At 41.5% G+C, this 144,179-nt stretch overlaps 4 protein-coding genes and 1 long non-coding RNA gene across 8 annotated transcripts; 2 read left to right on the top strand and 3 right to left on the bottom strand.

The window, feature by feature from the left end:
• Positions 1-29,646: 29,646 nt before the first annotated feature.
• On the bottom strand, positions 29,647-37,625 carry LOC132237917 (uncharacterized). Its single transcript, XR_009453693.1, has 3 exons — positions 37,431-37,625; positions 34,450-34,559; positions 29,647-30,022 (listed from the first exon to the last, which is right to left on the bottom strand). It is a non-coding gene; the product is annotated as an uncharacterized LOC132237917 (long non-coding RNA).
• A 7,966-nt stretch (positions 37,626-45,591) lies between these two features.
• On the bottom strand, positions 45,592-60,454 carry FASTKD2 (FAST kinase domains 2). The gene is made up of 12 exons (XM_059702902.1): positions 60,383-60,454; positions 58,923-59,741; positions 56,684-56,787; positions 55,696-55,804; positions 55,293-55,416; positions 54,646-54,785; positions 53,101-53,273; positions 50,276-50,439; positions 49,195-49,407; positions 48,342-48,429; positions 46,634-46,748; positions 45,592-45,793 (listed from the first exon to the last, which is right to left on the bottom strand). The coding sequence occupies exons 2-12, from the start codon at positions 59,643-59,645 to the stop codon at positions 45,674-45,676; spliced, it is 2,073 nt and encodes a 690-aa protein (XP_059558885.1). The 5' UTR covers positions 59,646-59,741; positions 60,383-60,454; the 3' UTR covers positions 45,592-45,673.
• Positions 60,455-60,558: 104 nt separating this feature from the next.
• Positions 60,559-82,075, top strand: MDH1B (malate dehydrogenase 1B). Of its 4 annotated transcripts, none has more exons than XM_059702903.1 (13): positions 60,559-60,792; positions 64,811-64,923; positions 68,856-68,990; positions 69,192-69,334; positions 71,547-72,043; positions 72,689-72,830; positions 74,146-74,309; positions 75,710-75,849; positions 76,151-76,202; positions 77,746-77,808; positions 79,581-79,655; positions 80,907-80,972; positions 81,782-82,075. In XM_059702903.1, exons 1-13 carry the CDS (start codon positions 60,771-60,773, stop codon positions 81,808-81,810), a joined length of 1,641 nt encoding a protein of 546 aa, XP_059558886.1. In that variant the 5' UTR covers positions 60,559-60,770; the 3' UTR covers positions 81,811-82,075. The 4 variants fall into 4 exon arrangements, with proteins under 4 accessions (XP_059558886.1, XP_059558887.1, XP_059558888.1 ...); XM_059702904.1 differs by having other exon boundaries at positions 81,091-82,075; XM_059702905.1 differs by lacking the exon at positions 79,581-79,655.
• A 6,483-nt stretch (positions 82,076-88,558) lies between these two features.
• On the top strand, positions 88,559-136,070 carry DYTN (dystrotelin). Its single transcript, XM_059702459.1, has 12 exons — positions 88,559-88,577; positions 94,309-94,383; positions 97,752-97,950; positions 100,279-100,364; positions 101,075-101,175; positions 104,097-104,168; positions 104,435-104,598; positions 111,198-111,309; positions 112,746-112,894; positions 126,409-126,568; positions 128,172-128,673; positions 135,967-136,070. The coding sequence occupies exons 1-12, from the start codon at positions 88,559-88,561 to the stop codon at positions 136,068-136,070; spliced, it is 1,743 nt and encodes a 580-aa protein (XP_059558442.1).
• A 2,649-nt stretch (positions 136,071-138,719) lies between these two features.
• Positions 138,720-143,397, bottom strand: FAM237A (family with sequence similarity 237 member A). The gene is made up of 2 exons (XM_059702458.1): positions 142,986-143,397; positions 138,720-139,110 (listed from the first exon to the last, which is right to left on the bottom strand). Exons 1-2 carry the CDS (start codon positions 143,395-143,397, stop codon positions 138,974-138,976), a joined length of 549 nt encoding a protein of 182 aa, XP_059558441.1. The 3' UTR covers positions 138,720-138,973.
• Between the last annotated feature and the right edge of the window lie 782 nt (positions 143,398-144,179).

Raw genomic sequence — 144,179 nt, 5'->3', positions numbered from 1 at the left:
GCATGCCCTGCCTCCCAGAGAAAATGTGAGCATTCCTGTCACAGACCACCTAACTCATTTACCTGGTGCTTTCTTTTGGCCTCTCCCAGCAAAGATATCTTTTGCCCTAAGTTAAATCCTATCACATCCTTGAAATATGGAAACAGCTAAAGAATTTTCCTTTTATTTGGATAGTAATCTCTACTTTCCCATAAAACTAAAGAAGACCCACATGCTCAAAATAACAAATGGCATATGTTTCAGCATGCCTTATTTCCCCTGAATAAATTTTTTTTATTTCATTTTATGTTTTCTTAGGCTTTGAAAAAAAGAGTCCTTGGAGATTTCAAGTCTTTTGTTGCTTAACAGAGGAGACAGAGCACAATGAGATATCACAGGACCCAGCTTTGCTTCCACGGATCAACACATTTCACTAAGTACTAAGTGAGTCGGGGTAAGGAATTCAGGAGTGGGTTACGCAGTAGACACCATCACTGTTAGAGTTATTAAATAAAAAGAATCAAGCATAGGATTGAGAAGGCAGCGAAGCTCCCAGAGAGAAGGGGACGTGTGAGTTGGGCCTGGGAAGAGAAGGAGGATTGTGTCCCAGAAATGCTAGGGGACCACTTTCCACAGTTTCATTCGACTCTGGACCCCTTGACTGAAAACGTGGCCTACAAAGCCCACTTTGTCTTGGTGATGCGGTTTCAAGGACAAAGCCGCAATGTTAGTTTCCCTACAAAGAATGAAGAAAACATTCACTTATTCTCACCAAATTTGCTATCAATGGACTCAGCCACTCTTTGATTATGACCTGGGTTCAACGCACAATTTTCTTCCATTTAACCAATGATGATCAATTACAATCGGCTATGGACAAGTGCTGTGCCGGGTGGTAGGAACAGATGTGAGGGAACACTCACTCAGGCAGGAACTCTCTGGTAGCCGAATGAGGGATGACACAGATGCGGATAGAGAATTGCCCAACCAGGTAGAAAGCAGGATAACAGAGATGGGCAGGGAGAGCCATGGACACAGAAGGTGGCCAACTCTCTCCAGGGATGTTGTGAATGTTCTACGAGGAGGTAACACCTGAGCTCCTCCTCAGAGGACCAGAGATCATTGGGGAGCAGGAGGTAGATGCTGCAGAGACAGAACACAGTGAATGCCTGGAGGTGGAGCTGCATGGGAGGAGAGCTGACCGACCTTACAGCAAAGTGGTTAAGATCAGAGGGCCTCGGGATCAGTCAAGCTTGAGTTGGAATTCTTGCTCTGATATAAATGCATTGAGTGAATGCTGGCAAGTTATTTAACCTTTCTGAGCCTCAAGGTCATAAAACCTGATATTCACAGACCATTGACTCCACCTCAGGCACTGTTTTTAGCACTATACTTACATTATCTCATTTAATATCAACTCTATAAGTTACATTCCATGATTGTCCTTATTTCATAGATGAGGAAATGGAAGCAAGAAGAGGGACAGCCATGCTCAAAAGGTCACATGGGCAGTAGGAGGGACCGGATGCACTGCCTAAGTATCTGGGAAGGAGCATTCTGTCTCTGGAGCAGAAAGAGGCCAGGCCACAGATAGGACCAGGACCTTGTGATCTGATTCCAGAGCCTACACTACCCGCTGCACCCCACTGCCTCCCCACGCCTGTGCACTGGGGTTGTGGGTTGTAGTTAGAATTTAAATGGTGAGTATGCAAAGTCCTTAGCATGGTGCCTGGCACATAGCAAACACTCCATAAATGGAAACTGTTACTTTAAGATTGCCTATTAAGATTTCATTAGTATCCCTTAACACTTACTAGTAGATGTCCCCTTGTGTTATTAGTTCTGTACCTGTCCTATCTTCCTACCTTCCTATAGTATCCCTGATGGATTAGAGATCATTCTAGATCGAAGCAGTGTCTGTTGCTGTGGGTTTTTCCAAATTTAATCCAAAAGAATCAGCATTATGTCAGAATATGTGTTTATATACATTCTTGTTTTATGTCTTCATCATATGCACTGGCTTGAAAACACATATAAGTCACTGACTCTGCCATAAACCAGAGATGGCAAGAAAGAGAATAAGAAAGGAGGCAGGAGTGGAGGGAGGGATGAGGGATGGAGGGAAGGGAGAGAGAGAGGAAGAGAGAGAGAATTGTAATTCTATCTCCTTTTCAAGCATCCTTAAGACAAGCTGTGGCATTCCTCTATGTGATGACATTCCTCTATTTTGTCCCTAACCTCACCTTCCAACACTGGCTGAGTTTGTATTAACCACCATGTAGGGAAAACTTTTAACCCTTCTAAATGTCAGGCAAAATCAAGAATGTGGCAGTCATGAAACTCCCATTCTGCTGTAACAGAATTAGCATGGCCACCTCAGGAATCAGGATGTAAGTCCTCTGCAAAGTTGTCAAGGAGGTTCTATTTTTGGCCCCCAGTCTGTTCTGGCAGTGATGAGGAAAATCGGGCCAAAAGAGCACCAAAAAATTGTTGAGGGCATCTGTAATATCTATGAAAGGGACACAGAAGGCAATTGTATATGTCAGATGGAGGAGAAAATTTGAAACAAAAGGGAAATATGGAGAGATTATTTAACATTCATTTATGCATTCATTCAACAAATATTTACCAAGTGCCTCCTTAGTGCAAAGCACTGCACAGGGCTATCTTATGGAGGATATAAATATTAAACATGTTGGGCTCCTGCCCTTACAATCAAGTGAGGGAGATAAGGCATGTAGATATTTATTATTTAGTGGTGGTGTGTAAACATCTGAGGTGGGAATCTGCAGGCTAAAGGGCTATATTAGTCATTCTACCGAGAGTGAAGACAGAAATCAACCCAACCCGTAGCATCCACAGCCAGCACATGGCGTCATGTGCTATGGACCCAGACTCTCAGGAAATGCAGTCATCTAAGTCCTCTCTCCTCCAGAGGGAACAATGGTAACATGAATGACCCTGAAAATCTTGTATTCAGTGACAAGATTTCAACAGTCTACAATGGATAGATTCAGAATTTCAGGAATACGGTGTCTCACGGTGGCTTAGCTCAGAAACTTCAGAGGCACAGTCATGGGTTTGCAATCTATCTGTTGGTCTCTTGACAATGAACCTCTCTTTTTTCCTTTGTAAAATGTTAATTGAGAGGATTCTATGAAGTAATGTGCTCTGAAATAGAGTATTCAAAAAAACAGACATTGGTAATACAGAGGATATTCAACACACAGTCATCGGTAATACAGAGGATGCTCAACAAACAGGCATTGGGAATGCAGAGGATATTCAACACATAGACACTGAAGTTGTTGTGGTTAGAGTTCTGTATTTCTGGACTAGGCTTTGGTCCTGTAGCTTATTCTCTATTCTCCCTTGTGCCTTCTGTGATACTAGCGTAACCATTTCATTGTTCTCTTCCTCATTTTTCAAATTCTTCTGGTAAAATATATATGTCATAAAATTGACCATTTTAACTGTTTTTTAAGTGCACAGTTCAGTGGCATTAAGTGCATTCACATTGTTATACAACCATGACCACCATCCATCTACAGAACTTTTTCATCTTCCCAAACTCAAACTCTGTGCCCATTCAACATTAACTTGCCGTTCTCCCTCCCCCCCACCCCTGGCAGCCACCGTTCTACTTTGTCTCTATGAATGTGACTACTCTAGGTACCTTATGTAAGAGGGAGTATACAATATTAATCCTTTTGTGTCTGGCTTATGTTACCTAATATAATATCTTCAAGGTTTATCCATGTTGTAGCATATGTCAGAATTTCATTCCTTTTTAAGGCTGAATAATATTACATTGAGTGTATATATCACATTATGTTTATCTATTTATCTACTGATGGATATTTGGGTTATTTCCAGCTTCTGCCTATTTGGAATAATGTTATGAAAATCAGTCTGTAAATATCCATTCAAACCTTCCTCATTTAAAAAAACATTAATGCTGTATTTTTAAAATATTCTCTTATCCCTCTTTGTGACAATATAAATTGATAAAGTAATTTCTCTTTAAACTATTCTGTGATGAAGGTGGAGGTATAAGAAAGGTTATTTTATTTGGGGCCTGTAGACTGTTCTTCAATAAATATCTATAATCTTAAAGCCAGCATCCTTATAACAGCATAAGTTTTGTTAATACAATTGACTATATTTTAAAAATTACTAAATATAAAAATATTGGAAAATGTACTATTGTTGAACTTTTAAAAAGCATTATATTTTTCCTATAAATAAATTAGGCATATAGAAATAAAGATTAGCTTTCAGTAATCTATAAGCTAAAATCCAGTCCACTGCTTATTTTTTATGGCTTGCAAACAGGTTTTTAATGGTTGAAAAAATTATAAAAAGAATACTACTTCATGACATACGAAAATTATACAAAATCCATATTTCAGTGTCCATAAAGTTTTATTGGAACTCAGCCACATTTATTCATTCATATATTGTGTATGGCTGCTTTTGAACTGCAATGGCAGAGTTGAGAAGCTGTGTTAGCTCTCAAATCCTAAATATCTATGATCTAGACCTTTCTAGAAAAAAAATTGCCAACTGCTGATATAAATTTTTGATCTAATTTCACTTCCTCATTTACAATTGAGAAAAACCAAGGCCCAGGTAAGTGTCTTGTTAAACCAGAGACTTCAAAGTTTAAAGTGGCTAAAAGGAATCCAGTGGTTTCAACTCCACACCTTAAGATTCTAAACCACATCCCAGTGCATTCCTGCGTTTCAGCATACTGGCTTATCTGCAGATGTAGGCCACGGACCTGCAACCATCATTGCTTCACGTTAGTAATGCAAGAAAGTCTGTCTCTGTTCTTAATTTTCTCTGCAGAATACTATGAATAAAAAGATGTCTGTTTAGTTGTTAACTTCTTTGCAAGGGTCACATTGGTTCATAGCTTTGTATTTGACCTTTGTCTTTAATTTCATAAGCACTATTTTGTATGATGAAATACTTCCCATGGTCTCAGGATAAAGCCTAAATGATTTAACATATCATAGGCTCTTTTTGGCTTTGACTTACTTCCTCATCTGTGCCTCCTCCCTTCTCTGTTTGTCCTCCAAGCTCACAGGAATTCTGCAAACTCTCAGTACCCACTGCAGATGTATCTCACTGCCAAGTCTTTGTCCATGCTCCCTCCACCAGGAAAACATAAGTCTCCTCATTCGTCCAGCAAGGTTCACTTCATTTTCCAAGATTCACTCCAAAACCTCTCCCTGTGAGTGGCCTCCCCTATTACTAACACAGGCAGAAGTGATAACTCTTTCACTGTGGATTGTAGTCAAAAACATTTGAGGAATGTTGTATTAAAACATTTGAATTTATTATAAGAATAGGCAAGAAGTTATTTCTATAGCTTAGCAGACAATATGACATGAAAAAGTAAGGTTTATAAGACATTCTTCAACTTTTAATTCACAGAGACAGGAATCAATATTATTTGCTCATCAAAATTCACAGAAGCTTACACTATCTCTATGTGTTCTTATAGCAGTTTTTATATATAGATATTATAACTACAATTTCTGAGTCATATTGCTTTACAGTAATATGTACAAAGCGTTATGTTTTGAAAATGAAACATTTTCTAGTGTTTATCCTGAAAGAGCTACTTTGAAAACTAGAATAATAAACTTGGGGCCTCATTTTGATTGTTTCCCACCCAATAAATAAAGTCTTGACTAAATTGAATTTTATGTTTGAGTTCTCTTCACTGTTGTTGGACTGATAAGACCTCAGTGTTGACACTTATCAATTTAGTTCATAAAAAAGCTTCCCGAAAACAAAATGGCACACGTTAGACTATAGGGAGTTTGGTGTGAATTACAGATTTAGATCTTGATGTTTCATAATAAGTTGGATTACTATAGTGACTTAAAGGAAAACATAAGTAGCATGTTCAATAGGCCATTTGAACCATTTCTACCATCATTTCATTGCCACCTTATTGATTTTCTTTCTCTTCCTTAGTGTACATTGACCATGGGGACAATAGAATCTCCACTGCCATCTTTAGAATAGTCATCAATATTTCAGCACTCATGAAATTTTCTCTGAAGATATTATAGAGATAAAAATAACTGACTTCTTGTCAGAAAACCTGGGTCCAAGTCTTTATTCCTATCACTGGCTGTTATTTTGATCAATCAATTTCTCTTTGGGCTCATCCTTGCTGGTAAAATAAGGTTATCAATTCCTACTTCTCACTTTGTTTTTTAAGAATTAAATTACATGATTTTTTTCAAAGTTGGGCATATCAGTTAGAAATATGCTACTTATCCAGAGGATAATTCATCCCAAACACATCCTGCCAAATGCTCACCAGTTGCCAATAAAGCCTTACTGCACTGTGTCTGGTGAAGAGAGAGGGACCACCTCTACTCTTCAGGTGCTCGCATCCCACTCTCAAAGAGGCAGTAAAGAAATAAATACTTAAATACAAATTGTGCTGGGTGCCACAAAGGAATGGATAAGCTGCCCCAAGAGAGAGAAAAAAACACCTCTCAGTGGGTCACATGTCAGGTTTAGCACCCACAGGCTGAGGAGGCATCAGCCATGGAAATGGGGTGGAATCAAGTGAATAATTAAAAGGTAACCAAAGCCAAACTCCAATGAGACCAGAAAGACACTGCTCCCTGTGATGAAGAGGTGTTTGAGCCTCTCACCTATGCCACATATAGAGGAAGGGCTTGCAAAACATGTGGCCCTTTCTACGTGGGACCCAGGGCGGTGGGGAGCATGCTACCCATGCACAGCATTATTTGAAATCGTGTGTGAAGAAGGCTCTTCTCCATTTTCTGTACTATAAATATTGAGAGGAGAATCTATCTTCCTGCGATAACCCCAAATCATACCTCTGTTTCAGATTCTATATAGCACAGGACTTTGTATATTCATTCATTCATTCAGAAACATTTATTATAGGCCACACAATCTGATGCCTGACATTGGAGAAAGATGAAGTCAGAGCCCCTGCCTTGTGGGAGCTCAGAGCGAAGCCCAGAGGAGATAAGTAAACAGCAGAGCCCGTGGAACATATCACAACATGGAGGAAGGAACACAAGGGCTGATGCAGGCACAGAGGAGGGAACTCGCTCAAACTAGAGGGGACCGTGGTTGGAGGGAGGCTTCCCAGAGCAGCCATGTTTTGTAGTAATAGTACAAGGCATGAGCTAGCGCATCCATCGGGGATGCTGTAGGGTGGTTCCATGCAGGTGGAGCAGAGCCTTTGTGTTTTGGGAGAAAACAGAGAAGAAAAACAGAGCTGTAGAGATGGGCCTCATGTGCACTACTATGGGTTTGGGATTATGTTTTTAAGATTATAAATTACTAATAAGTGGTTCTAAAGAGAGAAGTGGTACATCTCTTTTGCAATCCTGAGAAAATGTTATTGCCTTTTACACTTAAGTTTTAGAATCTCTATCTACATATAAATCTATAAATCATAAGTGTGCAGCTCAATGAATTGGAAGTTATATTTTAGGGGAGGGTTTTGTTATTCTGTAGTAATTAACAGTCATTTTGACTTCTATCTCATATTTCAGAACTTGTGGGTAATGTCTTTCTCTGAAGGTAAATCTAAATCAACTAAAGTTTCAAGCTAAAATGCAGACATGATCTATTCTGGCCTAAATTATGATGGGGTTGTACATTTGAGAATGTACAGGAAATTTCAGTAAGCAAGACACTCCTAAGTGCAGTGTGGTTGTCAGGCTTCACCCCGGCAAAGGGCTTGGGTAATGGGGGAGTGGGGCGGGGCAGATATTACCCTGTGTGACAGGGGTGGCAGGGAAGGTATTTTCAGGGCACGTAGAAATTAGACCGCAAGGCAAAGACCCCAGGAAGAGCCGTGCAGTCGGACCTGCTCAAGTTGCCTGCCATCGAGGGCCCAGCCCTCCTCTATTACCAGGTCCTTTTTGTTTCCATCCATCCCACTTCCTGGAGGCAAAAGCTAATTGACTTGTCACCAATTGGAGATCAGCATCTTTTTGCCTTGGCTTCTGCCTCTTCGGCGACAACCAAGCAACACCCTCTGCTCTGGGCAGTTTTTCTCTGCCTTTTATGCTTACCAGTCAGTTCTGCTCGTTTCTAACTGCCTCATAACTCTGCTCTCATGACGTTTCTCTGTGTGTAAGCTCCTAGTCCTGCAACCATCTGCTGCTGCTGCTGCCACAAAAAGCAGTCCATTTGGAGTGATCATTTTCTCACTATCGTTGACCTTGCTGGGCAGTGCCCTGTGGTGAGCCACGTCACAAACTGCTGGTCAGTCTGTATTCTGGCTACCCTGGTCCAGTCAGGTAGGGCAGACTATGAAATTCAACCACAGGAGAAATTAATTGGGCTGTTTCTTAAGCAGGTCCTGTGAGCTGGAGATTTTTCCTCCAAATCTGGGATTGAGGCAGACACTATTGTTCTGCTTGCTACAATGGCAACTGCCCACCTTAAAGTAGTTGGCAGTTTTAGAGGCCAAAATATGCAGCGGGAAGACAATGTAGAGCTGGTGATTGCTTCAGAGGAAGGGGTGGGAAGAATTCCATTTCTCCGTATTTGGCCCCTTACAAGGCTCTCTGAATGTTGGTTTAAAATAATGTGAATTGGACCAGATTTCTCTCTGGCTTAAAGGCTTTTCAAGCTTTCCCATTGACGCAGAATAAAATCTACCCTCCTCCCCACAGCCAATCAGGTGCTGCCTGATCCAATCCCTGCCTCCTCTTCAGACTCACCCAGGAATTTTTTTTCTGCTCACTCACCAAGCCTCCGCCATACCAGCCTTACTTCTGTTACTCAAACACTATTCCATTTCCTCAGTTCAGAGTATCTGTATCTACTGTTCCCTCTACCTGGAACTCTCTTCCTTCAGCTCCCATGGGGTTCCAGGGGTGGGCAAACTTTTTGACTCAAGGGCCACAATGGGTTCTTAAACTGGACCGGAGGGCCGGAACAAAAGCATGGATGGAGTGTTTGTGTGAACTAATATAAATTCAAAGTAAACATAATTACATAAAAGGGTACGGTCTTTTTTTTTTTTTTTTTTTAGTTTTATTCATTTCAAACGGGCCGGATCCGGCCCGCGGGCCATAGTTTGCCCACGGCTGGGTTAGGCTCCTCATTCTTTAAGTCTCAACTTAAATGTCACCTCCCCAAAAAGATCTCCCCTAACCCACTGAACCAGAAACTCTGGAGATGGTCCTAACTGGTTTGGCTCAGTGGATAGAGCATTGGCCTGCAGACTGAAAGGTCCTGGGTTTGATTCCAGTCAAGGGCATGTGCCTGGGTTGCGGGCTCTGTCCCCACTGGGGGGCGTGCAGGAGGCAGCCAATCAATGATTCTCTCTCATCATTGATGTTTCTAACTCTGTCTCCCTCTTCCTTCCTCTCTGAAATCAATAAAAATAAATAAATAAAAATAAATAAATAAACTCTGGTGATGAACTTTGAGAACTAAAAAAAACATATGGAAAGAATTATAGAACATGCCAGAGAGATTCGGGGTTCCAAAGAACTTTCATACCACTACACATTTATTCAGATAAATAAAGATCCTATTGCAGGGGTCCTCAAACTACGGCCCGCGGGCCACATGCAAATACAAATATTGTATTTGTTCCCGTTTTGTTTTTTTACTTCAAAATAAGATATGTGCACTGTGCATAGGAATTTGTTCATAGTTTTTTTTAAACTATAGTCCGGCCCTCCAACAGTCTGAGGGACAGTGAACTGGCCCCCTGTTTAAAAAGTTTGAGAACCCCTGTCCTATTGTATACTAACACATTGTTTATGTGATAAGTGCTATACAGAAAATCAGATGCGATGAACCCCAAGGTTCATAAACATTTTTTCTTTCTCTATTCAAGAGAGCAGTGACAGTGGCAGAGTGTAACTGAGATAGGATGGCCAGAAACTGCGTTGAGTTGAGATGTGAAACAGGAAGTGCCTGAGGATCTGGGGGAAGGGTGGTCCAAGAAAAGGCCTTGGAGCAGAGAAGACCTTGGTGTGTCTGAGGAACGGAAAGGAGACCAGTGTGTCTACAGCACAGGTCCAGGGGCGAGGGAGAAAGGTGAGTGTGGAGAATGAGGTATGAGCCAGACCATACATGGCCATAGTGAACAGTTCGGATGGCATTCATTCCCCTTGCAATGCAGTACCCAGAGTCCTTGAAGCAGTCAGGTGACATGAAGGGATTCTCAGTTTTGGTGCCCTGGCCAGTGTGGCTCGGTTGGTTGGAGCAGCATCCCATACCCTGAAAGGTTGTAGGTTCAATTCCAGGTCAGGGCACATACCTAGGTTGCAGGTTTGATCCCCGGTCAGGTGCCTAGCCGAGGCAAGCAATCGACATTTCTCTCTCTTTCTCTCTCTCTCAGTTTTGGAAGACCACTGTGGATGCTGTGTGGAGAATGGACCGTGAGGTTACAGGTGCAATTGACAATATTAAGAACACACGTATGAGGTGTGTGGTGTAGTCAGCACTGCTTTAAACCTTTTGTAAGCAGTTACTCACCAAATCCTGTAACACCCGTGAGGTAGATACTGTTACTCTACTTTTTGAATGAGACAGCTGAGACAGAGAGGTCAATCACTTTGTTTGAAATTGGACAGCTGGTAAGTGGCAGGGCCAGAACTCAAACCCAGACAGCGTGGCTTCAGAATCTGGCGCATAACCACCATGCAAAAGTAGGCATAGTCCTCCTGCTTTTTCTCCTGACAAAGGGCGGCGTTGAGCTTAAAATAGTATGTATGCTCTAGTGGAGTCTTAGAATATTAAGAAGGGTACTGTGTGAATTTAACAGTGCCATTACATTTTATAAATATAGCTCATTAAACAAAGCATAATGAATTGGCTCTTAATCTTCTGTATATTGTAGTTAAAAGCAGCACTAATATTTGCAGCAAGAAAAACAATTAGCACATTCATTAAGTAGAGTCCTGCTTACACTTTACTCATTAACTTTAATCATCTATGAAATGCTTGAACTAAACTAACCTGTCAGCCCCAGAGTCATTAGTGCCTATCTGCAAATGATGATGCTTTAATTTTTAGGGTACTTTTAATTTCACAGACTAACACGGAACCCAGCTTAGTGATGATTTTCCCTTGATGGTTCTTATGATCAAGATATTGAATATTATTTAAGTTAAGAAATCATTATCCTTCACAATGGCATCATACACTGGGTCCTAATTAGTAGTTGCTTTTATTTTCCTTCACTTTTCCAAATATTATATCTCTTACTTGGCCTCTAAATAACAATATACTTTCCTAACCAGAGACTATCATTGTTTCTAAGGTGGTATGATTCTTAAATCTAAGTCAACACAAGGGTACCACATGACACTGGATGACCAGGAAAACTTAGAAAAGTCATTCTCAATCTTTTGAGGAGAATCTGAGCATACTATGGGTACAAGAAAAATGTGCACATACACAATTGCAAGATGTACACAAAACTCTTGAAGTATATCCTTGGCTCACTAGGATAAGAATTTGTGCTTCACTTTAACTTGACTGTTTAGAAGCAACTAAAGTTTATCCCTAGTTGATGATATAAGCCCTTCTTGGAAGAAGAATGCTGACTAATAAGTGTAGAAGGGAGAATAGAAGTCGAAAACTCACTACTGGAAACATTTGAATATGGAGTTGATATTATTTGATATATTAGTTGATAATATGGTTTTAGGATATTATTATTTCCTTTCTTAGGAGATATAGTAGCATTTATCATGCAGGAGAATGTGCTTATTTTGGGGTGGGGTTGCTAAAGTATTTAAGGAAAAAGGGTCATGATAACTAGGATTTACACTGAAAGGGTTTTACAAGATAGACCTATGATACATACATACATACATACATACATACATACATACATACATACATTTTGGACTGAATTGTATCCTCCCTCAAATCTATATGCTGAAACTTTAATCACCAATGTCACTATATTGAGAGATGACTTTTAAAGAAGTTAAGATTAAATGATGTTGTAAGAATGGGGCCTTAATCAAATTGGACTGATGTCTTCATAGGAAGAGACAGGAGAAGTGTGCGAGCATGAATTAAAGACCACGTGAAGACACGGCGAGATGGCAGCAGTCTGCAAGCAAGGAGAGAGGCCTCAGGAGACACCAAACCTGACCACTTTGACCTTGGATCTCCAGGGTCCAGAAATGTGAGAACATAAATTTCTGTTGTTTAAGTTATCCACACCATGGCATTTTGATATGGCAGTTCTAGCAGACTAAGATGAGAGTCAGGTAGATAGGTAGGTAGGTAGATAGAGTAGATAGATTAAATATGGGAAATATCAATAATGGTAAAAACCAGGTGGTAGCCGAAACCGGTTTGGCTCAGTGGATAGAGCGTCGGCCTGTGGACTGAAAGGTCCCAGGTTCGATTCCGGTCAAGGGCATGTACCTGGGTTGCAGGCACATCCCAGTAGGAGATGTGCAGGAGGCAGCTGATCGATGTTTCTCTCTCATTGATGTTTCTGACTCTCTATCTCTCTCCCTTCCTCTCTGTAAAAAATCAATAAAATATATTTTAAAAAAACAGGTGGTAGATATATGGTTTCTATTTTACTAAATTTTATGACTGTTTAAAATTTTTATTAAGCCCGGCTGGCATTGAGCACTGACCTATGAACCAGGTGGTCATGTTTCAATTCCCAGTCAGGGCACATACCCGGGTTGTGGGTCCAATCCTCAGTGGGGAGCATGCAGGAGGCAGCCAATCAATGATTCTCTCTCATCATTGATGTTTCTATCTCTTTCTCCCTCTCCCTTCCTCTCTGAAATCAATAAAAAAAAATTATTAAAAAAAAGAATTTTATAATAAAAACTAGTGGCTCTGCACACGAATTTGTGCATGAGTAGCTCGCTGCCACTTGCCTCAGCTGGCCGTCCCACCCACCACCGTCATAGCTCCCCGCTGCTTGTAGCTCACTGCTCTGCCCTCCTGTAGCTCTCTGTCCACTGCCCTGCCCTCCTGTAGCTCTCTGTCCACTGCCCTGCCCTCCTGTAGCTCTCTGCCCACTGCCCCTCCCTCCTGTAGCTCTCTGCTGCTTGTACCTCGTGCCCCACCCTCCTGCTGTTCAGTCGTTATGTGATGGCGTCCAGGACCAATTTGCATATTACCCTATTATAAGTATAAATTTGGAGGGAAACATTCTTGCTTTAAAGCATTCGGTGTATTGGAAAAGAAAGCACTGATATCATTTTAAAGTCTAGGGGAGTACAGTTGGGTTTACATAGATATTCCAAAATAAAAGCTGATGTTAGACTCATTGGATAAAAGGAATTTTAATGCACTGCTAGAACATATAAGAAAAACTGGACAAATGGAGAAATATACTACATTTCTGTATGGGAAAAATATTGTAAAGATATCAATTCTCTTCAAATCTATATATAGATTTAATGTAATTCCAATAAAAATATCAATCAGATTTTTTATGTGTATTGAAAAGCTGATTCCAAAATATGTATTGAAGACCAAGGTTTCCAAGAATAGAAAAAATAAATAAACAAACAAACTTCTACATAAAAAAAGAAGGAAAAAAAGGTGGGATGACTTGCCCTTGCAGGTACTAAGCTCTGGTTATGAAAATCACATGATAGCATGGTATTGGTGTGGGATAAATAAATTAACAAGCAAACAAAAAACAGAGTCCAGAAACTGACCCACACGTACATCGTACATGCAAAATTGACATATAATAAAAGTATCACAGTAGTGAGGAAAAGATGGGTTTTTGAGTATCTGGTGCTTGAACAAATAGCTAAGTATATTGAAAATATGGAACTAGTTTTCTCACAATATAACCCCCAAATCTATTTAACTCAGGTTAAAGTTTCAAGTAAATTTTTATTTATAGACTTAAAAAAAATTTACTTCAAACATGACCAAATAAACAAACAGTAAAGAAAAATATTGTTATTTTTTACTACACCAAAGTGAAAAACTTCTGGCACTAAAGGATGTTATTTAACATGTGAAAACAATCCACTCAGTGGTAGAAGATATTTACAATTTACGGTAAACAGAGGATTAGTATGCAGAATACTCAGAACTCCGAAAAGTGAAAAAGGCAGACAAGCTAATGAGCAAAGGCACAAAAAAGCATTCCACTGAAGAGGAAACACAGTCATAAACATATGAAATGTTGCCCCCTTCTTAGAAATCGAGGAAATGCAGACTGGAACCACAAAAATAAGCCATTTCTACGTATCAGATTACCGGACAATGTCAAGTCATATGGCAAGAACGTGGAACATCAGCAACACTTGCACACAGCTGACGGGAATGTCATTGGAGCATCCAAATTTCCAATGAAGTGAAAAATGCATACTAGTATACCCTGCAGTCCAGCAGTTTAATTTCAACCCAGGCAGCTGGTGATTGAACAGCCCGGATGGCTCTAACTTGTGGTTCTGCCACCTCAGCACACATTCTTCAGGAAAGCGGAAAGATTGATCAGGGATTTTCCACAGTCTCGTCCCAGAATTGACACACATGGCTTCTACGCACGGGTCATTGCCCTTTACTAGCTATGAGGCCCTGCTGAGCTGGAGAAGAGCAGGGAGGTAAAGTCCTGTGTACCCAGGAAGGACGGGATAACCAGACATTGGTGAGCGTTTGTAATGTCTACTTTATCCAGAACCTGACATGTGAACGACGTGACCTTACAGATGGGCAAATACATCAATAAAATGCAAAACTGGCAATGGACGATTGGTTTTCATGTAGAAAAAAATATATTTAATTAGATTCCTATCTCACACTATGCCCGCACATTCCAAATCTATTGAAGATTTACATATGAAAACAAATGTTTTTAGTATAACTCAGAAGTCACTACCTTTACTAAATCTAATAAGAACGGGTTTCTTTAGCAAAACAAAAAGCACCTATTATAAAGACAAGGGTTGATAAATTTGACTTGGAACAATAGAGAACACAAGCGATGTTTAAAAATAAACCATGGACTGGAAGCAGATACTTGCATTACATAAAAATAGATTGTATTAAATCACTCCCTCAAATGAATAAGAAAAATAAAATAAAGCACGCAAAAAAGTGAATTATATGAATGAGCAATTCTGCTTCTGCATACAAAGATGTTTATCTGAATATTGTTGGTATTAGAGGAAAATTAAAAACAACCAGGATGTTCCAGGTTAGAGAAATGGATGAATAAACTGTGGTATAGCAGCTCATTGAATGAAATTCCAAACCAGTTAAAAGATGAAGGTCTACTCTAGATCCACTTGTATCAATATGGATAGGAGTTAGAAAATATGATGTTGGATAAAAAAGCAAGTTGTAGACCAGGGGTCCTCAAACTACAGCCCGCGGGCCACATGCGGCTCCCCGAAAACATGTACCCTGCCCGCTGGGTGTTTTTGCCGCAGCTGCCTGTTGCTTAGCAGCTGACTCGTCCCGGGTCCGCAGTGCGCATGTGTGGAATGTGCACCACACTCTCCGACTCCTCTCCTCTCTGTCTCTTGACTCCTCCTCTCAGTCTTGGGTGTGATCGGACCAGTCACAAGCTTGCCTGTGCAGAGCCTGCTGCTGCCTGAGGACTGAGGTAAGAACAAGTTAGGATTTATTCTTTTTTGAAGTTAGGAGGTCTACTTTTTTTTTTTTTTGCAGTTAGTAAGGCCTTTTTTTTTAAGTTAGGCGAGTCTTTTTTTTGAAGTTTTGTTTTTTTACTTCAAAATAAGATATGTGCAGTGTGCATAGGAATTTGTTCATAGTTTTTTTTTTTAAACTATAGTCCGGCCCTCCAATGGTCTGAGGGACAGTGAACTGGCCCCCTGTTTAAAAAGTTTGAGGACCCCTGTTGTAGACTATGTATAGTAATGATGTCATTTATTCTGTTTATTCTGAATAGATATATCTATTCTATATATTGTGAATATCAAATCATGGAAAAGAAGGACACACATTAACTTCAAGATAGAGGTTTCCCTTGAGGACTTCCCCACCCCCCCATATCCCTGCCCCATAAAAGATTTGAAGAAAACATGGCAAAATATTAAATTTAATACATGTTAAAGTGTTTATTAAACCTTGGAAGTTGGTAACTGTTATTTTGCTCTCTGTGCTTTTCTGTATGTTAGATACATTTCTCAATAATAAGGGGAACAAAAGCAGAAAGCACTCAGAAGACACGATTTGTCAAAATGTATTCTATTTAATCAAAACAGAGTCCCTAATTAGCTAGGATGAATGTGCAGACACTATATCCACACATATTCCCAGACACTATCTTCATCTATCAGAGACTCAACTAAATTGGGAGTAAGAAGCTTGAGTTCATCTCTCTTAGACAAAGTATTCATTTTCCCACTGGCTTCCTTTTATGGACATAGCAAACATGACAGTGTGTGTGAGAACAGATCCTAGAAAACCTTCAGAAATGCATTGATGTTTGCAGGTCACAAGAATACACAGAAGCAATAATTTAAGTAAAAGCACTCAACAACCTGGGCAGAGTAAGCAATCTCACAAAGAGCCCTGTTTTATGGTTACTAATATGCATGTGTCACACTACTGCTGATAGGATGCTTTGACTTCCTGAGGGGGAACATGAGTGTAAAATATTATAATATACTTTTCTTTCTATTTTTAGATATCAGTGGCATTTTAATAGCTGCCATAATTTTGGCTACACTGTAAAGTCACCCATGTATCATTTATGAGGCTCCCAGACATCTGTTTCTTGCTTTAGATAATTAGTTTAGACCATCTTATGGTGAATGACATATAGTTGACCATCTGCCTCCATAACATAGCTCTCTTTCAGGACATGGCTCTTGTTCTGTGTCATACCATCCACATTCACAGCAGAGGTGTCACCCAAAGTTCCACCTCTACTCTCTGATCATTTGTATCTTAACTCTTTCCAATAAGATTTACAGACCAGACCCACAACTAACACAAGGGAGATTTCATTTTAGAGAGATTTAGTAGATGCAATCAAATCCCTTTAAAGATAGACTGGTCAAATGGTTACAAATGGATGTTTTTATATGTGATGTGGTTTTCCTAAACCAATAAATCTTATTACACGTTATTCGTCACCATAACAATGACAACGAAGAGCACGGCTCTAAAACAAGTCTGAAATGTCACCGCCAAAGTCTCGCATTTCTTCAGGGGAAGAACAATAGTTTTCGGCATAGAGATACCAGCTTTGAAATCATCTTGAATTTCCTATTATGTTCAAAGTTGCCTTGCGTGTGCTGGTATCCAGCCTTTCTGCCTCCTCATCCTTTAAGCCTAGTTATAGTGCATTTTCATGATATTCGAAGGGGTTCCTTTATTGAAAAAGACCAAATAAGAAAGGTGGAAGTGAGAAGTGAGGGAGGAAGAGAGAGTCGTATTATTTTCCAGAAGATTTGAACTAGAAAAATGCAGTGTGTGTGTGAGATCAGGGCTAGAGAATACAGTGAGTGAGTGTGTGTTTGTGTGTGTGTGTATTTGTTCATCTGAGACTTGGTTTTCCATTGTAGCATTGGAAATCACTCTATGGTGGCATTATTCTTACTTTCAATTGCCATGTTGCTTACCAAGAATTATGGGTGAATAATTCATCCCAATGTTCACGTGTCTGTGTTTTCTGATTCTTTACAGTAGCACATACTGATTCTATAAGCAGAAGAAAGAGGCACTTGAATTAATAAATGTTTTAGGGTTTGCCAAAGTATTATGATTCCATCAAATAATTTTATTTCTTTCTCATTGGGTTCTACCACTCACAGATGTGAAATATGATAGTAACTGGGGATCGCTTTGCAGCAAATTTGATGTAACTATGTCATTCTAGCTACCAGTTTATTACTCTCTCCCTGTTGTTACTGGGAGATTACAGCACTCAACCGGCCAATGTTAACAAGCAGCAAAGCAAATGTAAACACCATTTGCTCTACTGATATTTTCATAGGTTTCCTTTGCTGTAAGGCCTCTTGACACCATAACAAGATATATATGCAAATAACACGAAGTAGTTAAATAACAATATAATGTAAGTGGACCGATAATTAGATCTCCACAAATTTAATATGCTATGAGACACAGCTAAAATAAAGAATGGAACAGTAAAATGTGATTTTATCTACTAGATTAGACCAGGCTGAATACATAAATCTACAGGTTTTAAAGGTCGATAATCATAAATGCACACTCATTCTTATAAGTATGTCACATTTTTTTTCTTCAAGGTATTATTCAAATTTTACCTCTCCCCTGAGGTTTTTCCTGTTATTTCTAGAATATTCTCTCCTTGCTGAAGTTTTCCATCATTTGTGTCATTTAGTATAACACTCAGCACTGCCTCACACTGTATTGTCCCTTCACTGAGGCACACAATTATGAGCATTTTAACAATTTGGAAATTGATGTAATTTATATGCATATTTAATGTGGTGCTGTTTTCCATTCTTATTTCCCTTCTACACCCCATCCCCACCCCAGTCAGCTCTTGTGGGAAGAGCTCAGGAGATTTATCTCAGTGCAGTGGCAGATGCAATGGTGTGAGCGCACTCCGCCTATACAAGCTTCCTCGGCACACCAGGAAGTGGCAACGCCCGCCTGAGTAAGCCCCTTAGAGCCCCTACATAGTACCCTATGTTTCCTACCATTGGTTGCCCTAAGGATGGTGTAAACTTCTGATTGGTCTGGAATGTTATATATGTTGCTGCACTTAAACAATAAAGTCAGATCTGCGTCTTGAACCGGTCTCCGGAGTCGGGCATGCTTCGTTAGGACTCCATCGGCCTCACCCCCGCAGGACCCCCTGCCTCAAGCTCTCAGTAAATCAATTGATTAAGCCTGGGAACAGCCTTGCCATCCACCTACCTGGAGGACAGGCAACATATCTGCTCACTCTTACATTCTCTAAAAATATAGGTGATAGTCCTTACAGGACAGAAACCTGGGGAGCTGGAAATAATAACCTCAGACTCTCTTAGACTGAGAGAAAAGAAGAATTTTTAAAAGGTGTCCACCATCAGGAGGGATTTTGGGACGGATATAATTGGAATGCCATCCAGCGGTTTGTCCTCATCTCTCCAAATTTACACTAGTGTTCTAAGTCTCAATCTCAGCTGATTCTATGATATTGTATTTGTCTATATAGCAGCAAGCAAATCAGGCTTTACCTATTTTATGTACGTGACTTAGAGTTCAAAGCCCTAACTTGCTTTTCTTCCCCTAATGGACTGTGCTGAGCCATCCAGAGGCATCTGCCCTCTCAGAATTGAGGTGTGCATTTCCCAGGCTGCTGGGAGTGTGGGTAGCTGGCAGCCATAATTGAGTCCTGCCCCCGAGACAGCGCTTCCGTTAAAGATCACTGCCTAACCTAAGCGCATGGGATGTTTTACAGGTATGATGTGTGAGGTGTTTGAGAAATATGGAGGATATGGTATCAAGGGTAATTCATCACCAATTAAAGACTAAGTGTGAAAGCCTAAGTCTGTTTTGAGGCATATCCAGTGACCCTCGTCTCCTGCCACTGGATCAGATAATGTTTAGATAACGTTTAGAACCAAGCCCAAGACTTATAAGAACAACAGAAGCATAATTCCCAATAATTCAAATCCCTGTCAGGTCTGATATGCCAAGGCCAAGGCCCCAATTAGGAAGAAATTGGACCTTGAGACACAAGATGGGGTTATCTGGGTTGATATGCTCAACAATCTTGAGTCTGCAGGTTTCCCTGAACCCTCTGTGGGAAGATCCTCTCCCACTGAAGGCCCATCTCTCCCCCTTGATAGAAGGGACTCTGCCTTTTGTAAAACAACAAGAACTCTACTCGGGATCTGCCTTGACCTCCCCTTCTCATCACTCAAGTAACTAGATTTAAGTCACAACAAAATTTGGCCTGGGAAGTGCTGAGCATGCTAAGGGAGGAAAGGAATCATAGGGCAGAGGAGCTGTCACTCTAGGTGACATGTACTGACAGGGGCCAGGTGAGTGTAGTATGTATGGAACTGAATTTTAAGGATTAAGGGGATGGGTGGAGCATAAAGACAGATAAAGAAGAATTCATCAGTGTTAGAGCAATATAGAACTTAACACTTGGCTAGGACTCAGTTAAACAGTGATTATATGTTTCTATAAAGGTTTTTATGAACTTAGAAAAAGCAATGGCCCACTTTACGTAATGTAGAATAACTGTGCTATATGGTTGAAGAAAAGTTCAAAAGCATTTGACACCTTTCAAAAGAGGACATTCAGAAAGCCAAGAGACATATGAAAACATGCTCAAAGTCACTAATCATCCGAGAGATGCAAATCAAAACAACAATGAGGTACCATCTCACACCTGTCAGACTGGCTATCATCAACAAATCAACAAACGACAAGTGCTGGAGAGGATGTGGAGAAAAAGGAACACTTGTGCACTGCTGGTGGGAATGCAGACTGGTGCAGCCACTATGGAAGACAGTATGGAGTTTCCTCAAAAAACTGAAAATGGAACTCCCATTTGACCCTGTGATCCCACTTCTAGGAATATATCCCAAGAAACCAGAAACACCAATCAGAAAGGATATATGCACCCCTATGTTCATAGCAGCACAATTCACCATAGCTAAGATCTGGAAACAGCCTAAGTGCCCATCAGTAGATGAATGGATTAGAAAACTGTGGTACATCTACACGATGGAATACTATGCTGCTCTAAAAAGGAAGGAACTCTTACCATTTGCAACGGCATGGATGGAACTGGAGAGCATTTTGCTAAGTCAAATAAGCCAGTCAATGAAGGAAAAATACCACATGATCTCACTCATTCATGGACAATAGAGACCATTATAAACTTTTGAACAATAATAGATACAGAGGCAGAGCTGCCTCAAACAGATTGTCAAACTGCAGCGGGAAGGCCGGGGAGGGTTGGGGTGCAGGAGGTAGGGGGGTAAGAGATCAACCAAAGGACTTGTATGCATGCATATAAGCATAACCAATGGACATAAGACACCGGGGGATAGGGGAGGCTAGGGGACTGTCTAGGGCGGGGGGAAAAATGGACACATATGTAATACCCTTTGTAGTACTTTAAGCAATAAAAAAAGAAAAAAGAAAAAAAAAAGTTCAAAAGCATCAGAAAAATAGGCAATAATGGGTATACCAGACAGAGTTGGAAAATCCACCAGGCGACTGGTCTACAAGAAGGCCCAGAAAGCATACTATTTAACCAAAGAATAAGAAACACACTGGTACAGAAGGCAGCAGGCTTGATGGGAAGCTCAGGGGTGGCCAACTTCTGTAGATCACACCTGACAGAAAGAGATGTCATTATAGTAGCGAGCTCCCTGGAAGCAAAGGGGATCACCGGATCCCGGATCCCAGAATGTGAAGGGGGTGGAGGGAGTGGCACTTAGTTACCTGAAGCAAAGTGGGTGCAATGATCACAATGAGCAGCAAGGACAGCCAAGAGGGGCAGCCAAGGGGAGCCGACCCTTAGATACTATGACTATTGCAACTCCTCCCATGTCCCCCTTTACTCAAGAAGCTCAGAACAGGGTTTGCAGCCAACCTCTGGCTTTCCATAGAACTTTATCATTTTTTGGTTCCAAATGTTAACCTCATCCCTGGCTGTCTCTCATTTTTGCAATCCAATTTCCCTTCCACCCTTATTTCCTCATCTATTTCTCGATATATTTTGTATTTCACATATTACTGTAGGCACTTCACACCCATTTTTTGGTCATTGTGGGGAACAAGTGGAGAATCAATTAAATGAAGAAGGAGAGAGCGGGTGGAAAACCAAAGGGAAAGAGGAGAGGCATCTAGTGAGTGCTAGAAGTACAGAGTGGTGGGTATGCGGGGCTGAATTCCTCAGAATATAGATTACCACGACTGCTTTTATCAGACGATTATTTTAGAATGAGACATTACCACTGAACATTTTTTCCCCCTAAAAATTGGACAGTTGCATTTGCACTATGTATACCAAAATGAAAGGGTAAGAAGAGTGGGAGGATGAATTTGGCTAAGGTTGGTCTGGGCCCCGTGACCCCTGCCTGAAGATTCAAGTTTCAGTGATTGCCCTAAGGTGGGACCAGGTCCCCCTGCTGACATTGCTCCTTCAGACCCAGAGCATTCACAGCACCTGCACACAGGCAGCCAGTCAGGTAAAGAGGGGTGGGGGTGGGGCTGAGGGATATGTTTAGGAATCTTACTTTGCCCACAGAATGATATCCTATATAATAAATATATAATAAAAGCCCAGCGACCAAACAGCGGAATGACCAGAATGACTGATCAACTAGTCACTATGATGCGCACTGACCACCAGGGCACAGATGCTCGACGCAGGAGCTGCCCCCTGGTGGTCAGTGCACTCCCACAGGGGGAGTGCCACTCGGCCAGAAGCTGGGTTCACGGCTGGGGAGCACAGTGGCTAAGGAGCAGCGAGCCAAGAGGTAAGAAGCAGCGAGTAGGCGGGTGGTATGGAGCGAGGGGTCCCAGACTGTGAGAGGGATGTCCAACTGCCAGCTTAGGCCTGATCCCTGTGGGAAGTTGGCCTAAGCCAGCAGGCAGACATCCCCTGAGGGGTCCCGGACTGTGAGAGGGTGCAGGCCGGGCTTAGGGACTACTCTCCAGTGCACGAATTTTGTGCACCGGCTTCTAGTTTATTATCATTGTAGATCCCTAAATTCCCATCTGATTCTGTTCTCTTTCTACCCAGTAGCCCCTCTGTGTTTTATATTAAGATTCTGTGTCATGGAAGGGAAAGTGAAAAGCTTTCTCTGGAACAAATCTGAAATGGAAACCTAATAATGATTTTTTTCCAGGCTGGATAAATGTCCTAAGTGAAAGTGCCAAAGAGTCTGACATTATGTCCCTGATTATAAGCTTTTACTCTCCTTCTATACTTAATAATTACTTGGAAGAATAGAGCTTCAGTTTTTATGTGTCAGAATTTTAGAAATACAGCTTGCATACGTTGAACTTTATTTTTTTTTCTCTCTGGAAAGTAAATGATCATGATTAATAGCAATTCTACTTGTGAGACTTCTGGGCCACTTGGCCCCCTAAGGAAAAATGAGAAAATAAAATCAAGCTAAAATGCATTTGTCTTCATTTCAAGAGTCTGTGTTATTTGCCTCTATTTATTTAATGGTGTGTTCTATCAGTCATTCACTGGGGTTGCCTCATATTCTTGTGCCTCCTAGAGGGCTTACAATGGCCCTGTTACATTCCAGAGCTTGCCCCTGGACTAATCTTGTCATCCATCCTGGCTTGTCTGGAGAAAGAAGTATAACCTCACCTTTGTATGGCACTTATTGTTTATCACGAACTTTTACAATAATATTCATGGAGTCTAATGATAAAACCATTAAAGGGGCAGAACTAGAGTCGGCATCTTCATTACACAAACACATCACCTTGCCTTACTCCCAGACAGTTATGCCTCCTGGTCTCTGATATTTATGGATTTATATTTAGGATACGCAAAAGAATTAACCAGCTCCTTGGTCAGCCTAGTAGAGATGTGAAAATATCACCATCACATTCTTTTGGACAGATGATCACTTCTAGGGCTTAGCTTCCTCATCTTAAAAATGAGGGGTTGGAATTATAGGATTGCTTAGCATCCTTCAAATCCTTCTTAACGCCCATGGAGTGAATTGCAGTAATCCAAATTACCATAATCACCTCTGTGGAATACTATAACAGAAATTACAGTTCCTTTGGTTGCTAGATAGAGCATACTTCCCTAGGGAAGGGCGCAGTGAAAAGTTTCCCTTGGGGGCCCCTGAAGAATCCATGAAGGAGCTCTAGTTGGATGGTTGCCATGACAGGCGGCACAGAACTTGATCAGAACATCACCAGTCCAGATGTTAGCGAACAGACTTTTCTATTTTATTCATTGCCATATCCTCAATGCTAATACAATGCCTCACCAATATAATAGATTGGGGAAATTTTTGTTAAGTGAATGAATGTTAGCCAGGCAAAGGAGGGAAGGAGAAAGGGAGTTCCTGACATAAAAAGCAACATGGTAAATTAAAGAAAATAAAAATAAATAAATAAATAAATAAATAAATAAATAAATAAATAAATAAATATCAGTGTGCATGTGACCTAGAGAGCCAGAGAGGGAATGCTAAAGATAAAGTAAGAGTTGTGAGATCATGAACGATTATAAGCTTGTCTCTCATGTTTTCCAAGTAACCATTTCAAAGTTTTCTACTCTCCCCAAATTCTTGACCTCCCTGCCCCAACTCATTATCAGCCTTATTGAGATGACTGAGTTATCCGGCAGGAGTCTGGATTTTTTGTGTCCATGCCCATCTTTTCATCCTCTCATCCTGATAGGTTGAAAGAGGTTTTCCAACTCCTGTTTAGGGCTATTGCTCTACTCGCCTTCTCCTTCATCCATTCACTCAACATTTCAAATAGCCCCCATTTTGTGCGCAAGAGACACAAAGTTGAAGAAGATATAGTCCTTCCCTCAAGAAGTTCAGAGTCTCTTGTTGAGAAAGAAAGGTAGCCATGCTATGAAATGGATAATATTGTTAGTGCTGCGGTAGAAGTGTGGAGAGAGTCCTGAATGCCTCCAAATGGTTCTTTTGGGATCTCAGATAGGAAATCTGGGTGTCTCCTAAATGTCCCAAAACTAGGCCCTCTCAACTCACCAGCCCCAACCCGTCAAGTAACATCATGGGTAGCCCTACACAAAAATACCATTTAACATTATAGAAGAAAACAAAACCCCAAATTCTCTGAGGGGTATTTGACTTAATGGAAACAAAACTTTCTATTTTGAAATACAAATGCACTCAATATATTTTCTTTAAGTGTTAAAGAAACAAAGCACCCTCATTCAATTTCAAGTGTTGCTATTTATTTCTTGGTAGCTAATCTTAATTGCCATGTTCCAGCAATAATGCTGTGGAACAATACAGGAAAATCCTCAACATATATTCAGGCTTCCCTTGGTAAATATGATAGATAATATAATTACCAGCATGTTGACTTTGCTATATTGAGATTGAAGTGTATTCGTGTATAATAACTGAAGTGTATGAAATATTCAAATTGTATAAGTTAAAACATGACATTAGAGATAGGTAGTTTCCAATGGCTTTTCTGTCAGCAATGAACAGGCACCATCTGGACATCATTTATAACAGCGATTTTCAACCAGCGTGCAGCAAGAATGTTTAAAACATGCAGCACCTGACTATTTAGTCAGGGGCACTGGCCTCTTTTCCCTTAGATTGTCAAATAAAAAATGACAACAGCCAACACAACAATAGCCATCCAATGTGAATGGATCAAAATTATACCTATTTTTTGTCAGATCAGCAAAAAATATCTTTTGGGGTGCCACAGAATTTTAGTAATCACGTTATGTGCGTCATGAGATTAAAAAGGTTGGAAATCGCTGATCTATAAGATACAGGGACCCCTCACCACACACCCCATAAAATGAAACTCACTCTAGAGAAAGAGAGCAGTCACTAAAACAGATCAAAAGGACTGTGTGGCAGATTATCACTGGCCCTCCCATATCACCATTTTCCTCCTCTTCCTTTTAGTAGTAGAAAACTCTGAGTTTTAGCTGGGCACTCAGCTATCCAACTAGAGGCTTAATGTTCCAGATTCCCTTGAAAGTAGGTGGAGTTATGTGATGATGTTCTGGCCAATGAGATGAGAAACTTCTGGGAAGTTTCTGAAAGGGAGGCTGCTTGCCCTCATGCCCTCTTTCCCTGTTCCCAGTGCTGGAAAGAGGATACTATGCTTATGACCTGGCTTTGACCAGGCAGCTCAGGGCAGCAGTCCACGGGGAGGCAAAGCTACAAGGCAGAAGCACCCAGTGGCTACTGAAACATCTAGGGAGCACCAAGACCCAAGCTGAGTCTCCAGAAAGCACCTGAGACGAGACAAGGACAGCGATTGTGTGTGACATACTCATCCATGGCATGCTGGTCTCGTGAGGTTGTTACATTCAATGCCAGAGAAGCAATGGATTGTTTTTCAACCAGGTGTTTGAGGGAGAAAAGGAAACAGATAGTCAAGGTAAAGATGTATTTTGCCTCCTGCTGCCCCATTCCAGCAACCCACCAGTACGGACTGAAATCTAGCAGCGAATATAAGCAAAAATCACACAGAGCAATTAGGGGGGAAAGCCCTTCGTGTACACCGAATGGTCAGCAGTATGCTAGTATTTGTTCTGGGAGCTATTAGCACTGTACCTCCCACACACGGCCACAGTTTGTTATTTTCCCCAATGGCATCCACGACAGTCTTTGCTATTATCCACTGAATGTTGCACTAAATACATATTGAGATACCATTTTTTTTTCTGAAACAAAAAGCTCCTGTTGCTAAACTGGTACACCCAAGCATTTTCATTTTTTATAAGAGTTGGGGTTTGTTGTTGGTTATAAATCCAATAAACAAACATCCCTTTATTGCCTCATTGGCAATTACACAGTATCTCTAGTCTCTTACCGACTGACTTTTATGGAAACTATTTCAACAGAGTAGACATTTATCATCGCAAGAGAAACTCCCGCTTAGACATTAACTACCTTAGCTTTATTAGAAACTCATTTTCTGCAAATGTCCAGCCATGATTTGCTCCTTTTTATCAGGAAATAAATAATATCAGGTAATAGCTTCCTGTAGCAGGGGTTACATCTTTATTATACCCAGGGAAATAGATATCAACTAGTCAGAGAAGAGCCAGATGGCTTACTCTTCTTATCAATAAAATTTAATTTTCCCTAAGCCAATTCTGACCCAGCTTATTTCTAAATAGGAAGCAGACATTTAGGATTCGTATAAGAAGCAGCAAATATGCCATCCATGAGATTCTCAAATTTGCACTCATGCAGATCCCAAGCCGGAAACCCAGGCATCTTTCTTGGCATTGAGTCAATCATTCATTAAGTCCTATTGGCTCTAACCCATATTATTACTTGAATTTGTCTACTCTTCCTATTTCCAGTACCACACCATAGTTTAGTCCTTTCATCTCGTACCTGGTTTACAGAAACAACCAAATCATGCCCGCCCCATCTTTCTTCCTCCTTGCCATCACAATGGTTGTTCAAAATGGAAGCTCATTCCATTTAGGATAGAACAAAACGCTTAAATTCTGCTTGGTCTGCTCCCCTGCCTGGTTTCCTGCCTCACTTGCTATGGTCCTCCACAGTCCATTCCCTCACCTCTGACACTGGGCTCCATTTACATGCTAACTACTTACGGCTCGCTCAAATAGAACAAGTCCACTTCTACCTGTTTCTTGGCTGACACTGTTCATTTGCCAGAGGCCTTTCCCACTGCCCTCCTAACTCTGCTCAATCTTAGTAGCTAACTGCTGCTGTCTTTTCGTTTTAATCACCCACATTCTCTTCCTAAGGAAGATTTTCCCAATCCTTCAAGACTGAACTAGATGCCCTTCCTATATGCGTCCCCCGTATCTAAGTGAATTTTGATGAACTTTGCTGACAATCAGTAACATTGTCCATACTAACTGGTTAGTCTTATGGAATCCTGCACAGATGATTAGCTGGGGGAAGGGGGGAGGTGGTATCAGGCATCATTATTACTCTGATTTCTGATTCTGCCCATTGAACTTGACAATGCCACCAATATTGCTAGGCGCATCTGTTAGGGACTGCAATAAGCTGCTCCTATCAGAGAACAGAAATAATAGAGGCTTAAATGAAAATAGAGGGCTATCGCTTTCTCACTGAAAGGAAAGTCAAGACAGACAGTCTGGGGCTGGCACTACAGCAAAATTCTGTTTAGCTCCTCCACTGTCTTCAGTGTGTGACTTCCATTCTCAAAGCTGCAAAATATTGCTGGGTCTCTAGACATCCAGCCTTCATTCCAAATGAGAAAAGGGGTAAAGTAAAGGGTTAGAGGCGGCTAATATCACCTTGGCCACCCCTCGGCACAAACAGCATGCAAAATGAAGCCTTCTGGTCGAGAACACTGGTGCCACAGAGAACATCTTCAACAGAAAGAAAGGGGAAGTGAATAGTGGGTTTAAATAAACTAGCCATTTATTTCACATTCAGTGTAGTTTATAACCCACTCTTTAAGAAAAATAATTGTCCTGCTTTATAAATTCAAATTTTATGTAATCTAAATATCAAGTAATTGTTTAGTCAAAAGAGTCACAGCAGGAACCTTTAACACAGCACACTTCAAAGAGGAAGGAGGTATAAAAAAATCTCAAATCACACATAACCTTTCAGGAACACATCTCTGGTGCAGAGAGAAGGACACCTCCTGCAGAGAACTGGCGTAGTTCCTCACATATTATCCATGATGAACTATTGATGAGTAACATTAAATAGATTACCTTATGTGCACCTCACTTTATGGAGCAGGATTATTAGTCTCGCTTTGTAGATGAAAACACTGAGGCATCTAGTAGCTAAGTGACTTCTGCAACCATCGCATGGCTGGTGGCTGCACCAGCATTGGCACCCAGTCTGTCTGCTGCTCTCTCTACTCTGTGATACAACTTCTCTAGCTTTCCCTCCACTCAGACTAATGAGTCTGTCACTCCAAGAACAGAATTTCCACCACATTGTGTTTGCTGCATTAAGACTGAATAATTGAAATGTATGAAGTATTCAAATTGTATCCATTGACAGCCAGTAGCTGAGTCCATGCTAATTTATCCTTAATGGAAAATATTGGGCATTTTATGTGTTTAAGTGTTTTAGCACATGATGAGTAATTAATTAGGTTACTTGGGATCTCTGAGCCAAAAGGGGGTCTGCATAGATTATCTAGAATCGCTTTGCTCATTTTGGAGATGAGAAAACCAAGCTGGCTAAGTGAATTGGTGAGAGTCACACAACCTGTGTGTTATACCACCCAAGAGAGATCCCAGGCCTCTAACCTCATTACTTCTGGGTTCTATTCTAGTCTTCTGCAGCATCCTTCAGCTTTCTCTTTCTCAAGTCTTACAGCCAGGGGTCTGTGTTCTCTGCCACAGCTTGAGACCCTTTATTGTGCAGATCTATTTGTATTGGGTAGATATAAGTCAGAGGTTTATATCTGATTGCAAATTCCAGCTTAAATTCCATGATATCCTTAAGGCACTTTATGATTTTCCTAATGAAAATTACTCCTTTTGATTTATATTAATTCTGCATGCTGGTGTCCCATTCTACATTATAAACCCTTTATGGACTTATTTTTATAGCCTCCAAGAACCTAGTTTACTATTTTGTCTATAGTAGGTGTCTGACATGTACTTATTAATGAATAAATAACCTAATAGTATCTAAGTGTTTCTTTAATTCTAGTGTTTTCATCAAAATGTGTGTCTCTCTAGACTTGAAAATAAACAAAATTATGCTCCTCTTTCTGCATTATTACTTTCCACATTAGGCTGGCTTTTTGTCTATTTATCAGGGTAGAGTGTCCTCCAGTAAAACACAAAGTCTACACAAATAAGCTTTTTACATTTGCTTCCTTCCCTTCCCAAAGCCCAGTGCCATGTCTAATATGGAGCCAATACTCAAGGACCCAATAAATGTCAGGTGAATGAATATCCTCCTCAAGATTGTAGACACCCATTAGATTTTTGCAGTTTTAATCCAACTCTTTCAGAAGCATGAACTCACCAGAAGCAAATGACTCAGTTATTGCATTTTTTTTATTTTACAAGTTCAAACATGTTCTTTTAAAACACACATTGTTTTTGTGATATTACCTAGTATTTTGCTTATTTCTATGAGTTGAACAAGAAAATTATTTAAACAGTTTGGCCAGTCTGGATGTGGCCTCCTCTTCATGTCCTTAGTTATGAGGTTCTCTCCCACTAGTCTTCAGTTGGTTATTCAGGATGATCTTTCTATATTTTAGTTGTAATTTCAGTTTGGTCCAGGGAGAATGTCAGTGTAGCTTCCACTTAATCTGCCTCCATGTTGGAATCCCAGTTATTGCATTCTTCCAAGAAATTGCCATAGAACATGTGAGAACATCATGTGGGCAGATATATATATACCATGTCTTAGGAAAAATGAAAGTGTGGCTGTTAAGGAGAAAAGAAAATATGAGGATGAGAGTCCTCAAAACTATATTGGGAAATAAATGTTTCCCCAGCAATTTTGACTCCCAACTAATTATGACATTTCAATGGAATATAACAATAAGCAATGTTTGTTCATGTCTCTGAAGTGGTTGATTAAGAAACTCCACTGATTTTGGCTGGGCTGGGCTGGGCTGGGCTGGGCTGGGTGGTTCTTCTGGTCTCGGTTGGACAATCTCACACGTACAAGTAGATGAATTGATGGATGGGGGTCAGCTGGCTTTCAGCTGCTATAGGATGTACTTAGCTGAAATTACTGGGCTGATTCAGTTCTGTCCCAAATGTCTAATCACCCAACAGGCTAGCACAGAGATTCTTATGGTCACGAAGAAGTTAAGAATGAGAATAAGCCTGATGCTTTCAAGCCTTTGGTTATGTCATGCTTCCCAACAACTCATTGGCCACAGCAAGTTTTATGATGAGCCCCTCCCCACCTTGCTTTCTTATAGGGCTGATAGGCACTAGCATTACTTTAGAGTGTGAAAATGCCATCTCCTGCGAGAATATTACCAAGAACTCCCATTGTCATCTCAGAATCCTTGAAGCCTTGACTCCTAAGAGGTGATTCCTAGGCTTTAGAAATTATTGCATTTTGAGAAAACAGTTTTGGGAAAAAAACAATGCTAATGAAATAAAGCTTTTCATAATTGAGAACACATTAAAGCAAAGCCCTTGGGAAATGAAACTCAGTCCCAGTGGCAGCTCTCCAGGTATGGGTTCCAACTATAAGGACCCACCCAAATCTACCAAAGCGTGATCGTCAGAAAACAGAAAGTCAGCAAAGAACTTCAGGCAGGCCAACATTTGATTCAGATGCTCTGGATTTCGACAGTTCTCTCTGTTCTAGCGCTCCTCATTTGGTCCCTCTTTTAGATGGGGTAAGTATTATTATTACTAATACTACAAATAATAAGAATGATAGAAAAATATGTAGTAGTTACCACTTATTTGTACTTTCTGTGTATGGTAGGTGGGATAATGACCCTCCCCCCATCCCTATTTCCAAAGGTGTCCTAATCCTCAGAAACCATAAATGTGCTACGTTAACACGACAAGGTAGAATTAAGGCTGCAGATGGAATTAAGGTTTCTAATCAACTGACTTTAAAATAGGGAGATAATCCTGATTTTCTGAGGGGGCATAACATAATCACAAAGATCCTTAAAGGCAGTAGAAGGAGATAGGAAAGTCATCATCAGAGTGAGGAGATGTGGAAAATGACTCAAGCGGCCATTGCAGGCTTTGAAGATGGAGGGATGGGGACAGGAGCCACGGAATGCAGGCAGCCTCTGGGAGCTGGAAGAGGCAGAGAGGAGGGCAGTCCTGCCGACATCTTGGTTTTATCCCAAGACCCATTTTGGACTTCTGACTTCCAGTGCCCTAAGATAGTAAACATGTGCTGTTTTAAGCCACTAAGCTTGTGGTGATTTGTCACAGCAACAATAGGCAATTAATACACTGCCAAACTTTGGGTAACATGTTTTATGTCCAATAATCTCTCATCCTGACAAACCCTGCAGGGAAGATATACACCCCACTCATACAAGTGAAGAAACTGAGGCTCCAGAGATCCAGTGACTTGCCAAGCCCTCAGCTAGTAAAATGAGGGGCTGAAATTCAATCTAGGTCTGTTCACTCCAAAGCCCCTATCTCTTCTCTATTTAAGATAGACCACGTGAAATCAAACCCTAGACAACCTCAAATCCTTGTCCAGATAGGCACTGTTCTGACTCAGCTGTTAGACTAGCTCCATAGAAGCTGAACAGCACACACACACACACACACACACACACACACACACACACACTCACACACTCACACAGGCTCACACAGAGTCAATTACCATTTAAAAATAGCTCTCTATTCAAATGGCCAAATTAAAGTATTATTTTGGTCTAATTGGTCCTCATCTATTCACTACATAGGACTCTTCTAACAAAAAGGAGAGAGAGGGCAAGGGGTGACGTGTGAATATAGCCTGAAAGCTTGGCTGAAAGCACTTTGAATCAATAAGCAAGTCAGTGCTTTGGTCTGGGAAATTTACTACAGTCAGGTCTGAAATGCTTTTTGTTTTCACTTTTATAATTAATTACTGTGGATAATGCTTTTTGTTGATATTTTTATAATTAATCACTAAGCATTGCTAGTAGCCAGCAACTTCTCATACATTTCTTAAACACAGAGAGATAAGAAATCTGAACCATAACTAGAGTGCACGTTCATGGATTACTAAAATACTCACATAAGAATTACACATTAATTCAACTACAACAAAAAAATTACACTTGAAGAGCTTATTATATACTATTCCTTCCCCTTTTAAGAAACGTTTTAGCAGAAGCCTAGCACGGTTACCATGGCAACTATAATGCAAAATTGTCAGTAACTTTATGAATTGCAAATTCCTTTAAGGGTGTTGGGGATTTTTTTTTCTACTTCCATTTTTAACCATCTCATATGCATTATTCCAGCAATATGTTAAACAAGGTTTTTGAGAACTCATGCATCATTCTGAAACAAGTTATGTTTTAAACCCTCAAATTCCATTATTCTAACAAGATCAGGCTAAACGGGGAACCCCGATTTCCTGAATTTTAAATCGTTCATTGTTTTTAACTGAGTTCTTAACACATTTACCACCTGCACCTTCACTGAAGAGGAGCCAGTTAGTGAGTAAATGAGATCACTATTTTCTTCATCATTGTCTGAATCTCTCTGAGAATGGAGAAAGGGGATAGCCCAGTTTAAAAACAATTCCAAATTAAACCCCTCAATCCCACAATCTGCATCTTTCTCCAAGTAACTTCAGTTGCATTTGATCAAGCCTTAAGTAAGGCTCCATTTTCAGTGTTTTCCTTTCTCAATCCCATCTTCTCTCAGAGCCTCTTCTTTCCTGAGCTCATTAGAGCATGATAATGAGCCAGAGAAGGCCCTTGAGTAACCAGTTTCTCCAACATGGATTGCATGCCTGGGAGGACAGAAACTTTCAAAGGTGGCCCAAATCATCATGGGACAATGTGTGTGCCTTTTCATGTATAAATGCTTGGAATGAGAGATGGCGTTATCCTCATAATCAGAACTGATTCAGGTGTTAGCATGGCCCTTTTCTAGCTACATGACTTTGGATGATTCACTTATGCTCTATAAGCTTCAACTTTCTCATCTATAAAGCATTTTGCCCATCCATTCCACAAGACTATTGCACGGATCATGAGACAATGAATTGGAAAGTTACTATGTCCTATTAAAATATGACCATCAATTCTTCTAAATATTTATTTCCAATTATCAATACTAAGGATCTCCAAAATATGAATATTCAGAACTTGGTATCAAAAAGATGGGTGATAATTCATGGTTTGGGTGTCTCAGGGTTTAGAAAATAAATTGAAATGAAGATAGGAACAAAAGGATTAGAATTAAATTCTATTTTATAATAGAAGACCTAAATTACTTCCTCTGTTCAGTTTCCATTTGGGAGACCTATTTATTTGCAAAACCGTACACAGAAAATGATTATATTCAAAGCACATCTCCAAAGCGAGTGTCCATCCATATGCTTAACGAGCTCAGGGAACAACAGCATTTTGTGAAGACAAGGGAGTCTCCTGGTTTTTTTCCTTTCTGTGCTGTTTCATAGCAAATTCCTGTGGTCAGAGGAACGTTAGGTATTTTTCTATCCTTGAACAGTAGCCTTCAACAAGGATCTAAGTGTATCATGAACCCTGATAGACATAAAATTATCATATGCAGGATGGTCAGAGAAGTGTGGTGGCAAAGCTTCAAAAGACTAAATCCCTGCTTGGTTTCTAAGAACTTTCTATTTTTTTCATTAGTTCCTTTATTTATTCACTCAATAAATATTTCATGAAAGCCAACTGTACTCTGCTCAGGAAAAAAAAGGGAAGAATCAGAAATTTTTTCACTCATGAAGAGCTCTCTGATTTACTGGGGGAGGGGGGACTTTATACCCCTCCTCTCTATTCCTAACTGCATCTAAGGGCTATGAGAACACAGAAATGGCAAAGAGCGACATCCCAGGGGATGTGTTGTTTGAGCTGCATTGATTAGGAGATTCCCAGATGAAGAAGAGGTGGTGGGAATTCAGAGTAGAAAGCTTGTGGATGGCTCAGAAAGATGAGATTGGGATGTTGACGATGGGTTCTGAATGGCTTACAGCCCAGCCTGCTAAGGATGGGGACTAATGACCAAGGAATCTCAAAAAATGGGTTCGGTGTTCAACTCACCTACATGCAGTAAGTGCATAAGCAATGGGGAGGCCTGACTATTTTAAATAAGGGGTTTCAAGCAGATCCTTTTAGGAGTAGCAGAGTCGACCAAAACAAGTACAAGTGGTCAAAGTCACTGACTCATCCAACAAGAGAGCCTCGTTTCAACAGAGCAGACCTGAAATCCTGTGGCCTCGAGGGCAGGAGGTGCATGGAAGAGGAAGTCAGGACCCATTCCACTCCACAGCTTCCTGAAGAGTGAGGAAACATTTGGAAAACTGTCAGCATTATCTCAGAAGGTGAGCACACATTATGCAGTATTTCTACCTTCCCCAGCTTGGCGATGGTACAAAAATGCGGTCGGTTCCCTTCCCTCCGCATAACTCACACCAGATGCTGATGCCCCAGCCTCTTCCACAGCGACAGTTCCCAAAGCCGTTCCTTTCCAGAGGTCGGGCATATGGAGCTCATTAAGTCTCGTGCACCAACAGTTTGTGTAAAACTTTATGTTTTCAATGCAATTTAATGTTCAATTTGATTCACAAAGCACTGCGTATTTTTAGTCCTGGGATGACAGACTGCTCCTCTATGAGCTTAAAACATAGTTTGGGGCAATAAGGAGGACCTTTGACCAGAAGCTGGCACTGACAATCCAGGCTCGTGCTAACCTTATAAAGAAGGAAAAGCCTTGTGTGTTGGAGAAGGCCTATCTGACCACCTTGTTGTCCAGATGAGGAAACCAAGATTCAGAGAAGTTAAGTGAGAGGCTTGAACCTGGGTCTCCTGATGCTCAGTCCGATGACCTTTGCTCTCTTTCCCTTTCCTCCCTAAAGTTCAAAATACAAAATAGGAAAAATAGGGCCTTTCTCATCCATGATGAAATTCATTCAAAAGTGGGGAAAATTTTACCCATGTATAATGTATTAGCACCTTTATCTCCTCACATGAAAATGAGAGAAAAATGGATGACATGTGCTTGAATATCACTTGCCTTCTGTTTGATTAGGATAAAGTTATGTGTCCATATATGGCTCTGGAATCAGATATGAAAGATTCAATAACTTGCTCCAAGTCCCATGGCTGGGAAGTCTGTCTGGGTTCTTTCATCTATAAAATGGTCATAATAATATGCACCTCTGAGTTGGAGTGTTTTATTTAGTTAACCATTGAGAAAAATGCTTAAAAGACAGTGGTTATTATCATACTCTATATATATAAAAGCCCAAGCGACCGTTACAACCAAATGGCCAGAACGGCCGGTCGACCAGTAGCTATGACATGCACTAACCACCAGGGGGCAGATGCTCAAAGCAGGGGCTGCCCCCTCATGGTCAGTGCACTCCTACAGCCAAACTCCTGCAGCCGACTGGCAGCATCGGCGGCCAGCGGCTGTTCCTTCCGCCCCTGGCCTAGTGACCATCGCCTCCTCTCCTGATCCCGCCGGGGCCTTTGGGGCCCCAGGCTGGGATGGGGAACTGGGGGTGGGTGGTGGACATGCCCCCTTTCCTAGGGGGACCAAGGGCCGGCTCCCTCCTTAGGCCAGTGGCCAACCTCCCCCCGTCTTCCTTCCCCCCCGGCTGGAAGGCTCCAATCAGCCCAGCACTGATCACCCTGATCACCGGCCAGGCCTAAGGACTCTACCCATGCACGAATTTGTGCACCAGACCTCTAGTATTTTATATATTTGGGTTTGGGCTTAAAATAATTTCCTTGGGAGACTCATCATATATTTGTTCCCCTAATGATGTCATTGTTCAAAATATTTGGTGCTTTTTTTTTTCTTTTGGCACTGCCTTCAGACCTAGTTTTTACATTTTAGGAGAAAATTATTCCTTTATGCCTATATTTTGGCCAAAAAGGGTGTACTCAGTGTTATCAACGTCACCAAGGTTAGATATGCAGCACTTTTAACTGTGAGTGAAAACCAGAGACAAAAGATAAAGTTGTGCCAGGACTGAGTATATTTAAAAGAATTCGCTGGCTCAAGTGGAGGGGACACATCTTCTACTCATTGGGTCAGGCCCAGAAACCTTGGGAAAGTCATAGGTCACAGAACCGAACACTGTTCCCGAGTTGAGAAGACAGAAAACAGAGGTGTTAATGACGCAAGGTCAGCCCTGGGGAAGCTAGAATTTTCTGGAACTTTTGCGAGAGAAAGACTGCCTCTCAGGAACAATTACATGTGGATTTTCATAAGCAGGAAGCTCACAGTAGTTCTGGTAATGATTAATTCTCATTCTGTGGGAGGGATAGAAGGAGAAGGCTTGTGAGAGCCCTACACATTCGTGACCTCGAATGCAAAACAGCTTGTGGAAAACATAAGAAAAGCACCTGGACCCCTCCCAGCCCATCCTTGCACGGGGCTCATTTATCCCCTCTTCCCTCCTTTTGCCCTTAAGCCACACACATGCACACACACACACAGAACTTGTCAATCTAGGATTAGCACCTTGCCTGCACTATACACCTCAAACATTTTCATTCCTCTTGTTGTTATGAATATAACCCTACCATTACCATGCTGGTTAATCACGAAGAAAACAATAAACAAAGAAAAACCTCCTTTCCCTGGTGAGCATAAATAATTGCAGATGAATACATCGTGTGTGGGCCCCTCACCAAGTGACTCTATATGCTAGTATAAGCAGTATTAGAGGGTGTTTTATTGCAAGAGATGACTTTTCTAATCGTAACGCCTGTCCCGTTCAGATTCCACCCTCATCCTGAAGGTCCCACAAAGTCACCACAGGGAGTTTGCAGCACTTGCCTGCAGTTTATGGGAAGAAGTGCCCTTTCTCCTTGGTAATAACCCTAAAGTGAAAACGAGAAACCAAGCAGAAGAGGGCGGGGTGTTTCTTTAAGCAGAGGTGTAAAGAGAAAAAACACACAGAGGATATGATTCTAGAGCGAGCCTCGCTGCTGGGGGTAAAGGAGGGTCCCTCGGAAAATACATTGTGCATGTGGAAACCTTTTCACAGCAGTGAGGCCACCCCTCCACCCCCCGCGGAGCTCTCTCAGGCATAGACGGGAGCGTTTCGGGCCCCACTTGGCTAGTATTAGAGTAGCCTCATTTCCCAGTCTTAAAATGTCCATCTGCTGATCTCAAAGCATTCATCCCTCACCCAGTTTAAGGTCCTCTTCTCCAGGCTCCATCACGAACAGCAGTCTCTTTTTTCGCTGTTTGTCCACCTTGTTCTTCTTGTCACTTCTCCAGCCCCACTCCCTGTGCTGCCTCTGGCCCCGCAAGGTCAGGATGGAGCGGAGGGACAAGGGGAACAGGGGTGAGGTCTATTCACTGGCGACCTTGTATTCTGTGAAGACACCTTTTAGGTATTAGATGTGCAAAGGCTGATTCCTCCTCGCGTGAAGGACATTAGAGCGTTCTTTAGAGACACCCAACCACCCACCACCACCCCTTTCTACTGGCCGCACCTCTGACACCACAGTGTCTCTTCCCTGACCCCCCTCCCCCCGCAACACACACACACACACACACACACACACACACACAATGCACTCCCAAGCTGCCTGAGAAGACCGCACACAGCCTCTTTTAGGGGGTTGGTAGGAGGACATCCTCTCGGGGTGGGGGGTGCCATTCCGGATGGCTCAACCTGCCAACTTCTTCGACATCCATTCAATCCATGGGAGACACTGTGCCTCCATGCCTCCCTCTCCCTAGCACGACCTGGAAGCCTGAAGCCCTTTCACTGTGCCCTCTGCTCCTGCTCTGCCAGCAGAAGCAGCTCCAGGCAGCCTCCTGCCTTTGGGCTCTCCCAGGCAAGAGTCAGGATCCTGTCTCCAGGCCCCCAATGATCAAAGGGCTCAGGTCAAGCTCTCAAAAGACTTCTGAGTTGAGGTTTCTGAGTGTCACGCAATGAATCATGGTTCTACCTCACTGAGTGAACACTGAGTCCAAGTCAGCAGACACCTTCTCCCCAGGGACTGGACACCCTCTGCCCAGGGAGGTGGCCCACCCCCCTTGACTTCCTCTCCATACAATGGGCGCCCTGCAGGGCACGTGGCTCTAGCTCAGATCACAGGTCATCTTTCTCTTGAGACTCTATCAGCCTTTTGCTTAACTAAAAATTTCAAGCATAACATCCTTCTCTGTCATCATTTTAGGCAACGTATGGAGATAAATTTATGATTTTATATCTATAGTACATTTGGCATGGAATTTTAAGGTTAATTTGAATATATAATTCTCACATATACAAGTTTGTACTCATAAACAGTATTTCCACAGTACTCAAGTCAAAGATGGTCCCTGTACATATAGTAAAATTCATCTCTGATGAATTAAAGTTAACCCTGAAAACCTTGTCAACCACACATAATATATGGTACCCAATACATTCATAAATTCTTAGGAAATGGATGAGCAGGTGGATGGATGGATAGATGGAGGGATGAAATCTTTTTAAAGTACCAACTCTAGGAAGGGGGCATGGAATTAGAGATGGGTTCTGTTCCTTGTTCAATAGACTAGCTGTGACCTTGGGAAATGTAATTTAACCTCTTCGTGTCTCCATTTCCTCATCTGCAAATAGATCTAATCGCCACAAAGCCCTGCTCAGAGCATCAGATGAGGTCATCTTGGAGCGCTACCACTACCTGTAGCAGGAAGGTGTCAGTGGGAGGGAGGCAGAGGCTCTGCTGGTCTCCGCTGCCTTGAATCATTTCCACGTTTCTGTGACTCACTTTTACTACCTGCAAAATGGACATTGAAAGACTTGTCTCCCTCTTTCCTTAGAAGGCCGTGTATACAGGGCCTATTGGAGGGCCTTTGATTTCAAGGCCTAGCAAACCCAACCAGCTGTACAACCCTGGTCCACACCAAAACCTCTGTGCTACAGTTCTCTCAACCATATGAAAGGAGGATGGTGGTCACTTCATGGGGTGTGTGTGAGAACCAGATGTCTTAAAGTGGGACGCTGTCTAGTGCACAGATAACAGTACTCAGACTAGATACAATTATTAAAGCCAAGTGTCCTGTGAGTTTCCAGGGAAAAATACCAGGGGGTTTCCTCTCCCTTTATGGCCTACATTCAGTCATTTCTGCATAAGCTTAGTTGCTATGGTTACCTCCCAAAGACACCACATTTGAAAACGTGTTGGGAGATGGGGACTGATGGCAGAAGGCTTTAGCAGAGGACACAAAGCAACTTCAGCAACGGAGACATTTTCGTACATGTGAACTCTTTCCCTTGGAAACCAAAGTCATGTTTTGCCAAAATGGAAATGAACTCAGGACACAGAGTTTCAGAAGTTCCGCTTTTGGCCAGCCTCCTTCCCCCATCACCAGGATCTCAAAGACAGGTAGATCTGGCCCCGAGTCAACTCCTGCGCATCTCAGCTTCCTGCCGCAGGAGGATCTGGCAGTCTGAAGGATGCTGGTTGCCAGACAGAATTCATCAGATTCACTTCCCAGATGCTATCGCTTCTGATGCCGAAAGAAAAATAGGTTGCCCAGAAACGGAGGTTGGAAAGGACGAGTCTAGCTGAGAAATGCACAGTGACACACAGAGCAATAAAGGGCTATTCTTGTTCAATTCATTAGCATATATATTTGAATATTCCAGGGGTTCTTACATCCCTCACATCCCATACTCAGTCCCTGGAGGGGCTAACTCGGACATCTCAGGCTACACTGTATCCCACAGCAGTGTTCTAAATGGTATTCGATCTGTCAAAATCAGTCATGGCTCCAACAGCGAATGAGTAAGAGTTGGCCTGCACCCACTTCCTGGTCCCAACCACAGCAAACCCAATACCCGATGGGGCCTCACGGGCAAGAGTATTGTGTATACTCGTCGTACTCAAAGGCTCTTTCTTCCTGGTCACTTTTTCCCCAGGCATCCCGGGGAGCTCTCCTGCTCTCATTTGAAATTCAAACCAGGGGAAGTCACTTCTAAAAATACTGGTTCCCGCTTGCATTTTCACGATGAAGTAGCGCCACCTAGGGGACATTTGCATTAACTTTTCGCTATTTCCACTACCAAATTCCTTTTCAAATATTGGAATAGTGCCCCCCCCCCCTTCCCAAAACAACAACAACGACACACAACTACCTCCCTACACCTACATGAGAAAGGTATAGGAGCTTCTCTGCACACACTTTTCAAAATTCAGCTCCAGACTTACTGCAGCTGAAAATCCTGGTCGATTAGCTTATTATTACACAGTGGCCACTGCCAAGGGTCGTGGTTCACATTTACAGTCAATCACCACGGAAATTTGCCTTATTATTAGAAGAACTACCAACTATTAAACATCTACTACATAACAAGGCGCATATATTTATTTCCAATATATATAATAGTCCTTCAGATTGGGTATTAGCGTCCCATTTTACAGATGAAGAAACCAAGGCTCTGAAATTTACCCACGTTGAGATTTACCCATGATTTTGATGAGGGCTGTCAATAGATACCAATATTTTCAAGACTCTGGATGCATATAAACAGCATTCCATAGTGACAGAGAGCAGATGGGTGGTTTCGTGGGAACAAAGGGAAAGGCAAAGAGGGAGGAAACTCTTAGGGATGGTAGATTTGTTTATTACCTTGATTGTGGTGGTTTTCGTGTGTGTGTGTGTGTGTGTGTGTGTGTGTGTGTATGTGTGTGTGTGTGTGTGTGTATAAAACCTGTTAAAACTTATCAATTTGTATACTTTAAACCTATGTAGTTGTCAGTTATACTTCAATAAAGCTATTTTTAAAGGGGGAGGGGCAAAAGTGCATTTCAGAAGGGTCATATTAATTTATATTACCAGCAGCATATGTAAGTGCCCACCTCATTACACCTGTGTCAGAACTGTAATTCTTAAAGGAAAAAAACAAAAACCTGCTAATTTGAAAGGCAAAAATATCTCATGTTTGAACGTGCACATCTTTGATTACTAGTAGACTGGAATTTTTTTTGAAATTTTTTCATGTTGCTCAGCTCTTTGCTCATTTGTCTTTTGTAATGTGTATTTCTTATCAAATTATAGGAGCTTCTTATTTAGATACTAGAGGCCCAATGCATGAAAATTCATGCAAGAGTAGGCCTTCCTTACCTCCGGACCCAGGTTGCTTCCCTCATGCGGCAGCCTGCAGGCACCCGGGACCCTGGCCGGCTTCCCACTGGCCCCAGCTTTGTCCGGAATGACCTCTGGTCTAATTATCATATTACCCTTTTATTATTATAGATGTGTCATAGATATATCACCTATTTCTCCTTTGACTTGAGACTTATCTTCGTGTGTACTTGATATAATTATAATGTAAATTGACATTTTAGAGAAGTTCAAGAATCAAAAAAAAAGAAAAGAAAAACCTAATCTTAATATTGCTCTAAATGTGTGTAAACAAACAAAAAAGCTTAATAAAGTAAAAAAGATAGAATTAGAACACCTCAACATTTTTCTAATTTACAGAGAGCACGTAGCTTAGGGTCACCTCTGAAAGCCATAAAGGCTTAAATATATGGAGCTGTGGTAGGCAGTTAGAGATCAGCAAGGCCAGAACGATGGGCAGGTACAGAGAGGTCACCAGGGCACAAAGCCCTAGGTGCCTCGCAATGAGCAAAACTAGGATACCACGACTCCAGGGTGACCTTGCCTCCCTAGCATATCGCTGGCCCTGTGGTTTGGAGCCCCTGACCCTTTCTACCTAGACAGAACATCTAGGCCTCGGTTGTATTTCAGCTCCAGGCCCACAGAGGCAGCAAAACCAGACAGGCAACTACTAGTACGTGGCCGACCTCAGGACCCGCTGCAGTGACGGGTCCTCTTTCCCTGGCACCCACCCCAGTGGAGATCACAATCCTGAAGGACCAACCTGGGAAGCTGATGAATACTCTATTGAGATCCTCCCCTAACATCTTAGTCCTTGTAAGTTTTTAGGCTCTGGCTGGTGTTCTCAGTGGTTAGAGCGGTGCCCCAAGCTCCGAAGGGTCTCGGGTTCGATAGCTGGTCAAGGGCAGGTGCCAGGGTTGCAGGTTCGCTCCCTGTCCTCAGGTTGGGGCGCATGTGGGAGGCAACCAGTCAAGTGTCTCTCTCACACCAGTGCTCCTTTCTCTCTCTTTCCCCCTCCTTTCCTCCCTCCCACTCCTGAAAAGCAATAGAAAATGTCCTCTGGTGAGGATTAACAACAAAAAGATAGAATTAGACCAAAGAATCAAACTCTTCTGGCCACCTAATTTCTTTCCCAGTTTGGCTGACTGAGCGTAAGACTACATCAGAAGCAGCCACATACATCATTAATAGCTTTCATCTTCACCCTTTTGGTTGGTTAACAGTAAAACAGGAGGTTTCATCCTTATTAACATGGACGTAGTAGTATGATATAAAATATTTTGTGATTTCATCAAGAGCAGTCAGAATTTGGGTTTATAAACTCCCACTTTTTGTTACTTATTGCGCCATTCAGTGAGAAACAAGCCCATAAAATCAAACTGGGTTGTGTGGTTTGGGATTTTTTTGTTGTTGTTGTTAATTGAATAAATACCAGAAAAGAAGAATGTTTACATATTCTCCTGAAGTGAGGAGTAAATCCCCATTTATATGAATAATCCTGAAAAGACATGTATTATTTACACTTTTTTCTTGACTCTGAACCTTGAGTCTCACAGGATTTTCTTAGACCACAAAGCAATGAAGAATGCTAATACTAGCAATACCAGTAAAAGAATGCCTTTAAATTGGCCACGCCAGTTGTTACAAATTCAGGAAAACCACTTCCCCAAAAGGTAGTTGCAAGTATTCATAAATTGGTCTAATCTTTTGAATATGAATCATATTAGCCGTTAGAAAAAAGATACATACTTACTGTTTAATGAATAAATCTTTGTTTCTTTTTTAATAGCGTATTTTCAACTCTTGTTCTGAAGTTTATAAGGGTTAAATCATTTGGCCACATATACAAAACCAGATGATATCCAGTCTGGAACCAAAATCCAGATTCCTGGAGACACAAGCTGAAGAGCAGCAGAGGATGAAATGACGTGGAAATCAGTTATATGTGGCTGAGACTCCAGAAAAATCAAATTCTTTGAGTTAGCTTCCTCATCCATAAAATGAGGGAGGTGGGTTCAATGATGCTAAACTTCCTTTCAGCACTAACCTCTTCTAAACGCCAGCTGGATATATGATAAAACCTCTGACAGTGGCAGTCACCCTGCTGGAGTATTTTTACTGGGGTTCCTGGACGATTTTTCTCAAAAGCCGGTGTCAGCTCAGGTTCCAGCTCTAGCCCTGCCCTATCTGTGTAGCGTTGGCAAATAATTTATCCTTGTATTAGAGATGAGAAGTGAAGGGACCTAAGAGAATCCTAAGAGCAGCTGCACTTCAAAGAGAATTCATTATTACTAAGATCATGAGAAGAGAATACACGTGACTACTTAGCAATGCTGCATAGAGTAAGGTGTCCAGTAATTGCATAGCTGCACATTTGGGGTATCGTTGGCCAATCCAGGCTGATAGTAACAGGATACACCATATATTGGGTGGCTTATGAACAGCACAAATTTACTTCTACAGTCCTGGAGACTAGGAAGTCCACGAGCAAGGTTCTGCAGATCTGGTGTCTGGTGAGGGCCCTTCCTAATCCACAGAGGGTCATTTTCCACTGTGTCCCACATGGCAGAGCAAAGAGGGAACTCTCGGAGGTCTCTTTTAACCCAATTCATGAGGGCTCTACCCTCATGACCTAATCTTCTCCCAAAGCTGTATCTCCAAACGCCATCACATGGGGAGTCAGGTTTCAACATGTAAACTCTGGGGGAATATAACCATTTAGCCTTTCGTGTGGGGGTAAAATAAAACCAACTTACATGGCACTCAGGTTTCACAGGTGAAACTCACTGTGTCCTCAGTGAGACAAATACTAGGTAAATAGGTTTCAGCAAACGTGAACAAATATTTCAAAAGAATGAACAAGCATAATTGAAAAGTAGTCTCACAACACAGTTCACACACACACACACACACACACACACAGACACACACACACATCCTATCTAATAAAGAGGGAATATGCTAATTGACCCTCACATCATCACAGATGGCGGCACCCATAGCCAATAAGGAGGGAATATGCTAATTGACTGCCCTGCGCTCAAAGATGGTGGCGCCCACAGCCAATGAGGGAATATGCTAATTGAATGCCACACCCTCAAAGAGGGTGGCGCCCACAGCCACAAGATGATGGTGCCCAGTCCCCTCAGCCCCCCAGGCTGCCCGAGGCTCAGGTAACCAAGGCCAGCTGAGGCTTGCACTGTCAGCAGTGGCAGCAGCAGAGGTGTGATGGGGCGTCGCCTTCCTGATTGCCGGGTTGCCTCCCACCTGAGGCTCCCAGACTGTGAGAGGAGGCAGGCCGGGATGAGGGACCTCCCTCCCCCTTCCAGTGCATGAATTTCATGCACTGGGCCTCTAGTATATATATAATTTAAAAGACTTTACAAAGTAGTAGGAAGGGGAAAGAGGGAGAAAGAGAAAAGAATGGCCTCAATAATGGCAAGAGTTAAGGGCTTATCACCCACAGCCTATCCATTTTAATAAACTTGGACTCCTTGACCTCTCTGTTATCTCATCTGTTTTTCTTAGTATGGCCCACAAACCACCTCCACCTAGGACAGCCGTGGGCAAACTATGGCCCGCGGGCCAGATACGGCCCGTTTGGCTGTTCTATACAGCCCGCGGAGCCAAAAGAGCGGAGGATTCTCTTGCTCTCCCCTCCGCTCCTTCACCAGCAGCAGTGTTAACATAGCAACGTCGGGAAACACGGCTGCAGCTCCTTCTTCTGAGTCCAGTTTAAGAACCCATTGTGGCCCTCGAGTCAAAAAGTTTGCCCACCCCTGACCTAGAATGTGACAAATGCAGTTGCCCAGTCCTCACCCATTTGTAACCTGTTGCCTCATTCTTACCGTCTACCGAGAGAACCTGGTGGCCAATGCTTGACATGTGGTCAAGGTCTGAGCCCTCAGACAGCTGTAATAAGAGTGTTAGTAAGCAGATCCAAACACAAGGACTGCCCACACCAACTTACCTGCAACCCATCACAACCAAGAGAACAGTTTTCAGTTTATCAAAGCCACTGAGAAACAGTAAAACATACAGCTCATGAAATTGTCAAATGTCTGGGCACTAGAGGGAATAGTTATAGTTGGAAAAATTACCCTTCTGGAATTTTCTCAGCATTTCCTAAAAATACCAGTAACATTTCTTCTATTCTTAAAATTAATTATTACAGTGAACTGAAGGAACTTTTGTTATTGTAAGCAGTCAAGTAAATGCCATTGATAGTTGAATTGTAGTCTTTATTAAAGTTATTTTCCAAATTTATGTCTGTCTCCTAAAACAAAAAGGTGGTTTTTTACTTTAACATGTGCTCTGAAAATTAACATCAGCGGTAGGAGGATTTTCAGTTGAATAGATTTGAGACTTCAAAAATGTGACCGCCTCCTTCATCTCTAGTTTCTCCATTTCCCAATTGTTGACCTTACAAAGAAAGAGGAAAATAATCGGTTTGCAAGAAAATGATGCCGCGTAAAATAAAAGCTACTTTCTTCATCCAAACATATTAAAGTAACATCAAGCCAACTGCTTTTTAAAAACAAATGTTATCTTATACTTACATTTTAAAGGCTTAGTAAGACTGTGCTAGGGTTGAAGAAAGTGCTAAGCTGAAAATTATAAAAACTTTAAAGGTCTTCTAAAGGGTGCAAAAATTCCCTTCTAGGGACACTCTTCCCTAGAATATATAAAATAGCCAATATGAAAAAAAAAGTCTTAAATAGTAGCCCACTAAGAGAAGGGGCCATCTTAACCTCAGTATCCATGTATAATCCATTTTTAGATACTTAACTATCATAATGAATATTAGAATGTTTGCATTTCATATTGTGTGCAGGACCAATGAGTGGCATTTAGATCCCAACGTTAACATAAATATATATTTATTCGTCAAGTTCTTGCTCCATACATCTGGAGAGGCTGTTCAAGAAAAGCTGTGGTGCTCAGAACCAAAATGAAGCACAAGAGGGAAGAAGAACCATCCCTTATAGCCATCCAGCTTTTACGGTGATAAACATCCTACAACAGCCTCACACTGGCCCATGAAAACAAAACTTTAACAAAAAGGAGTAAAGTTCACCAAATGTAGCACTTATAGAACCCCTAGTAAATGATAGTAATCACCCAAGGAGAAGCCAAACCAATCATTAAAACACTTATTTCTGTGCTGCTGACAATTCCTCCAGAATCCTAGTAACCAACTTCAACGACAACACTCCTGGACATCAGTAACTAAAGAACACATCACCTGCGTTTTTTTCTTACCAAGATCACATGAAAACCCATTACTTTCAAATGACGCATTTTCATAGCAAGGAATCCTCTAGGGTGGGTTAAATCCAAACAGTAAGTAGATCTAGGAACACACAGTACAGCCACTCTGAAAATGAAAATACACACTATGAGAATACTCACTAATGAGATGACCAGTCACAATCCTGCTGTATTTGGAGATTTCAAAGCTGAGCTCTCCACGGACCCTCACCATTCCCTACTGTCTTAGTCCGCCACTTCCTTGTTAATTGGCCTCTGTACATAATCCACTATATGAAGGCTACATTAACATCCAAAAGCTTGTAAAATGTTTTAAAGTTACTCCTCAATCATCTTTAAGGGTGGCTACATTCCTGAGAAGGGAAAATTTCAAATATGAAAGCGCCCATTTTAAGGCTAATCTCTGACCTACAGATAATTATTGACGCTACTGAAGTACTGATGTAGATAATACCAAATGGTAAAGCTCTTCTAGTACAGAGTGCCTCCCAGAATTTAAAAACCAGAATGGGGAGGCCAAATACAAAGAAGAAAAAACTAAAAGAAAGGCAAGACTGTTAAAAAGGTACAATCCGCATGTGTTACAAAAATGTGGAACGTGGAATTTGAATTTTTCATTGCCTTTGGGGAAAAGACATTTGTATTCCTACTGTCTTCTGGCTGTTATCTGACATAACAAATCAGAGAGAAAAATTCTATTTTAAAGGAATGCTCAAATTCCTCTCATACCTTAGGCTGAGAGCTACTATGTTACAATGTTATGCAGAACAATAGAATACTTAAAAAAGAAAAATAACATTCTAACAAGATCAGAGAGAAAGTCTTTGGTTGAGAGGAGATGGGCAACATGCATAGAGAAGACAGCAGCTGAGAAAGATGCCCAAGGAATAGCTACACGGGTGCAGAAAGGAGTGAAAGGCTGTATGTGAATGGAGAGGGATGGGCGAGGAGAGTTTGAATCCTTACAAATGCTTTTCTGGGCCTCTCCCTACCATACTTAGGAGCATGTCCCACAAAGCAACATGGGATATAAGTTCCATGGGGTCGGAATCCATGTCTGACTCATGTTTGTGTGCCCCCCAGAGCCCAGCAGACCTTTCCACAAAGGCTGACTGAGCAAGGGCGTGTGCAACACCATCTCATCATCTACTGAAAAGGTAGGACAGCCTCTCAGGGTGTAGCATCACGTTTCTCCCAGAGACACCTATTGGTAGTGTGTGGGTCAAGGAAACAACTTAGGATTAACTCCAATATGATCTGACCCACGTACAATAGCTTAATTAAGAAGCTAGTTTCTCTACCTTTATAGAGGTCTTCATGGTAGAACAAAATATTTAGTGGGTATTTGATTTTTTAGAGGCCTTGACTCTTTTTAATCACTATTGCATTATCTTGTCAAAAGTTCACACTGCACTGATAGTTTCAATCACATTAACACTGTTTTCTTGAACTGTTTAGCTTTAAAACTTAATTTTTAAAAACTGCCTATTTCATTAAATGGCCCAACTCCAGTGCACAGCTGAAGGCTGCAGTGCCCAAACTTACGACCTGAGGAGATTCGCAGTTGAGAAGTCTCCTGGTGCATTACAAGCTCCATACAAATATAAGGTCTCAGGATTGCTACTAATATTTAACAGGGAGTCTTTGAGAATTAAGATATAAAATCATAAAGCTGGGCATATGAACAGATGTAAGCAACCTTTGAATATCTGTAGCAGAAGTTACTACATTCGCATCAGAAAGTGGAAGCACTTCGCTCCTGTTAGAATCCATTCTGATTTCAAAATCTGAAAGAAAAGAATTGATAATTTTTCAAACATTGCTCAAAGTGATTTTTGTTTCAAAATGTACCTTACTACTACCAACAATGATAAAGGCAGCAGCTAAAATATAGGGTGTTCCAAAAAAATGTGATGATACTTTAACAGCTGATAGCTCAATTTTGAAAATGAAATGTATTTTAATAAAACTGCCTTTATTATTATTCAAAGTGTGTGTATACATTTTGGGGGACACCCTATCTATTGAGCTTACCATGTGCCAGACACTGGTCTGGGCTTTACAAGGGCAATCTCATTCACTCATCACTGGAATCCTAACAAGTGAGCAGATTATTGTTGGCATTTTACACATTGGGAAAGGGAGACTGGTAAGTGCCTGAAGTCACAGCACCAGTGAGAAGCAAAGTGAGAAACCCAACCCAGGCATCCAGCTCCAGAGCCAGCGCTGCACTACAGTAAAATGCCATGGTCAACTCCTAGTCAGGAAGGAAACAGCCCAGCTGGTGTGGCTCAGTGGTTGTGCTTTGACCCATGAACCAAGAGGTCCCTGGTTTGATTCCCAGTCATAGCACATACCCGGGTTACGGGCTCGATCCCCAGTAGGGGGTATGCAGGAGGCAGTCGATCAATGTTCTCTCATTGATGTTTCTATTTCTCTATCCCTCACCCTTCCTCTCTCTCTAAAAAATCAATAAAAACATATTTTTAAAAAGAGAGACAGATGGAAGATAAACATAATGAAGCAGATGTAAATCATATCAAGTCCCATACCGATATGATGATTATGTGGCAACTGTACGTTTTCCAAGAAGTACCCTTCTCCCAGGAGGCTGCTCAGCACCTCGGCCACCTTTGCATTTGGATACAATGGTGCAGGTGGCAGCGATGGCAGTACTAAGTCTACGGCCTGGTGACAAGGAACATCATCAAGTTTCAGACAGGCAGCCAAAATCTGAAGCTTGTAAACATTCCTCTCGTTCTTATCTAAAAGAAGAGAGAAAACATGTATGTAAGAAAAAATATTAATGCCACAATTAAGAACCCATATTAATGCACCCACATTTCTTGGATCTGTTTCCTATCAGGAGGAATCTATGCTCCCTAGTCCCACAGTGTCTAGATCAATACCCTGTATTTCATAATGTTTTAAGGTTTAAAATCTCTTCAAGGTGATTTAGTCTAAACTCTTCATTAAGGAGATGAGCAAATGCTAAGACATTTCATGATTAACTAAGGCAAAGCTGACACGAGGATCCAGTCTCCTGGGTTCCAGGCTGTTCCCCGCACATTAAGTTGCTTGAAAAATCTAAACACGGTGTTCCTTCTTCTCAATTCAACGCTGCAATTTTATAACATTGCTTTTAGAAGAATGTAAACTTCTATATCCTCAGACACATCATACTTTGTACACCTGACCTGATACTGCTTTTCTGTGTTCCATATAAAAGACCAAAAGTCAACAATTAATTTGGTTCCTAGAGTAAATAAATTCACTGCTTTGGTAACTATTTGGTTTCTTGATTACCGGCCATGAAAGACAAGGTGTTCAGAGCTGCAAGAGTTGACTTAATTTGGCTTCAGAGGTGACACAAAAGGGTGAGGACGTACACACACCTCTGCTCAAGGCATAAAGAACGTGAACCTTTGTATAGCTGCACAAAGTGCCAGTAGAGGCACGATGATGTGTTTCTCATTCTTGCCTTCTTCACGACCTCTGACTTCACCACTGCCGGTCCTTTCCTCAGCAGCCTCTGCTCTGCACATTCTAACCTGACCCTGCGGCGACCCCACTCAGTCACAGGCAGCTGTAGAACTGCCGCAGTTCAGTCCCCACTGGGCACGGACACCCCACCTGACATCAGCAGCTCATCGATGATGTCCTTCTGGAGAAGCTGGTTAATGGGAGCCAAGGGAAAATGGTTCATCAGGCAGAACGAACACACAGCGTTCAGCAGGTTCTCAGAAGAAATGTGGTGGAGATAACCAGTCAGAGCAGCGCCCATAGCGTCCAGGAACCTGCAGGGCAACAAAATAAAGTCAGCTTTCAAAGATAAAGAGAAGACAAGGTCATGGTAGAGCTAGGGAGACGCCACAGGACCAATGGCTTTAAGGAGTCCAAAGAAAGAAGACAAGAAAATCAGGCTTGTGCCCTAACTGGTTTGGTTCAGTGGACAGAGCGTCCGCCTGCGGACTGAAGGGTTCCAGGTTTGATTCCGGTCAAGGGCATGTACCTTGATTGCAGGCACATCCCCGGTAGAGGGTGCGGAGGCAGCTGATGGATGTTTCTCTCTCATCAATGTTTCTAACTCTCTATCCCTCTCCGTTCCTCCCTGTAAAAAAAAATCAATAAAATATATTTTTTAAAAAGAAAGAAAATCAGGCTTGAAATAAGTATTCACATATCTTTCAGCTCAGGTGGATATCTTAGAATAAATATACACTGAGTGGCCCGATTATTATGACTGGCCAGATTATTATGACCACCCCATCAGTACGTCATTGACACTTCCAAAAATACTGAATATTGAAAACTTCCTAAGCAAATACTCTCAAGGTTTTATTATTATTATTATTATTTGCATAACTAATTCACTTCATTGTACTGATGGGGTGGTCATAATAATCTGGCCAGTCATAATAATCTGGCCACTCAACGTATATGCTCAATAAATGTTAGCTACCACTATGTCTTGCATAGGGCAAATAAATGGTTTACAGGCTTTAACTCATTTAATTCCTATTAAGATGCTATAGGGTTGATATTATTATTATTCTCACAATAAAGATAAGCATACAGGCTCAGAGTGGTTGAGTAACTTCTCCAAGAACACACAGCCAAGAAGTAGCAGAGATAGCATTGGAACACAGGCTGTCAGGCTCCACAGCCTTTTAACCATTATGCTACATTTTTATCATGAGTATGTCCATAAGGCCTGGAACACCTCTGCTGTTTTATAAACAATGAATATTCTCTAGCTATCAATAATTCTGAGTTAAAAAAAAACAAACAAACAAAAAACCCAAGCCTAATCCTATCATCCAGTAAAACAAAACAGTTAAACACAAAGAGAGGAAAGGTCAAAATTAGGGAAGGCCACTTGTCCCGGGTGACACTGCTAATAAATGGCACAAACCCTTTGAAGCAGGTCTGTCTGACTCTTAGGGCAAAAGCTATGTGTCACTATGCAAGACAAACATGAAGTGCCTGCAAAGGACTGTGGCAGTGCACAGGACGGAAAGCAGATGGATAGCTCTGGGACAAGGAGACTGTCAATACGTAGAAAAGACAGGAAAACGGAAGACCCTGTGAAACTGAGCAAAGAAATGGAGACCTGAAGGTGCACGTTATTGGGGCTATAGTAAGTCACCAGTGAGGCTAAAGCACAGAGAAGTGATTCTTTCAGCAGGAGCAAGGATGCCCTCATGAGGATATAAAGGGAAATGTGTGAGATCAACTGGGAGGTCTGTGGAAAGGAGCAGATGGGCGAGGGAGAGAGGCAGAGGCAGGCTAAGTAGGACTTGGGAGTTACAACGGGATGGGAACAATGGAACAGGTACCAGAGAGCCAGTGAGGCAGCACTTATTAACTGGTAACTGACTGAACTGCAGTCTGGAGCAAGAAAGGCTTTAAGTCATCACAGGGCTGCAGATGACTACATCTGGAGCCTGAGTGGTAATCACCTCTCCAGTCCTCTCATCCACTTCTTATGCTTCAGCAACACCAAACTACTTGTTGCTCTCTGCATGTGCTCTGCTGTGTCTTTCCTCCCTGACTTGAATACGGAGTCATTCTACTCAGAATGTGCTTTTCTGTTTATCTTCCCTCCTACCTATCCATCTTTTAGGATCTGCACAGGTACCATCTCCTCCAGGCAGCACTACGTGGCACCCACCTCGACCCTCCACCTTGCCAGGCCAGCTTCCTGGCACATCCCTCCTCTATGTCCAGGTGTCCTGTATAAAACTCTATCACTCCAATTTCAGGCTACATTTAACCGCTGGTTTATGTGTCTACCTTACCAATTACACAGCATCGTCTGGTAAAAAGGACTATGTCTTATTTATCTTTGTCCTTAACCCAAGTGCTTGGCACTCACTCTCTGACTAAATGCACAAATAAACTTAGATGAGGACAGGAGGAGAATGAGTCAAGCATAATGGTACTCAATTAAGTACATGCAGCTTTTTATATGTTTGTCATACCTCAATAAAGTGGTTTTATAAAATCACTTTGCATGGTGGTTGGTAAATAGTAAATAACTGACAAAAAAAAAATGAATGAGCCGACTTGGCAGAATAATTGACCATGAGACACCTGTGGGACCTACAGTGACCATATGCAATCCAGAGGAGTCTGGATTCAGGAACACACAAATGATCAGAGATGCAAATCTGGCGACGGTACAGACCAACCAAGAGGAGAAGAAACCAAGGGACTGAAATCACAGTTTGAATGTTAAATGCTTCCTCCCTCAGGTTTCAGACCCAGGAAGATACTCTGGATGTAACACACCTTCTTTCCCAGAGGCCAGCACATAAGTAAAATGATTCCTGTGCAACATGTGTTACAATGTGTTAAGCCAAAGTTTCGACCACTTTCCTATCTAATTCATCTCTTCTCGTCAACTGTGAGCATGTATGTGGCAATTAAAACAGTAAAAAAGGACAAGTACATACTCTCGGGCTGGGCCGCCGTGGAGGTGATTCAGAGAGGCGTACACGTGAAGAATAGACACAATGCTTTTCATGTTCAGAAAGCCACGTTCATCCACCACTTTCTTCATAAATAAATCCATCAGATCAGTGTGTCGAAAGGCAAGGTTTTCAAATAAAATGAGGACAAAAAGAACCTTAAAAAAAGAGTGAATTGAGGAAGAATACTTTAATAATTCCAATATGCTAGTAGTAATTTCTTTAAATCTCAAAAAATTTAAACAGTAATAGAACTGTCCTGATCAAGAGAATATTCCCTAAAAAGGAACAATTATCTATTCCTCACAAATCTGTTCCAGTTAATTTTGAGTCAGGCATTAAGTTAATAAGCAACCTCCTTATATAAGCAGAATACCAGAGTACACAATGGTTTCCATTTCATTTAAAAATAAGTCCTATCCTACAGGCTGTTCACAACAGGCCTGAAAACTACTTAAATATATACCTTTTCTGAAGTTTTTCAAGTGTCCAACTCAATTTTGAGCTGCTCCCCTTCCAAACCTAGACACTTCCTAGATTCTAACATATAAGAGATAACTCAGAAATTTCTGTATTCAATCTGAATTTCTAGAAATGAGAACAGAGATGAAATAATATGATTACATTAACATTTCCAGTTCACTCCTCCTTTCCCTCTTGGTCTTTCTCGTGATCAGTACTTCTCTTTCTAAAATCAATTTCTATGGCAAACTCAGTATTTATCTTACCCTCCAAAGTAAACTGAACCTATTGATCTAATGGTTACCATTGCTTAACTGCAAAAAAAAAAAAAAAGTTTTTAACCGGCTTTTTCATTCGTGTTTATATTACTAACACAGCCCCTGAATTAAAAGGCCCTTATTCTGGAGGGGAATAAGCAAACATTCCATAAATAGAACATAGACATGATCATTAAGTAATGACATTTTATTCTTCAAAAAACATAAGCCTGTCACATCACGTGGATTTATTATTCTAAATATAAGGAAAGAAAAAGAGAGCATTAATCCTAATTATCCAAAGCACCATGCACCCTTTTTTTAAAAAAAAAAAAAAATTCTATTGAATTTTTACAGAGAAGAAGGGAGAGGGAGAGAGAGTTAGAAACATCGATGAGAGAGATCGATCAGCTGCCTCCTGCACGCCCCCCAGTAGGGATGTGCCCACAACCCAGGTACATGCCCTTGACCGGAATCGAACCTGGGACCCCTCAGTCCCCAGGCCGACGCTCTATCCACTGAGCCAAACTGGTTCAGCACCATGCAACCTTTTGAATGGCAAATAGAAGAGCAAACACTGAACAATATAATTTTTATTTCAGATAAAAAAACAGTCAAATGATTGAGTGGTACATTAACAGGTAACTCCCAGACAGAAATGATAAGGAGCTAAATTTTCAAAAGTCAATTTAGCACTGGAATATTTTGGTATCTTAACTGTTATAAAGCTGATAGAGAAATACCTAGAATGTTAAATGAATTAATATGCTTCTTGAATTTGTTTCTTTTTCTAACCTATTAACATACTTACTTGTCTCAACTTCCAGACATCAAAAGTTGTAGCCACATAATCTGCTATTCCCTTGAAAAGATATAAATTACGGTATCGGAGGTCTTTGCAAGACTGCAATATGTTGATCAATATTTTCAAAGGACATCCATTGATATTACCTTTAAGAATGAGTTAAAAAAAAAACACAAAAATTACCAGATAGCTTGTAATGTAAGATCTAAGAGACTCTACACCAGGGGTGGGCAAACTTTTTGACTCGAGGGCCACAATGGGTTCTTAAACTGGACAGGAGGGCTGGAACAAAAGCATGGATGGAGTGTTTGTGTGAACTAATATAAATTCAAAGTAAACATCATTACATAAAAGGGTACGGTCTTTTTTTTTTTTTTTTTTAGTTTTATTCATTTCAAACGGGCCGGATTAGGCCCGCGGGCCGTAGTTTGCCCACGGCTGCTCTACACGCTATATTTTTGTTTCTGTTTAAAAAATATAGTACTGTATTTTGTAAAAACAAACAAAACTGCAGGCAAAAATAAAATTTAGATGTAACCATATCATTAGATATGTTTTATTTGTAATAGCAAAGTTCTTAAAACAAACAAAACAAATATAGTCCAGAACAGTAGGTCAGAGGTTAAAAGTCATGAAAGAAAAATTTCCCTTACCTATGACCATCTTACTGCATTCATCCAGAAGTACATCAGAACGGTGATCCATGGCAGCTAGTACCTCAAACATGCGCTGGCTATTCAAAACAGAAAATCTGTATAATTCCGTCAAAGCTTTCATCTAAAGAAAAACAAGATGAAATTTATCATTTGTGATAAAATAAACGTTTGTTTTTAAATACAAAGGATAAAGTTTGAGCAAAATGACTCATTAGATATATAGTTAACATACCTACTTATATATACAGATAAATATAAACTTACTTCTTTTTACTTTAACAGAGTTAAACACAAAAGCATAACAATGTCCTCCCAAAAATTGACTGTAGGAAGTGACAGCAGATCACAAGAAATATTTTTTTAAATCTCATCCACTAGAAAAAATTCAGACAGTCTTTACCTCTAGTTTCTTTTTAAGAGAAATCGGTGCATCTTTTCCAATACTTTTCATCACAGCTTGTAATGTGAAGACACGTTCTATTTTCCAAATTTGTTGATCAACTAGTATCCTGTAATCAAACAGAATAAATACCATAGACCTAGAATCTTAAAACCAGAAGAGAAATCTTAAAAGTAATTTGGTCCAGTTCCTACTTCTAGGCAAGAAATATGAAGCCAATAGACATGATCTACCTGCTGAAGATAGTGTTCAGTGGTTCTCAACCTTCCTAATGCCGCGACCCTTTAATACAGTTCCTCATGTTGTGGTGACCCCCAATTTCATTGTTACAAATTGAACATAATTAAAGCATAGTGATTAATCACAAAACAATATGTAATTATATATGTGTTTTCCGATGGTCTTAGGCGACCCCTGTGAAAGGGTCACGACCCACAGGTTGAGAACCGCTGGAGTAGTTACTGAAAGATCCAGGACCAGTTTAGCACTGTTCCCTCTCAAATTATTCTGCTATCTTTATGAATGAACAAATCACATCAGCTTATTGTAAGATACCCCAAGGCACTGTCAATGAAAAAAGGGATTAAGCATTATTCTCACTGGCTTATCACATTATATTAGTTGCATCAATTTTATAAATTATAAAACTCAAGCTCCTTTTCAAGCCAGGCCAGTGTCACATAACCTCCACGCAGTGCACAAATAACCATAGTGAACTGAATACCTGTCAATTCTCTGCCAGCCCACATCAGTATTATATGTTAAACTTAGATTTCAATGCTGCTCATACCTTCATTATTGTGGACCCTAACAGCATTATTTCCACCTTTACCTGATCCATAGTGAGAATTTTAAGTTTAATAAGGTATTAAAACTACCATCAAAGTTTTCCCAAACATAAAAAGCAATTCAGCTTTCATCTTGGTTTTTGATTTGAGATATTAAAAAAAACAAAGATTGCCACATGAAGAAAGCATAGAGTTCTCACCGCAATCCTGATCGAAGAACATCCACATTCTTGCATGGCTCCATTGCTTCTAAAGTAATTGACAAAACTGAAAGACATTTCTCATCACACTCATTGATACGTTCCTATTGAAATATAATTACAAAAACACTACAGTTGATGAGCCCATAGTAGACTATTGTACCCATGCAAAACCACTGAACTGATGCTTTCAATTAAGGTTTAACTATGAAACCAATAGTTCACACGGAGTCAGTCCTCAACAAACGACATCTTTAGGAAATAAAATGTCGTCCATAGTGAGTTTTCCAAATACCCAATTCACACTCTTTTATTCATCAAAACTTCTTTACATTTACTATTATCACTGAAAATCCATTATTGGTTATATTACTCTGCTTCTGAAACACCTTTTATCAAACACTATTTTTACCTCCTTCTAGGATTCGAGGTCATCATGAAGACAAGAGCTGTAATATAAGAGCTACTACGGTATAGAGGGCAATTTGACCATCCCTAAAGAACCTATGTCCTTATAATTTCCCTGTATCCTTTCCTGGGTAGCAAACGAACTGCAGTTGGTAATCTTCTGATACACATCACCTGTCACATTTCATCACTATTATCTGGGTCTCAAGGGGAGCCCCAGGCCCCAGATCCTTCTTTCAGGTCCCTTGGGTTTGGTACTAATGTAGATGCCAGAAATGGCAGTGGGCATAATTTGGAAAATGAATAGTAACACAGCTTACCTAGTGCTCTACAGTTTAATCATAACTAATCTATACACCTTACAAGAGCACATCAAAGAAACTTAGGCTGAAAGAAGTACAGGTGGAAGGGGAAAAAATGGTCTCATTACCATGGGTTTCCATAACAATTTACAACATGCCATCAATATTTCAATATTTACTGTGAAAGGAAAGACCACTTGGCTACTAGGTGTCTGAAGGAAAGTATGTCACAATTTCCTCCCCACTCCCTCAAACACACCCCCCAGAATTCTGTACTTCAGCCATTCTGTACTACTTTCAGCTCCCAAACTTGTAAACTTTTGCTCTGGGATGAACAAGCAATCTTCTCTGCTTGAAAAACCATCCCGTTCACTATCAACCTCTCACAAACTGCCGTGTATTCCTTGGATTCAGCTTAGACATCATCTCTGATTGAGCGTGAATTCTAGTTCTACAATGGGCTAGGTAGGTGTCTGTTCATTCATTATGGACACATTGATCAAGTACCTACTAATAGTGATATTATCAGATTCGTGCCTTTCGGGAAGTGTTTTAACCGCTCCAAGCCTAAATTTCCTATTCATTGTTAAGATGAGAGTAGCAATACCTATTTTAAAAGGCTACACTGAAGATTACATGCAGCTATTGTTTTCAAACATATCTCTGCCGCAAACACTAATCCTGTATCCTTCTGCCTCATCTCCTCTTCCCATCAGGAAGGCCTTCTCCTGACTAGAATGGACGCCCATTATACTCTCATAAGACTCTATACTTTCGTTTCATTGCACCGGAAGTTCTTTGTAGGCATTATTTTGTTCACAATTAAATCCCCTTGTGCTCAGTACAAAGCCTGTAACACAGTTAATATAGGACTCGAATGTTGGTTATTTTTGTGATTGCCCACAAAATAGCCGTATACTTTCCAGATTGTAAGGGTAGGAATCATGTCTTCTGTATCTTTCTATCCCTAGAGACAAGTTCAGTAACTGATGCATAGCTGACACCCAGTATCTACTGCATAAAAGAATCCACCAGCTGGGTGACTTTAGCCAACTTGCTTGACATCACTAAGTCTGTTTCCTCATTAGCAAAACTAAGGTTAACATCAACTTTACAAAGCTGTTAAGAGGACTGAATACAATGATATAAGGAAGAGGTGTAGGTACACCCTTTTTCCTTCCTTTAACTACCCAACCTTCCTTGCATATTTTTTCCTCTCCTGATTTTATCTTACTCATCATTATTATTCAACTCTGAAGAGGAAAAAAGGGGCAAGCTCTCATAAATTTCATAGCAAAAGGAAAGACAGACCTGGCTAGTTTAAGGACTCTAAATCATATATACAGACGCAAATAAAAAGGAAACTACCGTTCCTCTGATAGTCTATTTCCCTCCATTATTTACCGTTCCTCTGATAGTCTATTTCCCTCCATTATTTCAAGATATGCCAAGACTACCCCTGTTTCCCTTCATTCATTCAAGATCTACAACCCGAGTAAAAGGATGATTAAGACTCCTTCTGATTATACCTGAACCACCCTCAGCAGAGTCTGAACCAGCAGAGTGTTCTGAGGAATGCCGAGCCTCACGATAGCATAGAGGCTGAAGAGCAGGTGGTCGCAGAACATGATCTTGGCTTCTCGCATCATGTGTTCACACAGCTGGGTAAATGCAGGGTGGCTGAACATCAGCTGTTTTTCAAAGCGTCTCTGGTCATCGGACATCCTTTTGGCAATCGTCCACATGGCTGAGAAATAGTTACTACTGGGAAAGGAAGGTGCGCTTGCAAATGCATCTAGCACATCACTCAGGGAATTACCCTGCGACAGTTTCTTAAAGTTGACAGGGGTGGGCTTTGTCTCCCTGGTGAGAACATCTTCGTCAGAGGCCTCGTGATCAAAGTGCATTTTCTTCAATCCATCCTCAGGGACGAGAGACTGTTTTGAGTCAAAGGACAGCCTTCTAGGACAGAACAATCTGTTGACCGGAAGGGCGGTTACGGGGCTGGTGCCCTTCGTTTGAAAGACATCATCTCCTGGTTTAAAAACCGAGGCATCCTGAAAGAGATATCTAATAGGTGATGGCGTTTTACCAGCAAAGTCGTTGGACGGATGGTTTCTTGGGCTCCAGTTTGAATAAACAATTTCTGGTCTGCAAAATCCCAAAGGGTTCGGCCTCACGGTTCTGCTGGTGGGAGATAACGCACTGAACTGCCGGAGGTTCCACAGAAAGGAGCCTGCTCTGTTACTCATTTTGCTCTCCACGGAAGCACTTCCCCGAAGTTGTCAGGATGTTACGGTTACCAACATCGCTCCTGTCGGTGGAAGAGAGCACGTGCCGCTGCTTTCCTGCGGGGAAGGGGTTATGAAGGGAATACAAATGGAAGCACAGCTCTTACTCAAATGGCATGCATTCAACAGACACTAAAGCGGAGACCTGCGGAGACGTTAAAGATTTACACTAAAATGGTAAACTCTTTGACCCCGACGTGCCTCCTCCACCTCTACACACGTGCGGTCTCGGAGGAGCCAGGTTGCTTCGGAAGCATTATACTCTGCACAACTGAGGTTGTCTTTTTTTTTTTTTTTTTTTTTTAATGAAGTGGATTTCCGATGGAAAGTGTCCCCACAAAGCTTCCTCTACATTGCCTTGGAGATGTCTTCAAAGAAACGTAAGGGTTTAACGCCGATCCCTAACTTGTTAACAAGAGGCGTATTAAGAACAAGGCTTTGGACCCAGGAGAACGGCTCCGGAGACAGAGCAGCACACTAAAGTGATGCGCGCGTGTGGCCTGAGCGCGGGAGGGGGAGACACCTGCCAGCTCCCGCGTTTCAGAACCAGCGACAGCAGCCCGTCCTTGCGGAACTCGGCCTCCCGGGTTCACCCCCCTCCTGAACTCAATGCCGGGGAACCCCTGAGACCCGTCTCGAAAAGCCGCAAATCGAGTGTAGCCCCGCCAACTGTCCCGCCGTGCGCGTCCTCCACTCACCTTAGCCCTGAACCCCGTGGCTGCCTTCGGGAACAGCCGAACCGCACGCCCGCGAACTGCTCCTCTCGCGAGATTTGACAGATGTGACGGGTCCTTCGGAGGGCCAAAAGTGTTCGCTCGCAGCGATTGGAGAAGGATTCGCCCGACCCTAGAGAGAAGAAAGCCTACCAAAGGAAATGATTAGTGTTCTTAGCTTCAATGATGGGAATGGGAGAGATCGCAGAGCTTTTCTAGGCTACGTATGATCGTGTACCCCAACATCTAATCTTCCCTGCGGCGCGCCAGACCCCGCGTTCTGCTACAGAGTGCGCCTGCGCCGCGTCCTTGGCAGCGTGGTTGCCAGGAAACTGCGGAATCGCGGTGTCTGTCCGGGGACCAAAGCTTCACCATGGCCAAATTCGTGCTTGCGGGTGAGTGATCCCCGCGTAAGCCCGCAGATCACTGAAAACACCAACAACTGCTGGCTTCCTATAGCCGCTTGGCAGTGATCTTAACTGGCTTCTGCTTTAGCAACTCCAGCCTCCATATGGACCACCCCAGGCTTTCTGATACAGGCACTCAAGGATGTTGATGGGGCAGTGCCACTGTGCAAAGCATTGCCGGACACTGGACATATAGGGGGAGGGGGTGGGGGGAGCGGTCACGTCCTTGCCTTTGAGAAACGTTCAGTCTCATGGTGTACAGAAGCATGTGAACAAGTAATTTTGACACAATGTGATCAATGCAATGAAGAAGACGTGCACAGGGCTCTGGGGGTTGTTACAGTAGCTGATGTGTGAAAGTTTGACATAGGGAGGCCATTCCAGATAAAGGCAAAGAGGCTAAGAGTCTCATGGCCTAATGGACGATCTGGATATGGAGGAAGTGACTGGACCTGGAGCTAGAAGGGTAGCTGCAACCAGATCTTCAAGTGCACCAAGCAAAGGTTTTTGAACTGTACCTTAAAAGAAGTAGGGAGCCGCTGAAAAACTTAGCAGGAGAGTATCCTTAGTGGGCCTGCATTTTAGGAAGCCCACCTTGTCAGCAATGGAGGGGAAGGATAGGAAGTGATGACTGGCATCCAGAAAAGCACTGAAGAGTCTTTTGCTACCACATGCTAGTGTACCTGCCTCCTTCTCTTCTCAACAAGATTCTTAAAAGGGTAGACTGCTCTTCTACTTCTAGGTCCTCCTTCCACTCAATCTGGTTTCTACATCTGCCTCCTTTCCGAAATGGCCCTCACAGAATCACCAATGACTTGAGAGAAGCTGTCCAGTTCTTGTCTTATTTGGCCTCTTTGATGTACTAACACAGCTGGCACCTCCCATCTTCCTGAAAATCTATTTTCTTTGCTTCTTTATTCATTCAGAAGGATATTTTTGAGCACCGACAGATTGTATGCTGGAAAGACAGTGGTAAAGAATGTACAACGAATGCTGCACGTGGGGCAGCGGCAGGGCAGGGTTTGATAGGAGCAGTGGCCCTGGCAGAGGACCTTACTTAGTCAGGCAAGGGAGCTTCCTAGAGGCAGTGACTTTTAAGCAGGAACCTGAAAGGGACCTACCAGCAGAGAAGAGGTAAGAAGGAAAAGAGCAGTTTAGGCATGGGTAGTAGGAAGTGGGGTTGAAATGAGGAGAACTAGCTTGATGGTGCTTGAGAGCATACAATAAATAGAAAATTAAAATAGATTTAGTGGGATTGGAGCAAAGAGAACAAAGAAAAGAGTATCATAGCCTAAGGCCAGAGTTAGTGATATAGATTCATGTGAGCCGTGTTCAATATTTTAAACTTTATCTGAAGTACATGGAAGGTTTTTGGAAGGGAAGGACATAGCCAAATTTGCATTTTATCTGAGTGTTATCTCTGCAGTGTGGGAAGAGAAAGACTGGATGCCAAGAGCCCAGTCAGCTGCTATAGTTTTGTAAGGAGATAATCTTGACCTAGGCTGGTAGGAAACAGAAATGGAAAGAAGTGAGTAGATTGGAGAGATGTTAGGAAGGCAGAAGCCATAAAATTAGTTGTCTAATTTGGTGGACAGAGGCAAGTAAGGGAGAAGTAAGAGTTAAAATTATTCCTAAGCAGTGCTACAACCACATCTTCTGGTAGATGAGTTATTGAAAAAGAACAGGCTTAATACTCTGGATACTCTCAGATAACTTGATAGATGGGCATAAAGAATATATGAGAAGGAGCAGATTTAGTGGAGGAGTGGTAGCAAAATCCATCATAGATTTGCTGAGTGTCTATGGGACATTAAGAAGGAGATGAAAGAATACAGAAGGGTATAGGTAAACTGAATAAGGAGATAGGTCTGAATTAGAAATACAGATTGCTCCTTGAACCCAAAAGAGTAGAGGAGATTGGCCAGGAAGAATGTGCAGGATATGAAGAGAAGAAGCCTTGCATAATGTTTACCTTTTAATGTATTGATAAAGGAATAAGAACCTACAGTGTAGAGTGAAAAGTGACCAGAGGAATAGAAAGAAATCCTGGAGAATGCCCAAGCAAGAGTGGCAGTGGGCCAAATGCTGCCAAGGGTCAACAAAGGTCACTAAAAATATGTTTATTGAATTTAGTGACATGGAGGTCCTGGTGACCTTCTAGAGCAGTGGTTCTCAACCTGTGGGCCACGACCCCTTTGGAGGTCGAACGACCCTTTCACAGGGGTCACCTAAGACCATCGGAAAAACACATATATAACTACATACTGTTTTTGTGATTAATCATTATGCTTTAATTATGTTCAATTTGTAACAATGAAATTGGGGGTCACCACAACATGAGGAACTGTATTAAAGGGTCGCGGCCTTAGGAAGGTTGAGAACCACTGTTCTAGAGAATGATGGGGAAAGCCACATTGCTGTGGGATAAGAAATAAATGGAAGTAAAGAACTGGGGATGGCAAGTGTAGAGAACCCTTTTATTAATAATAAAAAGAAGAAAGTGTTAATAGAAAAGGTCAAGCAGAAGACAATAGTTATGGGGGGCATGGACTTTTTGGTTTTTAGTACAGGAGAAACAAATATAATGAGTATATTTAAATATGAAGAAAAGTTTCATTAGAAACAGAGATAAGATTCTAGAAAGAAACTGAGCAGAATCTATGAACATTCTGAAGGCAGAAGAAGGTAGTATTCAGAGCATACGTGGTAAGATGAGACCCGAACAGGAGTTAGGGTCCCTCTTCCATTGAATAGAAGAAAGAAGGAAAGGATGCATCCCAATGAAGAGGGGCTGGTACCTGTGATGGCACAAGATTGGGGTCTTTGCCAACTGATGCCTTGTTCTATGACTTGGCTTTGTTTTTGTAAAGTAGAGAGCAAGGTTATCTATTGTTTTCTGATGGTCCAGAAAAAATGTTGGAGATAAGGAAGAGATTTGAAGGAAGTGGACAACGCCTGGAACAGCAGTTGTGGAGAAAAGAAGAGAATGCTGTAAGGGATCTGAGGGCCAGCTGAGGCTGATGGCCATGAATGTAATGGCGCCTCTAGGCGTGGCTCTGCCATGTTTCTCCAGGGTATCTAGCAGGTGGGACGTAGGCCTAGGAAAGACAGGTAATTTGGTTCATCCAGAGTGATGGGCTTTTACCAGGTGTATTTGCCAGAGCACAGTGGGGCAAATTAGCCAGAGAGTGGTTTGGATTCATGAACGATGGATTTGAACAAGACAGAGAGGCTAATAGATAGGGGGAGGTTGAGAGGGATTGATGACTTAGAAGTGTCCATGAGGTCAAAGAACTGGTAATTATGGTAGATGGGGAAGCATGCTATAGAGAGACTTTTGCATGTGGTCCCTGCCAACCAGACAGCCGATCCCATGCACATTGGTGGCTTTAACTTCCTGTGTGTTGATGGCTACATCTTAAGCCCTTACATAGAGCTTGCACTTCAGACTTACACATGCTCACATCCGCTTAGATGTGCTACAGATCCCTCCAACTGCACTTATCAATAAACTTATCACCTGTGATTTCTCTCTGCTAAGCTAAGGATCATCTACTCAAGCCAGAAAGTAGAAGTTATCTCAGATTCTCCTCTCTTCCTCAGCTTCTCCTCCCCCCAATACTGCTGCCACATACATCAAATCCACATGTGATTCTACCACTACTCCTCACTTCCCACTTTGCTTTTCATAGCTACTAATGAATAGTTCATTGTTATTAGTTCATGTTTAATTAGTAGCATGTAAGCCTCTTAGAGGAAGTGAGATCTAACATAGTACTGGAGGAGAGTAAATATTGAATAGTCTTTTTTTCCTTTCCACGTTTTATTACTTAAGATTCTGACCTTTTTACCAATATAGTAAAAATCAAAAGTTTATGTGGCGGCAATTTATACTATAACTATGTTACAAAATGTAACTACATGATTAATTATATAGCATATACTTAAAACTGCATGATAATTTCTGTATGACAAAAGAAGGCATTGCTGATTTGAACTCTTTTAGGTAGAGCAGATGACCCATATTATGCTAAAGCTGAAATCCTGGCAGACTATTTACAAAAGAATCTTCCTGATTTTCATGTATTTAAAATTACCCAACATCCTGATGTTTGGGAGGTAAGAAGCCTTTACAGTTTATTAAACTTACACATGCACAAAAATGTTTCTAATTTGATTAACATTAGCTAGTATATCAGGTAGGCTTCCAGCAATGAATGTTCGTGTACTACTGACATTTTACTACTAATAAAATAAGTCCCCACTTATCAGCCTTGAAGCATTATTTTTTTCCTAATACCAATTAGAACACAGGAGGCCCTAACAAATAAGTAGAATCCAAGTAACTCTTATTGCACTGCTTAACTCTTCATTCACCTTCATATTGATTTCTAATGGCATGAGGTGCTTGTTTATCGAAATACCCTTCTTTGGGATTGGGTTTCCCCAGAAACAGACTGAGATGAAGATTTAGGCGAAGGAATTTCCTTTATTGGGGGGTGCTCTTGGGAGCAACATCCTGGGAAGGAATGAGGGCAGCAGCATTGGGCAGTGGAAGGAGTTGAATTGCCATCCAGCTGCAACAAAGGGCTCAGCCAGTCATACAGGGAACTCTGAAGCTGGGTTAGCCTTTCAGAGATACCCCCAAAATAGGCAAAGAAGGCCGGGCTTTTGTACTCCCCCAGCTAACAGTCACTGGATGCCGGCTGCCCAGGGAAGGCGTTTAACTTAAGGCAAGAGAACTTCCTTCAGCTAAAGCCAGTTCCTAGAAGAAGACTGGGCACTGAGCAGTCGGCAGCCAGCTCTCCCGGTGGCTGAGGGACTGAGGGCCTGGGTTGTGAAGGGGCAATCTGGACTGCAATGACAGGACCCGCCACAGTGCACCCGTTGTGCCTTTTGGGTCTGCGTGCTCTGTGTAATAGGTTCACACCATCTGGGAACAGCTTGTCCAAGATTCTGGTTGGTGTCTCTCCCTAGGAAAACTTTACAAGAAGGTTAGTCACATGAACTATAGTCTCCACTACCCATCATTTCAGGGCTGCAACTAACACTCCTCACCTTTCTTCTCTATTGTCCATTCTAGAGCCCCCTTACACTCCGCGGGTCTAAGTGACTTGTTAGGTGTGGTGACCTATACCTGTATCTGTGCACCCTAGTCTCCATTTCTTTTAGAGGATGCGACTGTGCACTTGTCCACTTATTGTCAAAATTGAGCAAGAGAGTACCAAAGATGCCCCCGTAAATCATCTAGACAACAAGTATTCTCTTCTGCCCACATTGGGTGATAGCTGCCCTACATGTTTCTGATCATCAGGGCCAATTATTCCCTCCAGGATGGTAACTCCTTCCCTTGCCTTCTGGTCTCTTTGGCAAAGAAACTCAAAGCGACCCAGTGGCACCCACAGCCTAAAGCTCAATGGGAGTCTTCCTGATAGAAGCATCCCCTACCCTGGTATTTAGAACCTGCAGATCCACAGAGTCTAGGGCAAGTGACTGGAAGTGATGGTAAGCAGGGTCACTCTTCATTTCATCCCTTGGTTCCTGGATTTATTCATTCTAACTATTGGGGCAAAACACTATATCGATTTATGATATTTATTGACTCCTGAAAGTGGTGCCCCATCCTTGCAAGGCATCAGTCCCAAGCTGATGCCTGTGCCTTCCCTCTATCGGGCTGCTAGGTGGTGTTTTACATGATAGGGCCAGTGAATCCCTTGGTTATGTGCCCAACCCCACACACCCTTTCCACTAACGTGTGTCCCTTAGTTTGAAGTGGTCCCATGTTGACAGGTTAAATATTGTGAAAGTTCTTGAACAAGGTGCTGGGCAAAGCCCTACAGATCTTTACCCAGAATATATGTTGATTCAAGTCAAGATGAATCACTGTCATGTCCAGGGTGGGAGGGGGTCCAATTATAATCAACTTCCCACCAAGGGGCTGGTTAGTGAGTTCGAGGGATAATGCCATTCTGAGGGGTCAGCATTGGTCTCTGTTGCCGCATATTGGACATTTAGTAGCAGCAATAGTTGCATTAGCTCTGATGAGTGGCAGCTTGATCTCTAGAGTCATTGCATAGTCTCTGCCTCTTCATGAGCCCACGTGCCTTCAGCTGTCTAAGTTATCTTCCTGCTGGGTTGCTTAGTGCTTCTTTCTTTCTTTTTGCTAATCCTCACCCAAGGATATATTTCCATTGATTTTTAGAGAGAGTGGAAGAGAGAAGGGAAGACAGAGAGAATTATCAATGTGAGAGAAACACATCGATTGGTTGCCTCCTGCACAAGCCCCAGCCAGTGCCTGGGCTGGGGAGGAGCCTGCAATCCAGGTACGTACCCTTGACTGGAATCGGACCTGGGTCCCTTTGGTCCACAGGCTGATGCTCTATTCACTGAGCCAAATATATATATATATATATATATATATATATATATATATATATATATATATATATATATATATTGATTTCAGAGAGAAAGGGAAAGGGAGAGAGATAGAAATATCAATGACGAGAGAGAATCATTGATTGGCTGCCTCCTACACACACCCTCCTTACTGGGGGTCCAGCCCGCAACCCAGGCATGTGCCCTTTACCAGAATCGAACCCAAACCCTTCAGTCTGCAGGCCGATGCTCTATCCACTGAGCAAAACTGGCTAGGGCTACTGTTTCTTTCACAATAGATACTCTCTGGTAGGTACTACTCCCTAGCCTCTTGTTTCAAGAGTCTATCATCCCAATGGCCTGGAGTCCAGCTCTATAACAGCATGTCCTTTAAAGACCTGGCCTAGAATGGACAGCCACCCGGGCTTCCCAGCAATACCGAGAACCCTTTCATCAGCGCATTTCTTGTCACTTTGTGAATGTAGTGCCCCAAGGGCCTTCTAGAGTACAGAGTTGACTAATGGGTTTCCAGAATTCTATAGTAGCATATCCACTCCTGCATGACCATTTTTCTAAGCCTTTTAATCCCTTCCATTGTTTTCCAAGGCAGTTCTGGCATTTCATTGGCAATCATCACTTTCCCCAATCTTAGGAGAATCATCCCAGCAACATGTTATCACTCTCTTCCAAGGTCTTTGCCAGGGTGTACACTCTTGAATTGCAGAAGAGTAATTAATATTGATAAATTCCCCCTTGTCCAACTTTATGTCCCACTCTTGATTCAGCATCCTCGGGGGCCAGTTCCATACATATTCTCTCATCTCTTGCCAGGATATCAACATGCCCTGGATGCTGAAGGTCCTTTTGGGTAGAGTCCCTTATTCCATAGACTCAGCACTTCATTGGGAAGGCTGTGGTGTAAAATAGAGGGCCCTGGGAGAATCTTCACAGCAGCACTGTTTGCTTTAAGGTGGGATAAAAGCAGAGAGATTTCAACATCAGAAGGGAAATTTGTTTCTAAGATTTTATGTGTTAAGGTAGCATCATTCCACATGCCTCCAAAGACAAGAATGCTCTTATGTACTTTACCCATAAGAATGTTGTTGTCTATCTCTACTCAGCTCTTGTCATTGGAAGACCTGATCTACACAAACCAAATAATGATTTAAGGTTTTTCTAATAAATATTATCAGAAATCCCCAAGTAACTTTTAGCTCATTAATTTAATCTGAGCAATATACACTATTCCCACAGATGTGGAAAGCAATATCAAATTTATATGATATTGGAAATTCCCTATGACTGGAAATATCTCAGATAGAAGAATAAGGGGTAAATCAGTTAAACTTTTTTTAAATCAGTTGAGTTGGAACATTTGGCTTATCTTTAACATAAACATCCCAGGTCTCCTCAGAGAAGAGCAACTTCCTGTGCCTTTATTTTGTCAGTGGATTTGAAGAATATTCTTTCTTATTTGCTTAATTTGTTATTTAACTCATCACTATTTTTTATACTTACATTTGAACTAATGTAAATTTTATGCTATCTAAATTTTATGTATATTCAGTAATGGCAAAAAAAAAAAAGCGCCAGTATTTTAGTGTTTGAATTCTAAAGTATTGAATTCTGAGGTCTATTTAATGTGTGACTGCACTTGGAATATCATTCACTAGGAGTGGCTGAGAGATGTGTGTGAAAAGAATAAATGGAGCCACAGAAGTTCCCCCATCATCTGGAGGGAGCTGCTGGATCGCGGAGGCAAGGGCTTACTTCTGGGAGGGTATAATGAGTTCCTGGAGCATGCCCAGGTATGTAAGTTAAGTTGATTTATCTGTTTAACACATTACCAATCTCTCACATTGTTTCATTTGTCCAGCGTCTTGCTTTCTAAAGTCTTCTCTCAACTCTCTTTTTACTCCCTTCTGGCTTTACACAAGATCTTTCCATTAGAGCCATTATCCACAAATTGTTTTCTCTCAAGGGCTGACTTTTTCTTTTGCCATGTTTAGCTTTACTACGATGTCACTTCTAGCATGACAACTGAGCTGATGAAGGCAATTGCCCAGGAGAACCTGGAGGCTCATATACAAAAGGAGCTGGAGAAAGACTCCCTGAAAGACCTCATTGACCCCTTGCAGGTCTGGATCACCAGGTGGGACAGTCAAAGCCCAGGATTTGCAAGGTTGGCTGTTTATATTTGAAAGGAGGAGGATGTGGGATTAACTCTGTGATAGAAAATCTGAATGTCAAGTTTGAGGGGTGTGTGTGTGGGGGTGTGTGTGTGTGTGTTTCTATTTCTCTCTCCCTTCCCTCTCTGAAATCAATGCAAATCCTATATAATAAAAGGCTAATATGCAAATCAACCAAATGGCAGGATGACTGGTCGCTATGATGCGCACTGACCACCAGGGGGCAGACACTCAACACAGGAGCTTCCCCCTGGTGGTCAGTGTGCTCCCACAGCGGGAGCGCTGCTCAGCCAGAAGCTGGGCTCAGGGCTGGCATAGTGCTAAGGATGTCCGACTACCAGGGGGCCTAAGCTGTCAGTCAGACATCCCCCAAGGGTTCCCAGACTGAGGGTGCAGGCTGGGCTGAGGGATCCTCCCCCTCACCCCCCCCCCCGAGTGCACGAATTTCATGCACCAGGCTTCTATATATATATATATATATATATATATATATATATATATATATATATATATATATATATATATACTAGAGGCCCGGTGCACAAAAATTTGTGCACTCGGCGGGGGGGGGGGGGGGGGGGGAGGGAGGTCCCTCAGCCCGGACTATGCCCTCTCGCAGTCTGGGACCCCTCGGGAGATAACGCCCTGCTGGCTTAGGCCTGCTCCCAGGTGGCAGAGGGCAGGCCCAATCCCTAGGTGCAGCCCCTGGTTGGGCTCAGAGCAGGGCCGATTGGGGAGTTGGGGCGCCGCCCCCTGTCATGCACAGAGCAGTGCGGATTGGGAGGTTGTGATGCCACCCTCAGTCACACTCAAGGCAGGGTCGATGGGGAGGTTGCAGCGCCACCCCCTGTCACTCACAGAGCAGGGCCAATCAGAGGGTTGGGGCGCTGCCCCCTGTCACTCACAGAGCAGGGCCCATCAGGGGGGTTGGACTCCGTACCCTGTCACGCACAGAGCAGGGTTGATCAGGGGGTTGAGGAGTTCCCCCCTGTCACTCACAGAGTAGGGCCGATAGGGGAGTTGGGGCACCGCCCCCTGTCACACACAGAGCAGGGCCAATCAGGGGTTTGGGAGGCTGCCACTGTTACACTCAGGGCAGGGACGATGGGGAGGTTATGGCTCTACCCCATCACACACAGAGCAGGGCCCGTGAGGGGGGCGGGGGGGTTGGGGCGCCGCACCCTGTCACACACAGAGCCCCAGGGCGATCAGGGGGTTGGGGAGCTCTCCCCTATCAGGCACAGAGCAGGGCTGATCAGGGGGTTGGGGCACCTTCCCCTGTCACGAACAGAGCAGGGCGGATAGGGAGGTTGTGGTCCCGCCCCCTGTCACACACAGAGCCGCAGGGCAATCAGGGGGTTTGGGCGCTGCCCCCTGTCACACTGATCCCGGTGCTGGGAGGCCTCGCGGCTCCGCTGATCCCGGTGCTGGGAGGCATATTACCTTTTTACTATATAAGATAGAGGCCTGCTGCATGGGTGGGGGCCGGCTGGTTTGCCCTGAAGGGTGTCCTGGATCAGGGTGGGGGTCCCCACTGGGATGCCTGGCCAGCCTGGGTAAGGGTATGATGGCTGTTTGCAGCTGGTCACACACCCTTCAGGGTGGGGGTCCCCACTGGGGTGCCTGGCCAGTCTGGGTGAGGGGCTGAGGGCTGTTTTCAGGCTGGCGGGTGACTGAAGCTCTCAACCACTCCTTTTATTCTTTTTTTGTTTTATTCTGGGCCAGCTTTAGCTCTGGCTCCAGCTCTGAGGCCTCTGCTGCTGAAAGCAGGTATCTGTTTTGTTTGGGTTCTATAATCGAAACACTGTATCAACTCCAGCTCTGAGATCCCGGCAGGCTGAAAGCAGGCTTCTGGGGTTTTGTTTAGCTTCTAAATTTGTAACAATGTTTCAAACTGCAAGCTCAGAGGCCGGCAAGGCAGGCGGGGAACGTTGGTTTCCTCCGTCACTGAAGCAAGCAAGCATCATGTTCGCTTCAAGCTGCCTGGCTACCGGCCACCATCTTGGCTGGCAGTTAATTTGCATATCGCCCTGATTAGCCAATGGGAAGGGTAGTGGATGTACGGCTAATTACCATGTTTCTCTTTTATTAGATAGGATATATATTTTTTTAAGGAATAAAAGTTTAAAAGCGACAAAAGCTTTAACCATTGCTAATCCTGCTTTGCACTGTTAGTGCGTCTGCCCCTGCCTGCTACAACCTCATCCCCATCCTGACCAGCGGGGAGGTGTTTGGAATGCACACGGAAATCAGCATAGCTCTGTTTGACAACAAGCAGGCGGAAAAAACCCTCCAGAACCTCGCCCTGGACGTGCAGGACCTGGTGTCGCCGGTGCTGCGCAGCGTCTCCATCTGCACCAGAGTGGAGGACGCCTTCCGCCAGGCCCACGTGGTCATCATCCTGGACGACCCCCGGACCAAGGAGGTGTACACGATAGAGGAATGCCTCCGGAGCAGGGTGCCTCTGTGCAGGCTCTACGGCTACCTGATCGAGAAGAACGCTCGCGACTCGGTCCGAGTCATCGTGGGAGGAAAAACCTTTGTCAACCTGAAAACGTTGTTGCTCATGAGATACGCCCCGAGCATCGCGCACAATATTGTTGCCGTGGCACTGGGGGTGGAAGGGCAGGCCAGAGCGGCGCTGGCCAGGAAGATGAAAACATCCCCCTCATGTGAGTGAACTCCCATCTCTGCTTGTGTTTCTAAGCAAGCATGATTTCAAAGCAGCTGGGAAGAAGCCCGCACCCTCTAGGAAGCCTTCAGGAGTCTGGGGTAGGAAGTGCGAAGCCCATACAAAGAATTTCTTAGTGTGTGATCTGGCCACTGTGCAAACATGTTTTTTTAGTTGGCTTTCGTGACCACCTGACCTTGTCCATCATTCTATAATAGGGTTTATACTTTGCAAGCAATACTTTGAAACCTAATATTCCATTTTTTCCCCGTGACAACAGTTAAAAAGGTCATCAATGTTTTAAAAAATAATTTTAAAACAGTTCTCTAAGGTAAGCAGGTTAATGAAGTCAGGACCAAGGCGAGTGGTACTGTTTTCAGCAGCAGTATCTTCATGGAGCATGCCAGGATTCCTGGATTTCAGTTGTATGCCCACACCATTCATAGAGCATGAGTAAGGCTTGCCAAACCCTGACTAAGGAGGTGCTTGAGCCACATGATTTGCACCATTTTAGGCAGCATAAACTTTGATCTATTTTATAGCAAAAGGTCCAATCCTAAAACAAGCACAAAGAAAAAATAGGTGTCAGGCAATTTTGTATACTGAAGTTCATTATTAGGTTAATTTTTATTTCTTTTCTTCACAGACATCAAAGATGTGATAATTTGGGGTAATATTAGTGGAAATTGCTACGTTGATCTGAGAAAAGCCAAGATTTACAAATATGAGAGTGCTGTTTGGGGACCTCCTCACTTTTCTCGCCCTGTGTTAAGCTTGGTTTTTGATAGGTACTGTCTATTTTTAAGTGTTGAATAAATGTTTAATAGTTGTTGTAATCTTTTAAACCATCTTGGAAATCTTTGGGCAAAAATAACTTGACTATTCACACTCATCTTTGTTTACGCTCTCTATTGAAGAGACATAGAAAGTTCCATAAGATTTCAACTAGTCAATTCCCACCCCTAATTTATTTAGTTTTGAAATTATAAATTTTTACATTTCAGATTATCCTTAAAGTGGCTCACATATCCCATTAAAGTTATCTCTAAAGCAAGGTATGTAATGTGAGTCTCATTTACTATAAAGGCAGAGATGTGTATCCAGGTTGAAATTAGTCGGCCAGTTTCAAGAACAAGGGATCAAGATGGTGAGCAGGCCCGGGCCCCGCTGGGTGTGCTGTCCCAGAGAGGCAGAGCGCAGGAGCAGTGAGGAGCACAGTCCCTAGGCCCAAGACACCTGAGCTGAAATTCTCACGCAGCCAATTATGAGCTGTGTGACTTTAGAGAATTACTTAACCTCTCTATTCCTCAGAGTCTTCATCTACACAGTGGAAGTGGTAATACAGTAAGGGCCTTGCAGGGTCATTGGGAAGATTACATGGGTTAATATTACAGGTAAAGCCCTTCGAACTGTGCCCACCACAGTCAACCCTATCATTGTGCTCAGGCAGAGGAAAGGGGGAGGAGAGCCTTTGAAGCATTTTGCAACACTTGGCAGCACTTTCCTTTCCAATGGCCCTGCTTCCCCTTCCTTCCCTTCCTCGGACCCTAGAAATCATACTCTCGGAGCAGGTTCCTCTGCATTTGTTGCCTGGGTAGGGGCAGTGTCTAATGGAACTGCAGCGTGATGGCTTCGCAAGGGCAGCCTAAATGTGCTTGCTCTAGTCAGCTGGACTATTCCCCGCCTTGAGACCTCAGATTTTAAAGCCAAAGTTATCTCTCTAGCTCTCAGTGTGAATAATTCAACATTTTATGATGTTATTTTATTTAAAATGAATACCGCCCATTCCAAGATAGTATCTACACAGGATGAAGTCTTCGTCATGAAAGTAACTGTTCTTGCAGCCTTTGACCTCTTTTCTGTGTTTCATATTTGTATTATCATGTGTTTCGTTTGAAACTTTGGGATTCCTTTCTGCTCTATCTCATTACTTTTCAATCGATTTTTTATGGGATGGAAGATGCTTAAAGAAAGGACAAAGGAAGTTGTATCTCTCTTTTGTAGAGATTTTTTTTTTGTACTCAGATTCATTGACCTAGGGAGCAGTCTTTTTTATTTCCACTTCTCCCTTCATTGAAAAATTGTTTCTTTCTTTTCATATAGTGAATGGGTAAACAGAGAATTTGTGACAACTCTTAAAGATTTGACTGCCACAGGAAAACAATTTGGAGGCATATTAGCTGCACACAGTATAGCCACTACGTTGAAATACTGGTACCATGGCTCACCGTATGGGGAAATCGTGTCCTTAGGAGTACTGAGTGAAGGTAAGCCTGGGTCTTTCATATCTTGTAATATTGAAAAACCTCCATGTATACCTCGTACTCCCACTTCTGTGTCCCACCTATTATCTCTTAACATGGTCATTAAGCTGTCTAGGTTTTCACAATTTCATAATTGTGTTCCTTGTCTTTCTTGACTGTTATTAGTGGAACCACCATCCTCCCCATTCTTCCTGTGATTACTGTGCAGTTCAAGGAAATCTTCCCCAAAGCCCCCAAGTCAGAGTAATCTCTGTCTTTTGTATTCACATAGCATTGTGTTCCTCCATCAGAAAGCATATTGCATCCCGCCTTTATCCAGGATGTGGTTAGATTCATATGTTCCCTCCAGTAGAGTGTGTACCCCCTGCAGACAGGGCTTTGCCTGGGTCTCCTTCATGGGTGGATGAATCTTGTTCAATTGTAGTTACGATGTATGAACATCCCCTTTGTGTGAATTCAAATCAGTATATTACCTTCTTAGTGAGATCGGTATTTTAAATTTTACCTTTATTTGTAGAAACTTTAATTAATCGCTATAGGAATTCATCAATAAACAATGCAATATTGGGGAAAAGGAGCTCGTGGTATTGCTCCCTGAAACTATATAGGTAAACCCTCATATGTTGCCCACCCATAAAGCTATCCCTTTACAGAGAAAACAAATAGAGAGTGAACAGAGAACCTGGGACACCCACTGAGGAAGTTTTTTCAGATCCTAGTTTCTTGACTATCTGCATTTATTTTGCCCTTGTGGCAATATTTTTGATGACTAGATTGGCAAGCATAATTTTCTTATTTGACCAAGGCGCAGAAGAGGCGGGATAATTTTATTTGAATGTTGCTCACTTAGTAACAAGTATTGTCAATCTTTTTGTCTGGAGCACATCCAGACTGGGAACCAGGAGCTCAGAGGAAATCAGCAACGTTCCTGCTCCCTCTTGTTCCCTTCCTAGTCCTCATGCCTGAACTATATGACTGCCGTAGTCCCCTGGAAGAGCAGGAGACCAGATTGGACAAGGCCTGGGGCTGCTGGGCTACCGAGGGCACAAGGTAAAAGCCTTGGGAAGTAGACAAAAGGAACCCACACCAGGTGGAGGAGAAAGGCTGCATCAGCCCTCCAGGCAGAGGCAGGGCGTCTGACCCCAGCACAGAGGGACAAAGAAGAAGGAACAGGGGTGCTCCCTTCCAAGAGAGAGACTGAAGGGGGGACGGCCAGAACCTGGACAGGTGCCCAATCAATACTCCTAGAGAGTTTCACCTCGCCCTGGGGAGGAATGACCAGAGGTTTAGCTCCACCATTATCATTAAAACCATGTATAATGTCCGCTCCACAATACTTAGTAGGCAAGACTTATTTTTCTGAATGTTTTTGCTTTGCTTTGCTTTGTGTTTGCTCACCGCAGGCCAGTTTGGCATTCCTGAAGGGATCGTCTTTTCTATGCCTGTGAAATTTGAGAATGGAACTTGGGTGGTTCTCACAGATCTCAAAGATATCGAAATAAGTGAACAAACAATGGCCAGAATGACAAGTGATCTGATGCAGGTAAGGTCAGAGTAGATACAAGGCAACTGACTTTGATAATGATCTTAAACCGATTCTCTGAGGCCAAGGCATACATTTGTTTTCTTTGGGTTCAATTTGAATCTTATTTTGAAAAACAATAAGGAACCAACACAAGTTTGAAAAAAGTCAGCAGACCAACACTACTCATTTGGTTACATAATTTCTGGTATGTTAAAAATACTTGGTTATTTAAAAAAATCAAGAATCAAAGTGTTTTTCTATTAAATAATGATTAATAATACTGGTCATTTAATTCTCTCATTGTAAAATTTTTCAACAGGAGAAACTTGTTGCACTTGGAGATTTGTTATATTTTCAGCCATATCAACCAGGTAATCTTTCAGATGTGATGTCCTATTGGGACAATAAAAGAGTGTTAAAATATTTGTTAAAACTGAACCACTATTTAATATAGATAAATAAAATCCTTATATTATCACCTTTAAACTCAATTATTGACAAAATAAACTGCCATGTTTACTATGTCCTTTGAAATAAAACATCTCATAAGAATGCTAAAGAAATCATGTTTTAAAAACACTATGACCATATAACTTTTGTATATACCCCATGTATTAGTTTCCTCAGGCTGCCATTGCAAATTACAATAAATTATTGGCTTAAAACAACAACTTTATTCTCTCAATGTATGGTTGTGTGATTCGCAAAGGTGGTCAGTTAGCTGAAGTGGGAACCTAGATGCATGATTGTAGTAAGTCTTGAAATATTGTAGTGTACTGCCACCCCTGCAATTAGAATAAAAATAACACTCTACTGCATTCCAATATAGTATATATTCCAATATACTCATTCCAATAAAATTCTGAATATTTTCATGATGACCTTATTTGGAATAGCAAGTTATTTCCCAAAAGTTTTTATTTTTCTATTTTTTCTCATATTTCTCTTGTTTTCTGGCACCCTAAATGGATGCTCAGGTAATTTGGTCATTGGCATTGATCATGAGAATGGAAAATGAGTAGTTTTGTTATGTTACCATTTAGGAAGGAAGGAGGTGAATCAAAGAAGTTGAGAATAATTGCAAGAAAGCAATGAAGTGATGATCTATCGGGGTCTAGATTAGATAAAGAAGGAAGTAATAAATATAAATTAAATTAAAAGCTGCAGGCAGCAGTGATATTGAAAATATTTAACAAGTATGGTATAGATTTCAACCAATTAAAACAGTTGCTGCCTCTCAGAATGGATTAACTGGTAAAAACAAACAAGCAACAACAACAACAAAAAACCTGGCTAGGAACAGGATTGCCCTTGGTTCAGCTCATCCAGAGGAGAGAGAGTTTAGTGAGGTTAAAGGTCAAAGTACCGGAAGTGAGAGTAAAGACAGGGAGCCTGCAAGGAAAAGAGGTTACAGCAGAGGGTGGGTTTGGCGAAGTCAAGTCTCCAGGAGTGGCCAAACCAAATGAAGCTCAGAGGCAGCACAGAAGGGGAGGGTGCAGGCACAAAAGTCTGAGGAGCCGTTGGCTTTCCTGCATTTGACAGACCTCTAAAACTATAAATTCCTTTCATGACAATGTCTATGGAGCAGTCATTCTAAATTTGACTCCATTGACTGATAGTCCTAAATTTCCCACAACACCTGAATTATAGTGGATTTTCTGAAAGAAAATGACCTGATAATATGCTGAATTTTTATTAACAAAGGTCAAGGCGTATATGGAGTTGATTGATCTTGACTCTGTCACCATTGGACCTTGCCCAAAACACGGTTCCAGAGATTCCAAGATCGGGGCATTGAAAATAATCAGAACTTTGCAAGTTAGGGCATTTCTGCTTATTTACATATCAGTGAGATGATTCATGTGTGAGAATTGTTTAATCTTTTCAGTTAATACTTAATTTTCTGACTCTTAGAACATGAAAGGGCTGCCTTAACTACCACAGATGACAATGAGGAAAATCAGGAATATGCAGATGGTAGGTATATCAATTGGAAAAAATAAATGCTCTTTTCATCTGAGACTTGACACTACATTTCAAAGGAATTTGATTACCTGTTAGCTGTATAATGGGAGTTGAGTCCTACATCACCCTCATCTTATACTCAAATATAAGATCATATTTAAAATCTGTTAAAATCTTTGAAGGAAATTACCAGATATTCATTGAGCACCTTCTATGTGCTGGTCACTGTGAAAGACGCTGAGGGACACAGTAAGGGAGTTATGGCCACACAAACACATCTCGGGGAAAGGAGCCATGAGGATATGAAAAGGTAAATGCCAAGATACACAAAGAATTAAATAGCTCAATAAAACTAAAGTCAAGACAGGCCAAAAGGAAAAAAAAAATATATATATATATATATATATATATTCTAGAAAGGAGAGGAAAGATTCTTATAATGTATGGAGAAAATTTAATAATATCTTGAAATCTAGTTGTATCTAAGATAACTAAAGAAAGTCAAATGGGCACTTATTCAGACACTGTGTAGTTCATTCACACAAGATGAAAAAATTCTAGTGATCTACTATACAGCAATGTGTGTGCAGTTAACTTACTGTACCCTTGGAATGTTGTTGAACAGGAATATTTCATGTTAACACACACACACACACACACACACAAACTGTGTTAGGTGCTAGGCTCATAAACATAAATCAAACATTGTTCTTGACCTTAAAGTGTTCACCATCTAGCATGGGACATAGCAGAACTACCTTATTGAGAAGTGTTATGATAGAGGCCCAGTGTATAATGGGACCCCACAGGGGATCTCCTGACATAGACTGGGAGTGTTATGAAAGGCTTTTAGGAAGAGACATAATGGGAGCTCTGAGTCTAGAAGAATGAGTAGGAATTGTTCATGTAATTTAGTACAAAGGAGGTGTGCAAGTGGAGGGTTGCCTAGGAAAGAGGATGTATCCCCACCAGAGGGAAAAAGATGGGCAAAGGAGACATTTCAGTGATCAAGGCATGAAATATGAACCTGAAATAGTATAAAACTGTATTCAGAAGACAGTACATAGGGTAGCTGAGCAAGAGCAGAGGATCCAGAAAGGATGAGTAGAGCTGGGAATGGTAGGTAAGGGGCATCCGCTATTTGGTTGAATAGATGGTTGGGAGCTCAGCAATATGGTTTGTGGGTGATGGGACAAAGCATACAATTGATGGGGTCAAGCTTAGAGGTCGAACCTGCTTGATCATGGACCTTCTAGAGGATTTTAAGTTCTTAGACCCTCTAATAAATGTAATAATGTTATACAGACTAAAGAACTTGAGTGGTGATAAAGTGGAGATAGTGGGGTTGATTTCAGGTTGGTTTGGGGGCTATTTCTTGAAGGAGCATTAGAATAAAATATAATATAATACTTCCCATATTGTGGGTTAGGTGGGTTGTGAAAATATTTAGTGGGTCATGAGAATCAATTTAATAACTAGCATTTTTTCTTGAACTAGAATAAAATTGATAATAAAAGGATAAGGAGACCAGAATTTTTTCCAATGAACTAGAATTAAATAAAAAGAAAAGGATGAGTAGAAAAGATGAGAAAAAGGTAAGAAGTTTGGAAAAGGGTAAATATTGTAACTTTTCATTTCATTGTATGTGCATAAGTGCATGTATGGGACTGTAATGTAAAATGCATTTTTTACTGTAAGTCATGTTCAACCAAGTCTGAAAACACTGCGTTAAAACAGCGCACAGGTTGTTAGTTATATTCTAAACCCAGTATGTTTTTTACTAGATTTGGTTTCAGCATATAAAAATGACCTTCCTGATCTAACACACGAGGAAGGGAAAGATCAAGTTATGCCGGATGGTAAGTTAATCTAGTTAGACGCAATCTCTGTACCTGAGTCCTAGCTCATGTTGCTCATTCTGAGAGTCTGATATTGTGGTCAGAGAACATAGTCCAGCAACCAAAGTCATTTGTAAATAACTCCGTTTCTCTTTTTATACTTCGAAAACACTTTGTAGGAGGGATAAAAATGTCAACAATTTAAAAACAAACAAACTGAAGCTGCTTCCAGGTCATACTTACCTCAAACTCTCCCCAAATACTCTCAACCTCAGCTTCAACCCCTCACGTTCACCCATCTTACCTTTCCCTTTTCTTCTTTGTTCTTCATTACAAAGCCCCAAATTACTGACATGGCAAGTCAGGATCCTCCTCAGAAGGTGTGTGAGAGGAAGAGATGGAGAGGTCAAGATAGAATTCTCTCTTTTTTAAAAAAATATTTTTCTACTGATTTCAGAGAGGAAGGGTGAGATCAAAACATCAATGATGAGAGAGAATCACCAGTCAGCTGCCTCCTGAAGGCCCCACACTGGGGATCGAGCCCGCAATTGATTCTCATGACCCCAGCATGTGCCCTGACGGGGAATCAAACCCTGACCTCCTGGGTCATAGGTTGATGCTCAACCACAGAGCCATGCAGGTTGGGCTAGAATTCTCTTTAGCAGGAAAATCTAGGAATCTCTCTCTTCCCTCCCGTGTGTGTGTGTGTGTGTGTGTGTGTGTGTGTGTGTGTGTGTGTATGAATATACACATATACATATGCAAAGTACATATTTGTAAATATATATAAATATTTGTAAACTTTATGTAAATATTTGTATTTACAAAATACTTGTTAATATTTATGTAGTTAAAATTATGTAGAAGATTATATATTTGCTAACTCTGTCTATACAAATCATATCTCGAAAAAATAATAATAATCTCTAGACTGTTTGTTTTTGCCACTTCTTTCCCTGATTTCTGTATGGGAGGGAGCTGGCAAACACTGAGCCATTGCCCAGGGGTTTCTGCTGTAAGGACCAGGGCTACCGAGGGAGTTTGGCGGAAAGGTGCTGCACTGAGCTGCTGGGCTAGACACCTGTTTGCTCATCCCCACGGGCCATGAATGAGCCACTGTCATGGGTTGAAACTCCATATAAAAGTGACCTAGTAGCTCACACACTCCGAAGAGAGGAACTGGACTAGAAGGAACAAGAGAATAACTGCAAAAAAAAATCAATGTGCTTTAAATACTAAAACTCTCTTCTTTCAATTCTCTATTTACCACAGTGGATTATTTAGATCTGACTCCTAAAACCAACTCGGAAAACCCATTCAGTCAAGAGCTCACAAATGGTAGGTGGTAGACAAACTATTCACTCGTCTCTTCTTACACTAGAAATGGAACAGGGTGTAAGAGATCCTGTCCCTGTGATATGGTTCTTTTTGAACCCTCCCCATCACATATCCCCAGGGACCAGCATGGCTGACTTCTAGAACCTGGCTCCCTGCTTTTATGACCAGGATTATGACCAGGACAACCAAATCCTTCCCTCAGAATGGAAAGGAAAAGGACACAGAAGCATCTGTGAGTCCAGATTGTCAAAGTATATAACTGAGCTGTCCTGCTCCTTTATGAACACCAAGTTGATGTCGATTTCTTTGTGATTGACCAGCCAGGATATTCACTCATGCCTCCAGACTATTATTTGAATATCCAATGAAATGAACAAATCTATTGCACCTTCCATTCTGAGAATGAAGAGTACAATGGGCTCTGAGTGGGGCTGACTGTGGGGAATTAGAATCTGTGAACAGCGGAGAAGCAGGACCAGGAGAGGAAATGGAATTGACAGTATAGCTGCAAACAAAATTCAGACTGACAAGCAAAGGAGCCAAGAGAGACTGTACATAGAAATAGACTGAAGTCAGCAAAAAGGCCAGAATTTAATTTTCTTATATGAAAATATCTAATGATGGCCTACAGCTCAATTTAACCTCATAAGAACCCCCTCACACACACCTCCCTCAGTAGTTGGATCAAATTGAATACAGAAATCCAGAAAACAGAAGGGAAGGGGAACAAGAGAAAAGCTAATAAAAACAAGTGTTACTAATGTATTTTTAAAATTGTTACATCTTTTCCTTTTTTTTCCTTTTTACAGACTTTGAAAACATATCTATGGAACAGTAACAGATCAAATTAGACCAACTATAAAAGTAACTGGCATTGTAATAAACATAGGAAGACCCATGATGTCGGTACTTAGGAAAGAATAATAGATTTACTTCAGTCTTAGATAATATTATGCCAGACAATTAAATAACAGTGATAGCACACACACACACACACACACACACACACACGTCAGAGTTCAATTATTCTGTGTACCCACTCATGTAGTTATTATCAATTTCTCATAAATACTTTGGTGTCCATTGTTATTTTTTGAACTACAATAAAATAATGTGTCACTCATTGTGTCCCTGCCTGTGCATCCTTCCGAGAGAACCTGCTTCCTCCTGCAGGTGGTACCTAAAATATGGGCCTGGGGGGCCATATTTGCTCAGATTTTCTTATTGTGTTGGCCTCAACTGATTGGGCCACGATAGACACACCTTCTTCAAGGAGAACCAATCAGATTTCTTCTTACTCTTAAAAAAAAAAGGACCTAAGAAAAATGGATGAGTAAGTTGGTGTGTGAGTGATGGTAATGGTAGTGAACTGGAGAAGACCACTAAGTTCTGCCCGTGAGCCCTGCAGAGCTGGCCAATTCACCACCCCCGTAAGGCCTGGTGTGCATTGGGTTTGCTTCGTTTAATGATCGTTACAATAAATCACAGTTTGACTTTAGCTTAGATTGAATAGGTTTCTGTTTTGTGACACTAGATGTGGCCTCGATTTTGAAAGAAAAGGATAATATTCTTACAATATAATTGCATGGCGTGGTTTAAGTAAAAATTACAGTAAAATTAAAGCAGTAGTAGGCAAACCAATATGCTCGTGGATTGTTTAAGCTATTGGAACCCTTTACAAATGCCAATGGGGACATTTTGAAAGCCCAAGAGTCCTGTAAAAACTGCTGATGTCTGAGCTTTCTCTGTTGTTTGTAAAAGGTCTTAAGCTACACCTGACTTTCTGAAACTTCAGTGCTGCTTCTGACTATCATGATTCCAAACCACGACTAACATTTGCTTGTTTTCAAAGTCAGCACTTCATTGGCTGTTATTGTGAAGAAATCCTAAGGTCTGTCTGTGTTGGAGACTTTGGTTGGGGTTTTGTGCCCTAATCCTATTTCCCCTGCCTCTCCCTCTGGGGACCTCAACCAAAGGAGTGTGAGCACAGGAACAAGAACTGGGTGGGACGACACCAGGTGCTCTACACACAGCTGGGCATGTGCTGGGTGCCCCTCAACATGCAGGGCTTCTTCATGCTAAAATGGAGCTCGGTGGAAGTGTGACTCAGGCCGTGAAATCCAAGCAGAGCTTCCTGCTCCGCTCCCCAGGTCAGGAGTGCCAGTCACTTAGCAGCAGGAGCCCGGTGGAAAAGCTGGAGCAGAGACTACAGCCATGAGCACACACCACCTTTCAAGGCAGTGGCTCTGCTGCTGCGGGAGCAACATTCTTCCCAGTGGATGTCCAGCCCTGACCAATCAGATCATCAGCTGCTTCTCCAATAGGTGACCATCTAGGACAGTGGTTCTCAACCTTCCTAATGCCGCAACCCTTTAATACAGTTCCTCATGTTGTGGTGACCCCCAATTTCATTGTTACAAATTAAACATAATTAAAGCATAGTGATTAATTACAAAAACAATATGTAATTATATATGTGTTTTCTGATAGTCTGAGGCGACCCCTGTGAAAGGGTCATTTGACCCCCAAAGGATCTTGGAAGAGAGAGATGAAGGCAGAGTTTCTCCTCTTCAGGGGCACTGGGAAACATCGAGCCCATCCCCAGCCGGCTGTACTTCCCAGCATGAACATGAACTATGTATCTGTGAACCACTGTAGGGTGACCAGGAGGCTCTAGGAGAGCCTCCCCTTGGAGAACAGAGCAAATTGATCTTAATCACCACACCTACAACCACACATCTGTCCCAGATTAATATCCAGCACAGAATCATATCAAGAGTAAAGAACAGTAGCCCCCCACCTCCCCTTAGCCATGGTTTCACTTTCCAACATTTCAGTTACCTGTGGTCAACTGTGGTCTGAAAATATCAAAAGAAAAATTCCAGAAATAAAGCAATTTGTAAGTTTTAAATTGCATGCCGTTCTGAGTAGCATGATGAAATCTCAAACCATCCTGCTCCAGCTCACCAGGGACATGAATCACCCTTTGTCCTCAGTCTCCACTCTGTATACACAACCCCTACATCCCCCTTTGTCATTTAGTAGCTTTTCACTTATCGAATCTACTGTCCAGGTGTCCCATGGCCGGTGTTCAAGTAACCCTCATCTGACTTCATAATGGCCCCAAGTGCAAGATAGTGATGCTGGCAATGTGGACAGGCCACAGAGGAGCTGAAAAGGGCTTCCTTTTAGTGAGAAGCTGTATACAGGGTACCGTACAGTAAGATATTTTGAGAAAGAGAGAGAGAGAGACATTTACATGATTTTTATTACAACATCTACACTAATAAAAGACAAACATGCAAATTGACTGTACCTTTGCTATGCCTTAATCCACGCCCAACAGCCAATCAGAGTGACTATATGCAAATTAACCCAATGAAGATGGTAGCTGGCAGCCACAGAGCTGGAACAAGCAGGAGGCTTGGTTGCCCCAGTGATGGAGGAAGCCAAGCTTCCTGGCCAGCTGCTGCCTCCTCTCAAGACAACAAGGTTTCAATTATAGAAGGTAAATAAACCCCAGATACCTGCTTCCAGTCACCATGGCCACAGAGCTGGAGCAAATAAAAAAAAAAAAAGGAAAGGCTGGGAGTTTCGGTCACCAAGGGGCTTGGTCAGCCTGAAAACAGCCATCAGCCCCTCACCCAGGCTGGCCAGGCACCCCAGTGGGGACCCCCACCCTGAAGTGGGTTTGGGCAGCCTGAAAACGGCCCTCAACCCCTCACCCAGGCTGGCCAGGCACCCCAGCAGGGACCCCTATCCTGAAGGGGCTGTGGCCAGCCTGCAAACAGCCATCAGCCCCTCACCTAGGCTGGCCAGGCAACCCAGTGGGACCCCCACCCTGACCCAGGACACCCTTCAGGGCAAACCAGTTGGCCCCCACCCATGCACCAGGCCTCTAGTCTATATAATAAAAGGGTAATATGCAAATTGACCCTAACAGCAGAACGACTGGGAATGACTGGTCACTATGACACACACTGACCACCACGGGGCAGATGCTCAATGCAGGAGCTGCCCCCTGGTGGTCAGTGTGCTTCCACAGGGGGAGCTCTGCTCAGCCACAAGCCAGGCTGATGACTGCCAGCACAGCAGTGGTGGCGGGAGCCTCTCCTGTCTCCTCAGCAGCACTAAGGATGTCCAACTGCAGCTTAGGTCTGCTCCCTGCTGGCAAGTGGACACCCCCGAAGGCTGCTGAGCTGCTAGAGAGATGTCTGACTGCCAGCTTGGGCCTGATCCCCCAGGGAGCAGGCCTGAGCCAGCAGGTGGACATCCTCCGAGGGGTCCCAGACTGCAAAAGGGCATAGGCCGGGCTGAGGGACCCCCCACTCCCGAGTGCACAAGTTTTTGTGCACCAGGCCTCTAGTCTATAACAAAAGCATAATATGCTAATTAGACCAGATGACCTTCCGGATGAAGCCAGGGCTGCCAGGGAAACCTGGGTGCCAGGTGCCAGAGGGCAGCTGGGGGAAGGAAGGCCTACTCTTGCACGAATTTCATGCATCGGGCCTCTAGTATTACTATAATTGCTCTATTTTATCATTTTTAGTATCAAGATTCTTGAGCCTTTGCCAGAAATCTGCTCACCTCTCAACAGGGCAGCACTCAGAAAAGCATTCCAACCTCCCTCTGCTGCCAGTACCTCTGATATATCTTGATGCAGTTATAATGAAATACAAAAAAAAAAAATTAAGGAAGATTTCAATTTTGAGTCTGCAGCACTTAGCTTAGATATACATTTCATGTGAGATAGCCTTGCTGTCTTGCTACATTCTCTTACCTGCTCCCAGAAAATCAATAGATTTATATAGAGAAAGGCAATCAATTATTTTGCCCTCTCCACTTGACCTCGTTTTGCCTCATTACTAATATATTTTTATCTTTTTAGTGTCCCACCTTTCCGTTTTTAAGATACCAATACTGTGATTCTAATACTGTTCACAAATAAAGAATGGATTAGCTATGCTAGGATATCATACTCATTTTTCAAAGCAGATTTTTATTATGAGACATTCTAGAGTAGATTAGTGACCATTTATCATTATTATTTTTTTAATATTTTTATTGATTTCAGAGAGGAAGGGAGAGAGAGAGAGAGAGAGAGAGAGAGAGAGAGAGAGAGGAACATCAATGATGAGAGAGAATCATTGATCGGTTGCTTCCTGCACACCCCCTTCTAGGAACCAAGGGCTCAACCAGGGCATGTGCCCTGTTTCATAGGTGGATGTTCAAGCACTGAGCCACAACTGCCAGGTACCATTTATCATTATTGTTTTAAGTGCCTCCACTGGGACCAAAGACTCACAGACATTCTGGCTCTCCAAGTACCACTCATTAGTATTATGCCTGTGCTTTGAGTTCTAACTTTTTTGAAACACATATTAAAATTGACTCCCTACCTCCTTGGCAGCCTAAAGACATTAGTGATAAAGTTCTAATACATTTGGTTCATGTGAGAAGTTTTTGTTTTATAACTCCATTAGGATTAGAACATGTTTATTTTTAATCGCAATCCAAACTTCTTAAAAAAATACATTTTTAGATTATACTTAAAACTTACGAGGAAATGTACCTTTGTAACAAATTATTATTATCCTTTGGAAAGTTTGCATTACATTTGGTGCCTTCTTAAAATGTGTGACAGTACCTCTGTATTTGTAAAAGAATTAATCAAATTAATCATATAAAACTAGATTCCAGCCCAGCTGGTATGGCTCAGTGGTTGAGCATCAACCTATGAACCCAGAGGTCATGGTTCGATTCCCGGACAGGGCACAAACCCAGGTTGCAGGCTCAATCTCCGGTGTGGGGTGTGCAGGAGGCAGCCGATCCATGATTCTCTCTCACCATTGATGTTTCTATCTTTCTCTCCCCCTCTCCCTTCCTCTCTGAAATCAATAAAAATGTGTTTTTTAAAAATTAGACTCCAGTCCTAGGTCACTCTTACCTAGTGGTCAGGAAGGAGCCTGCTCCCTGGGATGGAGAGCCCCTCTTTCTGTTTCTAAGCCCTATGGTAACTGCTGCCCTCCATAGCACCCAGAAGTTTTCCTTGACTCTCCTGCACATGAAATTAATACGGAAACAGAGATGTTGGAGTGGTACTAAATTATTCAAGATCTTTATTACTAATGAATGCACTCCTGTGAGCCCTTAAACACAGTGTACATTCAGTGTCACTGTTTTGCATGCAATTGCTGGGCCACCGGGGCAAGACGTCCTCTCTCACTGGGAATGCCACATCAGAGTAATGTACGCAGAATGTTTGACTAAAATGCTTCTTCAAGGACGCGAAAAAGGTAAGGGCCTGGGGTGGAGACAGGGAGATTGTGTCTCCACCGTAACGTTGACGGGACAGGAGGCTGGGTCCTTCTGCACCTGCCTGGGGGCTTCAGGAAGAGCTCAGGGGAGCATTTCTGCACCAAGAGGCGCTCTTACCTGATCCCACTTAATATGACTTTCCAAACAAATTTTACTTGAATGTATTTGAAACTTTCCTAGTTTTGACAAATCTACAGTCACTATTGCTATGATATTTTTAAAGAACAAATGTTATCAGTTTTTGCTTTAGTTTCTCTCTTTGTAAAATCCGATTTATCTGTCCAATAATTTGCCCTTAATTCATTCCATAGAAGGGGGGATAGTACTATTTAAATTTGATTATAAGGTAACTTTTAAAAACAGTTTTCAACTGCTCATGTTAAGAAATGTCTTTTTTAAGAATTGTATAATTTTTTTTACAGCATAGCCCATTTTTTGGTTCAAAGCAAACATATACGTATCTGTGTATATATATTGAGTTTGAACAATAGTTACAACATGAAACAGCAGCTAGCTAATTTATTACTCTTTTTAAAATGAAATATTGACTAAATTCTACATGTAGAATTGTGTGATAAGGTGTTTAAATGAATATAATATTTGTCAGGGATTTAATATGTAGAATTGTTAATTTTGTCCTTCACAATTCAAGTAAAACTACCGTTTCTTGAGGTAAGGATCCAGTTTACTCTTGAAATTATAATGCCTCGAAAGTTCTAAGTAGTCATGGTATTAGTTTCAGGAGCTGGTCTCAGTTTCTGAGTTATCGCTCTAAGTTCCAGAAGTGTGACCTGTATGAAAAGCTTCTACCACTATGGTCCTATTTTTTCCCTCCCAGGAGACTATAGACCAGTGATGGCGAACCTATGACACGTGTGTCAGAGGTGACATGTGAACTCATTTTTCTGGTTGATTTTTCTTTGTTAAATGGCATTTAAATATATAAAATAAATATCAAAAATATAAGTCTTTGTTTTACTATGGTTGCAAATATCAAAATATTTCTATATGTGACACGGCACCAGAGTTAAGTTAGGGTTTTTCAAAATGCTGACCCGCCGAGCTCAAAAGGTTCGCCATCACTGCTGTAGAGTCTATAGAGTCTTCCTAAACACCTCACATTCTTGTTCCACAGGTGAAATGACTTTTAGTTGCCTGTTTGTTCCCCTACCTTCCTTCTTCCACTGCAAAACCTTCTGCCTAAAATATTGCTTCATTTTCAGTTAGGAGAACCCTCTTGCCATCCACTCTTCCAAGAAACTCCTGAAATGGACCCAGACAATCAAGGTGAGCATTTTTGTCAAGTTTCTAAGCATAGTTTGTAAACAAAAAAATTAGGCACAGGTGTTGTATTTTCAGACTTCTGAGTTGCAGCAGAGTAGGCGTTTGGCAAATTTCTGGCTGAAAAAAGAGACTATTGCGTAATTTAAAAGACTTTTTCTTCTAAACAGAAATTCATATTTAAGAATACTTGGTCTATTGTCTCCAAAGCACACAAATAATTTAACAAATTACTTGGTCTCAATATAATTACATTTTAATTACAAGAAGTGGCTTATTTTTAAATTATTCTCATAATTTACTGTTAAAATGATATCACTGTAGAAATTTCCATGTCAGGGGTTAAGTTCCCAATACTGTGTGGGCCCAAGGTTGGGAGAAAGATCTCACAGCTATCGTTATGTGAATATTTGATAAACGAATGTGGGGGGACCAATTCCCTTTTCTTCTAACACATCTGAATGCCAGCTTAGGCCCAAACTGGTCTAGAACATTTTTATTGGTGGGTCTAGTTGCAGCCCCTAGCTAAAATTTAGATTGTTAACTTTACTTGTTCTATATAAAATTCTATAATAACTCAAGTTATTTATCTAAAACAACAAGTTGAGTAATTCAAATTATCTTTGGGTTTCCCAAATTTAGACCCTCATATTAATAAGCTTAACACAGAATAGTAGATAATGTATTCAAAGCCAAATTCTCTGTCTCTAAAGATGTGTTTTTAAAATTTAGTGTGCCAGCATCACCGGCAGGGTTGGTTAAAATGCTGGGCTTCACCTACAGAGTTAGTGTCCCAGTTGGTCCAGGGTGGGGTCCAAGAATTCATTTCCACAAATTCCCAGGTGATACTAATGTTGCTCATCTGGGATCACACTTTAACAACCACTGACCTAAAATACCTATTTCTGGATCATCAAAGTAGATGATGGACAGTTGAAAGCAATTTTATTATATTTTTAGTATCTGTAGAAAATGACACATATTGATTTGGCTAAACAAAATTAAGAATCATTTAAAGCGGGGAGAAACCAAGATGGCGGCATAGGTAATCACTTATACTTGCTGCCTCTCACAACCACATCAAAATTACAACTAAATGGCAGAACAACTACCACCCAGAACTGCGGGAAAACTGGCTGAGTGGAAGTTCCACAACTTGAGAGGTGAAGAAGGCTCATTGAGACCAGTAAGAGGTGCAGAGGCACGCAAAGTGCTGGCACCTGGATGTGCTGTTCTTTAAACCGGGAGGGAGATACAAGCTCCCGCTTGCTCCGAACTCCAGTTATGGGCGAGACTCTGGAGGACCCAGACACATGCAGGAAGAAACTGGACTGTCTGGCATTGGGACAAAAACGTGAGGGCAGCTTACTCTTAGAGGTGCTCCCAGCAATCATTGTTCCTGAACAGGTGCGCAGGACACAGAGAACCAGGGACTTCTCTGATTCAGGGAAGCCGTTGCTGTTTGCTCCGCCCTGGTGATTCCAAGAAACCCCACCCCACCCAATTTACAACCCCACCCAAGCTGTGTACATCGGCTTTTGCATATGAATGGCCTGTCCTTTCGCCTAAAACAAACTGCAGCTGGGTCAGAGAGCCCCAGAGATTCCAAAAGAAGGCCCCCTACCTGACAGCAGCAGTGGCCTTGCTTTACATCTTGGCCTCCTCTGGGCACTTCCAAACCCCATACAAAGAGGAGGAATCTGCAGATGTCTCTGTAGCTCCTGCTGGGTGGCCCCAGACAGTGGCTGACCTTACACCTCCTTGGAGATGATAACAGATTACAACTCTTCACATCCATAAGAGACACACTCAAGGGGCAGACTCAGTGAGCACGAAAGCCCTACTGAAGCAAGTCCTGCCCCATAAGGGTGTCTCCTGTGCAACAGATCTTCCAGTGTGGACATAGCTGGTCACCACAGCCATTTGGCCTGGAGGTCAATTCCTCCCAGCAATTAAGGGTTAACCACAACAAGACTGTGCAAACATCCCACAAAGGGGTGCACCAAGAGTATCCACCTCAGGTGACTGGGGAGGCTGAGCCACTGGGCCATATAGGACACCAACCACACAAGGCCACTTTATCAACTCAAGGAGACTTAGCAGCTATCCAGTACATAGAAACAAACACAGGGAAGCAAACAAAATGCGGAGACAAAGAAACAAGTCACAAATGAAAGAAATGGATGAAAGCAAAATACTGGATATAGCATTCAAAACCATGGTTATAAGGTCACTCAAGAACCTTCTAGAAACCTCCAAGAAATTTAGTGAGACCCTCAAGGATATGTAAAAGGACCAATCAGAAATTAAGCATACACTGACTGAAATAAAGGATAATATACAGAGATCCAACAGCAGACAAGAGAATCCCAAGGTCAAGTCAAAGATTTGAAATACGAAGAAGTAAAAAACACCCAACATGAAAAGCAAAAAGAAAAAAGAATCCAAAAATATGAAGATAGTGTAAGGAGCCTCTGGGACAACTTCAAGCGTACCAACAACCAAATTATGGGGGTGCCAGAAGAAGAGAGAGAGCAAGATACTGAAAACATATTTGAAGAAATATTGACAGAAAACTTCCCCTACCTGGTGAAAGAAATAGACTTACAAGTCCAGGAAGTGCAGAGAACCCCAAACAAAAGGAATCCAAAGAGGACCACACCAAGACACATCATAATTAAAATGCCAAGAGCAAAAAACAAAGAGAGAATCTTAAAAACAGCAAGAGAAAGAAACTCAGTTACCTACAAGGGAATACCCATACGACTGTCAGCTGATTTCTCAACAGAAACTATGCAGGCCAGAAGGGAGTGGCAAGAAATATTCAAAGTGATGAATAGCAAGAACCTACAACCAAAATTACTCTACCCAGCAAAGCTATCATTCAGAATTGAAGGTCAGATAAAGAGCTTCACAGACAAAAAAAAGCTAAAGGAGTTCATCACCACCAAACCAGTATTATATGAAATGCTGAAGGATATTCTCTAAGAAGAGGAAGAAAAAGGTAAAGATAAAAATTATAAACAACAAAGTGTCAACAAATACATATCTATCAACAAGTGAATCTAAAAATCAAGTGAATAAAAAATCTGATGAACAGAATAAATTGGTGAATATAATAGAATCAGGGGCATAGAAAGGGAGTGTACTGACAATTCTCGGGGGGAAGAGGGTGAGGGGGGTACAGGAAGAGATTGGACAAAAATCTTACACGTATGGATGGGGACAATGGGGGGGGGGTAAGGGCATGGGGTGGGGTGGGAACTGGGTGAAGGGGAGCAATAGGGGGAAAAAAGAGGAACAACTGTAATAATCTGAACAATAAAGATTTTTAAAAAAGAATGATGGTTGCACAACATTGTGAATGTGATTGATGCTACTGAATTGTACACTTAAAAATTGTTAAAATAGCAAATTTTATATTATATATATTAGTACAATAAACATTTCAAATATTAAAAAATAGAATCATTTAAAGCAAAACACATTTCCCAGTCAAAATGCTCCCATGAACAAGACCATATGTAGCTTGTATTATTTCTGTAAGCATCTAAAAGGGCCTGGTATGTCTAGCAATCTTTTCCTCCCACCAGCGAGGGGGTGGGGAGCCTTGAGGAAGCTGGGCTGGTGGTGAAGCGCCAGGGCTGTGCATTCCTTTCCACGTGCTGCTGTACCGCAGCCGGCCATGCTATGCTGTATAAGTTCATCAGATGACGCTGCAGAACAGAGCCTGACCAGAGGGCGAGGGGCCAGATGGTAGAGCAGCTACAGAGCCGCTTTTCCTCCAAGAATAGCATCTGGGAACCGGCAAGATCCCTAGTTTACTGATTGTCTGTATTCATTTAATACATCTGAGAGCATAAGAATGGGCCAATTCCGAGGAGGAAAAAATAATATCGGGCATTGCACTTTTGTAAAGTATTTCCAGACTATTATCATCTCTCTTCTCAATTTGTTTTACTTCCGACATAGAGCAGAGATGTTTCTCACTTCTCCTATGCTCTAAGTTTGGACTCTTATCTGAAAAGAAAGTATGTTTTTAAAAATAAGGATACATTAAATGACAAAAGGTTTAGAACTAACTGTAGTGTTTTATATAGGGGCACCTATTCAAAAAAAGAAGAAAAAGTGGAGCTTTTTAAACAAGACTGCTTGTATTGGTGGCATTTTCAGGCACAGCCCACATTCACCTGAAGTGGGTGCTTTGACTCATGATCTTAGATTGATCATTGAATCAACGTATGTCCGGGCAGAGGCATTTGGTGGGCTCCAACGCATCCAGGATGGGTCTGACCCAGTCCGGGGTGGAGCAAAGTGCCTGGTCCTCAGTACCCAAATGTGCAACAGATAGAACTTTACTCCACAACATTCAAGGGCAAGGCATCCTTTTCCAAACCAAAATCAAGTCACTGAGGCTTGGCATGAAATTGACAGTGAGCTAAGTCTGGGAAGCCACCCCTGTGAGACAGACAGAAGTTCTAAGGTTTTTGTCCTGAAGATCTGGTCTGAAGTGGTCAGAGCATCTGGTCTGACATGGCATTGTGACCCTCACTTGCTATACTTTTTGTCTTTGGCTTGGGGGTCCACTTAAAGACATGAGACTCCCCGTTAGGACTGGACACAGAGATCTTTGCCAAACCTAGCTCTGATCTCGGTAGTTGCACCTGCAGCCATTCTCTCCACTCAGTTAATCATAAAAAAGGCTATATTTAGCCCATAGTTGATGTCCTTGTGGCTTCCAGATACTGAACTATTGGCTTGTCTCTACGTTATGATACTCATCTTCCTCGGCCTTTTTACTATTGTTATCTCCTGGTTTCACTGGCTTTCACTTCTCATTCTTTCTCTTAAATTTCTCTTTCTTAATTATAAAAATAATACAGGTCTTTATCAAAAATTTAGGTAATAGCACCAACGGAAAGAAAATAACTATAAACACTAAGAATTCAAGCACCCAGAGATATCCACTATTACCAATTTGGTGAATGCCACTAAGAATTAAGCTCCACATGGCAGGGATTTTTATCTGTTAACTGCTATTTTTCAAGGGCCTGGAATCATGCCAAGGCCATATAACAAGAGCTCAATAAATATTTGTTAAATGAATGATTGGATGGATAGCATTTGAATTGCTTTTTATATATGCATAAATACATATGTGTATATATGACTAGAATATATTAAGAAAATTGAGGTTATATTCTACATTAAGGTTTTTAAAATATATTTTTATTGACTTTTAGAGAGATAAGAAGGGAGAGAGAGAGAGAGAGAGAGAGAGAGAGAGAGAGAGAGAGAGAGAGAGATAAAACATCAATGAGAAAGACACATTGATTGGTGGCCTCCTACATGCCCCCTATTGGGGATCGAGCCCCAAACCTGGGCATGTGCCTTGACTGGGAATCTAACTGTGACCTCCTGGTTGATGGGTCAACACTCAACCACTGAGCTACACTGGCTGGGCTACAAAGAGATTTTTATTCTATTTGTTTATAAGGCTGTTTCCTCCTATAAAACATGGGCAGATTTGTGGGGAAATCCTCACTTGTTGGTGGACTCTGAGGGTGAGTCTAGGGTTCCCTGCAGCCTGATTCTGTAGACCATTAATATTTGTTCCTAGATGGGAAAGAGAGCAAACTAAAGTGGGGCTACATGACCCCTTGGGCTGCCTTCCAGGATGTGGGATTTGTCTAATGAGATGATCATTTATCCATGTTATTTCATGTTTTCTTTACAGATGCTCTCAATAGTATTGAGAATTCCATTTATAGAACAGCCTTCAAATTACGATCTGTGCAAACCACGTGTCAATGTAAGTAGAAACACTGAAAATAATTGGTTCCTGATGCGCTATGTAAATTTACAAAGCAAACCAAAACTTATGTGAGTGAGGTCAGACTCCAGAGGTTGCATCTGTGCATTTCCTCCACTTGTAACAGAGAAGATGGAGGGGGAGGGGACGCGTAGCTTCAATGACTGAAATAGAAAATGATTTTTGGATGAAGATTTTTTTTTTCCTATTTTGTTTCTGCAAAAACAAAAAATGTTGGTTTCCCTTTCAGGATACCAATATTAACACAAAATAAAATTACAAAATAGGTTAGTTTAGAAATCTGTACTTGGAGATTTAAATTTAACATTTTAAAATCTCTTCTACCTCATAAGATTTTCATTTTCCAGTTGTACTTCTCTCTCTGAACATGTAAAAGTAGGTTCAGGTGAATAATTCCTGGGCCATAAATTTTAAAACTATGTTGAGAATTCCCTGTGAACTGCTCTTTTGTGTTAAACTTAGATCTGATTGAATGCTATTGTTTTCTTTTCCGATACTGTTATCTAAGCAAAATGAAGTAAATATTGTAAAAACATTTATCCTGGCCTGGCCAGCATGGCTCAGTAGTTGAGCGTTGACCTATGAACCAGGAGGTCACAGTATGATTCTGGTGAGGGCACATGCCAAGTTGTATGCTCGATCCCCAGTAGGGGGCATGCAGGAAGCAGCCAATCAATGATTCTCATTATTGATGTTTCTATCTCTCCCTCTTCCTTCCTCTTTGAAATCAATAAAATACATTAAAAAATTTATCCTGTAAAAATTCTCCAACATGAAATAAATTGGGTCTTGGCTGTGAAAAGCAATAGGCATTCAGCATACCTAAACTTACTGATTTCTAATAAATTCTGTATTACATTTTTAAAAATCACTTTATGTGAAATGATTTATAACATTATTATATCAGACCTAAAAGAAGCTATGAGATATATATATATATATAACATTTTTTCCTAAAGGTTGAACATTTTTATATTTTGCTCTTTGCCTAATAAGTTATATAGACCAATGAATTTCAAATTGTGCTTCACAACAGTTTGTGCATGGGTATGATGTAGGACACGAAAGGTTTAGCAAGGTGGGAAAGGAAGAATAGACAACCCAGGAAAACCCAGAAACCGTCTCCTCAACCAGAACAACTATATTTCTCTATTTTCCATACTGCCTTTCCGTATAAGGGTCTTTCGAAGCAGGGATTCTTGACAGAAAGAAAGGAAGAAAGAAAGAAAGAGAGAGAGAGAGAGAGAGAGAGAGAGAGAGAGAGAGAGAGAGAGAGAGAGAGAAGGAAGGAAGGAAGGAAGGAAGGAAGGAAGGAAGGAAGGAAGGAAGGAAGGAAGGAAGAAAGGAGGAAGGAAGGAAGATCACTACTGTAGACAAATAAAATCACTTGTAACTAGTATTTGTTATTCCAGGGATTAATAAAAGACAGAATGGGCACACTAAAAATATATCCTCAGTTATGCTATTTTCTTAGAGAATTTCTCTCATTAAAGAAAGTTAGCAGCAAACGTTTCTATAAGCCTCCATCATTTCTGCCTGGGTACAAAGAATGTAATTTGAGGACGTTCCTTGTACTTCTTATTATCCCTGGCATCAGAAACAGTAAATATGAACAATACTCATGGGAAGTATTAATAAGACACAAAATTAGTAGTTGAAAAGTTCTACTCCAGGAAAGATATCCAAATGAAAATTTGAAAGCAAAAAAGCCCCATATACAGCGATAAAGCATGCTATGAGTTCCAGGCGGCAGGGCCTGGGGCCCATCGCTGCATAAATCTTGCGGTGAGATTAATGGACACCGGTGTTATCTGTGTTGCTGTAATACAGAGCCCTCATCCCGTGTGCAGCACGCCGGGCCGAGGCGATAGGCTTTGCGATTGAGTAACGATAAAAGGTTTGGCAGCCTGCAGCCAGGGTTTTATTAAAGTTACATCCTGGAACCTACTCCTCACTTCTTTAGACTCTGCCCTTAAAAGCAGCACCAGAGAACAAATAAAAATATTTTATTATACTTGCTAGATTTCTTATCTGCGAGATTGATTTATGAAGCAGAGAAAAGCACAGGGTTTTATCATTTCACAGGCTGAGGCAGTTTAAGTGCCAGCAGCTCTTGGTACCACCAACATCCACATCTCTCCGATGATACAATTGGGTGTTTATTAATTTTGTCTGTCACCCTCCATCTGTAAGAAGCCATAGGGTTAGTTCTATTTCATTCATCCTTATATTCATTGCCTCGTAAAATGTTTAAGAGGTGATAAAAATATACAGGAAATAACCCATTATTTTTTTATAAGCAACTTTGGTTTTATTTAGTGCCTTCCTCAGATAATAATACTAATGGAAACAAGATAAAAAATAATAAATATTGCCCTAACCGGTTTGGCTCAGTGGATAGAGCGTTGGCCTGCGGACTCAAGGGTCCCAGGTTCGATTCTGGTCAAGGACATGTACCTTGGTTGCGGGCACATCCCCAGTAAGGGGTGTGCAGGAGGCAGCTAATTGATGTTTCTCTCTCATCGATGTTGCTAACTCTCTATCCCTCTCCCTTCCACTCTGTAAAAAATGAATAAAATATATTTTTAAAAATAATAATAAAAAATATTACTTTGGCAAAGGTGGAACCTAAGAGTCTGATATTAAATTCAACAACTGCTCAGCCTAGACCCAGTATAACCTCTACTGGCCCAGTATAAACTGGTTAGAACGTCGACTGGATATGTCAAGGTTTCGGGTTCAATCCCAATGAATGCATGAATAAGTGGTACAACAAACTGTGGTCTCTCTCTCAAAAATCAATCAATCAATAAAATTATTTAAATTCATCAACTGCTCTTATATAAATATCACTGGGTTTTTAATCAAGACAATTGCATTTTGACACACTATTATTCTAAAGCTAGGCTGTAGAAAGAAAGAACAATATTTGAACATGAAAAGCTAATTTGCTTAATCAACTTAAAGAATACAGTAATGTTTTCCCCAACCTTTCACTAGAGGGTCCTAAATTCATTGGAAATTTTTTTTTTTTCGAATTTGTGACTTTTTCTTCCCCCAACTTCATTCTATAAAGTACCATCCTAAAGGTTACACAGGAAATAATGTTATAACGGTGCTTTCCTAACAGATGCACTTTTCCACAGTCAGATTGGCTGTCAGAAGAGTAATGCCTGAATTATGCACAAGAGATACGCATCCAAATAATGGTCATATCTAATTTTCTTTCAAGGAAATGCCTACCATAAAAAAGAAGTCTTAATTAAACACCAGGTGACATTTGCCTTACTTGAAGCCTTTTGTTCCCATCAGAAAATCAGACTCAACTCTCCATTTGCTTTCTACAGTGGATTTGATTGGCAGTTCCCAGATTCAGCACGTCCTACTATGTCCGAGTTTCTGGGAAGCGAGAGAGAGCCCTCTCTCTGTGCAGCATCTTTTCCAGGCCCTCCAGGAGCTGTTCCAGAGAGCCAGGGAGAAGCCGGGGCAGGTGCACCCCGGGGCTGCGGAACTCACTCTGAGCCTTCTCATGGCCATGTACGACAGGTGAGGGTGCAGAGGGCACACTGTGAGCTCAAGGGCAGGGTTTGGTTGCCACTGGTCATCGACTATTTGGCGCTGTCTAATGTTTGCTTATGGTTTGATGTATAAGATGGCTTCTTTGTTTCCCACACGTGTATTACTCACTCAGGAGGGCAACGAAGAAGACACGTTTATCAGCTTTACCAACATAAGTGACCCTTGGATTGCAAAAAGGGGAAAAATCCACCTTACTTTCTCTCATAAAAACTCACTTCTGCTCTAGAGACCATGCACACCCTCTGCTAGGGCCATTGTACACGTATGCATGCGAAAATGTACACTTTTCTTTTGAGTCCCTAGAGCAGTGGTTCTCAACCTTCCTAATGCCGAGACCCTTTAATACAGTTCCTCATGTTGTGGTGACCCCAATTTCATTGTTACAAATTGAACATAATTAAAGCATAGTGATTAATCACCAAAACAATATGTAATTATATATGTGTTTTCCGATGATCTTAGGCGACCCCTGTGAAAGGGCCGTTCGACCCCCCAAAGGTGTCGCGACCCACAGGTTGAGAACTGCTGCCCTAGAGCTTATTTCCTTGCATATTTTTTTGTAACCAATTATTAATTTTGTTTTTTTTCTTAAGTGGAGCAAGTTTGAATAACCTGTGTATGGATGGCTAACCTATTGTCTTACTCCGTTTGGGATAATACAACAAAAATACCATAGGCTGGGTGGCTTAAAACAACAGTTTATGTCTCACCGTTCTGGAGGCTGGGATGTCCAGGTCAAGGTGCCAGCCAGTGTCTGTGAGGACCTGCTTCCTGGTTCAGAGAGGGCCATCTACTCCCTGTGCCCTCACATTGCAAAAGTGTCCGGGGGTGCTCGGAGATTTCTTTTCTAAGAGCATTAATCCCTCTCATAACGGCTCTCTCCTTGTGGTCTCATCATCTCTCAAAGTCCTACCTCCAAATTCCACCACATTGGGGATTAGGATTTCCACCTATGAAATTGGGGAGGGGACGTGAACATTCAGTTCATTGCACTTATACACCAGTTTAGACCATGCCAAAGGCTTGAGTATGCATGCCCTGGAGTCAGTGGTGGGTGCATGCGTGTGTGTGTGTGTGTGTGTGTGTGTGTGCGCGCGGAGATGTGTGTTTCTCTGGGTGTCTCCCTGGCTCTGGAGCCTACCATTCGTTGTCTCACTTCATTCTGTTTACTTTATGCTGAATTATCAAAGGGTTGAAATTCGAATAGTGTTTTCAGTAGTTATCCAATTGTCTAGTTTAGGAAGCCTTCAAAATAGAAAGCAGAGAATCAAGAAAAGAACTTTCTGTTTTTTCCCAGAAAGCCTCATCTTTCAGAATGGACTTCTAAAAATTCATAGTGAGCCCAGCCAGCGTGACTCAGTGGTTAAGCATTGACCCAGGAACCAATGGGTCACCCGTTAGATTCCCAGTCAATGCGCATGGCTGGGTTAGGGGCTCCATCCCCAGTAGGGGGCATGCAGCCAATCGATGATGTTTCTCTCTCATCCATGTTTCTATCTCTATCCCTCTCCCTTCCTCCCTCTCTAAAAATCAATAAAAACATAGTAAAAAAATTGTAGTGAATATAATACACTTGGAAAGAGCAGAAAAGAATAAAGAAGAAATATCACCCAAAAGCCTACCTCACAGAGGCAAGCACAGGTAACCATCTGGCAAATTTTTTACAGTGTTTCCCATTCTAGTTTATTATTTATTTTTTAATTGTACAAATGACATATAAACTGTTCTCAAGTTACTTCTTCATGATTGCAGTCTCCTTAAACATTAAGCTTTGATTGCCATTTCTGATATCAGTGCCTGCCCCTAACACTCTTCCTGCTTTTAACACATTGTTTTGTAGGTGTGATAGGGGCCAAGCCAGTGGCAAAGGATAATTAGGCTCTAAGTGAGGGCCTGCGACCTGGTGGGTTTTTATATACATAAATGTTTGCTCCTTTTGCCTGCCTTTGGCCCTTGTCTCTGCTGTTTGGTTTCCAGATATGTGAAGCCTAAGGAAGCGAAACTACCTGCTCTGTGGAGACAGGAAGAAGTCCTGGATCACCTGTGCCTAGCACAGTGCTTAGCAGAGAGGGGGCACCCAGCAAATATTAGCTGAGCACATGAATGAATGATGAAATATTTTAATTCAATTATTAATCTTGTCAAATTCTAAATATAAGAAAGCAGACAATGAAAGACTTGAACTTGTAACACCACGTCAGAAACGTCCGTTAATAGTTACATTTTTTATAAGCCACTTCACCAAGAATCACCCTGCCTTTCCCATTCTTGTCTCTGCGATTTGTTGCCCTGCAGCACAGGAACCGGCTTTCTCAAGCTTACACCTGCAGCCGCTGCCCTGATTGCCCTCTCAGGGGACAGCCCTCTTACAAAATACAGAGGTAAGACCCACAGGAGTTTTGAGTGTCTGAAATTCAATAGCCTCCAAATCTCCAACACATTATTTTCCTCACCTGCTCCTATATCCTGGCCACGTGGCTCTTGTTGGGCATATACTCAGCCCAACTTGGAATTTTTCAAGATGTTGATCTGTGCTTTCTACTTATTCATAACTTGGTTACCCTGGGTATTCATTTGTGTAGGGATAATTGACACCAGTGGTTATTATTCCTCTAAGGCAGTGGTTCTCAACCTTCCTAAGGCCGCGACCCTTTAATACAGTTCCTCATGTTGTGGTGACCCCCAAACATTAATTAATTTTCGTTGCTACTTCATAACTGTAATTTTGCTACTGTTATGAATCGTAATGTAAATATCTGATATGCAGGATGTATTTTCAGGGGTCGCGACCCACAGGTTGAGAACCGCTGCAAGGCTGGAACGCTCCTCACATTGCTGTTTACCCACCTCCTAGTCTTCAACATCGATGTGCTGGATTATCAAGGGGTTGAAATGCGAATTGGGTTTTCAGCAGTTATCAAATTATCTAGCTTAGAAGCCTTCAAAATAGAAAGCAAAGAATCAAGAAGAGAAATTTTCATTTTTCCTCCTTCATACCCACAAATACACTGTTTAGAATTCAAAGCACATACTCTTCAAAGACACATTGCATGAGTTTAATGTAAAGATCTTTTCTCCCTTGTGTATCTAGCTCTTTTTCAGCTCTATGCAGAAAACAAAAGGGGAGGTTATGATTCCGGGGCACGTATGACCCGAAGGACTTTGAGAAACCTACTAACAGATCTACAGCAGGTAAATCTCTGATATTTAATAATTTTAAATTTGTTCCAGATGTTAGCCACATTATTAAAGAATCTGATTTTTAGTGTCCAGTTCACATTAAGAGAAGTCTTCATGCAACTCCTCCCCCCACAGCCACTGCTACCGTCTGAGTATAGGTCTGATCTACTGCAGTCACTTCCTAACTCATTTCCCCAACTCAAGCCTCTCCTCTCTCCCACTCTGCCTCCACATGACCGCCAGTGACTCTTCCAAAATGCATATGTCACCCTCATGCCTAAAATTCTTCATTGGCCATTCTTGTCTGTAGGATAAAGCCCAACCTTAGCATCACACCACCTTAAGCTAAACAATGAAAAAAGGTTCTGCACTTCTGAGTGGGGGAGGCAAGTTATGAGAAGGTGACCATGAAAAGTTCCGTGAACAAGGTTTGTTATTCAGGTTTAGCCTGTTCCTTCTCCAATAAGTGTTGTTAAGAGTTCTCTTCCTGGTAGGGAGAAGGAGATACCTTTGGCACATGGAAGTTTCCTTTATAAATGTACATTTTATTTACAAAAGGAAAATTTGTGCCTTATTTTTAGAGCTTTCCCTGCAATGATTGGTTCTCAGTAGCCTTTAGCTCAAATAACTTATATGCCAAATAGGTATATTTTGAGTGATATATTCTGCTACCCTTCAGGACCAGGGATTCTGAACTGGGGATAGTCATGATGGGAGTGGGGAGTAGGTATGCAGGAAGGTTATTGAACTCTAGGACAGAGAATATGGTTAGGAAAAACCTATCCAAAATTACTTATCCAAAAATACCTCTTAATATTAATATTTTATGTTCTTATTGATCGTAATAATGTTTAATTTATTCTGAAAATTCCAGTGTGTAAGATGTTCATATTTCTTAAAAGAGTACTCATTTTTAATACATTAATAAGGTTAAAATATCAGACGTAGTTATTGCAGGGCTGTTCTGGTGGTTGTGGCAGCACATTGATCTCATCGCCAGTTTTCTGCTGACTCCTGGGCATGTCCCAGGGAGCTACTGCTTCAGCAAGCCTCACTTCTCAGGACTCAAGCTAGTGGGGAGCCAGGGAGAGTGGGAACATTTGTTAATTCATTTACGCAATCAGACGTGTAAGCCTGGCATGTGGAGGTGGATGTGAGGGAAGAAGATGAACTAAGGGCCATTTTCCTTGTCCTGTAGAAATCCTGTGCTTGCCTCCTGACTACTATAGCCGGCCTCAGGCTAACACCCTGTCCATCAGGCCATAAACATCTGCCCTGGTTTCAGCCTCATCTAAGGTCAATGAGCTGCTGAAATGGCAGCTCCCACAGAGCTGTCTCCCCCCAGCACATTATTATGCTCCTGAGAAAGCTGTGAGGAAGGCGGAAATTTGCATAGCAAATTATCATCCCATTGAGTTCCATTAAGAACTCAGGGATGGAGTCCCCTGTAAAATTCCAGGCCCCACTCTGTGAATCACATCCCTCTCCCAAGAATTCAAATGCTCATTTCAAGTGGCGTTCTGCCTGTGCCAGCATGTCATCTAGTCATGTTCAATTCTTCCACCGAACACCTGCAAGAAATGAGTCTCGTGGATGGGCAATTCATCCACATAATCTTTGTGCACACGCTTAAGGCAACAATTTGGTTAAAACCCAGTGCCGAAGTGAATTTTCTTTTGACTGGTGTCAGAATCACAGAACTGGCAGGTCAGTCCCATCCGAGACACTTCCTTTATTTCACAAATCAGGTTAACCAACCCCCTTTCCCAGAGCTCAAGGACAATGTCCAAACTAGTAGTCCAGTTAGTTCCCCAGCATTCACGGGTTGGGTGATGAGTTGTTTTTTCAGACAAAGGCTAAAGAACATAGGGAGTAGTTACTCATGTTCAGCTGGGAACGGGGTTATTATCCATTTAAAGTACAAGCCATCTTGTCACGATTGCACAAATGTTTGTTGACTTCTGCCTGGCTAATTGTCAGCAAAGTGGTTCTAAGTGCCACTTTCCTGATTAGAAGAATGTTTATTCGAGTTGATGGACTCAGCAGGGTGGTCTTCGAAATTACTTCTGAGTTTGCAGGCAGTGCCTGCTGACAGCCTGTGCTGTAGAAGACGTCAGACCCAAAATTAGGACCCCCGACCAAATAGGCATAATAGAGGTGACAAGTCAACGTAAATGTGCATATAGATAATGTCAGATCCAAGTCCCTGGCCATCTTGGCAGTCACAAGGGGTTCTTAGTCCCTTAGCTAAACTCGTTATGGTGAATGTGATTGAAAGATGGAAACCACGGAGTGCGTGTAGCCTGAGCCATTGGAATACCCATAAGGCTGGAGTGTGACAAAGCTTGGTGTGAACCCTTCAACAGAGTAAGGAGTCTTGGAGAGAGATCTCAATTCTGTAGCTATTCCTTGCTCTGCTTAACCTTGAGCAAAATATCAAATCTCAATCAGCCCTTGCTTTAAACAAGAATAATGATTAGTGCCCTACCCCAGAACTTGGCATTGTTAAAATGAGATGATATGGAAGTGTTTGAAAAGGTTTTTTAAAAAACTACTCTGAATTTTAATACAATATCGTTATATGTAATTCATAGGTAAACAAAGGCAAAAAAAGGGTTAAAATAATTTGACTGGGATCCTAAGAAACAATGGAAGCTGGCCCTCTATTGCCCCAATGGCCAGACTTTCTTCTCGCTCTCCTCCCTCCTCCCAGCTCCACTTCTTCCCACTTGTCCATCTGTTGTCTCTCTTCACGCATTGCACAAACCCCATACATTTCTTGTTTGCTTGGATGGGGACAGTTCATCCAATCTCTGACACCCAATTCTTGTGACTCCGTGGCTGTGAGCACCACCCAGCAGGCATGCCGACGTCAGTGTGCACAGAATTCTCCATGTTCTAACAGCTCATATGGGGTTTCTTGCCTCTTGCAGATCCCAACTATCGTGGGTGAGAGCCGCTCTCTGTGCTCGGTGGAAAGTGCTACGCGCAGCTGCTTCCAGGGGGTGAGTGCCATGCACATGTCCCTGGGAGTGGGGGACAGATACCGCTTGCTGACCAATTTACATTACAGAACTATTACTCCGCACAGCACCCCAGGCCACCAAATGGAGCAGGTAGACTTGCCTGTGACTTTTCACGCAATGAACTTTGACAGCAGAGCTCACGGAAACAGAGCCAGAAGAGACGAGGAGAATATACATTTAATCTATATTAAATGGAGACCAAAGTCACTTCTAAAAGCACATCAAAGTGTGCCCTTGTTTTTCAGGTGCTGAGCCCAGCGATCAAAGAGGAGAAATTCCTCTCTTGGTTGCAGTCTGAGCCTCCCATCCTCCTGTGGCTCCCGACCTGCTACCGGTTGTCAGCCACTGAGATGGCCACGCACCCTGCTCGGTGTGGAATCTGCAGGAACTTCCCAATCACAGGACTGAGGTACAGTCGCTCATCAGTCACACACGGAATAATGTCAGATCCAAGTCATTCTCCAAATCAGTCCGGAGCTGGAGCTGTGTCTCTCCAGATTCTCTTGTGGTTTCTTCTGACACATCTGAAACTCGGTTGATTTGGGGGAGTCAATATTTCCCGCATGAGGGATCCTGGTTGATATTAAGTATGTTATCTTCTGTAATTAATGGAATATTAAATTCTTCCATTGATATAGACTCTGACCATACACATTTTTATTCCCCTAAGGCCGTGGTCGGCAAACTGCGGCTCGCAAGCCTCATGCAGCTCTTTGGCCCCTTGAGTGTGGCTCTTCCTAAGCCTTAGGAGTACCCTATTAAGTTAATAACAATGTACCTACCTATATAGTTTAAGTTTAAAAAATTTGGCTCTCAAAAGAAATTTCAATCATACTGCTGATATTTGGCTCTGTTGACTAATGAGTTTGCCGACCACTGCTCTAAGGGAAAAATTTTTTTGTCCTTTGTTACAAAAAAAAAAAATTATTTAAAATACTTTGGAGCCGTCAATAATATCAACAATAATTTTTGCCTTTATTAAGTGTTTCAAAAACTATAGATGGTGTGGTTCATGTGGATTATTTCATTTACAATTTGTTATAACTCTCTCTGGAAGATGGTGTTATTATCTCTGATTTGCCGAGAAGCTAAATAACTTGCTCAGGTTCACAGGGTTAGCAAGTGGCAGAGCCTGGCAGTGTGAATGCGGAACCCTTGCTTTCAATCATGATGCTATGCTGCCCCCCTGTGTAGAGAACGGAGAACACACCTTGGACTCACTCCAGATATCTCTCTGCCTAGAGCAGCGGTTCTCAACCTGTGGGTCGAGACCCCTTTGGGGGTCGAACGACCCTTTCACAGGGGTCGCCTAAGACCATCGGAAAATACATATATAACTACATATTGTTTTTGTGATTAATCACTATGCTTTAATTATGTTCAATTTGTAACAATGAAAATACATCCTGCATATCAGATATTTACATTATGATTCATAACAGTAGCAAAATTACAGTTATGAAGTAGCAACGAAAATAATTTTATGGTTGGGTGTCACCGCAACATGAGGAACTGTATTAAAGGGTTGCAGCATTAGGAAGGTTGAGAACCACTGGCCTAGAGGAAAGGGTGTATTTAAAAGCTAGGTTTGCAGGTAGGAAAGACAGATCTTTAGGAATGACAGCCAAAATCCCATCTTAGGGGAAGGGTGTTATAGGCCTCCCATAAATAAAGCAATAAGGAAGGAAAATTCGAAATATTTTTAAAGACTTGGGGTGGGGGGGTGGAGAATGAAACCAACAGGTGTAAGCCAGGCACGGGGACGCCATTCTCGTGATGAGTTAACACAGGTGTAGAGGCTGCAGATGTGGAGGGACTGACGAACTGGGACAACCAGGGAGCTACGGGAGCAGAAAAAATACTTTTTCTTCTACGTTTCTAAGTTCTTCTGGCTGGACTACTAATCAAATTAACATGAGGCAGATTAACAGGACAAAATGACCAAATCTATTTCATATGTTTTTATAGGGATTCCATAAGAATATGAGACCCAAAGACACAGGGGGCAGCTGAGACTTACATGCCATGCTGGTCCAAGGAGAGGGAGGCAGGGGTCTGAGATCTAAAGGGGAAAGTGGGCAGCTCACAGGCAGACGAGAAAGAGCAAACTGGAAAACAAATGCTTGGCCACCCAGAAACAATGGGACACACAGGGGAATCTAACAAACTGACTTGCTTGAATTCCCCCTTCCGCCATGTTTAATTCATATACGCTAAGGTTCCCTTCCCCAAGCAGGTTTTCTACCTGAAATCCATTAGGCAGGTAAGGGGACGGAAAACAAACAAAGGACCCTCTTCTTGAGCTTTAATTGTTTTCAGAAGAATCTGCATGCCCAGTGGGCACATTCCAAGGAGGCTGTTTCTGGACTAAAAGCAAGTCAAAGGGGCAGGATGCAGGGCCTGGCTCCTGCTCACTGTTTCTCTTCTCCCCCGTGCTCCCAGGTTTTAATGAGCCCTAGACCTTAAACATGCTCCCCACAGATAGAAAATAGGTCTGCTGGGCCCGCTAAAAAGCTGCAAATCAGGTTTTAATTTTGCTGAGAAAATAAAATGGGTTTAAAAAGAATTCTGAGGACACAGTGAGATTCCACTCATGAAAAATTCTGCAAATAACTGAACTTTAAACAATAAAACATATAAATGAACAAGGCTGTTGAAAACCAAGGGAGCCAAACCAAAGAAATCTCCACACCACAATGAGAAAGATGCTCTTTTTATAGTGGATAGTAGAGGAACATGAATATTATTTACCATGTTATCTAGGTAGTATAATCATTTAACCAATAAACAAGTATTGATTAAGCAGTTACTATGTGTCCTGCACTGGGCCAGGTACAAAATTCACTTTGCAATTATATCAAACACAACTTTTCTATTGAATTTTTTTTCTTCAAAATCATTATTTGTGACATATAGCAGATATTATTATTCCTATTTTATAAAAGACTTTGAATGACTTGCTAAGGTCACTCAAAAGCAAGCAGTGGCAGCCCAGCTGAGGTAGCTCAGTCGTTGAGCATGGACCTATGAACCAGGAGGTCACGATTCAATCAATTCCTGGTCAGGGCACATGCCTGGGTTGTGGGCTCCATCCCCAGTGTTGGGCATGCAAGAGGCAGGCGATCAATGATTCTCTCATCATTGATGTTTCTATCTCCCTCTCCCTCTCCCTTCTTCTCTAAAATAAAAAAATATATATATTATTAAAACAACAACAACAACAAAACTAGCAGTGGCAGAGGGCAAGCAGGACCACACTTTAAGTTTTAGATTATGTCCCTATCTATTCAGGAGGCTAAGCTTTGTCTTAGAAGAGCATCTATGTGAACCATCTTTCCTCCTAGACATCCAAGGCCATGCACAGTTCTCAGATTATGAGACAGCTGGGTGAGCTGGGCAAGGCCTGTATCCTCTCTGAGCCTAAGTTCTTTGTAAGGAAAACAAGGAGGGGTGGGTCAAATGATGTCATTGGCCTCTTTTAGCTGTAACCTTCTGAATCTATTAGAAATGGCTCCAATGCATTACAATCCTGACCTTAATCCTGTGTTTTGGGCTCTCATAAACTCCAACAGTAGCCTCAAGGCTTTTCATTTTAGTGAGCTTAATAAATCCATTTTAGAGGAGTGTTCTCAGATCTGGAGGTAGCAGGAAGAGGGCAAAGACTTGACCTTCTAAAGTAAGAAAAAGTACAGACTCAAGGTTGTTCCTAAGCCAAGTGTTATGTTTTAGCAGGACGTGTTCCATTTATGCTCGGTAATAGCCATTGAAGGTTGAGATGGGATTGGGGGGAAACTTGGTTCTCGGTTGGTAAAGGCATTAATGACAGACCAATCTCATTATCTACATTACACCCTTTCTCACAAACCCGCCGGTGGTTTCAGAGCCTAGAGGAACTAATGCAAGGTCAGGGTCAGCATACCGTCCTAGATGAGTCAACCACAACCATATGTAATACTGGATAAAGCAGCCAGAGCAAATGGCTTATAAATTATCTTCTTAAAATACGCTATTATTATACATTTCATGTGAAAAGTCTTCCCAGTTATTCACGTTTGTAAAAACTTTGCAATGCTGAGAAGGAAGGGTTTATCAGTCCATTTTCCCGGTGAAGAAACAGTGATTCATTTAACTTCATTGGACTTCAGTTTATTGAAAACTTCCCATGGACCAGGTATCCTCCAAAACGGGATTTGCATTTCCACTTCCAGGTCACTGGTACTGGTGCCTGTGAAGTCAAACTCAAGCCTCCTGCCTTGGTGGTCTATGATAGTGGCTCAAATAGCTGGCTCTCTGGTCAGATGGTATCCCTGGGCTCCAAGCCTGCTTCTACAACTTACCATGTGGTTGTGTAGCTGTCTGAGCTGTGGGACTCTCTCTCATTCAGTTTCTTCATCTGTAAAATAAGAAGAAGAACATGTTACCTTAAAGAACTTCCAGGGGACTAACCTGTCACAGTCTTTTCGCAGCAAGGGTTCAGGAATCTGGAGAAGGGCTGCGCATAAATGAATAGAGACTAGACAAGAAATATAAATTTGGAAGTCATTTGGGGGAATCAGGCAGAGGCTTCACCCTCTAGTGGGGTGGCTCCCCAAATCTCCTGACCCACAGCTTTTTATTTACTGGGAAACACATTGGCCCTTTAGGAATGCAAACAGGCATATCAAAGGTAAAACTTGCTAAACAGGAAAAGATTATCAGGTTAGGGCAGTGGTTGGCAAACTGCAGCTCTCGAGCCACATGCGACTCTTTGGCCTCTTGAGTGTGGCCCTTCCACAAAATACCACGTGCGGGCGCGCATGTACAGTGCGATTGAAACTTCGTGGCCCATGCACAGAAGTCGGTATTTTGAGGAAGAGCCACACTCAAGGGGCCAAAGAGCCGCATGTGGCTCGTGAGCCACAGTTTGCCGACCACTGGGTTAGGGGAAATGCCTACAGCTGTTCAGCAGCAGACAATAATATGCAGATTTTCAGCCCTGCTGAAAATGTCCATCAGCCTTCTGACAAACTTCTCGCATTCATTATGCTAACTACTGTTCTTAGCCTCCAGCACTAACCGTGGCAACACATGAACCCTGCCTGCTGCATCGTAAGTGCTCAAAAATGTTAGCTATTATTGTAGCCATTCAACACTATTAATATCTTACCGTGGGACCAGCACTGGGTACAACAGTGAACAAGGACAGTGAGGGTTGGTCTCGCGGCACTTGCATTCTCCGGCTCTGCCTTAAATGACTTCGGTCAGACTTCCAAGACCTTCTGCCGTTGGCCCCAGGGGCGTTCCAAGTTTTCATTCCTCCGCTCTTCAGAATGGTCAGCAGGTCTGACCAACTTGACTTGCTCCAAACCCTTCTTCACACCAGCTCCTATTACCTTACTCCTCCTCTGATTCCTCTCTGGGATTTCCCCCACCTTCATGTCCAACCCAGGCTTCCCTGCATGGCATGGCATGTCTCACTTTTTCATACCATACCAGCTCACAGGAACGTCCCCCTCCCTCCCCCCATCACACTTATTTTCCATGCCTCTCACCGACACATAATCACATGGTACTTAACTTGCCTGGTGAGAATCTCAAGCTACCATATCGTCTCTTTGCAGCAAGATATGAAATGTGAAGAGTGTAGGGATTTTGCCATAGTTGCCTTTTCTGTGTGTGAGTTTTAAGACAAGGATTGCAAACTCAAATGCTACAGGAGCCAGGCAAGGAGTAGAAGTGAGGGTAGGGCCTGTGGCGAGCTGAGGACAGTCTGTCTGGGAGGAGGAGCTGCATTGGCCTCACAGATCGATGCCATTGATGAAAAAGACAGAGCTCTAATCCACGTGCTCTGCAGCTGGAGAAGAGAGTTAAAATATCGGGGGAGGAGGGGAGTATAGATCTCTGATCTTTTACAAACACTATGATACCACTCCCTTCTCCTTCTGACACAGGAGAGTGAAGGTTCCTACTATTCGTAACAGGAAGACTGCAGTATTGGGCTGTTGAGAAACGTGGGTGTGATGGTCACTTTAGCTGGAGGGGAATTCCCCCTCCTCCACTTACTTTCTTTTTTACGGACAGACTTCTAGAAAAATGACAAAAGTGAGTTTTAAATTAGTTATCTACTAGAGGCCCGGTGCATGAAATTAGTGCACTGGGGGATGGGTCCCTCAGCCCAGCCTGCACACTCTTGCAGTCTCGGACCCCTCGGGGGATGTCTGCCTGCTGGCAGTCATACATTTCTCTCACAGTCCGGGACCCCTCACTCCTTACTGCCCGCCAGCTCGCTGCTCCTTACTGCTCCTTAGCGCTACCATGGAGGCAGGAGAGGCTCCCACCACCGCCGCTGTACTTGGTCAGCCCTGAGCCTGGCTGAGTGGCGCTGCCCCTATGGGAGCACACTGAACACCAGGGGACAGCTCCTGCATTGAGTGTCTGCCCTATGGTGGTCAGTGTGCATCATAGTGACCGGTTGTTCTGCCGTTTGGTCGATTTGCATATTAGGCTTTTATTATATAGGATGGCTTCATTCTCTCTAGCAGCATTCAGGAATGCAGGTCCAATGTCATCACATCTTGCAAAATTTTAACAGAAGGCAGAATTCAAACTTTATTGAAATCTCTCCGGTTTTTTTAAAGTTGGCAACTAAATTAAAAATCTTTGAATGCATTGTGCAGCTGCACAACATGAGGTCTGTCCTAAGGGTTGTAGCACAGACTGCCCTGCATATACAAGTATTTGGGGGGAAGGAGTGAGAAATGAATGAGACTTCCATACTCTAGTTTGTTGGCTAAAACTGTATGAATATAATGCCATATTATAAAAATACAGTCAAAAGAAGATTTATTTGATTAAATAAAAGTATCAGAGTCATTTACCATCCATCCCTGCAAAGTTTGGGAGGACCTTTAAGCTCACTTGACAGCTCAGATGTCCCCTGCATGTTCCTGCTCATTTTCCACCTGAATATTATTTTCCTGGTTCGCCTACTAGTAGTGATGCCAGCCCCGCTCCCATTTCCATTGGCAGATATCGCTGCCTGAAGTGCCTCAACTTTGACATCTGCCAGATGTGTTTCTTATCCGGTCTCCACAGCAAGTCCCACCAGATGTCGCATCCTGTGGTTGAGCACTGTGTCCAGGTAACACCTAACCTATTGTCCCAAGCTACTCCTGAATCGTGTCAGAACCGGCTATAGCAGTTTAGATACTTTCCCTCCAGAAAAACCAGAGCCTGCTCCTTTCATAAGAAATATTTATGACTAAGGAAGTGGCAAAGTGAACCTTAAATACCTCTCAATATAAATACATTTTCTTTACATTGTAAATTTAAATAAAACCTTTTGGGGGGAAGAATAGGCCAAACTGAGTCCAGTCTGAAGCCATCGATCCCAGACTGTGTACTAGAAAATGTCTGCAGTGTAAGAGGGTTGAGGCTTTGGAAATGGGTGCGGATTAAAAAGAAAAGGCTCTGGTTGGTAAAGATGATGCAACAAGGCTTCTAGTTTCTAGGACATTTGGGGAGTCTTCCTTTTTAACATCTTTTTCCTGAGTCCTAAATGTCAAGTATTTTTTCTCAAAGAAAAATGAAAGAGAAAGACAACTATCTCAGTTTTTAGTGGAAGATTATAAAACTAAGACTTTTAAAAGAAAAATTTAATAATCAGCAAGAGAATTCAGATCTTTCTAAGAGGAAAGAGAAATGGGATAGTACATTTTAAACAAAGAGCATTTTAACTTTTCCAGAAAGAACACTTTCTTCTCATCACAGCCTTTCTGTGAATCAGTTTCTCCACACGGATGACATCACCCTCAAACGCCACAATAGTGAATGAAGTGTCTTGATTAACTAGCTTTTCAGAGGACAGTTTTCTCTCATTCTCCCCTTTAACACACATAGTCCACAAAAGTCAAGTGTCTGGATCCTGCCAAATAATTCCCAGTGGGCATTGCTTTGCTAAACTTTATTAACCCAAATCCTCAGGTTCAATGGCCTGAGATCTGTTTGTAAAAGCCTGGGGAGAAATGGACTTATCGGTGTTAGACTGACACCGTGTGGCCACTTTGTTATTACACTTAAGATTTCAAGTGCTGGAAATTTTGACAATTCATTGCATTCCTTCTTTGCTTTTTTTTTTTTTTTTTTTTTTTTTTTTTTTTTTTTTGGCAGAGGTTCTTAATGTGGGGTTGATGGGTGGACTGTAGGTGGTCTGAGCCTATTTCTGGAGATAAATCCATGGGTGATCACCCAATTCTCAAAGGAATCCGCAACCCGAATGTTAATGACCATGCACTTGGTCCTCCTTCATCCCCCCTTCTCGCTTTAACATCCCACAATACTGGGTGGCTCAAAGGGAGAAGAGTTACCGTGGAAGTTGGGGGGTCTGCTCTGTGTACACATAGACACAGAGAACGTAAAGAAATGCAGGTAGTAAGAAAGTAAGATGATTTTTCTGAGGACATAAACGTAGGTGAAGCAATTCCAGAGACTTTCACAGCAGCCGGTCTGCCCAGATAAGGAAAGAAGACCATGTTGAGACTGACCTGACGCCCTTTGTAATGTTGGCCATTCCAGGAGATGTCCGCCAAGGAGTATACCAAACTCCTCCTGGGGACCCTCAGGAGCAACCTGCGCCAAGAGTGCTGGCGGAGGAAAGAGGCTGCGAGAAGGCAGTGGCTGCTGGATCAGGCAAAGGCAAAGGCCGTGGCTGATCGTGCACAGGCCAGGTGAGTGTCTGTGAGAGCCAGCTGTGCAGAGTGGCAGCCCAGGCCAGAGCAGCAGCTTCCATAATGCTGACGAACCTAAGATAAAGTAGAAAGAGGCAGAAATACCTTCAAGTGGCCCATCCAATTCTTTAGAGTTATTCCAACAGCAGGTGTCAGCCACAAAAGATTTTTAATATTAGAGTATTTGAATAGCTTTGTTTCATATACAGGGGGGCCTTGACTTACGAGTTTAATTCGTTCCAAGGCCGAGCTCATGAAGGAGCTCGTTAAAGAGCTCGTTAACTCAAATTACTCTGTCAACTCAATGCAAAAAATGGGCTGAGAGACGGCTGGTATCTCAAAAAACTCGTTAGTCGGGACACTCGTAAGTCAAGGCCCCACTGTACCTTCTTTTGGTTGGTTTGCCTTTGAAAACTTAATTCAGAATTAATACTTCTTAAAAAAAAAAAAAGATAGTATTCCATCACTCACAGATGAATGCTTTTCACACTTTAGTGTTCCAAAACAGGAATTATGCTGTAGGTACAATTTTTCATTCTTCTCTTCACCTGCATTAAGTAAAGAGCATTTCCCATCTCATTAGTTTCCAAAATGTCATTTTTAATGGCCTAACTCTAATAAGGAAGTGCCACAATTCACAAGCAATCCCTTATATCATTGAAAATTTTAGTTATTTTCAAATTTTATTCCCCTAAATTCTGTTATCAACATCCCTATACACGTATCTTCTCATACTTTTAACCTTTTATTGAGATAAATTTACTCAAGTAAAATCTTGGGTCAAAAATGTGAATTTTTTTAATTCTCAAAATTCAGAATGCCAAATTATTCTCCAGGGGGTCATCCCAAAGCACACTGCCGCACCCCTGGTACAAGATCACCATCACATACCCGGTCACCACCAAAGGTGACCTTTACAAAGTCTCTGTGACCTTACTTTTTGAAATAACCCCTTCTTCGCAATTTAAAATTTGAGAAGGTAAAGAGAAGAGAGGGCGTTTCCTATAGCTTGCGATCATTAAACTTTTGGGAGGCAGAAACAGAATTATTCCCATTTTATCTACTGGGAGAAGAAGAGATCAGTTTAAGTAGGTATTAATTTGTTGATTTCTTTTGTAATTCTCTAATCTTTTCTCAGGCATCCCACCAGTATAATTCTATCTCAACCCCAGGCCCTATTTCTGTGGTTATTTTGTCACTTTACAATTTGGTATAATTAAATATATATTTTTAGCTCTTTAAATTGAAAAGTACGTATTGACTTCTCAATTAGAGGGCATTCACTATGTCTGTATCACATTTCCTAGCAGGTTGATATCAATATATTCTTATAAAATTTGTGTATCATGTGGGTGTATATCTTTAATAGAGTACAAAAAATTTTAGTTTAAAGTAAAAGCAAAGATTTCAGGTTCTAATGTATCTGTCTCCTTCAATCCATTTATTTCACCCTCCCTAGTACAATAAGTCAGTTAGCCATCCAGATGTATCAGATACTTGATATCTCGTTTAAATTCCTACATTGTCCTAGAGCACAAAGTTCCATATTCTTATTTGCATTTCTTTTGACCATTGAAGTCTGACTCATCTTTTAAAAACACAAATATGATTACATTTCTTACATGTTCATCTTCCTCAAAGTCCCATGCCTTAAATCCCTCCATTATCTTTCCATTGTTTTAAGCTAAAAACTAAAAATTGTAACATGACTTAGAAAAGTGCTGCATATTTGAACCATGCTAATGACCTATTTCACCTGCATGCTCCAAGTCCCCACCTACATTCTTGCTGCTCCAGCCCTGATTCCTCACCCTTCCTCATAAGACTAAGCCAGATCCCCTTCTCTTAAAACTGAAACCTTTACTTTAAAGAATTGATACCCCTAGACCATCTCCCTGAATGGCTTGACTCCTCAGCTCCTAAAGACCCATGAAAGCTCTTTGCTCAAATGTCATCTCATCCTTAAGGCCTTTCCTGACACCCACTTAACATTTGAGGCTCTGTCTCCACTCTGGAACTCTTAATTCCCTATCTATCTATCTATCTATCTATCTATCTATCTATCTATCTATCTATCTCTTTGTCTCTTCCTCTAAAATCAATCAATAAGGTGGGCATAGTGGGCTTGAGTGAAAGGTGATATTTCAACAAAGACTTAAAGGAGCTGAGGGAGTGAACCGCACTGGTCAGTGAGAAAAGCATACTGCAAGTTGAGGCCACAGCAGCTCAAAGCAGGAGTGAGCCTGGCAGATGCAAAAAACAGGGAGGAGGCCAGTGTAGCTGAGTGGAATGAAGGAAGAGATATTGGGAATAGATTAAAGGGGGCAAAACTAGGAGCAAGGTTATGTGAATGTTTTTCTAAATTTTCTTCAAATGTTTCTATTTTCTATACATTTGAAATTTATTTTAGCAAGGGTCTAACTTTGCTTTCTTTAAGATAGATAGCCAGTTAATGTCTTCTCCCCACTTAATTAAAATAATATTAGGTTTCTTCATATAGTTGGATAAATTAGTACAATTTATATTCTCATCCTCAGATCCATGGATCAATTCTTGTATCTATACTAAATAATACAGTTAGGGTGATGGTATAGTATGTAGAAGTATAAAGTTGCTGTCATCTGAAATGGGGGAGACTATAGTGGAGAGGAGAGTAAAGTGAGGGGGGATGTTTAGATTGAGATATCTCTTTGACACCCACATGGAGATGTTGAGTATGCAGTTGGCTATTCATGTCTGGAATTTGGGAGAAAGTCTATTGGAGATACAAATTTGGAAGTTGTTAACATATATGGTTTTTAAAGCCATGAGATCAAATTAGATCACCAAAGGAAGTGTGTAGATGAAGAAGAGAGGAGAGTTGAGGACAGAGCACTGTGATATTTCACATTACAAAGTTGGTGAGAGAAAAGCCAGCAAGAGCTACTGAAAAAGAGTGATGAATGAGGTAGGAGGAAAACCAAGAAAATGAGGACTCCTGAAAGACAGATAAGAAAGTGTTCCAAGGAGGAGGGCATGATCTACCATGTCAAATGCTGCTTCGAGGTCAAGTAAGAATTGACCTTTGGATTTAGAAATAAGGAAATCATTGATGACTTCATAAATAGCATTGTGGGACAGTGGTAGTTGAAAAATCAAACTAGAGGCAATTTAAGAGAGAGAATGGGAGATGAAGAATTGAAGATACTACATAATAATTTTTTCAGAATGTTTTACGTACAGGGAGCAAAGAGATTGTCTTAGATGGTAGAATGACTCAAGAGAATGTTTTGTTATAATGGAAAAAATAAAGCATGTTAGTGTACTGAGGGAATGATTTTGTAGAGAGAAAAGTTGGCGATTTGGTATAAGAGGGGAGAATTGTTGGAGCGATGGCACTCAGCAGTTTAGAAGGAATGGGGGCTAGAGCACATGTGGAGGAACTGACTTTAGGAGAGTGGTATCTACTCAACATAAAAATATATACAAGATTTGGCCCTTGACCCACTTTTGGAACTCTGTCCTATAGGAATAAAAGCAACTCTCATATAGTAAAAAAATGGCGGAACATATATGATACAGACATACAACAACATAATGAATCTACTTAGGAACAAATTTTAGTACCTATTAATTATACTAGAGAGCATTCACCATCATACATTAAGAGAAAAAAGGCAAGTGGCTGAATAATGTGCATGGACTAGTGCCATTTTGTTTCAAAAACAAATTCAATATGTATTTTGATGGTTGTAAATATTTGTATGAGTACAGAAAATGATGTTGGACACCCCCAAGGTATTAAAAATGATCTCAGATGGGGTAAGAATAGAGACTGTCACTTACAAGATGCATGACAAAGAAGTGACAGGCTATCCTGCTTTACTCTACCCCAAATTGCTGACCCCTTTAAGCAAATAATTAAATGTGCCACAGAATAATTGCTTCTTTTCCGGACTCTCCTTGAATTCTGCTGAAAGAATCACATTATGTCAAAAAATGATTGTCTATTTGTTTGTTATTAGACGGGAAGTCTCAGTGAACAGGGAGTTCTCTGCTTTCTTTAAAAATCTTTTTTTTTTTCATCTGCAATATCTCAAGATGGTAAGAGGCTTTAAATAGTTTCTGAATAAAGGAGTGAAAGGAAATGAAGTTATATAAAACGGAACTTGCCTGACCTTAAACTAGTCTGCTCTATTCTATGCTCTTTCAGATATGACATCATAAACCCACAGCTGCGCTTAGAACCCCTAGTATCTGACCTGGACGAGATGACCCAGGGATTTCCTGTAGTCATCCCTGAATGTCTCTGCATTCTTATTTCTAGATGGTCAAGTGTGTGTGTGTGAGGGGGGAGGGGGGCAGTGGAGGAATTTCCGTTCCTATTATTAGGTGATTGACTATCAACTGAGTAGTTGGAAAGAGCACAGAGAACAAATGTGGGGTTGTTTTGTTGCTATTGTTTGGATACTAAATTTAATATATGATTTATCATTTTCTAAGACTCTCCTCAATGTCATATCTGATAATCAAAGATTATTACAACCTCTCATAAAACTCTCCTTTATAACAGGCTCTCCATCCAATACCCAATTGGTCCAGTGGAAACAGCTGCCATGAAGGCCTCCAAACGAATGTGTCAAAGGATGTCTCAGGGTCAACAAACTGATGCCAGCAGCCCACATCATCAGGTGAGTCCAAAAGGGAAAGGGGCCGTTGTTAAGGCACAATTAATCTGGACCATTCTGTAATGACGCAGTCAGATTCCATGAATCATTCCCTGGTTTGGGGAATATTTTCAAGATGTTCATGTGATCAAGGAAAAATCTAGGGACATATTTTTTAAATAACTTTTTAACTTCAGTCAAGAAGTGCTACATATTTATTATAGAAAATTTGGAAAAGTTATAAAAGAGCAAAGACTAAAGTCAAAGTTATAATCAATCCCTAATATAACCATTGTTAACTATTATAATCTTTCCTGCTAACATTTTTAATATGATTTATACCATATTGGGTGTATAGTTCTTTATCAATATACTAGAGGCCCGATGAAGCCCCAGCTTCATCCAGAAGGTCGTCTGGATGGTTGTCTGGAAGGTTGTCCGGGTGATCGTTCTGCTGTTCGGTCTCATTAGAATATTAGCTCTTTATTATACAGGAAGTTATGTTGTGAGCATTTTCATTGCCAATACAATTCTCCAAAAACAATCTGAAAGGTTGTATAATTTTTATTTAAATGAACTTAACGTTATTGAACACCTCTGTTATTTGGTATTTGGGTTATTTCTAAATTTTTTTCTATATTCTAAAAATGTACTATCTCAATAGAAATAAAACAAACAAAAAAGGAAACTATCAACATTGGGTTACTTTGTAAATAATCCCATATGAGCTAAATTGATGGTTTTATAAGATCATATAGAAATGCAGTTTGGATAGAAAAAAATATTTAATAGAGAAAACTTGTTCTAGAATATTGTTTTTGTGCCCAGAATCAGGAATGCTGAATCATATGATAGTTTGATTTTCAATTTTTTGAGGAACCTCCATATTGTTTTCCATAGTAGCTGCCCCAATTTACATTCCCACCAACAGTGTACAAGGGTTCCCTTTTCTCCACATCCTCACCAACATTTGTTATTTTCTGTCTTTTTTATAAGAGCCATTCCAGCAAGTGTGAGGTGTCACTCATTATGGTTTTGATTTGCATTTCCCCAAGTGATGTTGAGCATCTTCTTATGTACCTGCTGGTCATTTGTATGTCTTCTTTGGAAAAATGCCTATTTGTATTGCCTGCTCATTTTTAAGACAGATTATTAATTAGGTTTTTGCCATTGAGGTATGGCATATATATGTATATATGTTTATATATGTGGGATATCTATAATAATAAACGGGTAATATGCTAATTAGACTGGATGTCTTCCGGACCTCATTCCGGACGACCTTCTTGAGGAAGCTGGGCCAGAGGGAAGCCAGCCCAGGTTCTGAGTGCCTGCTGGTGGCCGGAGGAGGGAAGCAGCCTGGTTTCCGGGTGCTGGAAAGAAGCTGGTGCCGGCAGCCGGGGGAAGGAAGGCCTACTCTTACATGAATTTTCATGCATCGGGTCTCTAGTATGTATATATTGATATACGTGTGGGCTCTATGTGTAGGGTATACATACACAATGAACTCTCAAAACTCTCCTCAATGAACTCTCAAAACTTTGTGCTAGTTCAAACTGCTGTCTTTGTTTTCAGTGGCCCCCTGGTACCTGGGGCATGCTGGGTTCTGCCAGAGTTCCAAGATAAGCTTACTTCCTATCATTCTAGGTTCTCACTAGGGCAGCCTGGGTATTTTATGTTGTTGCTGCTATTGTGAATAAAGGCCTTTCTCATTTATATCTATTTCTTAATTATTGGTGATGGCATATTACAAAGGTATATATTTTTGAATAGTTATCATTTAAAGACAAACCTTTCTGAATTCTCTTAATAATTTCAAATATTGGCTTAGGTTTAATCTCTTGCTTCTAAATAGAAAATTAAGTGGTCTGGAGAAAAAAAGATGTTTTGGTCTCTTTCTGTACAGTACTTACACCCCTCATTTCTATTTCATGTCTCCATTCCTGAAAGACTCCAGATCTTTCAGAACAATATGAATAATGCAAGAGATGATGGGGCAGCTTATTTTATCTTAAATGGGATTAGATTTAACGGGGGGCATTTCCCTAGTGTTTCTCCATTAAATATTATGCTGCTAGTTGTTGGTTTGAGATTCTTTTCAATGAGGAGGAATTCATTTTCTTTTCCTATTTTTTAAGTGTTTTGGTACGCAATCAGAAGTCATCGAATTTATTTATTTTAAATACCTTTTTAGCATCAATCAAAATTATCCCGTGTTTTCCCTTATTGGAAGTATTGCATTAGCAAATAGAATCCTTGATAAGTAAACATCCCTGGCATTGCTGGAACTAAAAGCTATATTTGTTTGTAGTGGATTATGCTTTAAATCCACTTTAAACTTGATTTGCTCATGTTTTAAAACTTAGAATTGCAACATGCAAGTTAAATAGTATCACTCTCTCTCTTTCTCAATATTATCTTTGTCAGTTTTGAGTATTTGAGTTTTGGTGGTTGCATTCAGCAGCTGGTCATTTTTCATCTTGTGTTGTATTTAAAACAGTTTATCTTACATAAGTACTATTTATTTAACAATTGCCAGAATCCAAGAGTAAAACCCTAGAACACTGGACCCTTAATGATATTTCAGTAAATTTTTCTGGGTAGAAGTATGAGTGGAGAGTAGGTCTTGTGACCACCCACTAACGTGCAGCCTGTGCAGCTGCCTCTGGGATGTTCCTTCAGGTCTGTGTGCACTTTCCTCATCAGCTCCGTAAATGGAGCCACTCAGACACCCCTCAGAACACCTGGCGTCACTTGGCAGCGAGCTGGAATCACATGTGTGAGGACAGAGGAAGAGCTGCTCTATTTCCTGCTTCCAAGAAAAGAGGAAGAAAAGCCATTTCACAATGCAGAATGTTGTTTGTTTTTTTCACTTTAACATGTATTTGTTCTGAGGGAAGAAATTTTAAAGAGGTTTTTCTGTTTGAGTTTTTCTTCTTCATTTTACTTTTCTTTTACTCCCTTGGATCTCTTTTTCATTGTTAAAGTTGCTGCAGCCTATCTTTCTTTGATTAAAAACAAACAAACAAACATCTTCAACAGTATAAATAACACCTGAATCAGTTTGGCTTATAAAAAGTTAAAATATCACAGGTAAAGGTAAAGCCCTTCTCAACCACAATTCTCAACCCAGGTCTGGCCCCTAGTTCCCCAGATGTAATCTGTTTGAGTTATACCTTTGCAGACTTTAGTCTATGCATTTTCAAAAACGCGTACATGACTAAGTATTTGCAGAATGTACACTTTTAAGAAACCAAGAAGCATTTCGAATCTACTTGCTGAAAAAATTTCATTGGGAGGAAGTCATGGAGCGTAGCCACAGCTGCTTACAAATGTAGAGTAATGAAATCCAATCTCCCATCCAGATGTGTGGGCGCCAAAGGCTGGTCCATGGTGCCCCCGGAGCCAGAGCCAGCCTGGGTCAGGTCAGGACTTGCACTTGGGTTGCAAAGTGTGATGGGAGAGACAAGGTTTTGTGGGAGAATTCTAAATGAGAGCAGAGCTGACTATTATTAACTCAAAGAGAAGTGATGATGCGAAGTACACATCCTATTTGGCATCAGTGGAAAGACACAAAAGCTTAAGTAGAAGGTGAAAGATAGAAGTGAAAGATTTCTTGAGCCAAGAGCGAGCAAGTGACCCAACTGCTTTGGCATATGCTTTTGGAGAAGGAGGTGTCCTGGGCAGCAACTTAATTTGAGCAAAAGACTATTATGACTTAATTTTAAAACCTAAAACTCGCCTGGCCGGTGTGGCTCAGTGGTTGAGCATCGACCTATGAACCAGGAAGTCACAGTTCAATTCCTGGACAGGGCACATGCCTGGGTTTCAGGCTTGATCCCCAGTGTGGGGCATACAGGAGGCAACAGATCAATGATTCTCATCATTGATGTTTCTATCTCTTTCTCCTTCGCCTTTCCTCTCTAAGATAAATAAAAATAGATTAAAACAAACAAACAACAACAAAATCTAAAACTCTTTTTTACGTTTAAATCTCTTTAAAGGAAATTTTTTTAAAAATTTATTTTATTGATATTTTACAGAGAGGAAGGGAGAGGGACAGAGAGTTAGAAACATCGATGAGAGAGAAACATCGATCAGCTGCCTCTTGCACACCCCCTCTTGGGGATGTGCCCGCAACCAAGGTACATGCCCTTGACTGGAATCGAACCAGGGACCCCTCAGTCCGCAGGCCGACACTCCATCCACTGAGCCAAACCGGTTAGGGCTAAAGGAAATTTTTATGTAAAAATAATATTATGTGACTACTAGGGGCCCAGTGCACGAATTCATGCACCTTGAGAGGAACTGTGGGCCACGTGACTGCAGTGGGCACAGGGGCGGGTCTTGGCCCATCCTCTGGGCCCCCGCCTGGCCCCTGCCGTTGAGGCCCCCAGTCCCCTGTCTGCTGGCAGCCCTGCTCCCACATTCTGATGGAGCCGGCCCCACTGGCACCTGCTGATGGCGCTGTGATTGGGGCCGGTGCTGGGCACTGGCAGCAGGTGTGAGCACCTGGCAGAACCAAGGCACACAGGAGCAAAGAATTTTCAGTAACCACCAGAGGCTCACCCCGATGACAGCCTTGGTCTGGTGCCCCTGCTCACCTGTTCCACCATCCTGCCACAGCCAATGCCCGCCATATTCTGCGCTTGCCACCTGCTGCCGATGCATGTCATGTTTCACACGCACCCCCTGGTGGTCAGCACATGTCATAGCGACCAGTTGTTTGGTTGTTCGGTTGTTCTGCTGTTCAGTCTATTAGGGTTTTATATATACAGATACTTTGAGCATATAAACACTTAGATAACATAAAACCAAATATTAGTCACGTTTAAAAATAGTAACTAATGAAATTTTTTTTAAAAAATATCATTATCATGTTCTTATGATGAATTTTTAGGAATGTGGATTAAATTTAAACCAAAAACTTATTTTCTCTGTTTCTTGCTTCTTCAGGCCACAGTCAGCATTAGAAATGAACTGTGGAGGACTCATGAATATATTAATGCGCTCCATAGGGAAAGAAGGTAGGAACCACGGGCATGCACAAATACTGACAGCAGAAACAAATCAATAGCATTTCTTTTTGCTTTTATACAATGATTTTACCATGATTTTTTAAATCTAGAAGATATTTCTTAAACATAGAAATCCTATGATGTCAGTATGAAGATAAAAGGGGGCTTTGTCTCTATTTGAATAGTTGAACATAACAGAGATCAATCGGCTAATTAAATTATGTTTTGAGTTTTTATTGCAGTCCTTGAAAATTGGTTAAGCATTTTCAGCAAAGTATGATTCTGTGTGTGTCTGGTGTGCGTGTTTCCCTTCTTCTAAAGAAATCAGTACACGTCCCCCAACAGCATCCAACTTTCTACCGGGTTTATTAGGTTTGTTGGAAACTGTCGACCATCTTATTGTGTCTCAAGGGATTAATTATTCCTTGAGTTCCTGCCTCCTGTTGTCATTTCTTTAGAAGACGGAATTCATGATCCTCAATGAGAAGTTCCCCCTGAGGGAAGACCTTGATTTTCAGGCACAATGCTTATTATTTAGCAGATGCTCAATATATACGGAAAGAGAGAAAGAGATGTGCTTCATAATATAAATGTATGACAGATAAGGGACATTTTAAAAATCTGTGATAACTCATGGAGAGTTGCTTAATAACACTTTCAAATAAGTTAAATAATTCAAATGTTAAAAGCAATTTTAATCTTTTTTATGGTATAAGAAAGGGAAATTAGAAATAATATTAAGGAAAGTAGTGTAACAATAAAAAGGCAATTTTGATTCTTTAAAAATTACTTCTTAGAATAATTATTTCAAACTAATTATTTTAAAATAAGTTATTTCCTTTTATATAATTCCTACCCACTAAATATATACATCATTGGTCTCCTAGTAAGGTATTTATTAACATAAAGTATACCAAAGTGGGAGGCTGATTAATGAATGAATCTATGTGAAGGCTTTGTCCTTGTTTCTCTCTGCATTATTATTTGTATCAATGAATTGGATAAAATAGTAGAGGGTATGCTTCTCAAATGTGTGTGACATGATACCAGATGGCCTAGACCAGCGGTTCTCAACCTGTGGGTCGCGACCCCTTTGGCGGTCAAACGACCCTTTCACAGGGGTTGCCTAAGACCATCCTGCATATCAGATACTTACATTACGATTCATAACAGTAGCAACATTACAGTTATGAAGTAGCAACGAAAATAATTTTATGGTTGAGTCACAACATGAGGAACTGTATTTAAAGGGCGAGAAGGTTGAGAACCACTGGCCTAGACAATAAGCTGAATGACAATCTGGGCTCACTAAAACGTGCTATTCTAGAACTGTGGTCGGCAAACCGCGCTCGCGATACCATGTGCGGGTGCCCACGAACAGTGCGATTGAAACTTTGTGGTCCATGCACACAAGTCGGTATTTTGTGGAAGAGCCACACTGAAGGGGCCAGAGAGCCGCATGTGGCTCGCGAGCCACGGTTTGCCGAGCCGCAGTTTGCCGACCGCTGGTCTAGAACATTGGGGCAATTAATAAAGACCAAATTGTAAAGGGTTAAATGCAAGCCCTACAATTACAGGCCCATAGTCTGGAACAAATAGTCTGGAAAAGACCTGCGATATATAGTTAACTAAGTTCAACATCAGCCAATACTGTGTCACTGGCCACTGAAAAGGCAACTCAGACTACACTAAAAGAAAGCATCATTCAGTCACTAGTTACCTGTTTATTACTCTGTCCTCCGCTAGGTGCTGATCAAGGGACGAAATTGCTCCGTGTTTGAGTCACTGGGCCTGGGAGTGTTCCCATTCTATTTGAAAGCCCATTACATGGGAGATTCAAGCTACAGACAAAGATTTTTTAAAGTGTAGAAAAGGAGATTTTAGATCATTTGAAAGGAATTATTTCTCAAGCAATCTGAATTGCTTCTGAACAATGGATATTTGCGTGGAAAGTACTGGGCTCCCAGTTGATGGAAATCTTGGTATCGGGTAAATTATATTCATCAAAAACTGCAGGAAAATTTATCCTTTAAAAAATGGAGTAAGAAAAGAACAATACTTTAAGTAGGGCTTTACCTACTTTCACCTGGATTGTGGAAGGAAGGGGGTACATGTCTTCTAGCTGTCCAAGCAGGGAGAGAGGAGAAAGAGGACAGGAGTTGGGGGCAACATGGGAGAAAGAGAAACCAGAGTCATTAGTGGTCATAACAAGCACATTAGGCACGGGTGACACTGTTAGGGGGGTCTTCTGAGAATGGTTGATTGTCTGCAACATCAAATCCCTGTGCAGACTCCTTTCTGAAAACCCACCATAAAGATATACTTGAAACTTCAGTTATGATTCTGGATTTTAGAGTCAGGGTCCTGTTTCTCCTGAGTGAGACTGTCTGGAAGTTTGAAGGCCAGCCTCTAGAAATGCCTGCTTCTGATGGAAGCCCAAACTAAATTCTAAGAGCTCTCCAAGGTCAGGAGCAAATAGGATTTTCAAAGGCTCTAACAGTGAAAAATGATGCATTTCTCACAAAGAGCCATTTCTCCAAATTCAATAAACATGCCAACAGCACTGATCAAAGAATGAGATTGTACATTTCTCCAAATTCAATAAACATGCCAACAGCACTGATCAAAGAATGAGATTGTACATTTCTCCAAATTCAATAAACATGCCAATAGCACTGCTCAAAGAATGAGATTGCACTTTAGTAAGCCACTTTGAACTGGACACATATCTGTAACAGGGACTATTGCAGGCCATGGCCTGAGGATATGGCAACAAGCAAAACAGAGGGGAAAAAAATTGCCAGACTAAAGAGATAGTAAGCAGTTATTAAGTAATAGAGTAAATCATATGTAAGAAAAACAGGTTTTATGTCACGTAATGTGACTGTTCGAAGGCTGGAGACTAAGTCAGAATCTAAGATCTGTTTACACTCTGTGGCAATTCGATAACAAAAGGCCATGGAGATACTTACAGCAGGGAAGGGGATGGGAGGTGCTGGAGCGGAGGGCGGGGGCTCTGATTTGCAATTTCGAGTAGGGTGGTCAGGGATGGCCTCTCTGAGAACATGGTGGTGAGCAAAGACTGAAGGAGGAGAGAGGGAGCAAAGCAAGAACCTGAGGGAAAGAGGGTTCCAGGGGGAACAAGGACAAAGCCTTCACACACCTACCGGAGTACAGGTGTCAGGAGTTTAGCCATGGCATGTATACTACCTTTACTTGGAGTATTTCTAGACAAAATGATAGTGAATAAAGTCAATGTTCAGATTTTAGCATCTGGTGAAGGTTTGCATGATGAGTTTTCTAAAACCGCTCGAAGCCAGTGAAATTCTTAGTGGAATCAGGTATACTACAATAGACCCGAAGGACAGCTGCACATGGTGAACAATCCTATATCATAAAGAGCTAATATGCAAATGGTCATCACGCCCTCATGCCGTCACAATCCATCACCAGGAGGCTGCATGCGCAGCGAGGTGCGCGTGGGTGGGCGGGGACTTGACGCTGTGTGCGCAGCATGGAGGCGGGACCCCCAGCTCTGGCCTACCTCTTTGGGGCAATCCATTGAGGAGCCCCGGATAGGTGGGTGGGGCCTACCTCTTTGGGGTGATCGATCACGGGGCTCCCGCACTGTGAGAGGGCACAGGCCAGGCTGGGGGACCGCCCCCCCACACACACACTCCGAGTGCACGAATTTCGTGCACCAGGCCTCTAGTGTTAGATAACAGTCAAGGCACAGGCTTCTCTAGCATCTTCTCCTATGGAGGGGACCTGGAGTACATCTTGTTACACACACCTCTGCTTAGTCTGCTGGCCTCTTGCCCTTCAATCCATTCAGACCTGTTTCTTCCAGGTTCCTTAAAAAACAGTTAAACCGATACAAAGACAAGTTACAAGCCATATACACCTCCCAAGAAGAAAAATGTTGCAGATTTGAAACAAAGATTCACGAACTCACAGCCAACCAGGACAGTCTGTGGACCAAGCTACAGCAAATGGGACAGGATTTACAGGTATAAAATGTAGGAGACCCTGGCCACCCGGACTACCTAAAAGTCTGACCTCGAATCCTCTGGTCAAGGGAGGGCTGCAGCCTGAAACTTCGCATCTCACCTTGACCAGCCTTTTCCCTTTCCCTCTCCTCTTCATACCTGGACCCACTCCAGCTTTCATTTTCCAGACTGTCCTCCCCCTTCATGAAGGTAGTGCCACTGGGAGAGAACAGAATTAGTACCATTTAGAAACAATAAGCCTGGGGCAAAGAGGTTCTTTACAGCTTTCATTCTTAAACCTTTTGGTCTCATTATCCCTTTTACCTTCTTTAAAAAAATTTTAGGATTCCCGAGGAGCTTCTGTGGGTTATATCTATCAATATTTTCCATAATAAAAATTAAAACTGAGCCATGGAGGCCCTGACTGGGTAGCTCAGTTAATTAGCGCATCCTCCCAATATGCCAAGATTGAGGGTTTAATCTCCGGTCAGGGTACATACAACAGGCAACCAACGATTGCATAAATAAGTGGGGAAGAAATCTCTCTCTCTCTCTCCCTCTCTCTATCTCCCCCCCCCCTCAAATCAATAATAAACATATCCTTGGGTCAGGATTTAAAAAATAAAATAACAACTTTAAGCAGTAACTACATATTTTTTAAGACTGAGAAGTGTGGCATCATTTTGCAATTTTTAGAAATCTCTTTAATATATGGTTTAATAAAATATAGCTGGATTTTCATGATTGCTTCAGCATTCAATCTGTGGCAAGATGTTTTGGTTGAAATCTATATATATAAAAGGCTAAGCAACCGGCCGACCGGCCGGTAGGTATGATGCACACTGACCACCAGGGGGCAGATGCTGAATGCAGGAGCTGCTGAGCGACAGCAACTTTGCAGAGTGCCCTCTCACATTCTGGGACCCCTCAAGGGATGTCGGACTGCCAGTTTTGGCCCAATCCCTGCAGGCCAGGCTGAGGGACCCCACCTGCTGGAGGGAGCCCTCTCACTCTGCAGATGCTGGAGAGGGGCCGCGGGAGGTTGGCTCCAGGATGTGTCAGGCCCATCTTGCCCAGTCCCGCCCCACTGGGCACCTTCTAATTAATTTCCTTTCAATGTGCATGAGTCTGTGCACCGGGCCTCTAGTATATGAATAAGCGTGGCCTCACACAAATTTGCAGTTGAAAAAGAGTATTTTCATAGACTTTTCAGGTAATTGGAGATCTTTGATGCTACACCAAAACATAAGAAATTGTTTCTTAAAGGACATTGAATATGAAAACATATCTATTTTACACTCCATTTTTAATCTATCAATTCAATATAGGATGATGTTTTCAGAAATTCCTTACAATCTTAGGATCTGAGTATCTAGAACCCAACATTTTTCAAATTCATTGTGATTATTCCCTGTGATATTTTAATATCTGAGCTGTTTTAACTTTTGTAGACAATTTTAGATTGATATTGAATTAACAGCATACATTAGATTAATGTATTTAGAGAGCAGAAAAAATATCACATTACAATTTCCTTTTGGAATATTAAAATGAAATGCATATATTTAAAAAAGCAAGATAAGTGTTAATTTCTTCATAAGTAAAGCTTTTTTTTTCTCTCCAGGCAAAGTTTCAGCCACTCCATCCATCTTCCTGTCAAAATATGATTTCTAAGAGTGACCATGAAAAGGATAAAAGTTTTTGGAAGGAAGAAGACTCTTCCCAGAGCAAGAATGCCAGGGTGGATGGTCCGGAATGGGAACCTTTTCTTAAGCCCACTGTGGTTGACAAAAGTCAACAAAGTCAAGCAAAAGTAGAGCATGCTCTACCAAATTCAGAATCACCAGAGGCCATTTTGCAGCCAACGTCAACTCAAAGCACCAGGGCACAAAGCCAAGCACAAAAGACCTCCAAGGAAATCTTTAGCTCCCCAACCAGTCCCCAGGAAGGACTGCTACAGGACACCCCCCAGAATGCTCCTACGGAAATCAACAGTCCTACTCCGCCACCCATGGAAAGGAAAGAGACAGTTAACATCCAGGAGGAAAAGGATGAGCTGGAAGAAGAGGAACTGCAAGAACTGCTATCAAAACTTACGGATGCCTTCACTCTAGAAATGCCATCAGGTAAGATTTTTCACAATCAATAGAGATAGTGATGGCCTTTTAAAAACACTTGATTTTATAACATTAGCCCAACAGCTACAATTCATCTAGAAAGTACAATTCATCACCAGTCAGAGTAGTGAATCTTTTGCACATCAGTAGCATCTCTGAACATGATTTCTAGTACTGCCTAATTCATTCCAGTTGTTGTGAGCATGAAAGGTGATAAACCATCTGAGATTTTAGTCTAGCACCTGGCACATACCAAGAACTCAGCAAATGCTTATTTGTTTCTTATTGCAATTACTATTATCAATAGTAAAACATATAACTGGTCAGCATAAATTATGCTCTATTTCTAGAGGATCATTGGTTAAGGTTTCCATATTATAAGTACTATCATCATTAGCTTCATCATATTCTTCATAAACCATGACTCATTGCTTAATTCTAAAGGATCTTTTCTTTAATCCTTTTTTTCCTATAGTTATTTCTTCTGTTTTGGCATGATGTATTATTTATAGAGCATTTTGTTATCTTAGCATATTGATATTGATAGCTACATCCATTTCTTTTTAAGAAAACCTAAGATCTTTTATGTCAGAGTACAATTCATCTAGAAACTTGTGATAAAACAAAGGATAACATTCTCATGTGTTTCTGCATCACAGGAGGTCTTCTCAAAAGATTTCTGAGTTGATATATTAGTTTGCTAGAGCTGTCATAACAAAGTACCACAGACTGGTTGGCTTAAGAAAAAATAGTAATAATAAAATTATAAATAAGTAGATAGATACATTACACACACACACACACACACACTTTTTTTTTCTTAGTGGCCTTAGAGGCTGCAAGTCTGAGATCAAGGTGTCAACATCATTCATCATTGGTGTTTTCTCCTTCACTTGCAGATGGCTGTGTTCTCCTTGCGTTTTCACACCGTTTTCCCTCTGTGCATGCCCCTATCCAATTTCCTCTTCTTATAAGGACACTACATAGTGGTTTAGTACCTACCCTTAAAACGTCATTTTAATGTAATTAACTCTTTGAAGACTCTACCTCCAAATATAGTCAAATTCTGAGGTACTGGGGGCTAGGAATTCTGAATTTCTAAATTTCAATTTGGACCATAACAGGTGGTAGACTATAAAATGGGTGCTTAATGTCAGCTGGATATTGAACTTGGTAGAGCCAAGTCACTGAAGAAATTACTTGGTGAGTCTAAATTCTCTACTGTGAAGGGAATGGGAGTTATAATTATTATATCAGAGGAACAGCATCACAAAGATGCCAGAAGCATGCCCAGAATGCCTGAGACAAGGATGGCATAGGAACTCCTTGTGCCTGATTCTTAGGCTGACACAAGATTCCACCCACTGTGTTTCCATCTAAACATCACTGGGGTCATGATAATTATTCAAAGCAAAGTCAATATCCACTTGACCTTTTCTGATTTCTAAAATGCTGTGTTGGGTCCACCACAACAAATGTAAGCCGGCTATTTTGCACAGTTCAGATTCCTAATAGACTAGATCTACACATATTTGGAAGATAACACCCCACACTGTGTTCACTTTGATACCTAAAGATAAAAGATCTATGTTTTTTGTTGTGGTTGTTAATCCTCACCCAAGGATATTTTTTTCCATTGATTTTTAGAGAGTGGAAGAGAGAGGGAGAGCAGAGAGAAACACTGAATGTGAGAAAGACATATCGATTAGTTGCTTCCTGCACAAATCCTGGCCAGGTCTGGGAAACCTGCAACCAGGGTATGTGCCCTTAACTTGACTGGAATCAAACCTGGGACCCTTCAGTCCTCAGGCTAACACTCTATCCACTGAGCCAAACCGGCTAAGGCAAGATTTATGCATAATTTAAGTGACTTTATTAATGTCTATCAAGCTCAACCATTAAAGGAAAATCATGAAAAAGTAAAGTTTATTTTTCAATTCAGATGATGTAATAATGAATAAAGATGCAATTAGCCATGTTAAATAATGTAGAAAACATAAGAATATATGTCTCAAAAATTTTTCCTCTACTTGCATTTACAACCAAAATAGAAACACTGAAATACTTATGCAGAAATTGTGCATTATTATATCAAAAGGATGCACATTTTCCCTTTTTGTTATTAGAGTATTATAGACTTCATGATTATTCAGCAAATACTAATTGATCAGATTTTATTTTAACTTATAGTGTAATCTATATATATAAAAGCCTAAGCAATCAAGCAACCAGTAGACCAGTCACTATGACACGCACTGACCACCAGGGGGAGACGCACAATGCAGGAGCTGCTCCCTGGTGGTCAGTGCGCTCCCACAGGAGGAGTACTGCTCAACGAGCTTACCAAGCAGAGGCAGCGACAGGCACAGCGGGGCCGGGATAAGTGGGAGCGGCGCGGCATCCAGCCTTGGCTCAGGCTCCTCCTAGGCTACCTGCCACTTCACACACCATTACGCCCCCTGAGGAGTCCCGGATTGTGAGAGGGTGCAGGCCAGGCTGAGGGACCCCACCAGTGCACGAATCGGTGCAACAGGCCTCTAGTCTACACTAATAAAAGAGAAACATGGTAATTGGCGTACGACCGCTACCCTTTTCATTGGCTAATCAGCAAGATATGCAAATTAACTGTCAGCCAAGATGGCGGCCGGCAGCCAGGCAGCTTGAAACTAACATGAGGCTTGGTTGCCTCAGTGACGGAGGATCATTGGAGGAAACCAACGTTCCCCGCCTGTGGCTGCAGGCCTCTGAGCGGGCAGTTTAAGAAACATTGTAACAAATACCGCCGGACTTCAGCCAGCAGATTCGCAACATTGTAAACAAAGGCCAGAAACCTACTTTCAGCCGCGGAGGCCTAAGAGTTGGAGCCAAGCCTCAAGCTAAAGCTGGCCCAGAATAAAAAAAAAAAAAAAAGAAAAAAAAGAGCGGTTGGGAACTGCAGTCACTCCCAGCCTGAAAACAGCCCTCAGCCCCTCACCCAGACTGGCCAGGCACCCCAGTGGGGACCCCCACCCTGATCCAGGACACCCTTCAGGGCAAACCAGCCAGCCCCACCCATGCACCAGGCCTCTACCCTATATAGTAGTAAAAGGGTAATATGCCTCCTGGCACCGGGATCAGCATGACAGGGGGCAGCGCCCAAACCCCCTGATTGCTCTGCGGCTCTGTGTGTGACAGGGGGCGGGGCCCCAACCCCCTGAGCAGCCCTGCTCTGTGCCTGATGGGGGGAGCTCCCCAACGCCCCCCCCCCCACGGGCCCTGCTCTGTGTGTGACGGGGTAGAGCCATAACCTCCCCATCGGCCCTGCCCTGAGTGTGAGAGTGGCGGCACCCAACCCCCTGATCGGCCCTGCTCTGTGGGTGATAGAGGACGGTGCCCCAACCCCCTGATGGGCCCTGCTCTGTGTGTGATGAGGGCAGCGCCCCAACCCCCTGATTGGCCCTGCTCTGTGCATGACAGGGGGTGGCGCCGCAACCTCCCCATCGACCGTGCCTTGAGTGTGACAGGGGACGGTGCCCCAACCCCCCAATTGGCCCTCCCCTGAGCGTGACTGAGAGTGGAATCACAACCTCCCGATCGCCCTGCTCTGTGTATGACAGGGGGCGGCGCCCCAACTCCCCAATCGGCCCTGCTCTGAGCCCGACCAGGGGCTGCACCTAGGGATTGGGCCTGCCCTCTGCCACCCAGGAGCAGGCCTAAGCCAGCAGGTCGTTATCTCCCGAGGGGTCCCAGACTGCGAGAGGGCACAGGCCGGGCTGAGGGACCCCCACTCCGCCCTGAGTGCACAAATTTTTGTGCATCGGGCCCCTAGTTTATTTTATATTAGTCTTAGATCTTTGAGGCTTTTAGGCATCAGATCTATATTAACTTTCATGGCTACTATTTGCGATTATTAGACACTGTCATCCCTTACTTAAATATTTCTTAATTTTATGTCCTTATTTAATCTTGTATTGAATATGATCCTGTTTGTAAGTTCTGGTAGTATGGATTAGAGGTCAGGTGGCTCAGTTGGTTGGAGCATCATCCCATATACCCAAAAGGTTGTGGGTTCAATCCCTGGTTTAGGTGCATACAGGAGGCAACCAATTGGTGTTTTTCTCTCACATTGATGTGTGTGTATGTGTGTGTGTGTGTGTGTGTGTCTCCCTCCCTCCCTCTCTCTCTAAAATCAGTAAAAACATATCCTCGGGTGAGGATTAAAATAAATAAATAAAAATTACACTCCATAATTTATGTATAATCTATGGATGCTCACTAGAATTACCTCAAACTGAATCAGAGACAGAAGCATGATAGCCACCCTGATGAAGATGTGGAAAGGCAAAGAAATTAAATTAAGGTATTGGTTACTTTCGTTTTATTTCTGTCTCTGTCATGGATGAATAAGACCACAGCAGGAAGTTTCTGATCATTTTGCTGTCCCAATTGTGTGTGTGTGTGTGTGTGTGTGTGTGTTTTAAATTGAGAATTGTTGGGAAGATTAGAAAGACCTACTATTTGTAATATGCTAAGATTTACTCACACAGTGTTAACGTATTCACCCAGTGCTGTGATTATCCTAGTGACCACCCTATTGGATTGGAGCTTTACTAAGGAGTCAACACATTTTGGAAATTAAAATGACCTTTATATTACTTAAGGCTTAATAAGATTAGAACAGCAAGCCTGATGGTCAGTGTGGGGGTGATTGCTGACATTAACGGAATAGAGTCATTCAGTATCAATACCTAGGATAATAGGATTTTAAGAGCCTGTGGAAGCTTAATAGAAAAGATAAAGTATAGAAAGGGATCCTCAAACCTCTAGAAATCCCAAATGTTCAATTGAAAAATCAGTAGCAGTTTGTTCAAACTTTCACAAAAGGGATTAGATTTGAAAGAACATCTAACAGGACTTGCTTTAGTGGTGATAAAAAAGAAGGAAAGAAAGAAAGAAAGAAAAGGACATAATATTCTAGTCTCACTTTCTCATTAAATTATTTTCTTTCTAATTTGAGTAAAATATCCTGTGTATATCTGAAATCCTTTTCCCAGCTTCTCTCCCATCCCTTTTTGCCATCTATTTGCCACTGTAGGTTTAAAGGATGAGGAGGGAAGGCAAGGGAGTAGAGGGAAGGCATTAAGGGTGGAGATGTTGGTGGTCTATGGTGCTTGGCATTCATTTTGAAATAGATACATGTTTCTTAAACACTCTGGCATTGTGTGGAATGTGGCTGGCAGAAGGGCAAGGGGGTGAGCAAAAAGACCAGGTAGTAGCCTGTTGCTGTCTAAGTAAGATATGACGGTGGCTTGGCCTGGGTGGATGGTGATACACTATTGCAACGAGGGAAGCGGGGAACCCTGAGGTGGAGGTGGGCAAATCAAGAGTTCTGTTCTGAGGACATTAAGTGTGAATTGTCTGAGAGACATGCAAAAGGACGTATCAGAATGGCAATCAACATGTACCAAGGGAGAGGTCCGAGTACAGTAGATATTCGTTCCTATTGGTTTGCTTAATTAATTATTGTTGTAAGGAACACATGGGCTCAGTATTTCAGTTGCCCAGAAAGGTAATTGTAGACTCAATAACCTAATACTTTTAAACCTCCATAGCTGTCAATCTGATAGCCATCTCCTTCATCTTGATTCATTCAGAGACCAGACAGATTTTTACTAACATTCGAGTGAAATTATTTTCTCATTGTGATATCTTCTGGAATATTGATTTCACAGATATGTCTAATATGTCCACCTGTATGCTACAGAAATTCAGTCCCTATATGTACTGAATTCCAAATGTATGCCAAATCACAAGCTAGGTGCACGTCTTTGGCTATTGTTAACATTCCAAGAGACTGGAGCTTAAAAAGAAAACAACCAACAATGAGAAAAAACTTCCATGCATAAAATGGATTATTGCTTCCCTGTTTCTTTATTGCCATGTCTTAAATATTTATCACTGTGGACTGAGAAACAGAATATCCTACAATAAGTTTGCCTCTGGACAAGGTTTCTTATTCAGGCAATAAAATACTGTTTATTCAAGGCCCTTGTCATTCTGGAGCAATGTTAGGAAATAGAGTAAATAAGGCATAAAACCTCTCCTCTTATGTTCAATAGAAAACATGTAACTCAAGTGTGTAACTAACAAAACAAGCCTTTCCATGTTTTCATTGTCTGTGATCTTTTTTTATTAATTACACAAACAATATTATTATATGACATGCTCATTGTAAAATTAAAATGCCTAAGCAAAGATTTTTTAAAGAAATGAATTCATTATCATGCCCTCCACTTCTTGCTACCTGTTTTGCATGAGGTAACTAGTATTAACAGTTTAGTGAGTTTTCCTTCATCCTTTTAGTCTACCTATATAGGGTATACTCAAAAAAATGTATACACGCTTTAACGGCTGATGGCTCAATTTTGAAAATGAAATGTATTTTAATAAACACTGCCTTTATAATTATTCAAAGTGTGTGCTTACGTTTTGGGGGAACACCCATATGTATCTTTGCTTTTTTCACTTGACAATATATCTTAGACATTGTGCAATGTCATTTTTTTTAATGTGGCACAATATTTCAGAGGGAGAGAGAGAGAAGTTTATTTTAAAGAATTGGCTCACATGATTATGAAGGCTAACAAGTCCCAACATCTGTAGTCAGCAAGCTCAAAGCCAGCAGAGCCAAAGGGTAGTTCCAGTGCGAAAGCTGGCGGGCTCAAGAATTAGGAAGAGCTGGTGTTTCATTCTGAGTCCAAAGGCAGAAGAAGACTGACAGCCCAGCTGGAAGGCAGGCAGAAGAAATTCCCTTACTCGCACTTTGTTCTCTCTGGGCCTTCAATTGACTGGATGCAGTCCCGCCACACTGGGAGGGCAGCCTGCTTTACCCAGGCTACTTATTCAGTGTCCACCTCACTCAGAAACACCCTCACAGACACACCCAGAACAGTGTTTGACCAAATACCTGGGTTCCTTAGTGCAATCAAGTATATACTGAGTCAGAATTCTGAGTAGGAACTAGCAGTCTTTGCTGACACTTCCCAGGTGATTTTGATGTACACCAGAATGAGTGGGCTTCCTGACTGCTCAGGTCTGTGCTTGGAGTCCAGGGAAATGCCTTTGAGAACCCACAACCTGGCTGGATGGGTCATTGATCCTGGTAAATAATAGCTACCTCACTTGCCAGCTACTTTAGAGAGAGTGCATTATCATCAGGAACTGAGGAGAGGTGGATTCTGTTTCTTCCCTTTCCTGGAGCGTTATAAATATCAGCTTGAGAACCTACAGGTTCCTTCAGACTCTCTTGTTTGTTGATTTCAGATCCTCAACCTTCTGTAAACACGGACCTGTATCGTGGAGCTGAGCGGGTGAGCAGGGCCTTCTCTGCCCTTGTTGATCAAATCACCTTGCCCAACTGGAAGTGAAAAGGAGTCCGGTCTTAAAGGCCCCTTGGGGTGATGAAGAAGCATATTTTCAAAATCTGTACTGAAAGAATTAAGTCTCTACCCTCTCTCTCAATAGTTTGGTGTGAAGCATGAAGAAAGTTTTATTTTTTCCATCTCCTTACTCATGTGTCTTAGTTCTTAAGGGCAAAGCCTTTGGGAGAGAGGGGCGGTTGAGGGAAATGGGAAGAAGTGGCTGAATCCAATCCGGATGTGCCGAGTTTCCAGTAGAGGGCCATTCTTACTTCAAAATCGTTGGAAGTAATATTCAAGTGTGTGATCTAAATGAAGCTGTGTAACTATCTTCTTTAACAACATTTAAATTACTGAATTGATGAGCTAATTTTCTATCTGGTTGCTCTTGCTGGAGAATAAGCTCACACAAAAAAAAACCTAAATACACACACATATAATTGAGTGCACCCAGAACCGGCGAAATCTGAATAAACTGGCTTGTACCAATTTCCTGGTTGTATTATTATGCTATAGTTATGCAAGATGTTGTCATTGAGGGAAACTGGATATAGGATATCTCTGTATTATTTCTGACAACTGTATATAAATCAACAATGATCTCAAATTTATTTTTAAAACATGACTGTTTCTCTGGAAGACCCCACTTCCGATGAGTTTGGCCAAAGTACCTGTGTGCCTCCTTTCTCTGTATGTATAATGAGGCTGCAGATGCTTAATTGAATGATGTCCTAAGTAATAGCTAACACTTTTTACTATTAGCGCACTTTGTTTCTAGGTACCTTGTATGCACTAACTCATTTAATCCTCACAACAAACCTAGCAAGTGGATGTTCTATAAGAAAACTGAGGCACAAAGTGGGTCAGCAACTAGTCCAAAGTTATTTGGTCAGTGCATAAAGAAGTTGAGATTCAAACCCAGCTCCTAAGCTTGTACTCTAACCACTGCTCTGTACTTTCTCTCAGTAAATATTGTTATGATGTCATTGTTTTACCAATTATCTTAATGAATAGTCCATGTTACATTTAGAGAGGCTTGAGCTTTTATTTATATGATCTATAATTTCTAGTAGTGTTTCCAGAATGAAGTGATACCCAACTGGATAGGATTAGGACTAAGTTATCCCTGTTCAATCTCACCCTAATAGTTTTGGCCTTTCAGCTTACCACAAATTGTTTATTTTGGTTTTGTTGCTCAATGTATCGCCTCCTTCTTCCTTCATCCCAGCTTGTTCCTCACACGTTTCGTAAGCATGCCGGTCAGCAAGCTACAGCCAAGGGCACGTCTCACCCGCTGCTGATTTTGTACACGCTATGATCTAAGAGTGGTTAGCACTTTTTCAATAATGAAAAAATCATGAAGAATAATTATTTTGTGACACTTGGAAATGATATGGATTCCAATGTCAGGGTCCATAAACGAAAGTTTCATTGGAACACAGGCATGCTCATTTATTCAGGCCTTGTTTACAGCCACTTTCATTCTACAAAGTCAGAATTGATTAGTTGCAACAGAGACTGCATGGCTCTCAAAGCACAGAATATTTACTTTCTGGCCCTTTAAGAAAACTTGGGCAGCCGGTGTTGTGTAGACCACTGTGACATGTGAGGGGCAGGTATTGTAAGCATCATGAGAGTGGCATCTTTTTAACAATTTATAAGAGGCAATGAGTTTGTGGGATGTTTTTAAAGAATATGATGAACGACATTAGAGAAAGTGGCATGAAAGCAAAACCATGCACCCACATAGAGATGGCAGCTGAAGCGTGGCAGCCTCTGATGTGCTCGTTCTAAACAGGAGAAGCTGGGGCTGGGCCCCTCCGTCCCCCAGACCTGCTTCCTCCATTGAAGGGCTTGGCTAAACCTCAGGTGCTGCTGAGTCTTCTTATGATAACACTTTAGATAAGAGTTTTAGCTTAGGGAGGGCCCTACACCTTCAGTTAAAACATTTACTGAGGTTTCCTTTGGACCTGGAGAAAGCAAGTGGATCGCTAACGTAGCTGAAATTCAAACTGGTTGTCTGTCATCGGTTATAGAATGATTGGAAAAATAGAATAATTATATGATATAAAAAGAGCAATGTGTGTGGAATGCAAATAAGCTTGCTAATTGGACTTCTCTGCTATGAACCTCATTCAGGCCTGCTTATTTTAAGGGGGAAAAAAATGCTTACAGGTAATTTTCTTATAAAGCTGTTCATTTTACTTTTAGCTTCCTTTTCAATGCAAAGTCTAATCAATTATAAAGTTTTCATAGTTAATCAGACTGAAAATATGCTAATTTGGAAATAACAAACTTAATGCTCAGTTTATTTGAGATTTGATTATCATTAATGATAACATTAAATATTGAAATAAAGAGACTTCAATAATATTTCCTGGGGTCCAGAGCTTTTTATTAATTTTGTTTTCATTAGAAGAATGCTTTATTCACCAGGTGTTTTTTGTTTTTGCATCATTCAGTTAAAATATTCAAAAATATTCTTTCAAACAAGATTCGGGTATCACAGGTCATCAGTAACTGCTAATTAATATGCCTGTGCATAAGCAATCCAGTGGTTAATGGCTTGGAAGTCATGCAACGCATTCAAGTTAAATGTATGGCACTCTAGTTCATTAACAATGTCATGCATCCCAAAACAAATGGTCAAAATGAATACAAAGAGTATCCCCCAACCCCTACTCATCTTTGAAAGCTCTTTTAAGTCTTTCAGACTGCGGGATGATCTGGCAGAAAGGTCATCATTTGAAGGAACATGCTAGCAGCCTAAACGAATGAAACTAAGTACTCTGATTGTGGCTTAATATTTATCTCTGGACATTCCCACCATTTCAAGTGAATAAATGATCAATTGTCAAGAAAAATATATTTTTTTTTAAATTCCAATGCTTGAGTTAGCTCTGAAGTTAGATTTATTTTCTCTTTATTTCAAGGCCACTGCTTGCTTTTCCAATTGACTTAGACCCTCTCCTGCGTATGTACAGGCTTAGCAAATCTTCAATCTCTTTCTTCTTCAGGGAAAGGATTCTTGGTTGCTGAGAATGTGCACCTGGAAGTAAAGAAAAGGAATGAATCATTAAGCCACCGAATTTTTTCAGGTTAATTAAATATCAATATATTAGTTTTAAAAAGGAAGTTTGCCGTTTCTGCCACTCTACTATCAAAATTCTGTATAAATTTACTCCAGACATGTATATGTAAATATGTGTTTATGCAATTTTGTGTCCTATGCAGTTCAGTTATATAAATTAAATTATAATAAATACATTTTCTTATTAATATGTATTAAGATATGTTTCTGACTTAAAAAATAAAAATGGTCATTATATAATTTTTGGTATAAAAATATGAAGAAAAAACTTGAAGGCACCCTTAGCATAATTTTCCAGAAATAACCGTAGTTTTATCATACATACTTTATACCATACTTTAGTTTACCATTACCCTATTATGGGACATTTAGGCGACTTTCAAATTTCCTGTTGCTATAAATAACACTGCAGTGAAGAGCCTCATACTGCATCCTTGGTTACATCGCTGAATGTCTCCTTAGAAGAGATTTCTAGATGGGTAATTTCTGAATATGTTCCTTGGGAAATTTCTTGGAATAAAATAGAAAACCAAGCATTTGTAATTTAATTATTTATATATCTGAAGCATTGTTTTCTCCTCTGTTTAGCGTTTAAAACATAAGCAGGTATCACCCAACCAGTGTGGCTCAGTTGGTTGAACATTGTCCCATGCACCAGGAAGTTGCCTGTTTGATTCCCCACCAAGGCACATGCCCCATGAAACTAATCCATGAGCTAACCACTACTCTGTTATTTTCTACTGGGAGTTATCATCAGCCTACTCTTTTCCTAAATCAATTAATACCTTTATCTTTCTCCATCTCCCTCCTCCTTCCCCCTCCCCCTTCCACCTTCTTCTCCACCCTCCTCCTCCTCTCCCTCTCTGCCTTTATATAATTCATCATTCATCATAATTTAGTGGTTAAGCCTTGGCACACTGCCCTCACACCTTCCAGATATTTCAGCATTCAATTATTAGCTCTTATCTTTCCAGACTAAATACCAATGATCTTTTGAGTTTTTTCTGAAACGATGTCTCTAGCCCTCAGAGCTTTTGGAATTCTCATTTCGTTTCTGGACTTCCTCTGTTCCTGCTTATCATTGTTACAAACAACCATGGTGTCCAGGTCATCCCTCCCCCTGGTGGATAAGCTGTCCCAGAATGAAATACATGCCTTTTGTACATTTCTTCCTGTAGACGCACAAAACATTAGAAGCAAGAGCCTGTAGACTCTTTATGGGTCATCTAATTCTTTCTATATCCCTCTTTTTCAGATGAAGAAACTGAAAGCTAAGTAAATTAATTAACTTGCCCAATTACATGGCTCTTTGGTATCTATTGTTTATACTTGTTGGCCCAATATTAACAAATGTAACACATTAACATACACAAGTATATAGGAGTTCTGTTTTTAACAAAGCATGATTTAAAGCAACATCTCTCAACTGTATTTAAACTATTTTATTCCAAAACGTCAAAGTAATAAGAACCTTTTGCATATTATGAAGGCACTTATTGTAGTTCTTGACTTCTGTTCTGATGATTTCCCTGATTCTCTGATTTCCCTGAGAACAATAGAGACTAACACCTCCACACCCTCATCCCCACCCTGACCTGGTAGCAAAAGAAAAAATAAGTGCGGAATTTGTACAGGTACATCCAGGGCCAATTGAGCCACTAGAGATATAATCAAGCCTCTTGAGACGAAATCTCAATGTTCCTGCCACGACTTAACTTTTAGATATAGTGTCTTCTTGACCCAAGACACTCTTCCATTATAATTGTACAAACCAAATGGAAAGTCTTGTTTCCTGATCTTCAGACTATTGCTTATGTCAGAGGTTAAAACCACTTCAATAAAGTGAAAAGTTCACTCTTGTTACTTGCGTAGCAACTGCAGTTAAAGTTGGCAGACCAGCTGGGTCAATAGCAACTCTGTATCCAGAAGTGGCTCCCAAAGCTGAAGTTAATGGAGGATGGAAATGCCACGTTGAAGTGTGCTCAAAAAAAGTCTCAGGCTACTCAGGCAGAGGAGGAGAATACACAGTCCCTACTGCGACTGATGTCTTGCAGCCTCTGTTCAAAATATGTTTAAATGTTAATAATAAACATTTAGACACTCGTTTTGTGTTTCTTCTACTTTAAAGCCAAGCTGCTGAAAGAACATTTCCTCTAAAACATAAAATTAGTTTAAGTTACAATAACACTTGCTAAAATAATAAATTTATCTATAAATAATATCTGGCTTTATGGATCAGCAAATCATGAGGATTTTTAGTTACTAAGATGAAAACAAACTAGATATATAAAGGCTCTACAATATCTTGGGAAAGTGTTCATCTGAAACGCTTATGGTTGATTGCTATTTTTTAAATATATTTTATTGATATTTTACAGAGAGGAAGGGAGAGAGATAGAGAGTCAGAAACATCGATGAGAGAGAAACATCGATCAGCTGCCTCCTGCACATCTCCTACTGGAGATGTGCCCACAACCCAGGTACATGCCCTTGACCGGAATCAAACCTGGGACCTTTCAGTCCGCAAGCCGACGCTCTATCCACTGAGCCAAACCGGTTTCGGCGGTTGATTGCTATTTTAAGAGATTATGGAAATACATAAGAATTCTCACAATAAAATGTACGCATGCAAAATTTATTTATGCTTTAGTGTTCCACTTGTGTATAAATAATTCTAATTTTATAATTTAATAACTCAATTATTAAAGTATATAATTCTAATTTATTAACTCACTGCGACTCACACAGCCCTTGCTGCAAGCGTTGAAAGCTCATTCGTTGAAACACCGCCAAGAAAGGAGCAAAAGCAATATGTTTACTGCTAAGGTATCTCTCAACTTACTCCAGACCAGTGATGGCGAACATATGACACGCGTGTCAGAGGTGACACGCGAACTCATTTTTTTGATTGATTTTTCTTTGTTAAATGGCATTTAAATATATAAAATAAATATCAAAAATATAAGTCTTTGTTTTACTATGGCTGCAAATATCAAAAAATTTCTATATGTGACATGGCACCAGAGTTAAGTTAGGGTTTTTCAAAATGCTGACACGCTGAGCTCAAAAGGTTCGCCATCACTGCTCCAGACTGTTTCTCCCTCGTTCTAATTCTCTAAAAGACATTTCATCGAGTGCCTTCAGAGAAGATTGCATTTTAATATAAATTTACTGATGTGAAAACCTCTAAATTTGTAAGAAGTTCCAAATTATTAAATATTAATCATTCAGCTTGCTGGGAGCTAATTACTTGAGATTTGTTTAAAAAGCAGTGAGGAGGGACTTTGTAAGCCAGCCATTTTTTCTACCTTTTACTTCATCAGCTAAGTACATCTCAAGGAGTCCTTGCAATTACGTGAAAGCAATGTGTTTGCTGTTTGTTTTATTTAAAAGTGGCAACAGTTTATGTGATTGTGCATGTTGCCCAGGTTTGTATTTCAACCTTCCCAAGTCCAGAGCAAGTAAACACAGGTTATGACCCAATATTCAGGCTAATGGTAAAAAAAAAAAAAAAATAGTGTTAATTTAGGGGCATCCTTTTATAATTTTATGTTTCATTTTGGGACTCTTCCTTTTCCCTTACTCGTCTTTCTGACTTTTCCTTGCTGCTGTTCACATGATGCATAAGGATGAGGACAATATTCTAATATAAATAGCTACTATGAAATACAAGAGGAAGTACTATCTTCTTATCACGTGTGTGCTTGTAGGGTTCCCCCCTGAGAGGAATATATGTGGAAATGGATGAGTCTAAAGCCACTTCCCCCTTCCTCACAATTCAGCTCATCCGTACTGGATTGACCCTTTCAAGACCCGGACCCGGGGCTGACCACCTTGTTTCCTCCCTGAGTGCGGTGGATGCACTGCCGAGACCTCCTCTTCCTCTCCAGCCAATTGCCTCCTTCCTAAGCCATGGTTCCTGGAGAGGACACAGTCCACATAGATGTCCCAGAAGAGTTGGGCCAGATCCCAAAACAGTGCCCCATGCTTCAAGTTCTCCGATGACTTCAGGTAGATCATGAAATCCCAGAAACCTGACACAGTGTTGGAAATTCGAGGCTTCCGCATTTCCAGGAGGAGCACTGAGGAGGATTCCCAGCACTGGGGATCGGCTTGGTCAAGAGCCAGCAGGTCTGTCTGGCTATGACAGAATAAAGGAGACACACAGCACATTCCCACAATGAGCAGGGAGCAGGTGAGGCTCAAGGGACGGTAGAGCCCTCCTCTGTTTCCAGGATCAGCCATGGCCCTGAAAATGCACATGATGGAAATATCTCACATGAGTCCCTGCTTGTTGTGCTCCACTCAGTAAAGAAAATAATTATGCCTTTAAGAACCTTGATGCCAGCAAAGGAGACACACCATTGTCCTTAGGAAGTCTTACCATTTTCCCCCATATCACAAGCACTATTCTATCTAAAATGATTCATTGTTCAGCTGTATAGTGTAGACTAAGAAATATGTACTCCTAAGATGTACACTCATCCTTTAAGGTGAATGAATGAACACATTTTTTTTCTAGTAAAGGAATATAATTTAAAAGATCTTAAATGAAATTTTAAAATCTGGTTGCATGGCTTTCATTCTTTTACAAAATCATAATTCAGCTTAGCTATCCTAATCAAGGACTCCTGTGCAATTAAGAATTTTAATATATCTCACCCTTGGATGCCTTCCTGTTCAGGTAATTTTAATTTTTTTAAAAAAGGGCATAAGAATTGTAAAATGTTGTAAATAAAAATAAACAGGAGATAGTGTGCTAAAAAGTATGTGAGCCAAGGGACATATATTTAACCCATTAGAGTAGACTCAATGGACATTTTTACCAACACCTAAAATATTCTCCAATTCTGATATAACTTTCATAAAATGATGCTCTCTCATTTCTCTTTTCTTGCTATAAATCTCAAGAATTTTAACAAAAATAATTTGCCTCTTGTTAAATTTTTCTAGTTATCAAAGCCTGTTGCAATATAATCAAGGCATCCATATACCAATTTGAAATTATGTTACACTTCAGACACGTG

Source organism: Myotis daubentonii, chromosome 7 (assembly GCF_963259705.1).
Source record: "Myotis daubentonii chromosome 7, mMyoDau2.1, whole genome shotgun sequence".
NCBI lineage: Eukaryota > Metazoa > Chordata > Mammalia > Chiroptera > Vespertilionidae > Myotis > Myotis daubentonii.
Note: the sequence above shows the minus strand (reverse complement) of the source record. Positions and strands in the feature narration are given on the sequence as shown.

Excerpts from the sequence above, each read along its gene's own strand:
- DYTN (XM_059702459.1), top strand. Across the intron at positions 111,310-112,745 it reads TGGTTGAGCACTGTGTCCAG|ATGTCCGCCAAGGAGTATAC; the intron begins GTAACACCTAAC and ends CCATTCCAGGAG. Across the intron at positions 126,569-128,171 it reads AAATGGGACAGGATTTACAG|GCAAAGTTTCAGCCACTCCA; the intron begins GTATAAAATGTA and ends TTTTCTCTCCAG.
- FASTKD2 (XM_059702902.1), bottom strand. The coding sequence starts at position 59,645 with ATGAGTAACAGAGCAGGCTCCTTTCTGTGGAACCTCCGGCAGTTCAGT. Across the intron at positions 49,408-50,275 it reads CGATGAGCTGCTGATGTCAG|ATAAGAACGAGAGGAATGTT; the intron begins GTGGGGTGTCCG and ends CTCTTCTTTTAG. Across the intron at positions 46,749-48,341 it reads TCTGCTACAGATATTCAAAG|AGTGGCTGTACTGTGTGTTC; the intron begins GTTGCTTACATC and ends TTTCATTTTCAG.
- MDH1B (XM_059702903.1), top strand. The coding sequence starts at position 60,771 with ATGGCCAAATTCGTGCTTGCGG. Across the intron at positions 75,850-76,150 it reads TGACAAGTGATCTGATGCAG|GAGAAACTTGTTGCACTTGG; the intron begins GTAAGGTCAGAG and ends ATTTTTCAACAG. Across the intron at positions 77,809-79,580 it reads AAATCAGGAATATGCAGATG|ATTTGGTTTCAGCATATAAA; the intron begins GTAGGTATATCA and ends GTTTTTTACTAG.
- FAM237A (XM_059702458.1), bottom strand. The coding sequence starts at position 143,397 with ATGGCTGATCCTGGAAACAGAGGAGGGCTCTACCGTCCCTTGAGCCTC. Across the intron at positions 139,111-142,985 it reads GCACTCAGGGAGGAAACAAG|GTGCACATTCTCAGCAACCA; the intron begins GTGGTCAGCCCC and ends CTTTACTTCCAG.